This window comes from Martes martes, assembly GCF_963455335.1.
Source record: "Martes martes genome assembly, chromosome: 9".
Classification (NCBI taxonomy): Eukaryota; Metazoa; Chordata; class Mammalia; order Carnivora; family Mustelidae; genus Martes; species Martes martes.
This window is the reverse complement of record NC_137896.1, coordinates 24,738,770-24,855,776: the sequence shown is the minus strand read 5'-3', so window position 1 is coordinate 24,855,776 and position 117,007 is coordinate 24,738,770. Positions and strand designations below refer to the sequence as shown.

General features: G+C 48.1%; 2 protein-coding genes across 6 annotated transcripts; both read left to right on the top strand.

Annotated features, from left to right (window-relative positions):
* Positions 1-4,902: 4,902 nt before the first annotated feature.
* Positions 4,903-36,437, top strand: MAPRE1 (microtubule associated protein RP/EB family member 1). Of its 5 annotated transcripts, none has more exons than XM_080813577.1 (7): positions 4,903-4,982; positions 10,719-10,842; positions 21,459-21,604; positions 24,619-24,826; positions 27,497-27,618; positions 32,906-33,058; positions 34,681-36,425. In XM_080813577.1, exons 2-7 carry the CDS (start codon positions 10,722-10,724, stop codon positions 34,735-34,737), a joined length of 807 nt encoding a protein of 268 aa, XP_080669703.1. In that variant the 5' UTR covers positions 4,903-4,982; positions 10,719-10,721; the 3' UTR covers positions 34,738-36,425. The 5 variants fall into 5 exon arrangements, with proteins under 5 accessions (XP_080669703.1, XP_080669706.1, XP_080669705.1 ...); XM_080813580.1 differs by lacking the exon at positions 4,903-4,982 and adding an exon at positions 5,183-5,283 and having other exon boundaries at positions 34,681-36,437; XM_080813579.1 differs by lacking the exon at positions 4,903-4,982 and adding an exon at positions 5,192-5,319.
* A 14,095-nt stretch (positions 36,438-50,532) lies between these two features.
* EFCAB8 (EF-hand calcium binding domain 8) lies at positions 50,533-100,784 on the top strand (the record flags this gene model as incomplete). The annotated part of the gene is made up of 25 exons (XM_080813597.1): positions 50,533-50,581; positions 58,357-58,475; positions 59,871-59,974; positions 62,322-62,457; positions 65,385-65,490; positions 65,696-65,780; positions 66,305-66,429; positions 68,853-68,926; positions 71,320-71,450; positions 75,260-75,327; positions 75,670-75,821; positions 77,240-77,377; positions 77,837-77,950; positions 78,324-78,551; positions 79,273-79,343; positions 80,090-80,294; positions 81,171-81,383; positions 82,467-82,595; positions 84,296-84,517; positions 85,050-85,187; positions 92,572-92,740; positions 97,812-97,944; positions 99,064-99,268; positions 99,354-99,452; positions 100,368-100,784. 25 exons carry the CDS (start codon positions 50,533-50,535, stop codon positions 100,782-100,784), a joined length of 3,630 nt encoding a protein of 1,209 aa, XP_080669723.1.
* Positions 100,785-117,007: the final 16,223 nt, after the last annotated feature.

Here is a 117,007-nt window from a genome sequence, read left to right as displayed (position 1 = left end):
ACTAGATCTAGCTTTTGGTTAGGGATCAGGAGCCAGTGAAGATCCCCATGCCTCTTCACTCATTTTGGTCAGCTGGTGCATGCGGAGGGAAAATTGTGGGGGAAAGAATGCCCATGCAATGCATCAATTGGATGTGGGCAACTGTGTGAGCCTCTCAGTCCCTTCAAATGGAAGAAAGGCTCTCGTTCTGGCCACTGCCATGGCTCTAGTTGTGTGGCTTACTAAGGTAAATGTTGGAGAGGTGAATGAAAAGTGTTGTCGCCATGGTGAGAGCTTCGGCAATTAGCAGGTGGCCTGGCACTTCTCTGAGGTGTTGGGGTCCCTGGGGCCTCTGCTGCCCTATTAAGCCATCTTGTATACAGTGCTGCACAGAATACCAGCACAGGATGAGACAAAATAAACAGCCCCGGCCTCGAAACCCCAAGGGCACGGGTGGACTGCCCCTGCAGGTAAGGGGCTCTTGGGTTGGCCCAGTCTGTCTAGACAGACTGCCAGTGGCAGGCTGCGGGTGGGCTTTGGAGGGGCAGCTGTTTGTGCAAGATGGGGGGTTCTGTTTGGATTTGCATGGTCTCAGGCACAGTGGCAAGGGGAGGACATGAAGAACGTTCTGATCTTGGGATTGGAGTTAGACCTTGTGTCAGTCATGTGTAGGCCTTTTCTGAAGCAGTCTTCCAGTTGCCTGGGGCTCTAGCCAGGAAGATTACATCTCTAACAGGTAAGGACTATAAATCTACTTTCTCCCTAGGGCTGCTGTGAAGGTTCAAGGGCATGATGTGCACATGCAGTAAGCCCTTACAGGTCCTGGGTGGTATTGTGATGACAAATCCAGTATTAGTCAATACAGTGTTAATCCCTGGGTGTCGGTAGTGGTGGTGACATCCAATAATTATTTGTCTAATAAAATCTTAAAAAAGAAGGGCAGGGCAGTAACCTCCCAGGTGTTTCCCAGTAGCTGGGCTGATGACACCACCTGTAGTGACAACAGTATTTGGTGTGTTCCTCACTGCCTTGTCCCCAACATCGTGTTGTGGTCCCCTGGTCCTTGTTAGGGAGAGCAGATGGGGGTGGTTTTGGCATCTGCCACCCCAAAGGCCTGCTGAAGGGATCTTGGAGGGACAGGTTCACAGCTGTTTGGTGGTGGGGGAAGTGCCCACTAGAGAGGGTCTCTTACCTGACTTCATTCCCTCAGGTTTTCCAGCCAACTGCTTCCTGAGTGATAACTGTTCAATCCCTGCACCTGGTCCTTGATGACTGCAGTGTGACCAGGTGTCTACCCTGTCTTCACGCACTCCTGACTTGTGACCTTGGTGTTGCTCCGTGTACTCTGGGTGCCTCAGTTTGACAAAGTGTGAAAAAGGTGATGATAACCTTGCAGGGCTGATTTTGGATCGAATGATCAAGGCATGTGAGACATGTGGCAGAGTACTTGTGGGTAGCAAGCATTGGGTAAAGGGCAGCTGCTTTGTTACTGTTGGAGAAGCTTCCTAGCAACCCCGAAGTGAGGCCCTGATTGCTCTGATTACCCGGAAGGGAACTAAGACTAAGAGGTCCCATAACTGACCCAAGGCCACACAACCAGAGGCGAAGGAGTTGGAGTCTGTTCTGTGAAGCCACAGTAGCCTGCTATTTCTTCTTGGTCCCACCGGCACCTGTTTACTTTTGGTGCGTGTGTTTGTGTTTTGTTTGTTGTTTTGCTGGAGCTTGAAATTATCTGCTGCACTTGGCAGCCCAGAGTACAATTTGCCTACCTTCCTTGCTTCTTTCCCTAATTACCTTCTTCCAGCCTACTTCCTCTAACCCTTTCTTCCCTCCTTTCTGCTTTTGCTCCTTTCTTCCTTCTTTCTGTTTAACTGTACTGATTCCTTAAATTTTTTTTTAAAAGATTTTATTTATTTATTTGACAGACAGATCACAAGTAGGCAGAGAGGCAGGCAGAGAGAAGGGAGGAAGCGGGCTCCCTGCGGAGCAGAGAGCCGGATGCGGGGCTTGATCCCAGGACTCTGGGAATCATGACCTGAGCCGAAGGCAGAGGCTTTAACCCACTGAGCCACCCAGGCGCCCCGAGATGATGTCTCTTTACCCTTAAATCCTTCAGTGTGTATTTCCTAAAAAAACAACATTTTCTTACATAATCACAGTACATTTTTCAGTATCCGGAAATGAACAGTCACTTCCTTCCTTACCTAATCTATAGACCTTATTTAGGTTTTGCCAGTTGCTGCAAAACTCTGGTCTGGTATCCATTCCAGAACCACACACTGCACTTGTTACTTTTTATTTTTAAAACTTAGTTGTGAAACATACAGAGCTGTGCAAAGATCTTGGTATTTCAGACCTTATAACCACCTGTGCACTGTGAGCTTGGGTTCATCCTGCGGTCTCAGCATTGCAGAAAGGAAACAGAGGCTGGCGTTACTGGAGCTGGGGATTGCTTACTCTGAGTCTTTGCCCATACTATTCTCTGCCTGGAACAGCCTCCTCCTCGCTAGACTAGTCCTCCAATTATCGCCTCTTCCAGGAAGCCTTCTTTGCCTCTAGGCAGGATTAGGAACATTCCCTAATCTGAGTCCTCCTTCGCTGTGCATATATAGAGAATCTATTTAAGTACAAAACACTCTGTATTAGAATTTATTTTTGTAGTTCTCTTCCCCTTGAGCTTGTGAGGTCCCTAAGGCACCTGAGACCTCCCAATACCATTTTTTCATTCAATAAACTTGTCATGCATTTGGAAAACCTAGGCCTGGAAGTCCTAGTTTTTGTTTTGTTTTTGGAGAGGGGATTCACAATTTCTACCTGTGTTAATGATAATCACATCCATGTTAACACAGTTGGTTAAAAGACACTATTGAAGTCCCCATAGCTCTTTGTCTTTCTGGGTAGAAATTTTTTTTCTTTTCTTATCACTCTCTGGCCTTTTGCAGTCAAGGCTGAATCTGACCCAGATAATCTTGACTACCCTTCCTCGTGAGGGAGGAAAGTAGACTCTAAGCAGGTCACATGCCCCTTTCCCATCTCTTTGGGAGCAGATCCTGGGCGGGAAATGAGTTTTATTTTGGAGGTGGTTGCTCAGAATACTTTGGTAATGCCCTGTGTTCCCAGAATCGGGTCCAAACTCTAGCCTGCCACTTGAGGCCCTTCTTGACTTGTCTCATCCTGCATATTAATGCCCTCTGCCAACCAGAGTCGCCTTTAGGTAATGCTGAGAACTAATTGAAGTTAATGAAATACTAACATTAATCAGAAGAGACTCAGGAACCGCTGACATTTACTGAGCATCTACAGTGTGCTGGAAGTCATCGAAGACCATTACACACATCTCATGTGATTCTCTTAGCAGGGTCAGGATTTGAACCCAGACCTACTGGCTTTGTTACTTATGAAATTAACTTAGCCTGCTGGAAACTTCATGTCCTTGTGTATAAAATGGAGGTAATTAACGTTGCTCCACAGCACTTGTGAATGTTTTTACTCAATTACCCATGCTTTCTGTCAGTACCCTATGGTGCCAACATTACCATTATTGCTGTAATCATTAGGCTACTGGGCTCTTTGCTGTATCCTCTGGTTTGCTCTTTCCTACTCCAAATTTTTTTTTTTTAAAGATTTTATTTATTTGTCAGAGAGCACAACTGCGGGGGAGTGGCAGGCAGAGGGAGAAGCATGCTCCCCGCTGAGCAATTAGTCCCATGCAAACTGTATCCTAGTACCCTAGGAGCATGACCTGAGCCAAAGGCAGACGGTTAACTGAGTCACCCAGGCGTCCCTCCTACTTCAAATCTTTTGCTAGGCTAACATTTCATCTTTTAGAGCAAGTGTCACCTCTGGGAGCCTTCCCACACTGCTTGGGTAAGGTCAGGGTCCTTGTGATGTACTCTTGGAGTGCTGCATTTGGGGGAGACAACTGGTAGTTCTGGTGGTTAAAAAATTGAAATGCCTCCAGACCAGTTGATAAACAGTTCCTGCCGCAGCTCCCTGCAGACTTTGGCGACTAATTGGTAAGACGACCCAGAAGGAGGCTTCCAGGACCCTACTGCATTCAGTGTAGGTGCTGTCACCTTTGCCACACATAGCTCCTGACTAACACCAAGTCTGGTTTGTGATTAAACAGTGATTTGAGCCATTGGTCTTGTCCTCTGCCTCCCTGCCAGATAGGAAACTTATTTATTTTTAACTATTATTATTATTATTATCTTAAAGAATTTTTTCTTTATTTATTTACTTTTCATGAATAAATGATATAGACAAAAACCCAGCTCAAAACAATCGGTCATCTTCTGTGATGCTGGGCAAGTCAATTGACCTCTCTGAACCTCACCTTCCTTTTCTGTAAAGTAGGTTTAATTCATTCTTTCAGCAAGTCAGGCACTGGGACACTGGACTTAGAAGATCCTCGCTTCTGTGGAACTTAAGGAAAGGCAGACAGTAAAGGCATAAATGAACAAACAAGATTTTACAAGTACTAAGAGGAAAATAAACGGAAGACGAGATTACAGGGTCAGTACAGAGCGGTCACAGAATGTATCTCTGAGGTGACTTTTAAGCCGCTCCTCAGAGTGCCTATCAATTATCTTCATTATCAGATAGCCCACTTTTGTAGAAATTAATTGAAAACCAATTTTTTCAGCTCCTGAGGTGGAGGATCCAAACTAGATCCCGCCATCTAGGCGGAGTCACACCCGGCCTGGGGCGGGATCTCATTGGCTTTGTCAGACCACGTGGTTGGGCGCTTCGGCAGCCGGCGCCCCGCCCCTTGGGCTCCTCAGCCGTCGATCACTGACCGGGCCCCGCCCCCGGCGCGCGCCAGAGTCCCTCTCTATAAAAGGAGCCGGCGCGCAATGACGAGCCTGTACGTCGGCGCGTAACGGGGGGGGGTGCGTGTGAGGTCATCGCGCGGGCGGGCGGGCGGGGTCGGGCGGTTTGAACGAGACGAAGACGGAACCGAAGCCGGGCACAGGCAGTGGACGCGGTCCTGCCGAGAGCCGGTAAGCCAGCTAGCGGGCACGGGGCGGCGGCCGGGGGACGACCGGGTGGGCCTCGGGCCCGGCAGGCGGCGGCGGGCCCTGCGGGCGGTGCCTGGGCCGCTCTCCACGGCAGTGCATATCGGGCCGGGTGGGGGGAAGGGCGGGGCCGTGACCCGACGCGCGGGCTAGGCTGGGGGCGCGCGCTCAGCTCTGCCAGGGGCGGGGCCTCGGGCCGGAAGTGGGGGCTGCCCCTCGGCGGCGTGGGGGCTTCTGGGCCGCGGCCTAGGTGTGGGACTCGGACAGCGGTGGCGAGAGGTTCCGGGTTAGTTGGGCCGGGGTAGGGGTGTGTGTGGTTCAGGTGAGTCTTGCTGGGAGCTCTGGTGCCCCCCACTGTAGGGGGGCGGTGTCGCCTGATGGTCAAGAGTTCGGTTTTGAATTCAGACCGTGGTTCCATTCCGTGCTGTGCGACCTTGGGCAGGTGCCTGAACCTCTCGGCCTCAGTTTCCTCATCTGTAAGACGGGGACAACGGTAAGACTGTCTGCGGAAAGCTCTTGTCACCGCACGTGGCAAAGAGTAAGAGCTCAATGGTCTCCTTCCTTTCTTCACTGGGGCATCTGTTGGGCGCTGTGCTGAGCAAAGGCCTGCTCTCCAGGCGTCTGCATTGTGGTGGGGAGACAGATAGGAACTAAGGAAATGAATACATGAACAAGATAATTTCATATAATTACTATGAAGACAATGTAACAGCGTGATACGAACAGTGCTTTTCCAGTCCCTGCTTCACAGCTGCCCTGAGGTGCTTAAACACAGTTTGGCCTCTCCCCCATTTTGAGGATGAGCATCCTGAGGCCTGTTGAAGGGAAGGTACACCAGGCCTAGCATTCACTTACCTGTTGAGGTGTTGTAAATAATAATAGCAGCTCTTGGCTAATTGGGCATTGTGTTAAGTGCTTGATGTGGCATTGTATCATTTAATACCACACTATCTCTGAGATTCTATCTTCATTTTACAATTGAGGGATTGAGACTCCGAAAAGTCAAGCGATTTACTTTATGCTGTCCAGCAGTTGGCTGAAGCCACATCTGTGATCATGAGTCCAGGCTTTCATCCTCTATATTATGCTGTCTCCCTGAGAGCTAGTGTGTTTCCTACCAGTGTGCCCTTGGTGGTGCTGTGTCAGAGTGCCTAGCATGGTTTCTGGCACAAAGAGAAGCTTAAGACACGATGTGCTTTTCACTGAAGGGTTTTCGCTTAAATTCTCATTTAATCCTCACCACCCCTTTGTGCAGAATATGTTGTTCATCTTTTACAGGTGAGTCATTTGTGATCCAGAAAGGTGAGGCGTTTACTCAGGGTCACATGGCTGTACCTACCTCCTTCCCTCCCTCCCTCTCTTTCCATAGGGCTCAGTATGATGCCTTGAAAGTAATAGGGTGCCCCTCAGCCAGCATCCAGTCAGAATGGGTTTGAGAACATGCTAGGAGAACTGCCGAAGGAGGAGAAATACCTGGGGAGGTAAGAGAGCTTTTTCAAGGCAGTTGAACCCTGGATCATGGAGCCTTTTAAAGGTGAGGCTTGAATAGTGGTTGTGGGGTTTCCATTGAGGCCAAGCAATGAAATCCTTAAGGAGGAAGAGTAAGCTGTAGCTAGCTGTAGCTGTAGCTCTGAGGACTAGACTGTTTTGACTGCCTGGAAGAGCCAATTAATTGGTTGAGTCAGTAGATGTTTATTGCATATCCACAGGGTGCCTAACTCCATGTATTTAGTGGCTGCAGAGTTTGTGGAGCACATGGGACCAGGTATTAAGGTACTGCTAATGAAAGAGTTTTAAATTATATGATGATGAAAGGCCATTAACATTTTCTGAGCTGGGGTGTGGTCTGGGGAACACGTGGCTGAACCAGCTGCTTAATTTTATGGTAGCATGACCTATACAATAGCCAGTGTATGTATGAATGTCACCAAAATAGTTTACAAGTACTTAGCCTGGGACTATTTTTTGTTTGGATGTGTCTCTCCTTGGTACCTGATAATAGTATTTTGCACACAGTATGCATTTCATTTATTCATTCATTTTGGATTTTCAATAGGGGAGACACTTGATCTGATTTGTGATTCAGGAAATTTGCTGTGGTTGCTGTGTAGGGGCAGATTAAAGTGGTGAGACTAACATGAAGGCTGCTGCAGTGGATCTGGATGAGAGATGGTGGCAGGTCTTGGGCACTGTTTTTGGCACTGGAGGCAGGAGGATGAGTGGGACTAGGTCCCTTCCTACCCTGGATCTTGTTTGTTTCATACCTGTTGTGTGTCAGACACCATGCCAAGTATTTTATGTACCTTATCTAATTTAAACCTCACCTCATAGTTTTTAGATAGGTTGCATTAACTCATAAGATAACTAAGGTGTACCGAAGTTGAGTAACTTGCCCAGAGTCATACAGCAAAAGAGTGACAGCTTCACACTCAAACCGAGGTCTTCTTGGCTTGAAATCCTCAGGTCTTTCCATAGAGCAGATTGCCTCCTGGCTCAAATCTAGTCTGGGAATGATTCAGAAATGAGAGATAATGACAATCCAGTGTGATAATGCCTATTGTAGAGGTTTGAATGAAGTGCTGTGGGAACTGGAATTAATTTCCCAGTGGAGTCAGAAACTAAATTGTGTTGGGTTTCTTGTATAAAATGGTTTTATCGGGGCACCTGGGTGGCTCAGTGGGTTAAGCCTCTGCCTTCGGCTCAGGTCATGATCTCAGGGTCCTGGGATCCAGCTCCATAGTGGGCTCTCTGCTCAGCGGGGAGCCTGCTTCCCCCTCCCCCTCTGTCTGCCTCTCTGCCTACTTGTGACTTTTCTGTCAAATAAATAAATAAAATCTTAAAAAAAAATGGTTTTAACATCGGAGTTTAAAAATGTAAGAGTGTTGATGGCTTACTTTCTGAAAAAAGCTTATATAGATACAGTTTTCTGTCTTTAGTAGTGTCCTCCCAACCTGAAAACAATAGCATTTACTGAGTGCTCACTGTGCGAGGAACTGTGCCAAGTGATGGGCAAATGTGGGATGTGAGGGCACAGACCTGATAAATTATCTTGCCAGCTCTCAGTCACCCTGCTTATAAGAAGGGGATTGGTTGGGTAGATCTCTGTCTCTTCCAGCCCTCACATTTTTTAACTGTATGACTCAATGAGACATGCAGGAGACTGGTGTGGGAAGATCATTTCATACACTGGGCACTAGGTGGATGGAAAGAAGTGCCACAGGAGAACATGGGCTCTCATGATGGCTCCAAGTTTGCTCTTGAGTTTTTACCTCCCGCCTCCACTGGTAATATTGGTGTCTCAGGAAAGGAGGGAAATTGTTAAGTGTCAAGGTCACTATGAAATCTGGTGCTTTTATAGTCAGTTGTGTGTCCTCATGGTAACTGACCAGGGGTTTCATTAGGTCTGAATCAACCTGCCCTTCCGTCATTGCTTGAGTTTTCCTTTCCCACTGTCCTCTACCAGCAGTTGGGGTGCTTTTTCAAATATGTTGGAGAGCAAGAATTCCCATCTGTTCCAAGGTTCTTCTAGCTGCACTGAGAATCAAATTGACATGAGACACATTAACAGAAGAAAATAAAACTTAATAGGTATATGTACAGGGAATGCCAAAAACAGGCAAAATGAGGTCTGTATGTTACTCTCAGAGGAAGCAGGTAGGGGTCTGGGATTTCAGAGGAAAGGAATGCATTTCACAACGATAAGAGTAGGTGTTTGGCAGTTAGATGTTTGCCCTCCCATACAGATGGATCACTTAGATAAAATTTATCTCTGCTAATTCCCCTTATTCTGGGAAAGACCGCCAGTTGATTCTTCTATGTGCTTACCAGAGGGACAAAAGTTTTTTGGCTCAACAGGGTCTCCAGTGCCTTCAGCACAAAATAATCCACTTGCCAAAGTGGCACGTTCGGGTCTGGGAGGGTGGGTGTCCTGAACTCCTTCACAGACTTAAAGGAGAGTGTGAATTCTACCCTGTTTAAATCCCCACAGTGGGTTTCTTAACAATTACAGAATAAAATTGAAACTCCTTAAAATGGCTGGCTAAGTCCTAACATGATCTGGCTTCTTCTTTTCCCACTCCTGTTCCTCCTTCTGTGCCTCCCTCTTGCTTATTGGGTTACAACCACCTTTCACATCTCCATGTGGCTGGTTCCTTCTTCTTCTTCTTCTTCTTCTTTTTTTTTTTTTTTTTTTTTGTGAATGGTTCCTTCTGATTGTTAAGCTCAAACGTCAACTCAGAGAGACTTTTCCCTGACCACATTACCCACCACCCCCATTTTCTAAATGGTCAATACGAAATGACATTTGTTGCTGTATTTGGTCCGTGTCAGACTTCACTATGAGAACATGAACTACCTGTGGACAGGCAACTTGTCCCTCTTGCTTATGCGTTTCCTTGGCTCTAGAACAGTGCTTTGTAAACATTTGTTGACTGAATGAGGATGATGGTGGCATAAACATTTAGTAGCATTTTAAGTTATTATGTTTCTGTGTGTTTGTTGTTTTGAATTTGAAAGCCTGTGGGGCGCCTGGGTGGCTCAGTGTTAGGTGTCTGCTTTCAGCTCAGGTCACTGATCCCAGGACCCTAGGATCGAGCCCTGCATTGTGCTCCCTGGTGGGAGGCCTGTTGTTCTCCCTCTTCCACTCCCCCGCTTGTGTTCCCTCTCTAGCTGTTGTCTCTCTCTGTCAAATAAATAAATAAAATCTTAAAAAAAAAAAGCCTAGCAGGACAGTGAGGGGCAGCATTTGCTAGTGGCAGGGAAAGAATGTGTCTTGCAGGGCTGGGCAGGTTTGGCTGCCAGTTCCCAGGGCTTCTAGGTTGAGCTTCTCTTTCCTCATATGTAAAGTGAGGAGAACGAGGTGAGCCTTGTGGGGAGTTGGCAGAGTGAATGACAAGTATCTGTGAAGCTCCTCAGGCTTTTTCCTGTCCCCAGGTGGTTCAGGAGAGTATTGGGACCAAGGAGCCTTCACTGTAAGGACATTTCCTACCACGTTTGTAGTACACAGGTTTTTGAAAAGTTTATTTACTATTTTGCTTATGAAAAGTGGGTATTTAAAGTTTTTAAAGAAAAGTTGGAAAATAACGAAAAGTATGAAGAGGAATTAATAAAGGCCCACCATCTGAAGGAAACTGCTGTGAATATTTTGATATTAATGGATAAGTTTTCTGAACAGAGAATGTTGTTTGTGCATCAGCTTCCTTCATAGAGCATTTTTTTTTTTTAAGGTTTTATTTATGAGTGCAAGAGAGAGTGCATGAGAGAGTGAGAGAGAGCATGAGCAGAGGGGAGGGTCAGAGGGAGAAGCAGGATCTCTGCTAAACAAGGAGCCCTATATGGGGCTCCATCCATCCCAGGATGACCTGAGCCGAAGACAGGTGCCTAACCAACTGAGCCACCCAGCACCCCCTTCATTGAGCATTCAGTCATCTCTTTACTTAGTGTTTCTGGTTCCTTAAAATTTAATACTAATGACATTAGAATGGGTCCTAACTTTTAGGCTGGTAGGGGTTGGGCAGTTCATTTAGAGTTATGCCTATGTGTGGCAGTCCAAGTTCATGGCTGGAATCCTAGTGTCTGATTTGGCCTCTTGGGGAAGAATGTGAGGCTTAAAAATTTGAGTCTGCTACAGATCTGCTGTGGGTGACTGACTCTTCAGGAAATGCTTGCTCTCCCTTGCGCACCTAATAACATAAGCCCTCCTCTTTTCCTCCCGTGCTGTAGAAGATGGCAGTGAACGTATATTCAACATCAGTCACCAGTGATAACCTAAGTCGACATGACATGCTGGCCTGGATCAATGAATCTCTGCAGCTGAATCTGACGAAGATCGAACAGTTGTGCTCAGGTAAGAGAAATCCACTAGATTATTTCTCCAGGAAACCCTGCAGGTCCTTCAGGAATGTACAGGCTTGTATCTGACCTCAGAGGCCACAGGTTCAGGTTCTGTGTCTGGGCTGCCCTGTTTCTTCCTTTCAGCCCTGCCCCAGTTCCACTTCTAGAAGGAACTGTGCTGAGGGAGAGTGTGCTTCTTTGCCACCATCTTGACATTTCGAGGCCTGCCGCTTAGTCCAGCTTCTCCATCTGCACTCTTGGGCATCCAGATTTGAAATGTTTCCTTCAAAGATGACATTTGTAACTGTTCTAGTTTATATTAGTTTTATCAGTAGCATGTCTTATTCCCAAGTAGTATAACACCAAAGTCAGGCAAATGCCATTTCAGCCACAATTTTATTGAACTGTTGCTTAACAAGGATGTTACAGAGAGGTAATGATTTAAGACGAGAATAGAAACTTTTTTCCTCCCCCGTGTATACTTTTTTTTAAAAGAATTTATTTATTTATTTGACAGAGACACAGCGAGAAAGGGAACACAAGCAGGGGGAGTGGGAGAGGGAGAAGCAAGCTTCCCGCTGAGCAGGGAGCCCTACATGAGCCTTACCCCAGGACCTTGGGATCATGATCTGAGCCGAAGGTAGAGGCTTAACGACTGAGCCACCCAGGCACCCCTCCTGTGTATGCTAATTGACATTTGAAAAACTAGAAAGAAGAAAATAAAAAATGCCGTTAGTTCCATTATTCAGAGAAAACTGCTGTTGGGCTGTTTTCTTTCACTTTTCTATGCACGTATATATATTTGTGTATGTTCAGGTTTTTTCACTTGACTATATTGTGGATATTCTCTAGTGTTATTCACTATCATAAAAATAACTTGTTTTTAATGGCCTTGTGCTATTTCTATGGTATTCTGGAGTTAATATGTTTCTGATTTGGGAACATTTAGGTGGCTTCTAATTTTACCATAGTGATTTCTAGAAATAAAATTACTAGATCAGAGGGTATGAACTCTAGGCTCTTGGTAATTATTTTTTGTGAAGATGTTATTGGCTTCTACTTCCTCTGAAGACTTCCTGTCTCATCTTTGGGGGTTTTGCTGACTGCCCTTGACTGTCCTCACATGATAAGGATTGTGTTGGGATTACCAAAACTGGGTCTAGCAGATAGAGGTGGGGTTAAGAATATGCCAGAAGGATGAGATGTATATGTTGCCACTACTTCAATTCTTACCGTATTTGTGGGAGAGAATTAGAATTATTACTGGGTGTAACAATAGTAGTCATTTGATTGAACACTTATGTGCCAGGGTCATGTAAGTGCTTTCCCAATATCTCTTCATGCAGTTCTCACTATATCTCCCATGAGGTAGAGATGTTTATTAACCCCAGTTTACAGATGAGGCACTGGGCTTAGAAAAACTGAGTAAAAAGTCCTGGGTTATAGAACCAAGAACAGAATTGAGACTTGAACCTTTGTTCAAATCAGGAGCCGAGGTTCTTCAATCCCTATGCCCTGCTTGGCAGGGGCTCAGACTTTTCCTTTACTGGTGCCATTTGGATTTATGTATGTATTTATGAATGATTTTATTTATGATTTTGTTTTTAATTAATCTCTGTATCCATCGTGGGGCTTGAACTTTTAACCCCATGATCAAGAGTGCATGTCCACCAACTGAGCCAGCCAGGTGCCCCCATTGCTTTTGGGGTGTCCGGGTGGCTCAGTTGTTGCGTGTCTGACTCATAATTTCGTCTCAGGTCATGATCTCAGGGTCATGGGAGGTGCTGAGGGGGGAGTCTGCTTGAGAGTGTCTCTCTCTCTCTCTCCTTCTGCCCTTCCCCTGCTCGTGTGTGCTTGCTTGCTCTCAAATTAATACAGTTAACTGCTTTCATTTATATTAAATAAAATGAATTCAGTTCTGTTCTTCCTTATTTTATAGCTGGATCCTAGTCTTGCTCTTAGTTTCATTTGCTCGTCTTATTCCATCCTCTGTGAAGATTAATCTCCATTTTGCAGATGGTCGGGGGAGGCTCTTTAGGAAGTTGTGTAGTGAAAAGATGGTGTGCATGAGTCATGCTAGTCTCTCACTCGTTACTTTAGTCGTGGCAGGCACAGGTTAGCGTAGGCCCAGGTTGTTAGCCTTAGACCTGTGCTGTCTTCCCCCCCAGTTTCTGTTTGTTTCCTCAGTCTCATCACCACATCCCCATTTGTTTGAGGCTCTTAAAGCACTTGCTTGTCCCGTGTTTTCTGACTAATGTGGGGATAAGGTCATCCCAGTTTTCATCAGGGCCAGCCTTTTCACCAGGAATTTCTCCCTAAAATTTACCTGTTTCCTTAAATATACTCAGAAATTTATTTTCCTTAATTTAGATTTCTTCTTATAAAGATTTATTAATTTTTAGAGAAAGGGAGAGAGCATGCAGACGTGGGTGGGGGAGGGGCAGAAGGGGAGAGAATCAATCTTGAGCAGATTCCTTGTGGGGCTCGATCTCATAATACTGAGATCATGACCTAAGTGGAAATCAGGAGTTGAATGCTAACTGACTGAGCCACCTGGGTGCCGCTAGATGTCTTTTCATGTGTAGATAAGTGGTACACGTATGATCTGGCTCCAGATTTACCTCATTCAGAGAGGGAGCTGTTGTGGGTAGTCAGAAGTGGGTGTGAAGAGGCTTCAGTGTGCTCTGAGCTGTGTGATTTTGGACAACTCCTTTAATGTTCTAGTTCCTCATTTGTAAACTGGGGTAGTTGAACCAGGCCCACCTGTAAAAATAGCTCTCAGATACGGAGTCTGTGCCAGACCCTGGATGTGAGTGTAGATCTCTCAAGGGAGTGTGCATATGTTCATCTTACAAATGAGGAGACTGCCTGTGGGGCACACCTTATGCATTGCAGAGCCTGGTTTTGAACCCAGATCTTTCTGACCACAGAATATACACTCTTTCTGCTACATACATGTTACATATTTTTTTCATGTTGTATCTTTTTAAAAGAAGCATGTGGAAGAGAGTTAAACAAATGGCAATTACATGTAATTAATTGCAATGATATTGTCTCACTGAAAATCCCTGTGAAGAATTTCAACTTTGCAACCTACCTGCCATTTTTCTTACCCTGGATAAAGTGCTTTTCCATAGCAGAGAGTGCTAAGTGCAGGACACTTAACTGTGATTTGTAAGCAAACTTTATTCATTCATAGCTAGTTTTCCTCTGAGAGCTATATACAACTTCTCTCCAAGTATGTAGATGGTTGCATGGTGTTTCACTTTGATATTTAGAAAACTAGGTCTCAGTTTTCAGTGTGAGGCCAAACAGGATGAGCTGCAGACACGATGTCCCCGTGGAAGGCCTGCTGCTAGGGCATCGGAGTCCTAGAGTAAGTGAGGTTCCTGAGAATCTCGCGTTTTCTGAGGCCTAAGCAGAATCCCAGTAGCCTTTAACGCTGCTGGTCCCTCCCAGTCTTACCTCTGATGAGCAGAGGATCGAGCTGACTAGAATTTTCTACGAAACCCAAGCCTTGAAGGGTAGGAATAGGTTTTTCTCTTTGGAGCGTGAGGCTCTGAAGTCCTACACGCTTAATGTGCTGGTTGCCTATGAAATGGCTGAGGTTTGTCAGCATTGTGACCCCACCCTGCCCCGCCCCACCTGCCCCAACAGTGAAACAAGTCTTTGCTTGGCTCTTATTAGGTAAGGTGAGGATAACTTTCTGTCATAGTTGGTAGGTTGTTTCGAGATTCATTTCCATTCCATAGTCTCCTTGTGTTTGCGAGCTAGTCATCAAGTATTTTGGAAAGATAGTCATCAAGGAAAAAGCTCTGATCACTGAGCATGATTTGGATGAGGGATTACTTGTGTCAGAAAGGGGATGCTGGTTGTTTTTTGTCAACCAGTCCTCTGTTCCCTCACTTCCATTCCATGTTCAGGACCTTTGCATGTTTCCAAGGGCCCAGCATAGTTCTTTGAACCTGTAGAGTGGCCCTCACTGAGTGTTTTTGGCTCCCCCTTCTCTTCTTGTCTTCTCCGCTCTAGTCTGGCCTCCATAGTTCCTATGCTGCACGAATTAGGAGACGTGCATGGTGTGTAGACACTCCGTGGCAAATGCTAGATTTCCTTATTTCTCAGCTTGTTGTAGGAGCTCTTGAGTTTCTCTAAAATGGCCTGTCAATCTTACTTATGCTGCTTTTAGCGTCACCATGTCCCTCATCAGGCTTCCCCTACTTCGTTTTCTCCTTGAGTTAGCTCTCTTTTCCAGACAACCAATTTGGGCCATGATGCCACCATTTTTCCAGTGTTGCAGGTCTCGAAAGAGACTTAATTACCAAGTTCCATATGGTCTTCTAATGGGGGTTGTGGATCTAGCCCTTTCCCCATTTGCTCACTGCTGCTGTAGTGGGCTCCACACCAGGCACGGATTCCCTCTGGGTTACCCCAGCCGGTTCCCCTGCTCCCACTCTTTAGCACCACAGTGGTCTGCAGCCTTTCTTAGAGAACATTTTTATTGGGTCACTCCTCTGCTCAAAGAAGGATTTCTTCCAGCTTTTTTGCCTGACTCTTCAAGTACCTCCTTGGTTTTTCTTTGCCTTAATTAAAACAAAACAAAAGACAAGAAACTTCTAATTATAAGCTGTTAGGTCTTATGAAACATGTTAAGAAGAAACCGTAATCTGCTGTAATATTACAAGTTTGTGGTAGTTGTAATCTTTTAGATATGTTTTTCCCTCTAGTTTGGCTTTATTTATTCGGCACTTATCATAGACCAGGCGCTTTCCAACGTGCTCTACGTATATAACCTGGAAGGTAAGGACTGTCATCCCTATTTTATACATGGAGAAACTGAGGCATAGTGAGGTTAAACAACTTGCCCAAGGTCATTTATTGTAGCTGTACTTTCAGTATTTAGTTATAGTTATTAAACAATTGACACACACTTTATACAGTTCTTCTTTTTTGAATATTTTGAACTAACTGAAGGTCCCAAAGTGGTTTAAAATTCAAAATGAACAAAAAGATAAACAGAGAGAAGTGTCTTCCTTAACCCTGTCAACTAGCCACCCAGTTTCCTGCTCCAGAGAGAGCGTATAGGTACAAGCAAAAACATCTGTCCATATTTTGTGCTCTCTTCCCCCCTTTTCTACACTGATGGTAGCATGTTTAATCACACTATATATTCCAGAGGGTGTTTCATGTTGGCAGTTTATTAGATGCCACTTTCCTTTCTTTTTTGGCTGTGTAGATTCTAATTTTCTTGAAGCAGTCCCCTATCAGTGGACATTTGGTTTCTTTCTGGTCTGTTGTTCTTACAAACTCTTACACTAAGTAACAAGCACATATGTGCTGGACAGTTTTGTTTCCTGCTTTGTTTTTATTTATTTATTTAAAAAGATTTTTATTTATTTGTTCACAGAGTGAGAGAACACAGCAGGAGGAGTGGCAGGCAGAGGGAAGAGGCTCCCTGCTGACCAAGGAGCTGGATGTGGGACTCTATCCCAGGATTCTGGGATCATGGCCTGAGTTGAAGGCAGACGCTTAACCACCTGAGCCACCCAGGCGTTCCCGTTTCCTCCTTTTAAAATTAAAATGGTATTGGGGTGCCTGGGTGGCTCAGTCAGTTAAGTGGCCGCCTTTGGCTCGGGTCATGATCTTAGGGTCCTGGGATTGAGCCCTGCATTGGGCTCCCCGCTCAGCGGAGAGCCTGCTTCTCTCTCTCCCTCTGCCTGCCACTCTGCCTACTTGAGCTCTCTCTCTCTATCTCTTGTCAAATAAGTAAATAAAATCTTTAAAAATAAATAGGTGAATAAAATTAAAATAGTATTATTTTTCCCATGTTGAAATATCTTGAGGCTGATTTTTTTTTTTTTTAAGGATTTTATTTCTTTATTTGACAGAGATCACAAGTAGGTAGAGAGGCAGGCAGAGAGAGGGGAAGCAGGCTCCCTGCTGAGCAGAGAGCCCGATGCGGTGCTCTCTCCCAGGACCCTGAGATCATGACCTGAGCCGAAGACAGACACTTAACCCACTGAGCCACCCAGGCACCCTTTGAGGCTGATTTTTAATGTCTGCATTAATGACTCCTCATAGCCCTCTGTTTCCAGTTTTATTCATCCTTTAAGATGACTCCAGCCATGGGGCACTCCCTGCTCGGCAGGGAGCCTGCTTCGCTTCCTCTCTCTCTGCCTGCCTCTCTGCCTACTTGTGATCTCTGTCTGTCAAATAAATAAAAAATCTTAAAAAAAAAAAAAAAGATGATTCCAGCCTCACCTATTCCCTAAAGTCTGAACATTATGTTTAGTAGTCCGTGTGTTTCCCGTGTGTTGTGTTAGGACTTTGGTAGGTTTTCACGTGGAGTCTTTTTTTTTTTAATAGACTTTTTAAAAAAATTTATTATTTATTTATTTGACAACAGAGATCACAAGTAGGCAGAGAGAGAGAGAGAGAGAGAGGAGAAGCAGGCTCCCTGCTGAGCAGAGAGCCCGATGCGGGGCTCTATCCCAGGACCCTGCGGTCATGACCTGAGCTGAAGGCAGAGGCTTTAACCCACTGAGCCACCTAGGCACCCCCACGTGGAGTCTTCTTACAGGGAAGCATCTCTTCTGCAGAATGTTGGCTACAGTTTTCATCTAATTCTCCAGGGGTCTCTGGACCTGAAAGGGTTGAGAGCCTGTGCACTTGAGATAGTGCAAGCTTTCGGAGCAGGTGTCGCCGTGTTTTGTGTTCTCTGCTTGGAGCACAGACCTTGCTAGGGTGAGGCCACAGCAGCTGGTGAGATTTGGTAGTTGACACAGTGACATATAGCTAGTCCTGCCCTAAGTCTGTCTGTATCCTCAGGCCACAGATTATGTGGGCCTGTTCTCCTGCCACAGGTCATTGGGTCAGCAGCTATCTGAGAGGGACCCCACTTGTGTTGCAACCTTTGTTAAGGCAGACTGGAAGGCAAGCCTCTTTTTAACCTGTTCTGTATCCAGCTGGGACATTTGTAGGCTAGGAGTTTTTAGCCCTTTTGTGAAAAGGAGAGGCTAGATTTTTTTCTTTCAAACATTTACCTTCTTTTTTTGTGTTCTGACTAGAAAAGTAGTATTTACTGGGGCACCTGGCTGGCTCAGTCAGTGGAGCGTGACTCTTAATCTTGGGGTGGTAAGTTCAAGTCCCATGTTAGGTGTAGAGTTTACTTAAAAAGTTAAAAAAAAATAATAGTAATATTTCCTGTAGTACATAATTGAAAATTTAAAAACACAATGCATTCAGTACTACCTCCCAGAGATGGCCACTGTTTGGTCATTTTTGACCTATAAAACAGTAATTTCATACGGTTTAACCTGATACCATTGTTTTCTTCATGCATACATACATATTAGAATGGTTACTGTTATATAACAGTAGATATTTTATAGGTATGTTTTATATCTTTTTCTTTTAATATTAAATCTTGACTTTCCGCCCAAATTAAGAAAATGTATTTTGAGTGCTTGCAATAATATTCTCTCAGGCAGCTGGTGTGCTGGTTGATCGCTTCTACTATTGGATGTAAAGGTTGTTTCTGTTTCTTTCTCCTGTGAATAAAGTTAGCATAGCCAATTTCATAAGTGAATCCTTGCCCTATTCTTTTTTAATTACTTTCTTAGGCTGAATCCCCATGCCCATGTGTTTATTGGCCATTTATATTTCTTTTGTGAATTGTCCCACTTGCTTTGTCCATTTTTAATGAGGTCTTAGTTTTTCTTTATGTATCATCTGTTTCAGCAAGTTGCAGCGTGGAATTTATTTTCCCCCATCCAGGAGATGCTTCTTTATTCAACTGGAGGGTATTGAAAGAGGATGCCGTGACACTGTGGAAAAGAGCAGTGGACAGGGAGGGCAGGATACCTGGCATCTGGTCGTAAGCTTTAGTCTCTGGCCCCTGTGGTCTTGGGCCACAGTTTTTTGTCCTCCATTTTTAAATTTATAATGGCTCTAAGGATTCTTCTAGCTCTAAAATAAAGAATTATGATAGTTCTTCAAGCAAATTTTTCTTTTTAAAAGATTTTATTTATTTGATAGAGAGGGAGGAAGAGCAGGAGGAAGAGGGAGAAGCAGACTCCCGACTGAGCAGGGAGCCCATCAAGGGACTTGATCCCAGGACTACAGGATCGTGACCCGAGCCAAAGGCAGACATCCAACCAGCTGAGCCACCCAGGTGCCCCAGGGAAGTTTTTTGTGAGAAGCAGATGACCGTTGTTTTCAAGTGGTTTGGTTGACTTTAGTGGGAAGTCAGTGGCTGGCCTGAAAATAGTCTGTATTTAGTAAATGCACATTATTTTGCTGTTTCAGAAAAATACCTTTCACGTATAACACGGTGCTGTGGATATAAATGCCTAGTAGATTATTGTGTGTGCATGCGTGCGTGTGTTTTGAGTTGATTTGTATGCATCAGGATCCAAACAAGATCTATATATTGCAGGGACACCTGGGTGGCTCAGTTGGTTAAGCAGCTGCCTTCGGCTCAGGTCATGATCCCAGCGTCCTGGGATCGAGTCCCACATCAGGCTCCTTGCTCCGCGGGGAGCCTGCTTCTCCCTCTGCCTCTGCCTACCACTCTGTCTGCCTGTGCTCGCTCGCTCTCTCTCTAACAAATAAATAAATTAAAAAAAAAAAAAAGATCTATATATTGCAGTTGGTAAATTATGACTTTAAAATCTCTTTTAAAATATAACAGGGGCATCTGTGTGGTTCACGTGGTTAAGTGGCCAACTCTTGATCTCAGCTCAAGTTTTTGATCTCAGGGTCGTGAGTTCAAGCCCTGTGTTGGGCCCTATGCCAGGTGTGGGGCCTACTTAAAAAAAATTAAAAATAAAAATAAAATGTAACGTATTACCCTTCTTTATGCTATTAGTTTGTTAAACTGGGTCATTGTCCTCTAGCATTTAGGAAGCTATTTGTGTCCCTATTTTAAAAATATAAATATTGCTAATTCAGTGCCTGGTATATAGAATTCCTTCAGTATATTTTTGTTAGATCCGGAAGTAAATTGGGCACCTCGAAAACCAGGCTTTCACTTTTTGATGCTTTTTTCCTACTCAGAATGTCACTTTGGTCACGGAGGTGCTTCTGCTTTTTGCATCTTCTTTTCAAAAATAATGATGGTGGCACTGTTTATGCTAGAACTGGCAGGGAGCCAGACTGATCTGATTTAAAGTAAGTTGAATATGCATATGATGGTAGTCTCATTCTGCAGAACACGTTTTGCTTAGTCACCGGATTTCTTTCCTCCTTCCCTGGCTGTTTCCTTTGGCACATCAGCCCTGCAAGGGCACTAAGTGCATAGTGAAGCCTGCCCTATCTTAGGAGAGTGCAGTTTGGTAGGCATTAGAGAAATTACATTCATGGGAATTCTAAGCCCCAAGAAAATACTTTTGGGGAGGCTGATGGGAAAAAATGAGCAAGTGGGGGAAGGAATGGAATTGGAAAGAAATGGAATGAAATATATGTAATCGTTTTCTATAGTTGCTTTTAAAATAAAAAAAAATTAACTTTGTTTATAAACTGATAGGTTAAGTTTATTTAGAGATGTAAAACCTCAGGGAGACAGACATCTTAGAAAAACATTTATTTAACCTAGGTCGGGGGATGACTCTTTGAAATACTTGGGAAATCCCTCCTCCTGCTGGTGGGGAGGAGGGTGTATCCTTGCAAAACATCAGACAGAATCACCTCTGTTACCCTTCGTTCTCTTCTAGGGTTTCATTTTTCCTTATAGTGGTCATTTTATTGTCATATTTGTTTCTTACAAAGTTTTAACATTTCACAGGAACATTTCTTCTCTCCTTATCACAGGCTTCCAGATTGCAAGTATGTTAGAACTTAGGTGAAACCAGTCTTGTTATAGATTTCGAGAAATTGACTCTGACGTCAAGTGGTATTGAAGTTTTTGGGTTTTGTGGTTCACTTTTTTTTTTTAAGTTGCTGTAAGTAAACTGCCCACAACATGGCTTGAACTCTCAACACCAAGATCAGGAGTCACATGCTCTACCGATTGAGCCAGCCAGGCACCCTATTATAGGTCTACTTTACAACTTTTTAAATTGTATGTGGGTTAAGTAGGTTTGGGTAAAAGTTCATCCTGCTTCTTTCTTTATTTATTTTAAATATTTATTTATTTATTCTAGGGAGCACATGGGGTGGGATTGGGGGAAGCGGAGAGAGAGTGGAGAGAGAGGAGTTTCAGTGGAGAGAGAGAATTTCAAGCCAACTCCCCCACTGAGTAGAGCCCAACCCAGGGTTGGGAGGGGGGTGCTCAATCTCACGACCCTGAGATCCTGACCTGAGCTGAAATCAAGAGTCAGATGCTCAACCGACTGAGCCACCCAGGCACCCCAGTTCATCCTGCTGCTGGTTTTTTTTTTTTTTTTTTTTTAAGATTTTATTTGTTAGAGAGTGAGAAGGCACAAGCAGGGGGACGGACAGAGGGAGAGGGAGAAGCAGGCTCCCCACTGAGCAGGGAGCCTGATGTGGGGCTCAATCCCAGGACCTTGGGATCATGACCCCAGCCAAAGGCAGACTCTTAACCGACTGAGCCCCCAGGCACCCGATCCTGCTTCTTTAGTAGCAGTATTTAATGACCTAGGTGTGTATATTAATCTTCTGTTGTTCATTCAGGTGCTGCCTATTGTCAGTTTATGGACATGCTGTTCCCTGGCTCGATTGCCTTGAAGAAAGTGAAATTCCAGGCTAAGTTAGAACATGAATACATCCAAAACTTCAAAATACTACAAGCAGGTTTTAAGAGAATGGGTGTTGACAAAGTAAGTAAATTTTACTTTCATTTGGTTGTTTCTTAACTAGAAACTGTTACTAAGGATGTAGATGTTGGCCTGTAACTTTGGATGTTTTCTACGTGCCCCCCTCAGTTTATATAATTATCTTTACTCCAGCTAAAATAGGATTTATTGGGAGCAGCATTTCTTTGTACCCTTCTTCCCCTGGTTCCCTTGTTGTCCTCTTCCTTTATTTTGAAGTTACTGGTGCCTGGAGGAATCCTCCTATAAATCTGTATTCATGATTTTTTTTAAAGATAATACTGTTTAATTTTTATTAGTCTGAGATTTAATCCTTCTTATCTCTGGATTTACTTCTGTAAAGCATACCATATGATAGAATAAGTAGTTCTAAGAGAAGAATCTAGAATTATTGCTTTTTATAGTAGGGTACAAGGACGATCCTTTGTGTGTGCTGACAACTTCCCTTTTGCCCCTAAGGATATTTGAAAATATCAGAAACATAGTCCACCAGGCTTCATTAGGACAAATATTATCTCTGTTTTAGTGGATAATGTATTACGCGAAATTAAGCAGCCCCCCCCCCATTTTTCTTTTAAGATTTTATTTATTAGAGTGTGAAAGGGGGGAGGAGCAGAGGGGGAGAGACAGAATCTCAGACTCCATACCAACCATAGAGCCTGATGGGACTCAGTCTCATGATCCCGAGATCATGGCCTGAGCTGAAATCAAGAGTTTGATACTTAACTGACTGAGCCACCCAGGTGCCCCAGAATGGTTTATTCTTTTAAGCCATTTTTTGAGGAAATGTTTTTTAATAAAGCTTGTAGTCACACCTTAATTATCTTGCTGGTGTATCTGGTCTGTATTTACTTCAAGATCAGTCTTTCTATAATATATGAAATATGCATTTGTATTGAATGAATATCATTTAGGTACCAGGCATAGTTTGGTGTAGCTTATGTGCAGTAATTTTTCTTTTTATAGAATTGCTACTTTATTTTTTTGAACAAGGAAAAATTTTTTTTTTCTCTCAAGGATTTTATGTATTTATTTGACAGAGAGAGTGAGAGAGACAACAAGAGAGGGAACACAAGCAGAGGGAGTGGGAGAGGGAGAAGCAGGTTTCCTGCTATGCAGGGAGCCCAGTGTGGGGCTCGATCCCGGGACCCTGGGATCATGATCTGAGTGAAGGCAATCGCTTAACGACTGAGCCATCCAGGCACCCCATGAACAAGGAAAATTTCTAAAGCATACAAAAGTAGAGTGAATAGTGTGATGATCTCTCATGTGTGTCAGCATTTATCAAGTGATGGCCAGTTTGTTTCAGATATCCCTTTACCCCACCTGCTGTACTCACAGATTATTGAGAATGAGTTCCAGATAACATTTCATTTATAAATGTTTCAGTATCATACAGAGTAATTTCTTAAAATTCTATTTATTTGCTCAGAGAGGTGGATATAGTTCAAAATATTACGTACATTCTTTTTTTTTTTTTAAGATTTTATTTATTTATTTGACAGAGAGAGAGGGAACACAAGCAGGGGGAGTGGGAGAGGGAGAAGCAAGCTTACCGCTGAGCAGGGAGCCCGATGTGGGCCTTGATCCCAGGACCCTGGAATCATGACCTGAGTGGAAGGCAGCCGCTTGATTGAACCACCCAGGCGCCCACATACATTCATTTTTTTTTTTTTAAAGATTTTATTTATTTATTTGACACAGAGAGAGAGATCACAAGCAGGCAGAGATAGAGGGGGAAGCAGGCTCTCTGCTGAGCAGAGAGCCCAATGTGGGGCTTGATCCCAGGACCCTGGGATCATGACCTGAGCTGAAGGCAGAGGCTTTAATCCACTGAGCCACCCAGGTGCCCCCACATACATTCATTTTTATAAAAATACCAATGCAACTGGAATCCAACTATCTTTTAACTAAAAGATAGTTAAACTCTGGCAGACAGTCCAATAATTTGAAGTAATACCTGATAACAGGTATCCTTGTACAATAAAAAAGTTTACAGGATTATATTTTAATAGGTTTGGAATTACTTGAAAAACATACCAGGACACCTCGGTGGCTCAGTCAGTTAAGCGTCTGCCTTTGGCTCAGGTCATGATTCCAAGGTCCTGGGGTCAAGCCCCCATATTGGACTTCCTGCTCAGCGGGGAGCCTGCCCCTCTCTCCCTCTGCTGCTCCCACTGCTTGTGCTTATGTGCACTGGCTGTCTTTCTCTCTGTCAAACAAATAAAAACTTAAAAAAATAAAAAGAAAAAAACATACTATTTTGTAGAAATCTAATCTGGGACAGATTATTACCTTCACCTGTTTTTTTTTTTTTTTAAGATTTTATTTATTTATTTGACAGAGACAGTGAGAGAGGGAATACAAGCAGGGGGAGTGGGAGAGGGAGAAGCAGGCATCCTGTGGAGCACGGAACCTGATGCGGGACTCGATCCCAGGACCCTGGGAACATGACCCAAGCCAAAGGCAAACCCTTAACGACTAAGCCACTCTGGCACCCCACCTTCACCTGTTTTTAAGACAGAAGTTTCTTTCCTTCCCTTTTTTTTTTTTCTGGATGAAATTTTTTTCCAGCTTTTTTGAGATATGATTGACAAGACAGAATTTTCTTTAACACAGTTCACTGTAGGTACCTGTGGTTGGTTTGTGCTCTGGGTTTCCTACGTGGTGATGGGCACTGTGGCCATGCAAGTTGCCTGGGAGATTTACTCTTCAATGGAATGAATGTCTTATGATGTGCTTGGGATGTGTGTATGTGACTAATGTATAATATGTGTTCTTTTGCATTTCTGATTTCTTTTGATGGGGGGGGTTGGCAGGTCTAAGTACTTTGTGGAAGGCATACTGCTTGAAACTTGCTCTGTAAACTTTCAGGGGCTTACTTAGCACCAAGTTCTTGCCTCTAAACATTTTTTTTTCTCCTTTTGGTAGAGCTTTGTACTGATTTGATGCATGGACACATTTGATGCTTGCCAAAAACCTCTTGCTTTGGGCTAAATAGTCTTGGTATTTTTCTGCAGATAATTCCTGTGGACAAATTAGTAAAAGGAAAGTTTCAGGACAATTTTGAATTTGTTCAGTGGTTCAAGAAGTTTTTTGATGCTAACTATGATGGAAAAGACTATGACCCTGTAGCTGCCAGACAAGGTCAAGAAACTGCAGTGGCTCCCTCCCTTGTTGCTCCAGCTCTGAACAAACCGAAGAAACCTCTCAGCTCTAGCAGTGCAGGTAAAACTACAGAAACACCATTTCCGTACAAGAGTATTCCAGTATTCGTTAGTCATCTGTTCATTCAGCCTTTAGCCAGAGGGTTTTGAGCCCCTTAAACTTAGGGAGTTTAAGGAGCATAATCCCAGCCGTGTGGCAGGATTATGATTGTGGCATCAGGCAGACCTCTGTTTGTTCCTAGGTCTCTCTAGCCCTGTTTAAGCCACTTTATCTCTTCCCCACAGTTTCTTCCTCTGTAAAATGGGAATTTTGGTATTTGCCCCAGAGGGTCATTCTTGAGGTTTGAATGAATTACTTTATGTAATGTTGCCAGTACTCTTTAGTTGTATGGGCTAGAAATTCCTCAGGTTAGCTCACAAAAGGGAGCTTTAGTTTGAACACAAGGCCTTTTCACAGGGCCCTGGGATGGGACTTTACAACCAGACCACAACGCCCAGGAACTGAAGGAGATTTCTAGGTCTCTTAGGAACTGTGCTTGGCTCTCTGCATCATCATTCTGTCTGCAGACCAGCTTCCTATGCTTATTGTGGCTTCCCTGCCCTCTCTAGAATTTGAGCTGCTAAGTGGCTTTGGCTTGCTATGATGCCAGCAGAATCTGGGAGGCAGTTTTTAGAGACCTTCTCTAAAAGGTTTTGGCTTGGTAGGTTTCCCAAAACCTCTTTGCAGTCGTGTATTCGTGGAACATTTGTATACCTAGGAACAGGGCAGATGTTCTTCAGATGCTAACTTCTCCTTTTCCAGAAGAGGAAAGAATATTAGTTAATGAGAGAGAGGCTGAACCGTCTGCTAGGTAGAGAGGGGCATTGTGTACTTTCTAATTTTCATAGCTTTATTGAGATATGGCTTTGTTGAGATATAATTCACTTGCCATACAGTTCACTCATTTAAAATATACAGTTGAATTCTTTTTAGTGTATTCGCAGATATGTTCAACTATCGCCACAACCAATTTTAGTACGTTTTTGTTACTCCCTAAAAGAAACCCTATTTGTGTCCCATAGCAGTCACTTCCCATTTTCCCCTAGCTCTTCCCCCTCCCCCTCAACCCAGGCAACCACTAATCCACTTTGTGGATTTACCTGTTCTGAATGTTTCACACAAATGGGGTCATAGAATATTGGTCTTTGTGTCTGGCTTCTTTAGTTTAGCATTATGTTTTCAAGGTTCATCCATGTCACAGCACTTGTCAGTACTTCGTTATTTTTAGTGGCTAAATGATACTGCATTGTATGACTATACCACATTTTACTTTTTATTTTAATTTTTTTTTGGGAAGCAGAGGGAGAGAGAAAGAATCTTCAGCAGACCCCATGCCCAGTGCGGAGCCTGATCTGCGGCTTGTTCTCACAAGAGAACAAGAGAACACTGAGATCATGACCTGAGCTGAAATCAAGAGTCAGACGCTTAACTGGCTGAGCTGCCCAGGGGCCCCCACATTTTACTTATTCATTAGCTGATGATCATTTGGGTTGTTTCCCCCCTTGAATTGTTAGGAATAGTGCTGCTTTGAACATTCCTATACAAGTTTCTGTGTGGGCCTATGTTTTCATTTCTCTCGGGTATAAATCCGAAGATATCTACTTGTGGAGCACAGTTCTTGGGTCATATGGTTCCTTTGTTTAACCTTTTACAGAACTACCTGATTCTTTTCCACAGTGGCTGCACTGTTTTATATTCCCATCAGTAGAGTGTGAGGGTTCTGATTTCTCCAAATACTTAGTGCTTAGCTTGCTAGAATGGGGATCTGCATAGATGCTGGGAACAGGCAAGTGGAGATTTGCAGTAAGCATTTAATCTTGGGGATAAAGATATACTAGAGATCACCCAGAGGAAGTGCCTGTATCTGCGGGTGAAAGCCTTACAGTTACTGAACATTTTGGGTGTCAGGAAGATCAGATATTTCTAAGCCTGGCATTATGTACAGCTTTACAGAATAATTGCTAAAGAAATGATTAAAATCATGAACCATAAATTTACCTCAAGATAGCCTGTTCTTGATTATTCTCGATTGTTTTAACCACACTACTCTTTCCTTACTTTGTCAGCTTTTGGCTCTATTCACAGAGAAGTCTATAAGTCCTAGTCAGGGCGCTGCTTTCCTCTCCTAACCCTCCTAACCTCCTTTTACAAGGTGAGCAAGATGCGGGTTTTGAGGTAACAAGTGGTAAGAGCAGTCTGCCACCCTTCTCTTCCCAAGCCAAGGAGTTTGAGGTTCTAAGATGGGGGGCATCTTACTTTCCAGATGGGAGACGTTGGGCACCCAGGAGCAGCTGGGACTGTGAGCCCACTCCTGGCATGAAGTTTGTCTTTGCTCCACGAAGTTACCCTCTGTGTGGATTTGGTTGGAGCTAGGTTAAGGTAGATTGTTGGTGTGCGCCAGAAGGCCTGTGTTGCTTTCAGATGATAGTGCTCTTTACCCCAGCAGAAAAAAGACCTCACAGAGGGACTCCTTCCCAGCACAAAAGATGGTGGCTAAAATTGGTACTTAACTCTGCTGCCATAGAAACCGCTCTGGGCAAACACAGGAGTGCGGTCTTGCATGCTGGGCTCTCTACAGTGGGTCCCTGCACTGCACAGCTGTGGAGGGCCGTTGGTCACAGCCTCCTCTTGTCTGGTGGGTTTTTTACCTTGAAGTTTCTCCTCTTAAAAAAAGCTCTGCTGCTCTCTCAGCTCCACAGAGGCCCATTGCAACACACAGAACTACTGCAACCCCTAAGGCTGGCCCGGGTGTGGTGCGAAAGAACCCTGGTGTGGGCAACGGGGATGACGAAGCAGCCGAATTGATGCAACAGGTAGGCACTGCCTCTGTCCTAGACGGGAGTCGCTTCAGGAGAAAGGGTGCTGGGCAGCCCTGACCAGGGGAGGCATGTCTGTGTTCTTGGAGGAAGGCCTGCTTTGTCTGCCTGCTGAAGCAGTCCTTGGCGTGAGTTGTGAGCACTTTGGGTGCTGTGTGGGGATTGGGAGTGTGGGGGTATGGGTGGAAGAGTGGGATCGGGCGTGTCTAAGACGTGTTAGTGTGACAGAAGCCGGTGTCTTTGGAAACCCGCCTGTACAGTAGAACCGTGTTGAAGATCTCTGGAACACTGCTCAGGGTTCTGTGGGATTCACAGAGTGTCTCTTGAATTTTGGCTCCGACAGAAGATGAAGGAGAGTTTCTTTCTAAATAGTAAATAAAAAAGATTCTGTGGTGTCTGTGCTGAAATCCTGGGTCACTAGAGATCTAAGTTAGAGTGGAACTGGTGTGGAAAGCTCTTCTGTTCTTATTTGTTCTGTGATTTGAAATGTATGCTTCAGGATTAGTTAAATATCCTGAGGGTACTTAGCAGAGGTCTCTGGATCTGAACAAAATTTAGACTTAGACATTTTTTCACCAACCCTTATTTTGTTTGTTTGCTTTTGGATGATTTTCTTCATTAATTCCAGTTTTAAAATCAAGGATGCTCTATGATTCCTGTGTGTTTGGAATTGAATCCTTTCAGTTTCCTGAAAGCCAAGTCCTAAAACCTGGGGGCAGCGGCCTCACTTGAACCTGGAACCTCTTGTGACCCTAGCCCTGCTCCTAGGAGATCAGGACATAAGAGCCTGCCCAGAGATGATATTTGTTTGTTTCTTTGTTTGTTTTAAAGATTTCTTTATTTCTTTATTTGACAGAGACCACAAGCGGGGGGGAGGAGGGGGAAGCTGGCTCCCTGCTGAGCAGAGAGCCCGATGCGGGGTTCCATCCCAGGACCCTGAGACCACAACCTGAGCTGAAGGCAGATGCTTAACCCACTGAGCCACCCAGGCGCCCCTGGGTTTTTTTTTGCTTTTTGTTTTTTTTCAGTCTTTTGATTTGTGTGTGCCCTGTGCTTCTAGGTGCCGATGTCAGGGTACCTTATCTGGGCCACCATCCCCATTAGTGTGGCTGCCTTGAGTACTCTCTGGGAACTGTCACTGTGTCACAGAAATCCTGAAGAGTAAGGAGGCTGCCCTGTAACTGTCGTTTTCTAGGCAAGGATGTGCACAGGAAGCAGTCTCAGGGAAGAATAGTGTTGCTAATGCCAAGGCTGGGTGGCCAGCTCGGGCTTCTTGTACTTTCTAGGAGAAGATGCAGCGGATTCTGTGAGACTGCTGCTCTTGGCACAGCTAATATCCTGTGTGATGGGGCACAGGTTTTGGGTTGTATAGATTTGGGGATTTCTCTGGCTCTGTTGTTTCTACTTGGGGCAAGTCAGTTAACCTCTCTGAACTTACTGTGTTGTGTGAAGTGGGGCTAATACTTTGCTCATAGTAGTTGAGCTGATGTTACGTCAGGTCCCTGGAATGGTGTCTGGGATAAAAGAGGAAAATGGCTGTGGATAAAAAACAGTTGTGATTATTATGGTTCTTGTCCATGGTCTTGATAGAGCAAAATAGATTTTGGAGTGTCTTTTTAAAAAAGTTCACAGGAGTCAGATTGTCTTCACAAATGTTAATAGTAAAAACAAAAATAACGGACATTTTTAGAGTGGTTTGCCCTTGCTCTAGTGAGTACTTCACTTCTGCATTAGCCCTGTGAGGTCTCACAGATAGGGACAGTGTGCCTGGGGAGGTTGAATGACCTACCAGGAGGGTGGAGTCAGCTGCCCAAGCCCTGTCTCCGGAGTACTGAGGCTAGCGCAGGCTTTCCTTTTTTGCTTTTTTGTTTTTTGTTTTTTGTTAATATGAAGGACTTTTTTTGTTTTTTTTTTTTTAGGTTTTCTCCAGGTTGCCAGAGTCCTTACCTGTAACACCCTGTTACTGACTCCCTTGGCTCTTTTACCTGTTCTGTCTGGCTTCTTGGAAGTATTTGAATTTGTGGCCTTTGACAAAGGTGTGGAGGTCTGGGAGACGTAAATGATGTGGGAAATAGAGCCAGACCAGCTTCTTAGGGCAAGAGGACAGTGGTGTATTTTACACGGATTACCTCATGCAGCAATTCTGCATTTTTAAGGCATCCTGGAGAAGTTTACTTTGAGTTGATTTGAGTCCAGAGCAGTACCATTCAAGAGAAATAGAATGCAAACCAGAAATGTGAGGCACATACATAATTTAAAATTTTCTAGTAGCCACGTTAAAAAAAGGGAAAAGAAAAACATGACATTTCTTCTAATAACCCATTACCCAATGTATCCGAAGTATTACCATTTTAACGTGTTAACCAATACAAATAATCTTCAGTGAGATACTTTATGCTTGAAGACCGTACTAGGTTTTTGAAATCCAGTGTGTATTTAATATTTGCCGCCTGTCTCAATTGCATTGGCCACATTTCAAGTACCCAGATAGCCACTTGAGGCTCCTAGCTACTCTGCTAGCCAGTGCAGGTCCAAGGCATTCTCCTTAGGTTTCCTGGGTTATAGCTATTACTTTACTACAAGAGAAGGTTTAAGAGTGGCATTGATTACTAGCCACAGAGTTTTAACGATCTCCTAGGTAAGCATTTAGAGGAATGGGGAGCGAAAGCCAGTGACTTTCACTGTATACTCCCTTTCTTGTGGATGTATCTTATTGAATGATATCATGGAGGAAGCCTGCTTTGGCCCCTCGGTGGGGCCCAGAAGGCTGAGTTCTGGTGCCCTTGATGATGTATAGGCCAAGGAAGTTGGAGTGGGTTTGTGAGGGAGGCACTAGTGAACCATGAGTGATGGACTCCAAAGTGTAGCATACCTTTTGACTTCCCTTTACTTCTAAGTCACTAATGTGATTAGTAGGCCTCTTCCCTGGCTCTTGGTTCTTAGAACTCAAGATTTAAGGCAGCTCCCTATTGCTGGGGTTGGTCAGCTCTCCTCCTCTCCCCCTTTTTAAAAGATTTATTTATTTTAGGGTGAGCTGGGGAAGGGGCAGAGGGAGAAAGAGGATCTGAAGCAGTTTCCACGCAGAGCCTGATGCAGGGCTTGATCTCACTACCCTGAGACCATGACCTAAGCTGAAATCAAGAGTCTGACTCTTTTTTTTTTTTTTTAAATATTTTATTTATTTATTTGAGAGACAGAGATTACAAGTAGGCAGAGAAGCAGGCAGAGAGAGAGGAGGAAGCAGGCTCTCCACTGAGCAGAGAGCCCGATGCGGGGCTCGATCCCAGGACCCTGGAATCACGACCTGAGCCGAAGGCAGAGGCTTTAACCCACTGAGCCACCCAGGCACCCCAAGAGTCTGACTCTTAAACTGACTGAGCCACCGAGGTGCTCCAGTCTTGCCCTTCTATCTTCTATCCCGTCTCATACTTCACTTTGTGGCTGATAGTTTATTTTTATACATGGTTGTTTATTTATTTATATTATATTTGTTTCATTGAAATTCTCAGTAATTTTTTTGTTTTTTAAAGATTTTATCCATTCATTTGACAGAGAGAGCAAGAGAGGGAACACAAGCAGGGGGAGTGAGAGAGGGAGAAGCAGACTTCCCGCCGAGCAGGGAGCCCGATGGAGGGCTTGATCCCGGGACCCCCAGGATCATGACCCGAGCTGAAGGCAGATGCTTAATGACTGAGCCACCCAGGCGCCCCTGAAAGTCTGTTTAGAACCTTGATTCTGGTTTGGTCTGTTCAGGCCTTTGATGATGAACATTGAAATTAAGTAATTGACAGAATGGTCCTGGTGGTTCTGGACACCTGTTCTCATCTCTGGATGCTTCTCAACTGCAGCTTATGAAGAGGAGTTTTCTTCCACCCTCGGACAGGACTTGATCCCTTTGGCTATCTCTGGCTTCATTGTGAGGCCATGGAGGAGCTAAAGCAGCTGTTTGCTTCAGTTTTTGCAGCTGGTTCAGAAAGTTGGACTAGATGATGATGTCTGTGGTGCCCTTCCTGCCCTCAAAATTCCCTGCTGCCTGAATTGCACTCGGTATCTGCACCTTTGATTTCCTGGCGCGGCCTTCCCTGTGGCCCCAACCTGTACTTGAGCAGTACTGTTCAAGAGAAATAGAATGCAAACCAGAAATGTGAGGCACATACATAATTTAAAATTTTCTAGTAGCCACGTTTAAAAAAAGGGAAAAGAAAACCATGAAATTTCTTCTAATAACCCATTACCCAATGTATCCAAAGTATTACCATTTTAACATATAACTAGTACAGATAATTGTCAGTGAGATACTTTATGCTTGAAGACAGTACATAAAACCCCAGGATTTTATGCTGCGTGGTATGCCGTGTAATTTGTATTTCAGTGAGAGTTAAATCGAATTCACATGTCATAGAGTTGAATATACTATAATGAAGATGTGCGCTGTGCTTAAAATATAAAGGGCCATGAGAGTTCTTATGACATTTGTCACTATTGGCTAAATATAGAGTCCTGGCCTAGGCACCGAGATTTAATTGTTCACTGGCCTTTTGTGGGCATTAAACCCCTCAACAGGAGAATCCTTTAGCACGTGTGGTGAGCTGGTGAGTTGCTTGGTGGAATATGCTGGGTCTGCTTCCTGCCTCTGTGTCTTCTCTCCCTTTTGAAATTCTCTTGGGGGAGAGGGCCAGGACCTTCTCCTCTTCTTTTGAGTCATGGAGTGCTCCCCCCATCCCCAACCTAAGGCGGCCCCGTGAGAACCACTGAGTTCTCCATGCCCAGGTCGCTCTCACTTCTAGCTGTCTTTGGCTAACAGTAGTCATCTGTAGTCAGTCTTCCTCTCCTGCCTTGCCATTTCTATCCTGCTTCTCTGGACCAGACCCTCTCTTTCCATTGACCTCCACATGCAGAAAGACCTCGATTTTACTGACCAGTGCCTTGATAAGGACTCAGTTTATGCTTGTCAGCTACTTTGCTGGGCTGGGTTGTGGGTTCTGCCTCTGTATTTGTCTCAGAAATCCAGAGTTTTTCCCCTTGAACTTTTCTCAATCCCTGAGAAGTTCCTCATGATTCCTGGTGTAGCCTGCCTCTTCCTGGGAGGCGTTATAGTCAGGGTGGCCATGAACAAGCCTACGTTATTTATCTGGAGCTGAAGAAAATTGATACTAAAAAGAAGTGGGTTTTGATCCATGTTAGGGTGATGGAAGACCATGTATTCATTTGGCTTACCGGTTTGTCTCATATGTTATTGGTATGTAAATGCTGAGTATCTCACCCTTTCCAATGTCTTATGCAGGTCAACGTATTGAAACTTACCGTCGAAGACTTGGAGAAAGAAAGAGATTTCTACTTTGGAAAGCTAAGGAACATTGAGTTGATTTGCCAGGAGAACGAGGGGGAGAACAACCCTGTATTGCAGAGGATCGTGGACATTCTCTATGCCACAGATGTATGTGTTGACACCAGGATATTTTCTTGCCATTTTTCCATCTGAAACAAAGTTAATTTTATCTGGTTGTTTTCAGCAAACTCAGTGCTGGTGCTTGTCCTGTTCCAGGATAGCATTCATCAAAAGACTTTGATCTCTCAGAGTCATTCAGAGGTCATCTCTGCTCAGCCTCAGCCTCTGCCTTGAGGTCTGTGAGCCTTTGAGGCAGGAATGGGACAAGGGGATGGCTGGCTTGCCCAGATTCTGTGGTTTATGGCTGCTGATAGGTGATGAGTGCCACAGAATGCTCTTAACCCCACCATCCCCACTCTACCCCCTGCAACTTAGACCTCTCAGCTCCATTTTATCAGGCCCCCTGGCATGACCTGGGAACCACGCTCACGGCCCCTTTTTGATGTCCCTTGCCTGTAGTTGTCGGATTGTATCTTTGTTCCTCCTGCCCTGGAGTGTGCCTGGTTCCCATTTTCTCTCAGTACTTTATGGTCTTGGGATCCATGTGTATTATTACCCAGCTGAATCTGCTGATATTAATCATGACATGCTAGCTGATCAGGGAAGACTGATTTTTCCCTGCATTTAGGATTTGGTATCTTGCTATGCCCATTGTTTAATGGCTTTGCTTATTTATAAATCTGCCCACCTAGTAAGGTCTATAGGATCAAGCTACAGTGTATAAGTGTTTTTTAGTACGCATGACACTATACAAATATAAGGAAATATTGATATTGTCGTTAACACTGTTCTCTAAATATGCCAAGTGAATTTTGGGGGATGAAGACAGATGACTGAAAAGATGATAGTTTGTTCAGTAAATCCTTATTCTGGGCTTGCTCTTTGCCAGCTTCAGTGAAACAAAGATGATGAAGATATAGGGGTCCTTGGTCTAGTCTGAGTATTATTTTAGTGGCTTTCTATCTTAAGTAAATTCAGCTGTAGAGATTTAGTTGGAAAAAAAAAAAAAGATGGTGGTCAAAGGGGAAGTCTGATTTTTATGGTGCTGTAGCCGTTAATCACGTGCCAGAATGCCCTAGAGTGAGTGTGAGGTGGAAGCCGCAAATCGGCTGTATCCTGTGCCATTAATGTTGGATCAGTCTTGGCAGCCACTGTGGGATTATTAGTGTTTTGGGTAAACCCACAATACCCACAGTGGCATGCATGGTCCTTAAGTGCCATCAGAGGAAGGTGTAAAAAAAAGCTGGCTCTGTAGACAGCTTATTGCAAGGAGATTGCGTGGTACTGAACTTTCGTGATGACTTCAGGGGTTTTTGAGGGTATATTTTTTTTTTTAAAACAACCTTATTGAGGTAGGATTGACGTAATGAACTGTACCCATTTAAGTACAACTTGGTGTGTGAAATCATCACCATAATCGACATAATTAAGAAATCCACTTTTGAGGATAAGTTTATGCTTAGTTTTTGCCTTTTGTGAGATGTGTTTCCACTGTCTAATAAAGTGATGGTCACGTGGCCTTGTGCTAGTAAATGTCAAATGTGCGGTAGAGATAGGAAGAACCGTTGACTTTGAGAGGCTGTAAATACGAGGAAAGTGGCCCTATGGTAGAAACTGATCCTTCATTTGGTGCTGAGTAATGTCTTTTCTCTCTCATTTTCCCATTTTAGGAAGGCTTTGTGATACCTGATGAAGGGGGCCCACAGGAGGAACAAGAAGAGTACTAACAGCCTGGACCAGCAGAGCAACATCCGAATTCTTCACTCCAAATCATGTGCTTAACTGTAAAATACCCCCTTTTATTATTCTTAGAGGACTCACTGGTTTCTTTTCATGAGCAAACAGTACCTCTTCTTAAAGTGCACTTTGCAGAAGTTTCACCCCTTTTCCAATGAGTTTGAGTTAGGAGCTTTTACCCTGTAGCAGAGCAGTATTAACATCTAGTTGGGTCACCTGGGGAACAAAGAGGCTGACCATGGGGCTCACCGAGTGGACGCTGGTAACACTGATTGCTGGAGAAGGTGTTTTTATGTGATACACTGAGGTGGAGACCTCAGAGAAATGTAAAGACTGATTTGAATTTTAAGCTAATGTGAAATCTTGGCAGAGAACGTTTTAATAAATAAATGCCTTAAGAGTATTTAAAATATGCTTCCATATTTCAACATAGAAAATGTAACATGACAGGAGATTTTCGTGTTTGACATTGTGTCTGGGAAGGAAGGGCCAGACCTCTGGACCTTTGGAATCTGCTGTTCATAGGCCTTGCAGGGTTGCTTGAATCCTCGAAGGCCTAGACCTTGGCCCAAAAGGAGAGTTTAAAAAGTTGCTCTGTAAAGCCATTTGGTGTCCTTGACCAATAGTATCCCTGCTCTAAGAAGCAAGAGGCATTGTTGCCTGGATGAATAGAGGGTGTGTTTCAGCCCTGAGATGTTTGAGTTGAAGAGCTTGAATTTCATTGAACATTTCTCTGACGATTTTTCCAGTTATCCCTGAAATTTCTATGTATTATGTTTTTTGGGAAATGAGGTGTGTCCAGTTTTTAAATCTAACAACTACTTTTGGGGACTTGCCCACATCTCTGGGATTTGAATGGGGGTCGTGTCCCATTTTACTGTCTTTTAAGTTTACATTGAACATGTTTCTCTTCTCTGCTCCCCTCGCCCACTGGGGACTCCTCTTTGGCTCCTTAAAGTTTGCTGCTTAGAGTGTAAGTTCAGCAGGCAGGTGGTCACGCTGCAAGTTCTTTCTGGACCTCTGGCAAAGGGAGTGACCAGTGAAGGCCATCGCTACCTTGGGATCTGCAAGGCTGGGTGTTCTCGGTACCTGCTGTCCACCGCCCTCCACTGTTATCGGAATACTTTGCCAGTGCACTAATCTCTTTGGAGATAAAATTCGTTAGTGTGTTACTAAATGTTAATTTTCTTTTGCAGAAGATACAGTACCGTGTTTGAATTAATTATTAATATTTAAAATATTTCATTCCTTAACTCTTCCTCATTTGCTTTGCCCCTGGCCTATTCAGTTCCTTTGTTTGGCAGAATTCTGCAAAATGTGTGTCACCCACTACTGAGATTGTTCAGCCCCTGATGTATTTGTATTGATTTGTTCCTGGTGGTAGCTTGTCCTAAAATGTGTGTAGAAAGCAGATATTTTATGATAAAATTGTTGTGTAGTGCATGCTCTGTGTGGAATTCAGAGGAAAACCCAGATTCAGTGATTAACAATGCCAAAAAAATGCAAGTAACTAGCCATTGTTCAAATAACAGTGGTGCTATTTCTCTTTTGTGGCCTTTTAGACTTTTGTTGCCCTAAAATTCCATTTTATTGGGAACCCATTTTCCACCTGGTCTTTCTTGACAGGGTTTTTTTCTACTTTAAACAGTTTCTAAATAAAATTCTGTATTTCAAGAGTGTCATGTCTTCTGAAATTTGTCTTGCCCTGAGTATATTCTTTTAGGTTCAAATGGTAAGATACCGATTCTTCTTTCTTAAATTCAGAGTGATCTTTTCAATCTTTCACTGTTTTTTCAAACGTACTTATTTCTAAGCCTGTTCCTTTTTTCTCCATTCTTCACATTACATTTCTCAGCCTCCTGCAGTTAGACATTTTCATGCTACTGTGAGAGGTCTTTGAGAAGTCCAAGGCTTGGCCCCGCAGCCTTGAAGCCTTTTCAGGTGGATTCCTCCTGAGAACTACAGCAGGACAGTGCTTGCTGGATGCCATGGGGAGATACTTTCTTCCCCCCAGAAAATATGTTTCAAAGGCAGTGAACACAGTCTGAATCTATGAAATAACCTGAAATTGTCATTTTCCCCTCCCTTTTAAAATTCTATGCCATAAGAAATGAGTTCAAAAGGAGACTTGCTGCCATTTTCAGTATGAAATAAAGATAATGGGTAGGAGGTAGTTTCTCTATGATTTTTAGGGTTCTTGCCACAATTATGGATGCTCTGTAAACCCAACTTGATGATTTTGCCTAGGGTTAAATCCATATTACTTCCTCTAGAAATTAATGGCACGATACCTTCCTTGGAATGTTGTGTACTTTCTTTTTTTTTTTTTTTTTTTTTTTTAAGATTTTATTTATTCACTTGACACAGAGAGAGAGATCACAAGTAGGCAGAGAGGCAGGCAGAGAAAGAGGGGGAAGCAGGCTCCCTGCTGAGCAGAGAGCCCGATGTGGGGCTCGATCCCAGGACCCCGGGATCATGACCCGAGCCGAAGGCAGAGGCCCAACCCACTGAGCCACCCAGGCGCCCCTGTTGTGTACTTTCAAAAGGAATTTGACACCCCATGTGTTGGTAATCTACAAGAAGATGCCTCCAGGTGTGCGTGAAGTTGGTGAAGATACTATGGGGTGATGCCAACTGAGAAGTTACTTTGGAAGGAGTGAAGCTGATCTGTGTGTACCTCTGACCTAAGTCTGACGACCTTGTTCTTTAGGCTGATACCTATAAAGTCTTGGTAGGAATAGTTCAGGTTAGGTCATTGGTGCAGTTAACTTGAATAAGCTGTTTGGTTTGCTTGGTGAGTTCTGTGTTGCTTGAGGAGAGGTAAACACATGGGTCCTCTGGCTGGATTGGGATTTAAGATTCACTCAGGCTGATAGTCCTCAAACTAACGGGCTTCAGAATCACTTGGGGAACTTGACTGACAAATTTCTAAAGTCCATCTCCAGAAATTCTGAGTCAGAAGATTAAAAATCTGCCTTTTACTGTGTACGTCAGGCAACCTGGGCTTGATGTAGCCCTCACATTTGTACTTTGGCCTGCAAATTCAAGTGTGAATCTGACAGGGGAACATCAGATTTGAGTCCTTGTAGGTCTCTCCTAACTTTGTGATTTCTGAGCTAATTGATCTCTCTCATCTGACCGTAAAATGGGCATGATGATGTTGGCTGAAGTGCCTTGCTCACTGGGTGCTAGTTGGGATCAGAATGAGCTGCTAGAAAAAGCAGCCACAACATTAGATGGCCCCGTATGGGTGCTTCAGATCAGCTGACGTTCTTGAGAAGTTCTAGATCTTTGAAAAGTTCAGGACAAGGTTTTTGTATCCCGAAAATTCAGGAGGGCACTGCTTAGGTATTTTGTGAAATAAGTAACACGTTCCTTTATTGTTTCCTTTTCAGCTAGGTGGTGGTATTGAGGAGTCCAGCTCCTTTAGGCTTTCAGACGATGATTTTCATCCTGTTTTCCCTGAGGGAAATTGAAGTCTAACCACACATTTCACCAGTTTCCTTGAAATGAAGGTTCAGTGTGATTCAGTAATTCAGATTCATTGATTTGAAAACTTGTATTTATTTCAAGGTGTACTCTGTAGAATGTAATGTGGTGTTAGACAGGAAGCAGTTTTGCTAAAACCAAAGTGACTCCAGAGAAGTTTTTCTTTAAGGAATATTTTACAAGGTTTGGCATAAGGAACTCCTTTTGTGATGTTTACCACAGTTCATCACAGTCCACAGACACAAGCTAGGCTTTAAGTCTGATGAACGTAATGAGGTTAGTGTGGGTGACTCACATCTGGCTGGTGTCAACAGAGAGTGTGGCAGTAGAAATAATCGTCCTGAACCACATGGAACCCAAGCCTGTGGTCAGTACTGATGTAAAATTTAGGACGATGTCCTACTTTTGAGTTCACACAGTGCAGGTCAGCCACCAAAGCCTAGAACTTTGTAGATGGTATCGAGAGAGAGATTTAGAGTTGCAGAGTGATCTGTCAGCAGTTGGCAGTTCCATCACATCTTACCTTAAAAATTAAAAAAAAAAAAAGAAAAAGTCACCCTTTTCCTGGTTTATTTGGAGTGTTTTCCCCAGTCTGCAGGCATTGTTGGTGGGGAGATGCTGGGTGCAGGCATGAGGAAGAGGAGGAAGAGGAATTCATTCTTTTTACTGAGGTCTTCAACTTTCAGTTCTGGTTGTAGAATGAGATTTGGGAAGTTGGTAGGTGTGATTCAGCCCATCTGGGTAAGTCTTAACAGCTGGCTTTATGGTTCTTCCTAGTTTTCCAGTGGGAGCAGAGATGAGTTTCTAAGATTCAGCCTTAATGTGTGACTCAAAAAATTGCAGTGTAGACTATTAAATAAGTCCAGGGTTAAACTATACAAGTGGGCAGACTGAATGTATAAAAGGAGTGTGTGGCTAGAGTCCTCTGACATTTACCAAAATGAATGAGGGAGTCAGTGCTGTGGTTGGGAGGCCGGGAACCAGCGATTGAGACCGTGGTCCTCCTCCAGGCCTGTATCCCAGGTCTCCAGAGCACAGCTTTTCATTGGCTCAGTGGGGCTCAGTGGCTCATGGGTGGTTTCCCCCAAGATCTTTTCTGGACCAGAGAGAATTACTTAGGTTTGTGAAAAGCTTATAGGATACTGGAGCAGAAAAGAATGGAGGAGTGCCTAGTTCTGGCAAGTGATGCCCCAGGGCCCAGTTTTCATCAGGAGAGGGACAGCTTTGGTTCAGAGAAAAGCACAATGTTATTGTTGTTGCACAATGTTTCTCAGCATCAGCTACATACACTTTGAAAGTTTGAGAAAATTCTCACAATGAAATTGTAAAGTACAACTTCTGTGTGTGTGTGTGTTTTTTAAGATTTTATTTATTTATTTGACAGAGAGGGAACACAAGCAGGGGGCATTGGAGAGGGAGAAGCAGGCTCCCTGAGGAGCAGGGAGCCCCAATGTGGGGCTTAATCCCAGGACCCTGAGATCATGACCTGAGAGGAAGGGAGACACTTAATGACTGAGCCACCCAGGCGCCCAACTTCTGTGTTTTAATTAATGTTTTGACTCTAGGGTTGCCTGGGTAGTTCAGTTGGTTAAGCATCTGACTCCTGATTTCAGCTCAGGTCTTTTTTTTTTTTTTTTAAAGAGAGGGAGAGAAGGGTAGGAAGGGGCGGAGGGAGAGGGAGAGAAAGAATCCCAAGCAGGCTCCATGCCCAGTGTAGAGCCTGATATGGAGCCCAACGTGGAGGCTCCATCTCCTATCCCTGAGATCATGACCTGAACCGAGACCAAGAATTGGTCACCTAACTGACTGGACCACCCAGGTGCCCCTCAGTTCAGGTCTTAATCTCAAGAGTTCTGAGTTCAAACTCTGCATCGAGCTCCATTAAAAAACAAAATAGAAAAAGGTTTGACTCTAAAAGAAGCAACTTTGACAGAAGTCACAAATGGTTCAGCATGTGTTTGGCTGCAGGCTGCAGGGAGAGCTTTGCTAATACAGCGGTCCCACCTTATCTGCAGGAGACACATTTCCAAGATGCCTGCAACTGCAGCTAGTACTGATCCCTTCATACACTATGTTTTTATCCTATACAGACATTTATGATAAAATAACTTATAAATTAGGCACAGTAAGAGATTAGCAACAATAGAGCAAGTGGAACAGTGTACTGTTCAGTGAATGTGGTCTCAGAGGATGTCAGCATCCCATCCTCCCCCCTTGTGATGATTTGAGATGATGCAACCCCTGCATGTAGATGTGAAGTCAGATGAATGACACAGGCACTCTGACGTAGTTAGGCTACTGTTGATCTTGTACGCTTAGGTCAGGAGGAGGAGCATCTGCTTCCTGCTCAGTGGGCTACGGGTGTCAGAGACTGCAGAGAGTGAATCCATGGGGAAAGGGGCCTGCCCTATGCCCATCCCCGAATCGCTGTGCAGTACAAGACTCTACACGAGCTGCGCTGGGATCTGTCGTAGGTTATCCTAGTCAGGCTTGAGTGCCCTGCAGGTTCCTTTCCTCCCTTGCTTGCTCACCAGTAGTTTTATTATGTTTGTATTAATAGTTCTCATAATGGGGCCCTGTTGATATATTTTGAAGTAGTTCCAGGGATTTTAAGGTCTGTCATACCTCATGGTCATCTGGATTTTAGCATTCTAGAGATTTCTAACCCAGTACCACCTTTTTTTTTCTCTTGGTATATGTTTTTCTATAAAATGATGCGAGAGTTAAACGTATAATTACATACGATTGCTGTTTTTAGTTTAAAATTTAAATCCTGCATGATTGAATGGAATAAATTATTTGTGTTTTTTACAGGTAGCTGTAGGCTATCCCAGCTTGCCTCTGTGTGCACCACCCTCCCTATTAATTATTTAAAGGCTGAGAGAAGAAATAATTCAATGTTGAATGAAATAAAAATAATTAAAAACATTTCCTAAGAATTTCTAATTCTGTGATTTAATATTTTCCCCCTAGTCTTTAAGAAGAGTTTTTCTTTTGTGGGGAGGAGGTGGCTAAGTAGTTACTGAACCACACTGAGAATCTCTTTTTTCTTAAATCATGGTGTTTTGAAATCTTTGGCATTTGAACCTGCGTTAAGGGTTTATTTTAGAGAGAGTGGGGTGGGGGGAGCAGAGGGAAAGAATCCCGAGCAGACTCCCTACTGAGCATGGGGCTCAACGTGGGGCCTCCATCCCACGACCCATGAGATCATGACCTGAGCTGAAACCAACAGTCGGATGCTTAACTGATTGAGCGACCCATGTGCTCAGGAAGAACATTGTTTTAAGCGTCATGTGGGTGGGTGGAGTAGTTGACCTCAACTAAAGGTGTGATCTTGATCTTGATATTAATCTTCAGGGTCCTCTCCAGTTCCAGCAGTCACCGACTTACCTCTTCTTTATTCGTTTGAAAAGGAAATGCCTCTTTTCTTGGCAGTCAAGTTGCATCTGAAAATTGTTGACAAATTACATTAAGCTGAGAAGGATACAAGTTTTGGTTTTTCTTAAATTTTATTGAGGAATAATTGACACATATAATTAGGATACAAGTTTTGATGTTTTAAAACCCACAGTGGTAGAGCTGGAGAGGACACTGTTGACCTTGCTGCTGAGCGGAATGGAGATGCCATCCTGGAGCGGTTTCTTGATCTGCAGCCCTGGCTTCTGGCAGCAGCCCTGTCATCTCTGCTGTTAGGGACCAGAATCTCCTTGGGCTTGGCAGGGGATGCCTGAACTAGTTTCAGGTAGGACTTTGAGCTTTTTTCCAGAATTACTTTTGTGCAGAGGTGCAGAGGTTGATCTAGGAGATTTTACTACTTAATTTTTTCTTTTTTGAGATTTTATTTATTTGAGAGAGAGAAAGAGGGAGAGAGCATGAGTGGAGGGGGAGGGGCAGAGGGAGAGGGAAAAGCAGGCTCAGCAGGGAGCCTGACTCGGGGCTGGATCCCAGGACCCAGAGATCATGACCTGAGACCAAGGCGGATGCTTAACTGACTGAGCCACCCAGGCGCCCTTAGGAGATTTTACTTCTGAACATCTTCCTTCCCACTTCTATTTTTAGTTTTTTGGGTTTTGTTTTGTTTTGCTTTGTGTTTTGTTTTTTTAACCTGAGTTATTGAGGGTCATATTTTCATTCTTTTTAGGTGGGAGTTTTCTGAACTTTCTTTACCTAAAGAGTGGAATGCATCTTAATGTTTCCCCTTTTTTCTCATGTTTCTTCTCAGGGAAGGATAAATATATTTATTATGACAATTTAGCATATTTTAGGCTCATGTTGAAAAATTGACAAGCGCAGAAACTATTGTATGTAGAAATAGTAACATTGGCCTGGAAAATGAAAGAGTGGGAAACAGTCAAATGTGGAGCCATTAGCCTTTTCTTTTTTCAGCATATCCTTCTAGTGTTAATACCTAATTTAATAAAACTAATTTAAGTACTTGTACCTTTTATGACATTTCATTGAACTACTCCACTTTTAATCTACAGTGTGACAAAATTGTGTCTCCATGATTGATGAAATGGGAGCAGACTTTTTTTTTTGTATGTTGTTTTTATGGTATAGATCTGGGGAGAATATCTTGTTCGGTGGTAAATTAACATTTTGGTTAACAGCTAGGTCACAAAATATGATTTAACTTGGGTATCTTTAAACCTGGAATCCACATCCCTGGTTGAAATCCTCCCAACAGATTTACCTTTGACCAAGTCACCCTCTTGTGTTGTGCCATGGGCCAAGGTTGAACAATGCTGCATCTGGTCCAGGCCTCTCTGAGATTAGATTGAAGGACTCCCGTCCACTATGCTCTTGTAGCCTTCCTCTTTTCAAAGAATTGGAGCTCACGCAGAGGACAGTGTAGAGAGCTGCTGTGCCTTCCATGTCGCAACTGTGGGGGTCAATTGGCCTTCTGATTTTGGCGAATCCTGCTTTATCATAAGGCCCCCTGGCCTTTTCCACAGTTTCCATGAGAGGTGGGCACTGTGCTGTATACCTGCCATGGGCCGTGTTGTACTCCTGCTGTCCTGTCTAAGCGTGCTGTAGCTCCTGTCGTTGCTGTAAGTTCAACTTTATCAATAAAGAGAATGTCTCACAACGGATGAAAGATGGCTGTGTGGTACAGTTTGTGGGATGGGTTCTGATATTCCATTTTGTGTTCTGCATGTGGAAATGTCTCATTTTCCCGGTTCTAAACATGGCCAGCTGACTCTCTGGTCTGGCGGAAGCCCTCGGAGTTCCGCAGTGACTTCATAGAGGAGCTCCTTGGGACCCAGGGACAGCGCCAAGATGTCTCAGTTGAGATGGAAGTCAAAAACCGATTTACCTCTGTCAAACAAAGCCAGCAAGGTTACCTGGGAAGAACACATTGGTTCAGGGTGAGTGATGGTTTGGGGTTAAAGTTGTCTCCCAAAGACTGGACACGCGGGCCCTAAGATGCATTTGCCCGCAGCCAGAGGCTGAATAGGAGGGCATCTCGTAGCTGTTTCCAGGACAGCCATAACTACCTTTGGCTTTAAGTCATCTGCTGCTATGAATTCTTACACACTAATTCCACAAACCAATGATTCTCTTCCCATCCTAGCATGCTCCCCTACTGGCCGTTTCTAGGTTTGTGGTGTGCCCCACTCCGCTGCGCCCCCAGAGCCGGGAAATGTGAGGGAGTAGATGGAGGCCAGTGGGGATGGTTTCTCCTGATTTTAAAGTGTTCTCTAATTCTAGATAGACATTTAATTTTTTTTCTAAGATTTTATTTATTCATGAGAGAGCACAAGCAGGGGGAGTGGGAGAGGGAGAAGCAGGCTCCCCACTGAGCAGGGAGCCCAAAGCAGGGCTTGATCCCAGGATTGGGATCATGACCTGAGCTAAAGGCAGATGCTTAACCATCTGCACTGCCCAGGCGCCCCTAGACTTCTCAGTTTTTTTTCCTTCACTAGTAGAGGACTGGTTCTTCTCTCCGCTGCTTATTCTTAGTCTTAACTTTTCTCTTGGGTGTCTCTTGCCCTCAACCAATACTTTTCCACTTGTTTTGGTCCATGAACAAACACAAGTGTGTTTTGGTGAGACACATCACTCATGAAAATTCTAGTAATTTGAAACAAAAATATTCAAATAGTTTTAAGAGTGGTATAAAGAACTCCCATTTGTCCAGGTTGACTAATTGTGAAAATTTTGCTTTATCATTATATTTGTTTGTTGGATATTTGAGAATAAGTTACATTGTACCCTTTTGTCCTTAAATACTTGTGTGTATTTCCTAAGGACAAAGAATTTTTTAAAAAAGATTCTATTTATTTGAGAGAGAGCACAAGAGGAGTGGAGGGGCAGAGGGAGAGGGAGAAGCAGCCTCCCCACGGAGCAGGGAGCCTAGTACGGGCCCTGATCCCAGGACCCTGGGCTGTAATCTGAGCCAAAGGCAGACATTTAATGGACTGAGTGGACTGAGCCACCCAGGCACCCCAAGGACATTCTCTTTCATAACCACAGGAAACAACATTAATTTGATTGTTATGTAAGTGTCCATGTTCAAATTTCACCAGTGGTCCTACTAATGCCCCTTAGGCCCCCTCCCCCAACCCCCACAACTCTAAATACTGGAGTCCCTGCCCAAAGTGCTTTGAATCTGATTGTGGGCCTGTTGCCCAGTGCATCGTTTTTGAGGGCAGCTCCCTAGGTGTGAGGTGGCCGGGGAGCAGTGAAGGTGAGGTGTGGCCTGCATGTGGGCTGAGGGGTCTGTTGACCTGCCCCCATCCACAAGCTCCTTAACCAGGATGGGTGAGGTGTGGTGGGTGGGCAGAGGACTTGGAGGCTGGTTCTGTCCACACTGCCAAATTCTGGTACTTAGCTGAGGAGCTCTAGAATTGTAAATTTGAACCTGGTTTTCCAGGTTGTTAGTGGAAAGTATTTGTCAAGGTAGGAGAATAGAATGTTTTATTTCATAGTATCTTTTTTTTTTTTTTTTTTGACAGACAGATCACAAGTAGTCAGAGAGGCAGGCAGAGAGAGAGAGGAAGAAGCAGGCTCCTTGCCGAGCAGAGAGCCCGATGTGGGGCTCGATCCCAGGACCCTGAGACCACGACCTGAGCTGAAGGCAGAGGTTTTAACCCACTGAGCCACCCAGGCGCCCCTATTTCATAGTATCTTAACTTGATTTCTAAGTACTTAAAACGACTCACTCTGTGGACCTATAATTGTTAAGGCGCCATAATTGTTAAGGGTAGTCCTGTTTATAAATGTGTGTAATTATGTGTGTATGTACACTCATGTTCTTATATGTATAAATCATACCTGTTTGTCATTCTCGTATAAAAATTGGCATCATCTGTGCATTCTTTTTTTTTTTTTTGGTGCATTCTTTTTGGATCTCTTCTTACTTATTAGGACCTCATGGAAATCCCTGCTAATCACCTGCTTTAGGCCACATTCATCCTTTTGCGGGCTGGGGGCATGTTCTGAGTGCAGGTGCATTGATTCACCCCGCCGTTCCTCTTCTACAGCCACTTGCCTTAGTTGTTACCTCTGTGAACCATGCTGTAGCGACCACTCCAAGCCAGTGGTCCTTCATAGAAGAGTGATGTAGATCGCTACCCACCACCGAACCTGTGGCACTGGAAGTCCTAAAGATGGGGCACCTGGGTGGCTCAGTGGGTTAAGCATCTGCCTTCGGCTCAGGTCATGATCCTGGGGTCCTGGGATCGAGCCCCATGTCGGGCTCTTTGCTCTTCTGGGACCCTGCTTCTCCCTCTCCCCTCTGCAAATAAATAAAATATTTAAAAAGAAAAAAAATCCTAAAGATTGCCATGAATGTTATTTATTTATTTATTTATTTATTTGACAGAGAGAGATCACAGTAGACAGAGAGGCAGGCAGAGAGAGAGGGAGAGAGGGAAGCAGGCTCCCCGCTGAGCAGAGAGCCCGATGCGGGACTCGATCCCAGGACCCTGAGATCATGACCTGAGCCGAAGGCAGCGGCTTAACCCACTGAGCCACCCAGGCGCCCCTGCCATGAATGTTTTTTGAACATGGGATGCCTGGGTGGCTCGGTTGAGCGTCTACCTTTGGCTCAGGTCATGATCCCAGTATCCTGGGATCAAGTCCCACATCGGGCTCCTTGCTCCACGGGGAGCCTGCTTCTCCCTCTGTCTCTGCCTGCGACTCTGCCTGACTGTGCTCTCTCTCTCTCTCTCTCTCACTCTAACAAGTAAACAAATAAATTTGAAAAAAAAAATGAACAGCATGATTTAGGCTATAGACATCCTCCATAATATCACCTGGCAGAGATAACCACCATTAAATTTGGAGTGTACTTTTCCTGGCTCTTTCTGTGCTTATGCCAACATATCCATACATAATATTCTTTCTTTTTTTCTTTAACGATTTCATCTATTCACCTGACAGCACAAGCAGGGGGAGTGGCAGGCAGAGAAGCAGGCTCCCTGCTGAACAGAGAGCCCAACACGGGGCTCGACCCCAGATCTGGGGATCATGACCTGAGCCAAAGGCAGACGCTCAACCAACTGAGCCATCCAGGCGCCCCCATACATGATACTCTTAACAGAAGTGAACCTATTAATCCAGTCCCGTAGCTTTTTTCCTCAGTGACCTTTAATGGCTGTGTTCAGTGGTTGTGTCTTTTTTCTTCTCTCTTGGTCCACTCTGAGGCTCCCTTCCTCCTGTCTTTTATGTGTCTCCCTTCCTCTTTCTTTCCCTGAAAGGTACCCAGTCATCAGTTTCAGGCCCATATTTCCAGGTATTTGTTTTGCATTTCTAATTGGACAGCCCAGCATCACAGGCATGAAGCTACTTTCCTTCCTTACTGCCTTTTCCTGGAAACTTTCCTGGCATTTCCCTCAGTTACCCTGGTTCTTGGCTTCCAAATCTCCTTTCCTTTGGCTCTTTTCTCTCCTTTCGTTTTTACATCTGAGCTGCTGCCAAGACAGTTTGGGTTGGGACACTGTTGGCCAGTCTTCAATCTCTCCACTTATGCTGATGAGTTTCCATAATTGCCCTTCATCCTGCTCAGACTTCCTGGCAAAATACTGGAGCTTCTACATTCTGCTTCTGTTTCTTTCTCCTCTCTTCTCTCCTATGATTCCTCCCCTCCCCACACCCGCAGGAGCACTTTGTCAAGCCAGGCTGGCTCATTAGCTCTGTCCCCTGAGCCTATCTGGGGCTTGACTCCTGGCCATTCCCCTGCCCTCCTAAAAAGCTCTTTGGATTCTTTCTGGTGAGAGAGACTGACACTCCCAATAATCCTAATAAAGTGCGGTCTTCCATCTTAATGGAGAAGCCACTGACCTGGTAGAAACACGGCCTTTCTATTCTCAGAGTAGAACTCTGTGGACCGGGCCTCTCCCACACTCACATGATCCCATGTTGCAGTGAGGAGGATTCTATCCTCCTCCCAAAGAAGTCCTGCCTCTAGGCACATTGGAGGGCAGGGGCAGGGGGAGGAAGTAGAAAGTAGGGCCATCCTTCCCCATCTCCGGACCATGTGTTTGACCCTTTGGACATGTGCCCGCCACTGGACATTATTTTCCTGGTGTGTGAATTATATAGTTGTTCTCCTAACTGCATGGCCTCCTAAGCCCCTTCTAATTCTATAGAAAGTGTGGCCTGCTTTAGGAAGCCTCTGGCATTCACTTGTGAAGCCCCAGGACTTCAGTAGAACAACTCATTCCCATCGGGGGAAAGAAGGCTCACAGGGATGGGCTTGGGAAAAGCTTCCTGCTGGAGGAGCTCCTAGGGGAAAAGGGATGCTCATTACATGTGTGCTGGGGTTATCTGTGGGTACAGGGCAGCACTCCACCCCCTGCCCTGACTTCTTTTCCAGTTTCTTGTGACCTAGCTAGGTCAACCTCCCACACAGTCTTAGAAAGTTAGAGTAAAGTGACCATGATTCCCTATTCTAGGTCAAGACCAGTGTCTTCCAAGGACTTAAGAGAGAACCCTGAGTCTCAAAAGGTAAGAAAACCATTAGAGGTTGGTACAGGGGAGGGGCGTTCCTGAGCCACCCCGATGTCGCTCATCAGCTCAGAAGTCCGTCCGTTATCCGTCTCTGCGCCAGGGTGGCAAACCCAGATACTCACAAGGCCAGGTAGGTAAGTTACCTGTGCTTGGCAGCAGGCTGGTTTTCCCTTTGAAAGCACGATATTGGCCCAATGCAATGAATCTGAGGCTACCAATTTGCAGTCTGTAAGGGGACCCTCCTTAATTTTGTCCAGCTATGTTGTGGCAGTGGTGGGATAGGCTGTACAAATTACCCTCAAGCCTAAGTATTTTGTGTCTGTTGTATGCTTGGGGCTGGGGACTAGAGAGATCATTAGTATAAGTTAAATGAAGATTAAATTAAGATAAGCTAAATATGCCCTTGCCTTCAGAGAGCTCACTAGGAGACAGGAGCAATGACAGAATCTATCGTTCGTTGTGTAATTAGTCTGCTGAGCCTGCCAGCATGTCCAGGGGCCGTGTAGGTACTACTACAACCCTGCAAGGTGGATAATTAGCTTGGAAGTAAGGAGCCAGGCAGAATTCTAACCCAGAGCTCTGGGACTCCACAGCCGTGTGTTTCCCATCATGCCTTGCTGTCCACACGTATGGACGTGCCAGTATCATGCATGCATGCAGATATGAACAGAGTCTGGGAGCGTGGAGTTGGAGGGGATGACTGTCACCTGAAAGTCATGGAAAAGCTCCTGGGAGGAGGTGTCATTTGAGCCAGGCTTTGAAGAGTGGGTAGGAGTTCACATCCAGGGGAGATGGTCTACACTGCATAGAGGGAACATGTGGTGAAAGTGGAATGCTTGCTGTGTTTGGAGATGGTGGAGAGCCATTGGTGTGCCCAGGCCATGGTGTGTGCATTGAAACTAGAAAGACAGGTCTGGGCTACAGTGCCATGGGCTTTGAATGCCACCCTTAGGAGTGGGGCGGCGGGGAGTGGTAGTAGTGGTAAGTAGCCTGGAAAATGTCTGAGTTGGGGTAAAGTTATCATTAGATTTGTCTTCCAGAAAGCTGATTGATCCCAATGTGGGGAGGTGGAGGGGAAAGGAAGGCCAAACTCTGGTCCCAGTGTGGGGACATCCTTGTACAAGGCCAGCGTTTAGGGTGGGCCAGGGATGCAGGGGAGCAGGGGTTAGGTGTAAGAGAAGGATCACAGGAAGAATGAGCAGGAGGGATGGTAAGAATACATAGGAGGAAAAGGGAAGAGCCAAAGATTGTGCTGAGATGTCTGATCCAGGGCCCGCATGGCTGTGGGAGTATTAACTAGCTCATCTGTTGGGCTCCAGGAAGGCAGGACTTCACTGTGCTCACTCGTGTGCCCACAGTGCCTGGTGCTCAACAGATATATATAGATCATGAGGGAATGAACAAAAGTTCACAGGAGGATGAACACGTCTGCTCGTTTGGTGGGGTTGGGGTGGGGAGAGTGAGCCATCCAACTTCCACCTTGTCTTCTGGCTTTTTGAACCAAAATCTTGAATGCCCAAGACCCAAGGCAGTGCATTTCAGTTAGCAACGAGCACTTGGTAGTTATCTCATGGTTCATTCCCGGCATCCTTTGCAGGAGGCAGCCTTTGATGACCTGAGCCTTTTGTAACCCGAAGCGTTGTGCTAAGTGTGTGTAGGGGCTACAGAGAGGAGGTGTTCATTGTTGAGGGCCAGATAGGCAGGATAGGCTGTGTGAGGGCGTGGGGAGACAATGGGAGGAGGAAGAGGAAAGCCCCGTGAGGGGTGCGGGAGCTTTGATGTGTGTGACGATCTGATCTGACCCTGACCTAGGTGGGGGTCTGGGAGGTTCAGGACCAAATCAAACTGGCTGGGGAAGATGGAGCTGGATTCCTTGGGGTCTTGAATTCTGAGCACTGAAGATTGAAACTGAACGGAAGCTCCTCATAAACTGGGGTCCAGATCTGTGGGAGGTGAGACCTTGGCTGTGTCCGCCAACCTCGCTGAGCCTCAGTCATGGCATCTGCAAAACAGGAACAGTTGTGAACTCCCCAAAGTCAGGAGAGACAGTCTAGATCTTTCTTGGTCTCTCTAAGTCCAAAAGTGGTTAAGATTTATTCATTTGCCTCGTTGTAACCCTACATACCCTGTCCTCCCCCCAAAGAGTCTTTATTTCAGTAAGATGTGCTTAGAAATGTTGAGCTCAGGAAATCGACCCTCTCACTGCCCGGTTCTTACAGTCTTCTTCATTTTAGATCACCATCCCAGGTGGATTCCACAAGAACGAGGAGCTTCTTAGCTCCCCAGCATCATCCATCACCCTCAGCCAACATGAGTCTCAACTGTTTACCCCGCTACACATGGCCAAGGTGAAGAAGATGTTTGAGGATGACGTTGACTCGGCGGGAGGTAAAGCCTCCTTGCGGCTGCGTTTCCGGTTTCTGCACAGGGTGGGAGCCATCCCTGTGCGTGTGCAGGGTTTAAGATTGGACAAGCAGTTTTTCATCTTTAAACTTTCAAATCTTGTAAGCCTATCGGAGGCTATTTCATATCCAGAAAAACAATACTAATCCTAATCCAAGCCCCCAGATGTAACCTCTGTCAGCATTTCGGTATATCTTCTCCCAAACAATGTCCTGCGTGTGGTGTGACAATATTCTCGTACACTAAGTGGCTTAAACCACACCTTCATTGTCTCACGGTTTCCGTGGGCCTGGCGTTGGGCATGGCTTAGCTGGCTTCTCTGCTCAGGGTCTCGCTAGGCCGGGGCCGAGGTATCTCCTGGGGCTTGCCAGGGAAAGGGTCTACTTCTGAGTCCACTCAAGGTTGTTGGCAGGACTCAGTTCCTTGCCCCTGCAGGACTGAAGGCTTCCGTTTCCTCCTGGCTGTTGGCAGGTGACTGCTTTCAGCTCCTACAGCTGCCCACGGTTCCTGGCCATGTGGGACTCCCCAACACGGTGGATTTCAAGGCTCAGGGTAGCTGGGGAGATCGCCACTCCAGCACGATGTGTGCTACAATCTTGTCAGCATGCAGTCATGTCCACATGACTCCATATTCCTGTCTCCTCTGCCATATTCTCTCGGTTAGAAGCAAGTCATGGGTTCTGCTCCACTCATGAGGAGGGATGGTGGGAGGGCATGCACACGGGAGGTGGGCGTCCTGGGGCCACAGTCAGCTATGTGTGTTTTCGTGAGTCTGTAATTGTACTACATATGTGATTTCAGATCCTCCTTTTCCTCTTGATGTATAACACCTTAAGGACTTTTACATATCGTGTGTAGTCTTCCAAACCATCATTACTCACGAATGCAAGTGTTCTACTGGTGGACTATGCCATTCCCCCATAGCTGGATATTTCGTTGTTTTTTTTTTTTTTTTTAAGATTTTATTTACTTATTTGACAGACAGAGATCACAAGTAGGCAGAGAGGCAGGCAGAGAGAGCAGGAAGCAGGCTCCCTGCTGAGCAGAGAGCCTGATGTGGGGCTTGATCCCGGGACCCTGGGATTATGATCTGAGCCGAAAGCAGAGGCTTTAACCCACTAAGCCACCCAGGTGCCCCTGGATATTTAGGTTTTATTGAGTTTAAAGAACATTGTGAAGGACAGCCTTTCTACATAAAACTTTTTCTTTTTTTTTAAAAAAAGATTTTATTTATTTGACAGAGATCACAAGTAGGCAGAGAGGCAAGCAGAGAGAGGGGGAAGCAGGATCCCTGCTGAGCAGAGAGCCTGATGCGGGGCTCGATCCTAGGACCCTGAGATCATGACCTGAGCCGAAGGCAGAGGCTTAACCCACTGAGCCACCCAGGTGCCCCTTTTTCTGTCTTTAGAGCTTAATTTTTCTCCTGGGGTGGGTGATACACATAAAGGCAAGTAATAGGAATACTTAAAGACCTCTTTGTTTATGTTCCCTAAACTCTGAATACCAGCTCTGGGGGCATAGCTCCTGGCCCCATTAATATGAGTTTTACAGCCATGCTGTGATGTGGGCAGGAAAGGATACAAAATCCCCAGCTCACAGATGGACGAAGTGAGGGCAGGGATGATTGGTGTGTGTCTGACCCAGAGACGAGATGGCTCCTAACTGGAGTGATTTGGTGCCGGTGTTTGGCAGCTGGGAGTCGCCACCATTGTGTCTTGGAGGCTAACCTTGACCAAGGTTTTTATCGTGTTTGTGTTTGTTTTGAGTAAGCAGTGTATTCAGGCAGTTCAAAAGTCAAAAGGTACTTTTTCCATGATAACCTTTTTGGAATACAGAGAAAACGTCTCCTTCGGCCCAGACTGGAGCTGCCCAGTTCCGCTCCTTCAGGCCATGACTGCTTTCAGTCTCCTGTGACCTGAAGCAGCTCAGGAGTGTTATGGTCACATCTGCCTTTTGTATTCGGTGGCAGCCTGTCATCCATGCTGTTTTATGCCTTGCTTTCTTTCCTTCAGCTTTACTGAGCTATAACTGACAAACTCGTAGCGTATTTGAAGTGTACACCATGCTGATTTCATATCCATAGACATCGAGAAAGGATCCCCACAATCGTCTACTCCTGCTTTTATTTTTAATAAAGATTTTATTTATTTATTTGACAGTCAGAGATCACAACTAGGCAGAGAGGCAGGCAGAGAGAGAGGAGGAAGCAGGCTCCCCGCTGAGCAGAGAGCCCGATGCGGGGCTCGATCCCAGGACCTGGGATGGTGACCTGAGCTGAAGGCAGAGGCTTTAACCCACTGAGCCACCCAGGTGCCCCTCAGAAGGTCTTTTAAAGAGGTGGACCATGGGGGCACCTGGGTGGTGGAGTTGGGTAAATGTGCAGCTCCTGATTTTGGCTCAGGTTGTGATCTCAGGGTCATGGAATTGAGCCCTGTGTCAGGCTCCGCGCTCAGCCTGACATCCACTTGAGATTCTCCCTCTTTGTCTGAGTCCCCTGCTTGTGCTCTTTCTTGTTCTCTCTGTCCAAAATCAATCAATCAATCATGAATCTGGTCTCCACAGCATTTCTTGAAAACCCTGACCTGACCATCACTGCCTGTCTCAGAGGGAGAAGGGGAGATGCCAGGGTTCTCCTATCTATTCTGCAAGTTCCCTTTCAGGGCCTTAGTGTTTTTATTTGTTGATTGGAGGTCTGTAAGGAGGGTCCATGGTTCTTCTTTTTTTTTTTTTTAAGATTTAATTTTTAAGTGATCTCCACACCCACCGTGGGGCTCCTACAACCCTGAAATCAAGCATGCTCCATCAGCTGAGCCAGCCAGGGGCCCCAGGGTCTCTCTCTCTCTCTTTTCAAAGAGTTATTTATTTATTTATTTTTGTGAGAGTAAGAGAGTGCAGGGGGCAGGGGCAGATGGAGAGGGAGATTGAGTCCTAAGCAGACTCTGTGCCAAGTGTGGAGTTGGACATGGGGCTTGATCTCCCGACACTGAGATCACTACCTGAGTTGAAACCAAGAATTGGAAGCTCAACCAGCTATGCCATCCAGGTGCCCCCAGTTTGTGGTTCTTTTTGTTGTTGTTATTATTATTTTTTTTAAAAGATTGGTTGATTTATCAGAGAGAGAGAGAGAGCACTGTCAGGGGGAGCAGCAGGCGGAGGGAGAAGTGGGCTCCCCACCAAGCAAGGAGCTTGATATGGGACTCAATCCTAGGATGCTGGGATCATGACCTGAGCCAAAGGCAGACGCTTAACTGACTGAGCCACCAAGGCGCCTGGGTCTGTGGTTCTTAGTGGGGAGTGCCCATGTATCTCCTAGGAGGTCTTAAAAGTATCCACGTGCCCTTGGCCCCTGCCTCCGGGGCCTGCCTGGGAGCACTTGGCAGGCTGCTGGGGTGATCAACGGAGAAGCAATGATCTGGGGGCCCTGCAGCCCCAAGCCTGCAAGCCAGTGTAGCACTGACCTTCTGCACAGGAGCTCCCGAGGGGACATGGGGGCACACACGCCGAGTGTGCCCCAGTTTCGCCAGCTGATATTTCATCAAGCACTGCCGGGCAGGATAAGAATCAGTGTAGGTATGGAGTTCCTGGGTTACCAAGCCCTCTTTCAGATTTGATTCAGCTGTCACGGAGCCCTGTGGCTTTGTCACCTTACATAGGAGGGGCCAGGCACTAACTAACAATAGGCCCAAATGTAGTGGCCCGAGTGCCCTGACATGGACAACTGTGGGCACTCCACACTGAGTGTAGCACTTCCGATCCAAAGTAAATGAAAAGAAGGCCCCTTCTGGGAGAGCCAAGGGCATAACCATGCAGTGCTCATGCTTGGTGACTGTGCCCTAGGAAGGCAAGCACTGTGGGGCACACATATACCCCTCCACACCCTCTCCCCACCAATGGCAGAGGGAAGGCTAGGAAACATTTTCTTCTTCTTCTTCTTCCTTTTTTTTTTTTTTTTAAGATTTTATTTATTTATTTGAGAGAGACTGAGAATAAGAGAGATCAAAGAGAGAGAGGAGTAGAGGGAGAAGCAGACTCCCCACTGACCAGGGAGCCCGATGCAGGGCTCAATCCCAGGACCCTGGGATCATGACCTGAGCCAAAGATAGACACATAGCCGACTGAGCCACCCCGGCGTCCTGGAAAACATTTTCTTCTTATATATTTTAAATATTGCGTTAATTTAAAAAATGTTTGTAAGTATCTAAAAAAAATAGAGGTAAGTACTCCATAATCCTACATCTTAGCTTTACAAAGAAAGGGAAAGGTGAAGTGGGAGTTTCCCAGGAGAAGGTGGGGAGGGCAGAGAATGGCAGAGGAGAGGTGCAGAGGTGTTGCTGTGTGGCAGGACTGTGAGGGAGGCAACCACAGAGGATGTGGGTGCACCTGAGCCCCAGCAGCAAGTCTGACAGAGAGGTGACTATCTAGAGCTGCTGGAGAAAGTGTCTTGGCCAGAAGGGGATTGGCTTCTCACGTGACCACTACACCAAGTGTAGTAGACATTATAATGGAGACAAGGGAAAGCTTCTGGTTTCAAATCCTCCTGGTGCCATTGTGTGCTCTTGGGCAAACTCTGAACCTCCCTGTGCCTCTGTGTCTTCATCTGTAGAATGGAGAGAATGACAGTACCTATCTTCTAGGACCAAAGTGGTTTTTTTTTTTAAAAGATTTTATTTATTTATTTATTTGATACAGAGAGAGCATGCACAAGCAGGGGGAGTGTCAGGCAGAGGCAGAGGGAGAAGCAGGCTCCCCGCTGAGCAGGGAGCTGGACATGGGGCTCAATCCCAGGACCCTGGTATGACTGAGCTGAAGGCAGATGCTTAACTGCTTAACTGAATGAGCCACCCAGGTGCCCTGAACCACAGGATTCTTGTGAGGCTTCAGGAGGGAGGGCACTGGAAAGCCCCCTCAGGTCTTCAGCCTGGTGGAGGTGACACCATTAGGAGAGATGCTGGACACAGGAAAGGCCAGCGTCTAGTGGAATAAAGATAATAAACCAGATTTTAAGGATGCTGAGTTGAAGGGGCAAGGGGAACACTTGGGAACAGTCAGAGATATGGGAGACACATTCTCTCCTGAGATGCAGAGATGGGTGAATAGGTGAGGCCACTAAGGAGAGTGTCAGAAAAGCAAGGGACAGTGATGAGAAGAGCTGAGGCACATGCCTGCCGAATGACAGGGCAGGGCAGGCAGCAGAATCTGGAGGAGACCAGGGGGACAAGTGGGGTCGCTGCTTGAAGGCAGGAGACCCCGAAGGTAAGGAAGGGCACCATTGGGTGTGGTCCGAGGTCTCTGGTGGCTGAGGAGAGCAGTGTCAGGGAGTGGTGGGCAGAGGGCTGTCCAGTGCTGGGGGCCAGAGGGAACGTGCCAGCAGGGTGCAGGCAGAAGAGAGGAGGGCGGCCGTTAGGGCGGACCTTTGTCCGCTGAGGAAAGGGCCCAGGACCGCCCAGGCTGGGGAGGAGACGGCTGTCAGAACACCCCTCTAGTCTTCTGAGCTGGAGGGCGCTACAGTCAAGGTTCATGAGATCGGGCCCCACATTGGGCTCTGCGCTGGGTGTGGAGCCTGCTTAAGAACCTCTCTGCACACGGCCCTCTCCCGCTCCTGTTTGCTCTCTCTTAAAAAAAAAAAAAAAAAAAGAGGTAGAACAGCTGGCTGAGCTCAGAGGCGCAGGGAAAGACGGTTAGAGAGTTCATCCTGAGAGCAATTCAGTAGCAAAATAATATGCATCTTTACACTGAGACATCATTTACCTCCCACAAAATGCATGGGTTTTGGGGTCCCACTCAAGGAATCTATCACATACATGCATTCATGTAACTGCCCCACAGATCAAGTTATAGAACCCTTCTTGCTCCCCAGAAGGTGTCCCCCTGCCTGATCCTGGTGGTGACCTCCTCCCTAAGGAAGTGATATTTCCACATGCAAGTTTTTTTTTAAAGATTTTATTTTTTTGACAGACAGAGATCTCAAGTAGGCAGAGAGGCAGGCAGAGAGAGAGGACGAAGCAGGCTCCCTGCTGAGCAGAGAGCCCGATGCGGGGCTCAATCCCAGGACCTGGGGATCATGACCTGAGCCGAAGGCAGAGGCTTTAACCCACTGAGCCACCCAGGTGCCCCACGTGCAAGTTTTTGAGTGATCAATTAACCATTTGGCTTGAGGCGGGTGAGAGCTGCTTTTTCGAGGGGCAAGGGGCCCTGCCTGGACGCCACAGTGTATGTTTCCTTTCCCAAATACCTTTGTGTCTTTTCTCCTGTTATTTCCAGAGAAGTGTTTGGCAAACTGTTGGTAAGAAGTGTATTGACACAACATGCTGGTGAACAGTCTCTACAGCTTCTTAGACACCTGTGCAAAGAGCCGGGTGTTCCCCATAGTGCTCTAGAGAGGGATTTGTTCACTCCTCTCATACATGGGAGGGCCAGTTGCCGGGGTCAGCCTCGGGTGCCACCCTGTGACCTTGGGTGCATGACCTCACCTCTGTGCCCTGCAGTTTCCTCATGAGTCTCTCTCATTAAATGGCCAGTGTGAATAAACACAGAGAAGCACCCGATATCATCACGCCCACATCCTAGTGCCAACAGCAGCACTTGGGGAACAAGCATGTGCCATGTGCCAAGGACCCAGTCATGGAGGGCACGGGCTCACCCTGCACTCGCAGAGCTCACTGGCTAGAGCGGTGACGAGGAAGGTCAGGGGCGACAGTGGAGCTGGCTGGTGGGGGTAGGGGGCCTCCCTAGATAGTCCTCGGGAAGGCTTCCCTGCGGAAGGGACCAGATGGTGCAAAGGTCTTGAGGAGGGAGTGTGCTTGGTGGTGTGAGAAACAGCGTGGGGACATTATGGCTGGAGCTGGGAATGAGGGGGATGGCGGTGGGAGGTGAGGTCTGAGCAGAGCCAGAAAACACACAGCCTTTAGACTGTGGCAACGATTCCAGATATGTGGAGGGGACTTTAGAAGCACTTTTTATAGACTGGGTTTATAAAAAAAAAGAAAAAGTCTAGGTGGGGATATTGGCCCATTGGCAGACAGATTCCCTCGTAGTCACGAACCCAGCTTGGGGAGAGTATTTTATCCCAACCTCTGCTCTTCTCCCCTCCCAACATTCTCTCCAGCCAACGTTGGCATTTTAATTGCCTTTATTTTTTAATTTTTAGAAAGATTTTATTTATTTATTTGAGAGAGAGAGTGAGAGCAAGTGAGCCAGCTCAAATGGACAGAGGGAAAGGGAGAAGCAGACTCCCCCTGAACAGGGAACCCAATGTGAGGCTTGATCCCAGGACTCCAGGATTGTGACCCGACTGAAGGCAGATGCTTAACTGACTGAGCCACCGAAATCCTTAGCTGCCTTTTAAAGACACAAGTCACCTCTCTCTGTGTGTATTTGAATTAATCTCTGTCTCTCTGTTAAAATTTTTAGCCCTCCCTTCCTTCTTCCCTTTCCCTCCCTCCCTGCCTTCCTTTTTTTTTTTTTTTTTGAGTTTTCATTAGTTTTGTTTGTCTCAGTGCCTATTTTATTTGTTCAGAAATGGGCTCTGATCTTCCTCAGTATCCTCTGACCGAGCAGTACTCTGGGCGTGGAGGGCGTGAGGCAAGTGCCTGTGGGCTGACATAACGCCACACAGAGAGAGGAGATTCAAGGGACAACCCAGCCAACACGGTTCTCTGGGTGCCCTCCCTCAGCACTGAGACACCCAAGAACACCGTGGCTGCTGACAGGGCCCAGTGACTTCCCATGATGTGGATGATGTTCTTTCTTCTCTTTTGAAGCCCTGGACATGAAGGCTTTTGTGAAGGCCATGAAGAAGATTCTGAGCAATATGTCAGATGAGATCCTAGAGGTGCTGTTTCTGAAGGTGGACACAGACTGTAATGGCTCCATCACCTGGGTGAGGAGGGTGTCCTGCTGCCTTGGGAAGCTGGAGGGAGGCTGAGGGGTCCGGGTGTGGCTGATCCATAGAGTGTGGAAGGTTGGGGAGGTGGTCAAGGCATCAGACAGCTTCTTGTGGATTCTGGGGTGCTTGCTGGGTAGAGGAACCCTCCTGAGACTTCAGTAAGCAAGCTCATTGGAGCTCATTCTTCTCCTGGGGGATAGGAGAGTATATGACAAATGTCATATACCAGACCTCCCAGGGCGCAGCCGTGAGCCATTAGGACACCGCCCACCTGCCAGCTGACTCTCCTGCACACCAGGCCTCCCATTCAGTCCCAACAGATGCCACGACTATCTCATGGCCCTTTCTGGTCGCTCAGCCAACAGACAGACCAGTGGCTATTCAAATCCAAAATCCATAATCCAAAAATGTCGGGGTTTTAGGGTAGATTATTTTTCCTGATTCTGTATGTTTTATGATGAGCAGACATACCATTTAAGAATATAGAATACAGAAGGATACAGAAAAGTACAAAAAAATAGTCTGATGTGTTGATGTAGCAATGCCAACAATGATAATAACTAGCTTTTAACCAGGCATTGTGTTCTAAGAACTTTATGTACCATTTTACTTAAACTTCACAGGAATCCTACAGAGTACGTGTTCTTATTTACTTTCATTTTATGGATTGGGAAACTGAGGCATGGAGAAGTTAAGAAACTTGCCCAGACTTACAGAGCTAGTTAGCAGCTGAGTTAGTCTTCAGACCTGGGGAGTTTGCCCCAGGAGCCTGTGTGTTAAAAGTGCTCTGTCATTCCTCCCCTTGGCTTAGGCATATATTCTGTTTTGTTTTTTTCTTTCACTTCTCCTAATATTCTACAATAAACATGTTTCCAGAATGTTCTGCTCTCTACACAGTGATCTTAATAACTCCCTCTATCTTTATAGGTTCATAGGGTGGCCTGTTTTGGCCTTCATGAGGCGTCAGTAGACTCTAGAGTTGCCCTCTGGCCTGGCTTCTGGGTCTTCCCCTGCTGTTAACTTGTTAGATGAGCTGGAACAACTCATCTTTACTTTTATGGGCCTCAGTCTTATTATCCATAAAGTGGGGGTGGATAAAGAGATTCAAACAAGATGCGGCAATGATTTGGAGATGTACTTAGCATTACAGAAAGGCATGAAGGAGGGGGGTGCTGCTATCTACTTGCTGGTAGGCCCTTTACACATCCCAGATGTGTAAAGGGATTTGGCTGCTCCCCTGGGCTGGCCTCAGGACACAGCTTCCAGAGAGCCCCTTGGAAGGGGCTGGGAAAGATGGGGAGGACCTGGAAGCCAGGCGTGGGTTCCCCAAGCCCAGGGCTCTGACAGCTTGGCCAATGCTGTCCTGCCTGGCGTTTCTTCCCGAGGCAGCCGAAGTATGTGGATTACATGATGCGGGAGTTTCAGAGAAAGGAGAGGATGCAAACAAGCCAGTACCGCCTGCGCTTCCACCTTCCTATGAGGATCATCCCCCTGTAAGGAGCCTCACCCCGGCGGGAAGGGGGAGGTGTGTGAGCAAGGTGGGGCTGACCCTGGAGCGAGCGCCCCTCCTTAAGTCACTCCTTGTGGGGCCGCCAGGACTGTAGGCAAGCCTGAGCATTAAGGGGGGGCGACGTGTCTCCACTCTATAGACAAGGAAACAGAGGTTCAGAGAGGTCAAATGAGAGCGGTGGGGTTGCCCTGTTGTGACCCTCCCTGCCGCATGTGCTGCTCCTCCTGCTTCTTCCCACTGTGGGTGCTGAGTGGGCCTGGGGCACAGATGGCTCACGTGGTGGGGAGTAACAGCCATTATGGGGAGCTGCTCCTGGAGGCCCCACCAGGCCTCAGTCGCACATGGCTGCTGGTCACTCCTGGAGCATGTGGCTCTGTCCCTGCCTTGACTCCCTCCCGACTCTGCCTGTTTGCTCCTCCTCATGGCTCCTCCCCACCGTGCCCTCTGGACCTTTACCTCATCTTTCTGTGCCATGCTCTGTGTGCTCCCGCCCCTCTGAACTCCCTAAAAACCAGAAGCCCTCCAGTGGGTCTAGCCAATGGCCCAGGCCTTTTCCTGGAGTCCCTTTCCCGGAGGCCATGTGGGGATTTGTGCACCTCCTGTCCAGAGCAGAGAGCTCATCCTGCCGTCCAGCGCTTGGTGGCTGGCATTTGTGGCGTGGTTAGGAGCGACTGTGGCTGGGTCTGTCCTTGGGACCACCCCCAGAGCAGGCTATGGGGAAGACCGTGAACCAGAAGTGGTCTCTGCCTTGGAGCACCTGGAGATTCAGAGATTGTGTAATGAAAACCAGAAAAGGGCTGGTCTAAAAGAATTTTGGTCAAGATTCAATTGAGGGATAGCCAGTAAATATGAACGATGAAGGATTTTATAACCATACATTAATTATGACCTGAAAATTTTGCTTGATGCGGCCAAGCCTTCACCGGTCTTTATTTTCTTGGGACATTTAGATTTCCAAGGGTGTTTCAAGGACCAGAACCAAAAATGTCAAGAAGCCTGTCCCTATTTCCCCCTATTTGTTTGCTCAACCTTCAAGTCCAGAGAGCATTTCCAGCTTGGCAGAGAAAGTAGCCACATACTATTTAATTACCTTCATGAAAGGGTCATCTTATAAGTTGGCCCCCCTTTCCTGAACCTGGGCCAAGATCACTGAACTCCCCTTCCGGGGTGCCGCTGTGGTCTGGCAGGTGGAGGTGCTGTCCCTGTGGGGTAGCCCCTCCAGAGGGCTCCTCTCACTTCCCCTGGCTCTCACCTGTCATGTCGACCCCTCAGGGTCACATGGCCCTGATGTGACAGGTGGCGCTGGGAGTGATGCTTGAGGGCAGACCAGGCAGTACAGCAGGCCGCAGGGGTGAGGGGCAGGGGTGGTAGTGGTGGTGGGTGGGAGAGGAGCTGTGTCCAGACACACCTTCCCTCTCTCTTCTGCTTGGGACTGTTTTGGTGGTGGAATTTCACAGCAGTGTGGGTTAGCCTTCAGCCACAGGTCACATGGCGTCCACAGGGACATTTGGAAAGGGCTCTGGCCAGAGTAGGGATCGAGGTGCCTAGGTTCTAGTTTGAGCTCTGCACAGAGTCAGGACAAAACTCCAGGCAAAATCTTACTCCCTGGGTCCCTATGAGGTGAGGTAACATTATCTGCCTGCTTGGGCCTGGAGGTGTGGGAACACCAGGTGGGTGAGCGCATGCTGTGCTGTGTCCAGGGGTCAAAATGATGCTCCTGTCAGTAGCCATCCCACCAGCTTAGCCAGTCTGGGGCAGGAAAGATGGTATCCCTGTAGCCTGCTGGAGGGCTGCGTGGTGGCATCCTGGGAGGCCAGACCTGCCATGGGAGCCCTTTGCTGGGCTCAGGGCCTGGCCTTGGAGAGGAGGGGTCAGGTACACGGGGTTCTGTGGGATACATTGTCCTTGTCCACTTTTATCTCATGCTTGGGCTATACTCCCTTCTCTATCCCGAGTTGCCAGAACCTGTTATGATGAAAGTTTCAGTGGCAAGCTCCCCTCCACTTGCCTCCTGTAGACCATTTTTCTCACAAAAGAAGGTTTGCAGAAGACCCCCATTCTTTGCCTCCCCTGATCCTGTCACATCACGAGGAAGCTGACTGGCTGTGTGATAGGAGAAGCCCGCCGCTGGTGCAACCCTATCTCATAGCAGGAGACTCCTCGGGTCTCTTTGCCTTCCGGCCACCACTGATAATGGCAAACGCCCGCCTGGCAGAGTCACGGGGTGGGTGTGCGCGCCCGTGAGGGAAGCTCCCCTTGTTTGCTTTCTCCTTCCTCCTCTTCATTCTGTTTTTGTTTGAGTCCTTCTCTCTCCCTCTCACCTTCCACAGGAACCATGGGTGTGAGATTGTGAAGGTGCGGTTTTTAACGCAGCGGTTCAAGAAGACGGGGCATCTTCTGACTGTCACCAAGGACGGGATCTTGCAGATCTGGTCTGAGGGCTTCTCGCTGCTTAACTCCTTTAGGGTGAGGAGGGCCCACCCATGGAGCACACAGGAGGTGGTCGGAAAGCCTTTGCCTTTGTTCCCTGATAGGGAAGGTGACCCGGACTCAGAGTGTGCTCAGCCGTGGGGTTCATGGTATAAGTGACTGCAGTCACTGCTCCGGGGGCCAGGTTCTGGCTTCACTGTGGGACTGGGACCCTCACATTTGTCTTCTGTAAGCAGGATGACATCTGGGTGTCCATTCTACTTGGATATCCAAGACAACTTACACCCAATTTGTCCAAACAGAATGTCGCTCTAGCCCTCCCTGGTCACCAGGCTTACTTCTCCTGGGCCCCACCTCGGGGAGTGGTGTCATCACCCACTAAGGTTCCTGTGTTAGAGCTCAACCCCCTCTCCTTTCCCTGTCACAGCCACTCCATCACCAGGTGCTGCTGATTCGAATCCTTCACCTGGACCAGGCAGGAAATCACAGTGGTTGGGAGTCTGGGCTCTGGAGCCCTCCTTAGAACCTGACACTGCCACCTTCTAGCTCTGTGACCTTGGACAGTTAGTATACAGCTCTCTGTGCCTCAGTTTCCTCGTCTGTCAAATGGGGTCATCATAACGCCCTCAGGCTGCTGGGAGGATTTAATGACATGATACCTGGATGGTACTCAGAGTAGGGCAAGGCTCACAGTGAGTGTCGGAAAAATATAAGCTGACATCATCGTTGTCTGTGCTGTCAGCTCCTGGCCAAGTGCAGTAAGTGAGACAACACTCAGGGAAACGGGCTGTGCACTTTGTGTTACCAGGTCAGGCCAGAATCGTCCAGCAAATGAGGAAGGTGCAGCTCCCCAGGGAAGGAAGGCTTACCGAGAAGGCTGTCAGCAGCAGGAAGGCTTTCATAAGCCTGTGAAATAGCAGTGTTTCACAGATGCATCAGGGGGTGTCCTGTGGGGCTGGAGGGTTCTGTCTGGTCCCTTCTCAGTTGCCTAGGGAGACAGCTCAGGTCTGTGGAGGTCCGGTGACTGACTCAGATGTATTTGGTAGCCCAAAACCAAGGTTTGGACTAGCACCCGAGTTCCCGAGGCTAGGGTTTCTGGCACCCTCTGCTCTCTTTTTCTCATTGTGTTTGTTTTAGTGCGTGTGTGGGGCACATTATAGCCTGAGCTACATACTGTTGGTTATGGCTGCTACTTCGTCACCACAGCACCCCTCAGAGACCATGTCTGGAAGGGTTGAGAGGGGCAGAGGGAGGCTCCCCAAAAGGCCCAGCATTCCTCCTTGAGGGGCTGCTTGGGCAAGAAGATGTTGGCACGGGTGATCCAGCATGCGCCTTCCATAAACACCCACTGCATGCCACGGTCATGTGGATGGAAAACCCTGCAGTTTGCAAGGAGGGGAGCTGGGCTTCACTTCCCAGCTGTGCAGCCTTGGACACGTCACCAAAGCTCCCTAGGACCCGGGGCTTCAGGGAAGAACATGGAGGTGATGGGCATTCCCATCCCCTCTGCTGTGTGTGGGTGTTCGGGGGTCCTGGCCCATTGTCCTCACTGCCCAGCCACCAGCACCAGCCTCTGTGTTCTCAGTATGTCTGAGTTCTGATGCAACAGTCCCCTCCCTGCCCCTGCCTTTGCTGGCCCTTCAGCATACTCACCCAGAGAAGTGGCCTGTAGGCCCCCCTCCCTTCCGTTTCACATGGCACTCTCCCTGCTTTCTTCAGTTCCCAGTCTATGGCCTCATCCAGGGAGTAAAATACAAACTCCTTTGCTGGTCACCCCAAACTCCTCTCCCATCCTCTTTGCCCCTGGGCCCATCGGGCTGGCTACCTCTTTTCCCTGCTGACATGCCTTTGTGTGTAGTGTCCCCCACCTGGGATGCCCACTCAGATTCCATCTGCAGGGCTGTCACGCAATGCTGGCAGTGGAGCGCGGAAAGGCACCTCACGACCTGGCAAGACAATTTCTTGTTCATAAACCCCTTGAACCAGGTGACATCCTCAGATGGCAAACAAGATTCAGACAAAACAAGCAAAAACTAATATAATGTTCTATGTCCATTATATCTCAGTAAAACTGGCGTGAGGGAAAGAGTCAGAGAGGCAGAGGGACAGTCCATGCAAAGTCAGTATCCCTCTCCCAGACCCGGATTCTCTCACGGGAGGCAACTGCTATGACCAGTTTTGGGGTGGTGGTCTATGGTTAGACCATATGCACGTCCCCCACCCTTTTCTTTTTAAATATACACATGGTTGCACATGATGGTGCTGCTTTCCTCCTTGCTTTTCCATTTCATAATCGATCCCAGGTGCAACTTCCCTCGTTTGTAGTTTTGGGGGGGTGCCCTGTGCTGTGGATTTGTATCCGCTGTCCTTTGCAAGCAGTCATGGCCTGTTGCTGTCACGGGGCCTGCCCTCGTACACACTTCTCCATGAGCATGTGGGAACACATCCACGGCTGTGGCTTGGAAACAGATCCCGGGATTACAAACTATGCACATTTAAAACTTTGACCCATGGGACACCTGGGTGGCTCAGTCAGTTCAGTGTCTGACTTTAGCTCAAGTCATGATCTCAGGGCCCCCATGTCAGACAGGCCCCACACCCAGTGGGGAGTCTGCTTCTCCCTCTGCAACCCCTCTCCTGCTAGTGCTCTCTCAAATAAATAAATAAAATCTTAAAAAAAATACTTAAAACTTTGATGAGTGTATCAAATGGCTCTAAAAAGGGGTGGTGAGGATGGGTGTTCTTTAAGCCCATTTTATAGATGTGGAAACTGAGACTCAAAATCAGGAAATTTCTTCAAGTTCCCATCAGTAGTTGGTGGGAGCACTGGGCTCCATACCAGGTTTATGGCTGGCTCTGGGGCCTGGGGTGGCAGGAGAGGGTTCATGGGATCCTGTGTTTCTAGTGTGCCCTGCTGGGCAAGCCTCCCCAGCTCGGATCTCCTCTGCTCTTCCTCTGGCCAGCTTAACCAGATCCAGCAGCTCTATAACCTGGAGATGTGGGTCATCGACATGGTGTGTCTCTACAACTTGAACCTGATCGCGGTTGCATCTACTGATCAGAAGATAGGTGAGTCCCTGATGGCTCCCCAGGCCTGCTCTCGGCCATTGGAGGGGGCATGTATTTGCACTTGGAGAGGCCTGTCACCGAGCTGACTGTGGGTATGGGGTGCTGCAGCTGGTAAGTCGATGCTGCATGTTGTCACTAGAGACCCCTAAGGCTGGGGACTGGGGCTTGGGTTCTGCGCATGCCTCCCCTTCTGTCTCTTCCCCAGAGTTCTTTGATATTAGCAACCATAGCTGTGCCCGGGCCTTCACCTTTGTTGATCTGGACAGCTGTGTCCTGGCCATGGACTACTGGTGAGTCTCAGGGGAGGCTGGTGCACTGTCTTGGTGGCCGCATCACTCAGGAGGATTGGGACTCCCAGAAAACCTCTCTCAAAGCAGGCCTGGAAGGATTCCCACTCTGTGTGCTTGTGTCCTTTTCACCAAGCTGCCCCTCCTGAGGGCCACTCAGTCATCAGCCCTCTTCCTCCCATTCCCTGCACAAGTCAGCCATCGAATCCTAGCAGAGGTGTGTCCTGCCAAGGCTGAGGACTCTGGGAATGTCACGGTCCGTTGGTAGGGTGGGTTGATGATGAGCATCTGGAGGACCAGGGACTCATTCATTTGGGTTTTAAAAGAAAATAATGACTCCTTTTGGACCTGGTTCACTGATGATCTGGGTCTGGGCTGCTGGGCCCATGCATGTCAGCTGTTGAGGGCAAGGCTAGAAAGTTGTGTGGGAACTGCTTTTGCTCCCAAGTGGAGGAAGGTCACTGGGAGGGTGGAGGGCTGCAGCTGGTGGGCCCAACCCAACCTCTTCTGTCTCCACCTCCCCTCAGGTCTGACTATCACAGAGGTGTGTTCTGCTATGGGGACACCAAAGGCAACATCATCGTCTTCACCTCTGGCAATGTGACCCACGGGTTGTTCAACCCCCGAATCCTCCCCAGGACCTCCAAATGGGGTAGCTAAGACACTGGGGAATCGGACGGTGGGAGGTTGAGGGGGAGATGGCCTGGCCCTGCCCTGAGGAGCTCTTTTCTCTCCTGCCTCCCAGCTCAGGAGCCCCTGGCTTCTCTGAAGCTCAGACAGCAGTGTGGCCATGTGCTCAGCTCAAGGTGGCCTGTGGGACAGGGCTGATGAAGGGACAGCAGGAGCTAGAGGGGGCTGAGGGGAGGAGATGGGCAATCTCTGAGAAGGCAGGAGGTTGCACAGGGGAGGGTAAGGGGAGTGGCTGCAGGACCCTGCTCATCCCAGAGAGACTGAGCCTGTGCCAATGGCGCGACGCTGGGGAGGCCGCTCACCCCCTCTGGGTCTTGGGGTGACAGCGCGACCTTTCTCTGTGGTGGGGAGGAGGGTTCTGCTCTCCTTGGCTGGGAGCAGACTTTGTTTGGGGGGGTGGGGAGGCCAGAAAGGCCTGTGGGTTCCGTGTGGCTGTGAGCTGTCTGCTCTGGGTGTGTGGCCGCCTATGATCCCCCTGCCCACTGCCAGCAGGGAGCCGCTGCTGTTAGTCTGTTACGGGAGGAGGAGGGGTGTTTTCGGGGTGAAGCACTTGCACAGGCCCACAGGGTAAGTGGCCTGAAGCAGGCAATCTGCCCCAGCGTCTGAACCTTAACCTCTGGCTGGGCTGTACCCCAAAATGACCATTGCAGGGTGCTGTTTGGGGCTGCTCTGCCAAGGGCACTAGATCCCCGCTCTGGGCCTGGGGCCGTCAGGGACTCGGCTGAGCAGGACTCTGTCCAGGTTAGAGCATTTGGTACACAGTGTCAGGCCTCCAGCTTGCTTCACATCCATCTAGAGGAGGCCCTGGGCCATTGAGGGCCCCAGCCCACGGGGACACCTACTCCCCTTCCATCTAGGACACCAGAGCAGCCCCTTGGGCTTCCAGGCAGAGTTTCAGAGCAGGATGCTCTCCAAGGGCTCCCAGGCCCTGGTGACACCTCCTGCCCAGCTCCACAGAGCAACACACCCGCCACTGGCCAGATGGGAAATGGACCCTGCCTGGGATACAGCAGGAGGCTGAGTCAGCCCCACTCCTACCTCATTGGCAGCCGTCCCCCCCGCCCCCCACCCTCCTCCGTGCCCGCCCTGCCCTGCCCCAGCCAAGTTGGGGCAGGCTGTGCCGCCCTAGGGACTGGCGTGGCAGGTTGTGGTGGTCTTTGAGCTGCGTGTTGGGAGATCAGAGCAGGTACAGATGAAGCTGGAGTGTGGGAAGAAGTCCCTCCACACCCCGTGCTGCCTAAAGGCTCGTCACACATGAAGGTAGGCCCCCCGGTGTGTTGACTTGGGAGGAGTTGGACAGCCCAGCTCTGTGTGACCTGGAGCCAGTTTCTTAAGCCCTCTGTTATTAAACAGGATGAGCAGACTCAGTTCATGGCTTTTCTGTAAGGTGGAAGGAGAGCAGGCAGTGTGAGGCCACAGTAAGGGCCCGGTAACTTCCTCCCCTGACCTCAAAGGGCCCTCCCAGCCTCACCGGCAAGGCAGACAGGCAGACATGCTTGCAGTGCAGCCGTGGCTAAGCTTCCTCCCTCCCGCACTCTCGCAGGGGCCCCCCACCTTCAGCATCACTCCACCCCTGGGGACTCCCTTGCCAGAGGGGGCTGGAGACTTTGCAGGAGTAAAATCCATGGCATAGGTCCCTAGGTCCCCCTCCCTTTTCTCCATTTTACCTGGGAGTTTCTCTCAGACTTGAGCCCAGATTGTCCCAGTCCTTCTGACCCACATCCTTAAACCCTGCTCTGCAGGTAGACCCAGGCTTGCCCTTGTCACCGCCGGCTCCATCTCTGTGTCAGACCTTCCTGCTTGTGCCAGGGGCCTTTCGCTGGAGGCTCCTGGCCTGGCCGTTGGCCATGGGAGGTTTCAGAGGCTGGGAGACTTTTAACGCCTCAAGGGCCAGTCTGTGCTTAGGGCAGTCGCTCTGGCACACTTGCTGGATGCTTCTCCTTGGAACTTGTGTTTGCTGGACAAGATGGAGCATGTCGTTTGAAGCATGATGGTAAACTTCCAAATGATCCTTTCCAGAAAGAGTAGAGCCTGTGGTCCCAAATGGTTCTCCAGTCCAGCAAAGCTGGAGCTCCCTGAATGAGAATCACCTTGTGTAGATAGCAGTGTGGAGAGGGAAGAGCCCGAGATGTGGGGCTGGCTCCACGTGCACGGGCACAGGGGCTCTGGGCAGCCGTGTTTATCTGCCTGGGTCTGTGTTCTGGGTGCTGACCTCACCCCACCGAACCCACCAGAACACAGGAAAGCTTGAACGAGCATTTGGATGGAAAAGCCTTTGGAGACATACAGGAATTGCAAAACAACTCAAGGTGTCCTCTGGGGTTTGGCTGGTCTTGTGGAGGCAGGAGGCTGGTGACGTGGATCTCGGTTTTTCTCTCCTATCAGATCAATGGACCAAAGTTTCTGCACGGAAGCTCCTAAATGAAAAGTCCCCCTTGTACAGGAATTACCAGCTGAAGGTATGTTGTATCTTTCCTTGGCCCATTACCATGGTAATTATTTGTACACACGCACCACTCAAAAATCAATACAGAAAGTACATTTTCCGCCTGGGTTCAGTCTTAGGCCTTGGGGCTTGGTCACTGGGAGCAGGTGGAGACAGCTATTGGATCCTGTGGCTTGTCGGTGGGACTTGTCCCTCTCATCACCTCTGTTGCTCAAGCCTGGCCCTGGCAGGCAACATCTCTCTGTCTCCTGGGTGGCTGCAGTGGCTTCTAGATTTTCTGCACTTCCTTACTCCATGCACTGCTTTATGCCATTCAGCAGCCAGAGGAATTCGGAGCTAAAACAGCCATGTCATTCCTTTGTTCAAAATCCCTCCATAGTTTCTCATCATGTTTGGACGAAATCTCAAGGGCTTACCGTGCCCATCAGGACAAGAGGTGACCTGGCCCCTGGCCTGTTCCCCATCTTGCCTGTCCCATCTCTTATTCTCATTTACTCTGTCACAGAAACACAGGCAACCTTGCTGTTCTCTGAGCACCCCAAGCCTTTTCCCACTTCAGGGTCTTGTCACACTCTGTCCTCTTCCCTAGGTTCCTATATACCCCCTCCTCTGCTTCCTTCAGGGCCCTCACCAGCCAACCTGGACCAGCCCCATGCCTGCCCCTGCCTGTATCCTTTCACACCGCAACACTTACAGGATTCTGACACCAGTGACAATGTGTTTTTCCTACACTGCCATGCAATTCTTGGACCTCAGCTGGGTGACCTACTGTTCAACTCAGTTCTGACACTATCTATCCGGAGATAGCATCAGATCCTAGGCTAAAATCCACTCTGGGCTAGTGGAACCTGGAATAAAGGAAAGAGATTTAGGACCATCTCCAAAGACTAAGTGCTGCCAGTTATCGACCACAGAGGTTCAGTCCCACAAGACTGCCCCCCAACCCTCAGAGGCCAGTCACAAGTGCAGGTTGTCCCCTGTTCTTCTGACCCATCAGTTATAAATCTGAGCTTCCCATGACCCTGTCTTTGGGTTCAATTTATTTGCTAGAGTGGCTCGCAGAACTCAGAGAAACATTTTACTTACTAGATCACTGGTTTATTATAAAAGGATACAACTCAGGAACAGCCAGAGGGAAAAGATGTGTAGGGAAAGGTATGGGGAAGGGGGAACAGAGCTTCCCTGCCCTCTCTGGGCAAGGCTCACCCCCCACCTTCACATGCTCACCAGCCCAGAGGCTCTCTGAACCCTGTCCTTTTGGGTTTTTATGGGGTTTCCTTACATAGGTATGATTGATTACATTGTTGGCCATTGGCAGTCAATTCAACCTGTACTCCTGTCCTTTCCCCAGGGATCCGGGGTGGGGGAGGGGGTGGTGGGACTGAAAGTTCCAGTCCTCCAGTCTCACGGTTGGTTCCCTTGGCCACGAGTCCCCATCCTTAGGGGCTTTCCAAAGTCACCCCATTAATGTAAACTCAGGTGTGGTTGAAAGAGGTTTGTTACAAATATTAAGACACCTTAGTCTCATCACTTAGGAAATTCCAGGGGTTTTAGGAGCTTTGTGCCAGAAATAGGCAGGAAGACCAAATATACATTTCTTACTTCCAATCACACTGTCACAGCATACCACCTCCCAACTTTGTGTTGTCCCTTCATTGCTTTCTGGTCCTATCACTCTCATGGGATTGGCAGCTCCTAAGGACAGGCACTTAGGGTCTTCCTGGGATCCTCTCGGGGAGAGTCACTCACAAATACCTTCTTCTCCATCTTCTGTGGGATCTCATCTTGGGCTTGGTTTTCACCCCAGTTGCTGAGTGTCCCGTGTTCCATCCTGTGCCTTCACTGTGAGACACACTCGGTGAGGCAGTGCCTGCAGAACCTCGCACAGGGCCCGACAACCCTCTCCTCCTTGTCCTGAAGAGGAGAATCCCTGGATTGGGAGGCCAAGCTCGAAAATTCAGGGCCTGTGCAATCAGGTCACCCCCGGAACTCCTGGGTCTCAGCTTCTTGTTGCTCAGATAACATTTTCACACACACCTAGTCGTGTCCTGAAACACGGAGGGCTGTGGTGGGGCAGGGCTCCCTGTGGAGAAGAGGGATTGCGGGGCGGGCCACCTCCAATTCATGCTTTCTTCTGTGTGGGATGGAGTGACAGACTGTGCTGTCACATGGACCTGACCTCACCTGTCCTCTAGCTTATAATCAAGAGGTCCCATGGTAGCAGATGTGGGAGTTTTTCACCTGTTTCACTGACCGGGGATGGCCCAGGACTGGGCTAGGACGGGGAGGATGGGGTGGGGGACGGGGGAAGCCCTGTCGCCATGTCAGAGCTGCCATCATTAGAGAGCATTAGAGGTGCTGATCTCCTGGCCCTGCCAGCCCCTCCTGCTGTCATTCTCTTCCCAGGCTCTCCATCCCAACTGGTGCCAACAGGTCAAGTTCATCCCCCAGCTAAACATGGTGGCCTCCTGCTCGGCCATTGAGAAGTCCTCTCTGGTGCTGACTGTGTTGCCATCCAAAGCCCAAGAGAACCCCAAGTAAGGAGCACCTCTCCCCAGGCTGGAGTGGGGGTGGCCAGATGGGGGAGGATGTGACAGTGTGTGGGAAGGTCTGGCTTCACCTCAGCTGCCCGTGGCCCTCCCTCCTAAGAGTGGGCCCGTCCCCAGGACAGGGGCATCCGGTGGATCTCACTGGGTTATAAGAACTTTTATGGAGTGTGGGTTTAATCATACAACAAGCTTCTTTTATCCATCAATTTATATGTAAAACTCGGCACAGAAGCTGGCACATAGTGTGAGCAGTCAGAAATGTTTTTACTGAATGGAGGAATGAATGTGAGCTGCTTTACCTCTGTGCCTCTCACTCAGGGTCCTTGTCTGTAGAAGGCGGTGGCCGTGGGGCTTCTCTCCTTCATCCCAGGGCTGACTGCTCTTCGTGCTGTGTGGTCGTTAATTGGCAGCACTTAGTCTTTGGAGATGGTTCTAATCTCTCTCCTTTATTCCAGGTTCCACTAGCTCAGAGTGGATTTTAGATTTCTTGCTTCCCCTCTCCCTTCCTTCCTGATCAGTGATTACTCACACTAGTAAGTCTACATACATAGGTTGACCCTGTAAAAAAGTAAAACATTATAAATAAAGCCTCAATCCTTCCCTCGCCCAATCCCCACTGTCTCACTCTGTTCTCAAATGTCTTACTTCTATTGCTTTTTCTGTACCTTTTTAAAAATTATTTTTTAATTTTTACTTATTTAATTTTTTCAGAGAGAGAGGGTGGGGAGGAGCAGAGGAGTGGGAGACTCTTAAGCAGCCTCCACGCCAGACGCGGGGCTTGATCTCAAGACCCCGAGATCATGACCTGAGCCGAAATCGAGTCTTGACGCTCAACAAGCTGAGCCCCCCAGGCGCCCCTCATGTGTATCTTTCACTGTGCATTTCACAGTAGGTATTTGCTCCTGAGGGACTTTTTTCCCTCTTGCCTCTGCTGTTTTCCTCCTGCCGCAGGTCTTTATCCCGCAGACCCTTCAGGTCTGTGACATTTTGTTCCTGGGCAGGTTGAACCATGAGCTGCACCGCCCTCACATCTTCTTGGGGGAGCAGCAGGAGACTGGAGGCCTGCGTTGGGGGAGCAGCTGCGTGAAGCACAGCGGGAAGGCTGAGGGTCCCTTAGGCCCCATCTCTGCCTGTCCCTTCCTGTCCTGCTTGTTTTCCAGAGGGAAATTTGATCCCAGGATGGTAGGGCTAATTTGGTCCAGCTCCTCATTTTACAGATTGGAAACCTGAGACGTTTGAGCAGGGGACATGCCTCAGGCCTCACTGTACCTCCAGTGTCTTCTCAGCCAGAGCCCCCTGTGCACATCCCCACCCCAGCCCTGGAACCAGCTGCTGGGTGGAGGAGGGGCCCCGGAGAAGGCCGGATGCTGTGGGGAAGCTTCAGTTGTGACTTCTGGGCCTTGAGTGAGGTGCTATGGTGGGATTTTGCTTGGAGCCAATTTGTAACAGAGGCTCATCTCTCTGCTTTGGTGGTAGTATTACCTCGTGTCTGTGATACGTGTTTTATTCAGCTTCTTTTATTTGCTTATTGGGTCTCAGTGGCAGGTGGACATCACAGGGTCACCTCATCCTGGCCATGAGCGTTTCCGTGGTCTGTCCCTGCTGCCTTCCTACTCCAGCCCCCTTGTGGCCCCCTTGTGGTTCAGGCATGTTTCTGCCCCAGGGCCTTTGAATCACTCCTTTCTGCCTGGTATGCCCTTGTTTCTTCTTTGTTTTTATTTTTTAAAACATTTTTGTCACCGAAAATTTTAAACACACAGAAGATACTATAACACTTTAATATCACTAGTACCTAGTCCGAGTTAATCTCCCTCCGATCGTCTCTAACATATCTTTTTACAGTTATCTGGTAAGAGATATAAACAAAGTGTTCAGGTTTTGAGCACAGGAACGGTGTGGTCTGATGTGTGGGAGCATTCTTCTGGCTGCTCTGTGGCAAGCGGTATGGGCAGCTGTGGAGATGGGGCCTCCAGAGATGACACCATTGTAATAATTCAGGCCCGAAATCGGCCAGTGGAGATGAGGTGGAGGGATTTGAGATGGACTTTGGGGGCAGGTTGGAGACTGTATTTACACACATGAGAGCGCCCAGACCCTTCGGGCTGTCTTCATGCAGTCTACCGGCTCGCTAGCAGGTGGCACCATTGCCTGCTTGGTCTTCAGTTCCCTGCAAAGACCTCTTAGGGCATGGCCTCCACAGGTGGGGTCTGGCGTTGTCACCCCCAAACTCTGCCTCCAGAGTCAGCCTCAGCCTTCGAGGCACTGTGGGCCTGAGAGCTTGGCTCCCTGGCAGCCAGCCTGAGCAGGATTCTTCAGGGCCTTGCCGCCAGCAGTGCATCTGGGCGGAGGACCCTGGGTGGAGCTGGAAGGAGCCTGTGCTGGGTGTGTGGACTGACCCACAGTGTTTCCCCTGCCTTCCCCTCTTCTCTCACTTCTGCTCCCACCGCTGAGTCGAAGCCATCTGAACTGCTGCCATGGCCTTCTTCCCTGTGTCCCCTCTGAACTTCTGGTCCCTTCTCTGCACAGCAGCCTTCTGCAGACGGGTCTCCTTCAGCTACCCTGTCAAAGCCACCTGTGTATTTCCCTGCGGGACCTGTCACAGTGTGCAAATGTCCCTCTCCTTTGTCCCTCTGTTCATTTACTTGCTCCTGCTGTTTCCCTCTGGAAGGAAAACTCCATGAAGGCGGGGGAGGGGGGTGGTGCGTCTTAGATATGCCCCTGCTAATCCCGGAAGGTATAGATGCCAGTAAATCTTTGTTGCATGAGTGAATCAGCCTGAAATAATTTCTAGTGACATTTTGGTGACTATCCTTCCAGAAGATTTCTCTGTGCATATATGCACGGAGGGAGATATATCTGGTTTGACAATAAATGAAATACACGTGTTCGATATGCTCTTCTTGAAGTTTCAGTTTTTTGAGGAATCCTTCTGGCAGTGGAAGGGAGAATATAGATTCGGTGGAGGACATGCTGCATTAGAGGGCTGGGGTACTTGGCAATGGGGGCCTCTGAGTAGAGTTGGGAAGGGGGAGTTTGAGTAGAAGGAGCTGGCAAGGCAGGATGTATGGATAAAGAGAGAACAGCACAGGCCAAGGCACGGAGGTTCCGGTACTCTCGGGCCTGACCTTCCTGAGACCCCTGCCTGGGTCACCCTGGCCGACCTGGGCCCCATCCACCCGGCTGCGTCTGTTCCTTTCCTGGAGCACTAGTCACTGAGCCTCCTGCCTCTTCTTGCCACGCCCACCCTGGGTCTGAATCCTGACGCCCCCACCCTGCCAGCCTTGTGGCCTTGGGCCAACTCCTTAGTTTCTGCTTTCTACGTCCTCCCTGTGGCACTGGGCTGATGATACTCTCTAGGGTTATGTGGGGCGTCTCGGTGATGCACAGGAGAGTCCCCAGCCCAGGCAGCAGCACAGAGCAGGCAGGGCACAGCACCTGGGAGCTCCCCTTCCCCTGGCCCTTGGAATCCCCTTCTTTTTAAATATCTGTGTCACGAGTCGGGGGACGCCTGTCTCAGTATGGTTGAAGCGAGGGTCAGGTTAAGTTAACTGGATCCAGGCTGTAAGGAATTGTTCCTGCTTTGGTGGATGGGGTGCCTCCTCCATGAGCTGCTGGTTTGGGGCTGAGACCTATGGCAGCTGCCCTGCCTGTGGGGCTTGGCCCCGACTTGGCTGCAGGGTGAGCCCCAGACAGGTTTGCTGGGGCTGCCCCTCTCCTTGGGTGGAGAGTGATGGCTTCTCCCTGGCCGCCTGTGGCGGTCGCTCCCACCCTGCCACCTTCCCCCTTTGCTGTTGTAGGTTTTCGGTGCTGAGCTTGAGAAAAGGGATTCTTTGCTTTGATTACTGCCCAGAGAAGAACTTAATGGGTAAGTCATCTTCATGTCCCCCCAGAAGTCCCAGGCCTGGTGGAACTGGGGTGAAGGCCGCTGGGGACATGGAGATTATCAAAGCTGAGGGGGAGGACTGCAGGGTCTGGCCTCCATCCGGGCTCCTCTCCTGGCACTCTGGTCCCTGCCCGTGGGCACCTGGGTGGTGACACGCTCTGCTTGGCATGATGGAGTGGGGCGGGGGAAGGGGTGGCAAAGGGGCAGATGAGAACCGCAGCCCCCCCATCTGCTGTGCCTGCTGGGGGGGGTGTCAAGGCCTGGTCTCAGGAGATGGTCCCCTTGTAGGCCCCCCGTGGCTGACACCCATTCTTCCGACCCCAGTGACTGGTGGCTATGACCCCCTCATCCGCCTGTGGAACCCCTTCTTCTTAAAAAAGCCTGTGTGGATGATGAGGGGACATCAGACTTCCGTGACGCACATCCTCGTGAACAGCAAAAACAGCAACATCCTCCTCAGCGTCTCCAAGGACAAGGTGCTGGCCTCGGGGAGCACAGCTCTTCAGCTCACACCAGTGCCTTTCCCCCCGCAGACACACTGGCCCTGAGAAAACCATCTAGCTTGGCCAAGCAGGGCACCAGCAGTTGGCGGCAGCCTGAGGCCGAGGGAGACAGTGTGGCCTCCCTGCCTGTGGTTCCACACTTGGCCTAGGGCACAGACAGGGCTGTCCCAGGTGGAGTCACCATGAGGGGGCAAGGGGTAGAGGCCCGCACCCCACTCTGAGCCGTCCATCAGATCTGGGTTCCCATGCAGTCCAGCCTGGCTTCTTACTCTGCGGTCCTGGGCAAGGCCCTTCCCTTTTCTGAGCCTCAGTCCCCTCATCCACAGGATGGGTTGTTGAGAGGGTTAGAAGAGGGGGGCGGTAAAGCGGCCATGGGGCGGCTGGCATGTAGTGGGCGTACAACACTTGTGAGCCACTCCCTTGCCCTCCCCTTTCCCCCAGGATCCAAACTTGCTCCTCAGCTCTCCTAGGGACCTCTTCTCAGCTGCCCTGGCTCTCAGGGCCTGACTGGAGCTTCTCCAGCACCTGGGACTCCCTGGTTCCAGGCCTGTCACTTTGCATCTCTGCGTGGATCGCATTCAGGGCCCCACCCCACCTGTGGGGCTGCTTGGCGGTGGCGGTTTGGCTGATGTGGGGAAGCAGCCAATGGCTCCAGGTGTCCTTCAGGGCACACGTTTGTGTCTTCTGGGAATCAGTAGATTGAGAGTTGGCAGGACCCTTGGGTCACCCAGACCAATCTCCCTAACGCAGCCCACACTGGCTATTATCTGGAATTCTCCCAGTGGCCCTGACACTTGGGTGTCACGGCCTCTGCTAAAGGATCTGAGGCTGGAGGGTCGGGGGACCGGGACAGGCTGGCACAAATCCTCACGGTGGTGACGGGCAGAGGCAAGGTATGGATTGGAGTCATGCTCTTTCCTGCTTACTGCTGGTGGCTACAAGCAGTGGGCATCCAGAGGGACTTCTGGGGGGCCTCACCTTGGGATGAACTTGAGGAGGCTGCTGTAGGGACAGGTGGGCTTTTTTGGTGACCGTGTGGGTCGCCACTGTGTGTGGTGCCTGGGCTTTAGCCGAGGGAGGCTGGTGGGGGAGTTTCTGGGAGTCTGCAGGGGCTCGTGCTGTCTTGCTCAGTCCTCATCCTCACCACTGAGGGGCAGCCGCTCCAGCAAGGTGGAGGCCCTGGGGGAAGGCTCTGGGTTATGGGGGGCGGGGTGAGCCTCAGTTTCCTCGTCTGAGCATAAGATGGCATCTCGGTGGTACCGTTGGCGTCTGTGCAGTAGGTGGTGTGGGAAGTGCTTGCGCCGTGCGCTGTGGGCCCTCCTCATGCCCCAAGGCCTCAGGTACCCACTGCCTCCCCAACGGCCCCCTGCAGCATCTCTCTCCCCCTCCAGAACATCCGCGTGTGGGACATGCTGGAATACATATGCCTCCAGTCCTTCTGCGGGAAGCTTTTTGCCCTGGGGAACTGTCCCATCACCAGCATCTACTTCCACAAGAATGAAGACAGTCTCATCTGTAGCACCTATTCGGTGAGTGCAGGAGGGAGTGAGCCCCCGCTGCTGGGCAGGTGCCGGGAATGCACTCCTTAGACCAGCCCCATCCCTCAGCGAACTGAGGAGGTAGAAGGAGAACAGAGAATGTCAATAGAAAATGCTCAGTGTTGGCATGGAGATGCATGCCAGGAGCTCCTTGGAGCACAGAGAAAGGATCCTTAGCCTGGGGTGGTCAGGGAAGGCTCCTTGGAGGAGGGGACAGCCGATGGAGGCTTTAAGCTTCCCAGGAGTTATGAAGGACATTGGACTCCCAAGGAGAAGATGTGAGAGAGATATCAGCCAGCGGGCTGAGGAGCCAAGGGACCTCGCTGTGCTCAGGTCTGTGTGCAGTCAGGACGTTTGGTGCTGCGATTTATTGGAAGGTTCTCGCTGGGGCCAGTCACTGAGGCAGAGCCCTTATGACAGCCCAGCTGCCTGCCCCCTCCTCACCTACAGATTGGGATCCTCAAAGGGTACTTGGAGACCGAGAGGCCTGGGAAAGCAGGGGAGAAGAGCACGACCTACAGCTCACCCCTGTGTGCCGTCCTCTACAGCAAGATTTTTAAGCAGGTGAGTGGGCTGGAGCCAGGCATTGCTTGGGCTGGCAGGAGTGCCAGGGGCCCTCAGGCAGGACCCAGACCCCCCTGATGTGTCCAAGGCTGTATCCAAGGAGCAGTCAGCACAGCGGCTGGTGGCATGTGGCCCATGGATGGGAAGCAGCCTTGCGGGGGGGCCGGCAGCCTGAGGTGGGGATGGGAGGCCCACCGCTTGGTGGGAGGATCGCCTCACTCCTCTGAGCAGAGGAAGGCCCTGGATACCCATCTTTGCCAGGCCTCTTGGGGAGCTGCGGGGCTGCGCCAGCCCCAGCCATGACAGGCGGGGCCACCCCCAGGAGAGGGGGCGCTGTCCTATCCAGGAGCCCCAGCTCTGTGCTCACCCGCAGGTGGTGAGCGGCTGCCTGAGCAGCCTGGTGAGTGTGTGGGAGGTGGCGACAGGCCGGCGGACCATGCAGTTCTCCGTGACGGGCGACGAGCAGATGGAGATGACCACCATGTGCCTGGACGAGTCCGAGCGCTGCCTGCTCACAGGTTTGCGTGACGGAACCATAAAGATGTGGAACTACACCACTGGTGAATGCCTGCTGGTCTTCCCCAACCCGGACCATCTGGAGGTCAGTCCACTCTGTCAATCAGGGCCAGGGGTGCTACGGGAGCCACGAAGCACAGTGCTCCTGACCCTGGGGTGCCCTGGGTTTAAGCCCCCCTTTAAGGCTATGCCCATCGATGGTCCACCTTCATGCCTCCCTGAGCCTGTGGGTCCTGGCCTGCCAAGTGAAGCTGGGTAAGACTGCCTGTCCTTAATGAACACTCTGCAAGTGCCAGCTACTCTCGTTGGGTTTGTGAGCACGCCTTACCCGAGTCTGGGTCCGAGAGCTCCGCACGGCACTTCTAGCAAGAGGGCTGGTGAGCCCCAGGCTCACTCCGGCTCCGGAAATATCTGCCGGCATTCTAGAGACAGTGTGTGGGTGTGGCACAGAGCAAAGCCGGCAGTCCCATTTGGGGACCTGAGCCCATGACTCACTCTTAGGAAAGTCCTAGAACCAGCTCAGCGGGAGCCCTTGGCTGAGTAGCCAGGGGTCTGGTCCAGAGCCTATCACTCCGTTATGTGACCCTCCCAAGTATCCCTCTGTTGAGTGGACGTGGATCCCTACCCCCTCTACCTGCTCCAAGTCTATCAAATGGGCTAATGTGATGTAAGAGCATTCTGAAAAATATACGGTCATACTGCCTCTAGGGGATGCTTATTGTCATGGAGAGCTTTGTCTCCTTGCTTGGCCCAGGGCCACTCTCTCCGAGGCGCCTTAGAGCTCTGTTTACTTTCCTCTTCCACAGATTAGTGGGATTGTCCACATGAACAGAGCGTTCTACGTGACCGGGTGGAGTAAGAGAATCACTTGTTTCATGTGAGTAGCAAGGGTGTGTGTGAGCAGCCAAGGGCCGCTGACTGTTCTCTCTACTTCGGCTGGGTTCCCCCATTCCTAGCTCCACTAGTGGTTGGAAGACCAGCCAGAAATTCGTGGTGGGTAATGTCCAGTGCTTCCTCTGCTTATCTACCCATTTGTGCTACGAGCTTGCGATGGGTATAACCAAGAATGATGGTGTCTCCGCCCTCCTAGCGGGATGCAGATGCTAATCAAAGAACTTCATGTATAATGATAAAGTCTGTTGAGTGCCGTGAGGAAAAAAAGTAGAGGTTTCTGTGGGGAGGGGATGGAACTCTGATTTAGTCTCGGGGCGGTCAGGAAAGGCTCACGTGAGGTTGTTGTGGATGGAGTGGGATCTACTCAGTGAAGACGCAAAGGGCTTGGGGTGGGAGGAACATTCCAGACAGAGGGAACAGAATGTGCAAGGCCTCTTCCTTTCCAGAGGGCCTTTCCAGGGCCATGGCTCCCTTCTTTAATCCTCACTCAGATGTCCGAAGGGAGTAGTTTGTCAGCTGCATTTCTGTAAAGCCCTGAGGACAGGGCGTTGGTAGTAGGTACGTAGTAGGTGCTTGGTAAATGAGGTGGGCGGGGCAGAGCTTCAACCTGAGGGCCCTCTTCCGAGTTGCCTCCCGGACTCTCAAGGCCCCGGTGTTTCCCACCCACGTAAGTAAGTAAGCGCAGTAAGACCGAGCTGTCCGCCCTCCCGCCTCTGGCCCTGTGCGCAGGCCCCACAAGACCAAGCCGGTGCTCACGTGCTACCGCTGGCAGAACTTCCACAAGGAGGACGTTCTGAGCATGGCCAAGTACCAGAACCAGTTCCTGGGGACCTCTTCCTACAACGGGGACATCCTCTTCTGGAACGTCAACCTGTTCAAGCCCATCCTCAATTTCAACGCCTCTCTGAGCCCCTTGCCTCTGCTGCCCAGGAAGGTATTGTTGACAGGAGCACCCCCCATCCCCCTGCCTCTCTCTTGGCAGTGGGTTAGAATCAGCTGGAGGGCCGGGGCTGGGGGTGGGGTAGGAAGCACCCCTGGAAAGGACAGGGGACGTGACGACTTCTTTTGGAGGAGGTTGGGAGCTAGGTAGGTGGGTGCTAGTTTCTAGAATTTTTCTCATTTGACAGACAAGGAAACTGAGGCACAGAGAGGTTAAGCATCTTGCCTGAGGTTGCACAGCCCAGAAGTGATCGGTCCAGACCCAGGTGGTCTGACTGCAGAGCCTGTGGCTCTGGTCCTGTTCTATCTAGTGGATGACTCCCCCCTGGAAGGCATTTCCCATCTCATTCCTCACCGTTATGTGTTCCCAGTCCAGGCTCACCGGGCTCGTGGGATGGACTGTGGAGACCCATCCCGTCTCTGAATTAACACTATTTTTGCAGATGGAAGCTGAAAGGGGCCTTCGGGATCACCTCACCCAGTCATTTCCCACACATGTTGGGGAGAGACTCTCAGAGGCTATTGCAGTGGCTTCTCCTAGAGCAGTTTTTATCTGTTTTATACTCTGGAACTTCCCTTAAGATTAAAACCAACCTCACAAATATTTGGAAAACACTGTCCATTTCACTGATAGGGAGACTGAGTCCCTCACAGGAGCAGCGCCGCGCCTGCAGGAACTCAGGGCATTCCTGGTTGGCTCCGGGACAGGGTTATGAACTCTGGTTTGATGTTTCTAAGGGTACTCAGTTTCTATGGAGTAAGGCCTGGGGCACCTGGAGGGCCCTTGGGTATTGGCCTCGGGCCAAGGAGGCCCTACATGTCCCTCTGGGGGCACTGCAGTGTCAGCGGGGTGGGTGTCTCCCCGGCACAGGTGCAAGAGGTGGACAATTTCCTGGCCGAGGGCCTCCGGTCCAGCAAGTCCTGCATGGAGCACCAGCAGTGGGCATACAAGCCGCCAGCATGGCCCCCAGGCCCCAGAGCCAGGGCCACAACCAGTACCAACCTTCAGCGGAACCTCATGTCGGCCCCCCCAGTGATGAAGCGCCCCAGAGACAAGCAGCCAGAGAGGCCCTTGCCCCCGCAGGTGGGAGCGGGAGCTGAGCCCTGGTGGCTGCCCTTACTCCCTGGCCCCCAAGGGGCCTGTCATGTGTTCGTGTTCTCATATGAGCCCCTTTTTCCAGAGTACCTTTACGTCCATCAGCTCCCCTCCCTGGTTAGATTCACCTGATTCCACCCCCCGCCCCCACCACTCTGCTTCCTCCAGTCTGGGCAGGCTCCCTTCCTACAGTCTACAAACTTGGGGAGGGGGGTGGACCCAGAGGGAAAACAACCCAGAGAACCTAGACGCCCAGGCTAGTTCCCCGGGTTACTTTCTCAGTCTTCCAGTGAGTTTAACCTGGCAGAGATGAGCCACTGGGGCTCATCTCCTCACCTCCCTGGAGATCAGGCTGGTTCCCTGCTCCCCTGAGCCCTCATCTCTGCCCCAGGATTAACCCTTCCAGCCTTGACTGATGGTCTCATGTTGAGGGGAGGAGGGAGCTGGAGTGGGGGGTTTGGCCTCCTACTTCCCGCAGTGAAGACAATATCTTGTGTGGGGCTTGGGGAGCCCAGCAGATGGCTTCAGCAATTGAAGCCTGATTCCTGTTCCTGGGAATTGAGGCTTGAAAGAGAAACCCCACCTTGTGCAAACACATGACACTTGTTGGGCACAGGCAATGCAGACTGGGTCCCCCATGGCTGCTCAGACGGGTTCAGGTGTAAGATGTGCACACTGCGCATTATTATAGGATGTTCAGACCACCTCTGGGGTAGCCGGCGGCATCACTGTGTTCTCATCTTCTGGAGCAATGGCCGTACATGCCCTAGTCCTCACCTTTGGCCCGGGGTCTCTTCCAGGACAAAGTGGGGGGGGGGTGGTTTCCCCAAAGGCAAACTCAAGTCTCTGTCCTGAGAGCAGAAGCTGCTGGTTTAAAATAGAGACTCCCCAGCGCTGGAATGCCTTTACTGCAGGATCCCTCCGACACCCAGCTGTTCCTTTCACAGGACTGTGGATTGACAGAGGGGGGCTGGGCAGGTCATACTTTTGGCATCTGCCTCTGGTCTCTGTCTCCCCACTGGGTAGGGTGACCCTCCCATGATGAGCTGGCGGGCCCATTGTTCTTTCCAGAAACCTGTCCACTCTGGAAGCCCCAAGATGTTAAGAATACCCCACGGCAAACAGTCAATCTTCAGAGATGCTCAAAGAGGGGAATTCCAGAAGAAGATACTGCTGCAATCCAGTGCATCGGTGGAGAAGGTGGGCCACACTCGGGCAGGGTCTGGGCTGTGAGCTGGTGTGAACAGTAGGGATGGGCTGGAAAAGGCACGGCCCACAAGCCTAGGGGGCCAGCCTGGCTCTCCCCAGGACCTGGAGAGGCGTCATGCAGGTGAAGTTACCACTCAGGATTCTGGCTTCAGGGCTACTCTGAGGGGGGAAGCTCCTTGGGTGTGCATGGGGCATTGTCGGAGGGCCCCTTCTGGTTGATGGGCTGGACTGGGAGGTAGGAGAAGCAGCATTGCCAGAACCTACTGTTAAAATGCTCTTCTGTGCTCTGGTAGGGTATTTTGTACAACAGGGGAGTAGGGATTGGGTCATCTCTGTTACTCTCCCTTCCTCTTGCACCTCTCTCCTTTCTGACCCTGGATGCCCTTCACTGTATTGTCACCACTAGATGAAGTGGCTCTCAGGCCCCTTGTAGCTTCAATCTGCAAAGATACAATAATTCAGAGACGGTGTTCCCTAAGTCCCTACCAGGGGCCCAGTGAAAATCCACATCGCAGTTGTGTGAGGGTGTGGTGGGACTGGCCCCTTCCCCAGCTCCAGGGCACCAAGGATTTAGGAATCGGGGAGCAGCACCCTGCAGAGCTGGGTCCTGCCTGGGGATGGGGGAGTTGTGGAGAGGTGAGAGCGGCTGGACAGTCTCTCCTCCAGGTTCTGAATGTGCTTTCTTCTCTTTTAAAAAAATGACTTAGGGGCTCCTGTCTGGATCAGTAGGTAGAGCATGTAACTCTTGATCTTGGGTTGTTAGTTAGAGTCCCATGTTGGGTGTAGAGATTACTTTAAAGAAAAAAGCCTTTAAAAAACTTTTAAAAGTCGTCATGCTAGCTGGTTAAAAAAAGGAAAAAGAGAAGTGTGTGTAAAGCAAAATATAAAGGCCCCTTGTGTCTTACTCCCTCCACCCCACCCAGTAGTAGAAGCCACAGGCACTGCTAGTGAATTGGCAGACTGGGTTAGCCTTTATCTTTCTTATTTTTAGACCAGTGGTGTCAAATCATAGCTATGTCCTACCATTTACTTTTTAAAAATTTAACTATATGGCATGGGTATATTTTCATATCAGTAATTTAGAGAAATCTTATTCTTTTGTTAACTCATCTGATTCTTTGGAATAATTGCATAGCGCCCCATAGTTTGGAGGGATCACAAACAATTAAGCCAGTCTTCTCTTAATAGACATGCGTTGAACGTCCCTGTACCTGTGCTTCTGGGTGCCTGTGTAAGTTCACTGAAAGGATGGGTTCCTGGAAGCAGTTGCCCCGGAGAGCCCATCCCTTTCAGCCTCTGAGTCTGACCCAAGTAGATGACTCAAAGCCTGACCTTTGACTGTGACCGATATCATGAGAGGCTGCTTGACCAACTGAGCCTTGAATGTCTTCTTCAATACACATTCACTGATCATGTACCATGTGTCAGGCACCATTGTAGTTGCCGAGGATAAAAGAGCAGAAAAAAAAAAAAAGACCCAAATGCCCGGTGCACACGGAGCTCACAGGGCACCGAAGTGTTCCTCGTTACCAGCTAGGCAGCAGGGGTAGACAGTCACCATTCTGGCTGGGCATCTGGGAAACGGGGTGAGGCAGAGTGGGGGCGGAGACTTGCCCAGGCCCCTCAGCACCTCATGACTGTGGCCGGGGTGAGTCCCAGCATCTCTGAGCGGGCCCGCCTGTCTCGCACAGATTATCTTCCTGCAGACCAGGCCTCGGCAGCCCCACATAGCCGCCCTGCTGAGCAGCTGCATCGATGGCCTCATCTATGCCTGGTCCACGCATGGGGCTGGTGGCCTGCTGGGGAAGTTCCCTGTGGACTGCCTGAGCCAGGAGGATGTGGTTGTGGGTGCCATGGCCACGGACGAGAAGGACTGGATCCTTGTCACAGGGGACTGCACAGGATACATCAAGGTGAGGAAGGACTGGCTGGGCAAACTCCAGCCACCTCTTTGCCATGTGTGGCACTCGCCTAGTCTCTCCTCCCTCTGGGTACTGGTTTCGTTTGTAAAACAGTGGGCAGGAGAAGTCCTCTTCTGCTCTGGTGCACCCAGGAAGTGAGTGAGGACGTGGCTCCAGTGGGCCTTCCATTGAAGCCTCCCCCAGTGGGTCCCTTCTGTCCCCCCATTGGTCCTTCCTGCCACTCCCTCACCCCCAGCTGTGCAGCTGTCTGATCCCCTGTCTCAGGAGCTGATTTCATGCTTTGTGGTGAGATGTGAGGCCAGAGTGGCTTGTCCTGGAGCCTGTCATACCCTCTCTGCATGCCAGCTAAGGGGTCTGGCCTAGAAGATCCCTAGAGCCCCTTCTGACCCTGAGGGTCTGGGTATCTCAGAGGGGTGAGTGCTCACACCTCAGAGTGAAGAGAAGAAGTCTGGGAGGGCTTCACAGGGTAAGTTGGTGTTGGTGTCAAGTGGTGCTGGGCCGCTAACCCACATTTTGTGCCTAGATCTGGGACATCAAGGATTACTGCATGTTCACTGATAAGTGGTCACCTCAACCCAGCGGAACAAACAAGTTCCAGTTCTTAATTCCTGAACAGGTCCAGGTCAACCTCCCACACCACATCCTCTTGGAGGAGAAGGAGGTAGGAAGATTACTGGGAGAATTTGAACCACACTAATGAGCTGGTGCCACGGTTCTCTTACTGAGATTCTGAGTCTTTCATGTTTCTTGTTCAAGGTAGTCTGGTTGATGTAGAAAACATTTGTTAGCTAGAAATCACCATTACCCAGAAAAACCCAAGTCTACACACACCAAATATACCCACAGGCATACACAGGCACATGAGCACACATGCTCACACACACACACACACACACACACACACACACACACACACCACTTCCATGGGCTTTAATCTTTGCAATGAGGTCCCTGGGGTCATGAATTCTTTTTAAAATAATGAAAATACTTGGGGGCAGCTGGCTGGCTCAGTCAGGAGAGCATGTACCTCTTGATCTCAGGGTTGTAAGTTTGAGTCCAATGTTAGGCATAGAGATTACTTAAAAATAAAATCTTTAAAAAAATAATGAAAATATCTATGTATTTTCTTGAGTAGGTAATATATTTACATAGTTCAAAAATCACTTGATATTAGCCTAATGATTAATGAAGTTGAGCACCTTTTCCTTAGTTATCGGGAAAATGCAAATTAAAATCACAATGGGATCCCACTACACATCCACCAGAATGACTAAAATGAAATGTTTAGCAATACCAAATGTTGGCAAGGATGTAGGTCAACTAAAATCTCTATTGCTCGCAGGAATGTAGATTGGTATAATCACTTTGGGGAACCATTTGGCAGTAATTACTAGAACGGGATATATGTCTACACTATGATCCAGCGGTTCCACTCCTAGGTTTATACCCAAGAGAAGCCTATGCTCTAAAAGATAATGAATAAAAACATGGATAGAATTACCATTTGTATTAACTCTACATATGAAACAAACCAAATGTCAATCAACCTAGACCGGAAAAATAAATTGCACTCTACACACCGTACAGAATAATATCGGGCATCAGAAATGAATGGTTTTCAACTATTTATGACAAAGTGGGTAATTATTTGAACAATGTAAGTGAAAGAAGTTAGACACTAAGAGAGTATATATATTATAAGTATTATAGTTCCATCTATAAAAGTATAAAAACAGACAAAGCAAAGGTATCCTTTTATAAGTGATTATCTTTATGAGGGGCATGGAGTGGTTGGAAGGAGTCATGAGGGGGCTTTGGAGGCTGCTCTGTTTCATGATTTGGGTCTGGCCATGCATTTGTGGTCAGCTTGTAAAAATGGATACAGTGGCACATTTATGACATGTACACTTTTCTATATGTACGTTATACACCAACGAGGATTTAAAAACTCACGGAGTGGTAAAGGCTTATAGTGAGGATTCTTAGTCCTACTCCTGTTCTCCCCCTGCCAAAACCAGTTCTTCTTGTTTCACTTTTATTGATTTTTGGTGATTCTTCCAGGATTTATTTATTCAAACACAAAAGTGTAAAGTTCTTTCCTCATTATTTTTACATGAAGGTAGCATGCCATACACACTGGTGTTGACCTTGCTTTTTCTTTTTCTTTTTAAGAGATTTTATTTATTTATTTGGCAGAGAGAGAGACAGTGAGAGAGGGAACACAAGCAGGGGGAGTGGGAGAGGGAGAAGCAGGCTTCCTGCTAAGCAGGAAGCCCGATGAGGGGCTCAATCCCAGGATCCCGGGATCCTGACTTGAGCTGAAGGCAGATGCTAATGACTGAGCCACCCAGGCACCCCTCACCTTGCTTTTCTTATTCCATTATATATCTTGGAGATCTTGTATATGAATACATTATTCTTTATAGCTGAGCAGTAAGCTATAGGTTATATTAATGACATAATTCCCTTTGAAAGGAAATTGAGGTTGTTTTCAGTCTTTTGTTCTTAAGCACAAGTGATTAGTGAATGTTGTTTCATATTTATGAAAAATGTGTCTGAAGGATAAATTCCTGGAAGTGGGATTTCTAGGTCAAGGGGTTGTATGCATTTGCGGTTCTGATAGCCATCTTGCAGTCATTGGTACCTTTTGCATCTCTGCACAAAAATATTAGGTCTAGTCTAGTTTTAGTAAGAAGACAATTTCACTGCATTCAGATTTGTTGGGAATCAGCCACCCATGGGTTCAACAGATGAGGAATCTGTAATGTTAATGCAATCATTATAATAACAACAATAAATGCCATTTTTAAAAAAGATTTTATTTTATTTTTTTTGACAGAGAGAACACAAGAAGGGGGAGTGGCAGGCAGAGGGAGAGGGAGAAAATTGCTCCCCATGGAGCAAGGACCCCGATATGAGGCTCAGTTCCAGGACCCTGGGATCATAACCTGAGCTGAAGGCAGATGCTTAACCGACTGAGCCACCCAGATGCCCCAAGTCTCATTAATTTTTTAGAAAGGATTTTATTTATTTTAGAGAGAAAGAGGATGAGCAGAGGGGAAGGAAAGGGCAGAGGGATAAGGAGAAACAAACTCGCTACTAAGCAAGGAGGCCAACACGGGTCTCGATCCCAGGACCCTGAGATCATGACCTGAGCCGAAGGCAGCCACTTAACTGACTGAGCCACCCAGGTGCCCCAATAAGTGTCATTTATTTACTGCTTACCGTGTTTCAAGAATTGTGATAAGTGCTTTTATGCATTCTCTCGTTGACTCTCTATGATAGCTCTGTGAGGGAGATGTTATTTTTAGATGAGGAAGGTAAAACTGAAGAACTGGAGGGACGTGTCTTAAGTTCACACAACTGCCAATGTTGGATCTGGCAGTAAACCCAAGTCTGTCTAACTCCAGAACCTGTGTTCCTGACCATGTTATAATCATATATTTTAAACAAATTGGGATTATATTGCATGTAACTAGAATTTCCAATATTATCAAACATTCTTAAAGATCAGACTTTCTAATGATTAAGTCATATTTGCTTTATAGAGGTACAATCATTTATTTAACTTATTATCAGACAGTAGATAGGTTTTTAATTTTTCAGTATCAAAAAAGTGAAAGAAAATGGATAAATTCTTAGATATGAGCTACCAGAGTGGGTTCAAAAAGAAATAAGAAATCTAAAGAAATAGAAAATTTGAATATTGCAAGTAAGGAGATTGAATTAGCAGTAAAACTTCCCACAAAGAAAATCCCAGGTACAGATGACTTTACTGGTGAATTCTACTAAATAATTAAGGAGGAATTAATGTCAGTTCTTCAAGAATTCTTGCCAGTTTTCTATGTGGCCAATATTATCTTGATACTATAAGGACATCCTAAGAAAATACAAGTACATCTCTTGTGAATATAGATGCAAATATCATCAATAAAACAAAATATTAAATCCAGAAACTTATGAAAAGCATTATATATCATGACCAAGTGAGACTTCCCAAGAATTCAAGGTTGGTTTAATATCCAAAATCAGTTAATGTAATATACCATATTACATGAATAAGAACAAAAGACACATAATCATCTCAATAGATGCAGAAACAGCATTTGAGAAAATCCAACACCCTTTCCTGATAAATATGCCAATCAACAAGGAGTAGAAGGGAACTTCCTCAGCCTGATAAAGTCCATCTGCAAAAAGCAGGTACTATCATATTTAATGGTGAAAGATTAAACGTTTTCCTCCTAAGATCAGGAAGAAGATGAGGATGTCTGCTCTTGCCACTTTTACTAATGTTGTACCAGAAGGGCAAGTAGGCAAGAAAATGAAATAAAAGGCATCCAGCTTATAATAGCATCAAAAAGAATAAAGTATTAAAGAATGAATTTAGTAGTGTAAAACTTGTATTATGAAAACCTCAAAACACTGTTGAAAAAAATTGAAGACAACCTAAATAAATGGAAAAATCTCCCATGTTCATGGATTGGAAGATTTAATCTTATTAATATAACAGTATTTGCCAAATTAATTCAATGTAATCTATCAAAATCCAAGCTTTTTATTTTACAGAAATTGACAAACTGACTCTAAGATGGAGGGCTCCTGGGTGGCTCAGTGGGTTAAGCCTCTGCCTTCAGCTCAGGTCATGATCTCAGGGTCCTGGGATCAAGCCCCGCACTGGGCTCTCTGCTCAACAGGGAGCCTCCTTCCCCCTCTCTCTCTGCTTGCCTCTCTGCCTACTTGTGATTTCTCTTTCTGTCAAATAAATAAATAAAATCTTTAAAAATGAATGAATGAATGAATGAATGAATAAATAAGTAAAATTCAGATGGAAATACAAGTGACCTAGAATAGTTCAAAAATCTTGAGAATGAACAGAGTTGGAAAAGTCACACTTCACAACTTCAAAACTTACTCTGAAGCTGCGGTTAAAATAGTGTGGTACTAGCATTAGGGTAGACATATATGCCAATGAAATAGAATTAAAAGGGAAAAATAAACTCATAGTCAATTGATTTTTGGCAGAGGTGCCAAAACGATCAAATGGAGGAAAGGATAGTCTTTTTAAACAAATGGTGCTGGGAAGACTGGATATCCACATCAGAAGAATGAACATCTAACAGAGAAGAACATACTTCACAACATACGGAAAAATTAACTTCAGTGGTTATGGACCTAAATGGAAGTTAAAATTATAAGACTCTTAGAAGAAAGCATAGAGAGAAATCTGCATGACTCTGGGTTAGACAATATTTCTTAAATATGATACAAAATCACAAACAACAAAAGGAACAAAGAAAGTGAATATTGTCAAATTTAAGAACTTTCAGCCTGCAAAAGACACCATTAAGAAAGGGGAAAGGTGACATATAGAATAGAAGAAAAATATTTGCAAATCATCTATATGATAAGAAACTAGTATCCAGACTATTCAAAGAATTCCTTCACATTGACAATAAAAAGACAATTAACCCAATTAAAAATGGGCAAAGGATCTACATAGACATTTCTTCAAGGAGATACAAATCACCAATAAGTATATGAAATGATGCTAAGCATCATTAGGAAGTAGGGAAATTCCTATCAAAACAATAACGCAATCCCACTTCCCACTCATTAGGATGGCTGTGGATAAGAAGAGTTGGGTGTAGATAATAATATAGATAATAAAAGGTAAATTGGAACTCCCAAACATTGCTGGTAAGAACATAAGGCGGTACAGCCACTTTGGAAAACAGTTTAACAGTTTCTCAGAAAGTTAAACGTGGAGTTACCATAGGACCCAACAATACACCCAAGAGAAATGAAGTCATTTCTGCACAAAATCTTATATATGGGTGTTTATAGCAGCATTTGTTATAATAGCCAAGAAGTGAAAACAGCCCCCATGTCCACAATGGATGAATGCATAAGTAATGAAGTACTGATACACACTATAATACCACGTGACTTGAAAACATGCTAAGTGAAAGAAGCCAGTCACAAAAGACCACATACTGTCTGATTCCACTTACATCAAGTGTGGGACGATGAAATGACCTAAAATTGATCATAATGGTGGTTGCAAACTCTGTGAATATACTAAAAACCACCAAAGCAAACCCTTTAAATGGGTAAATTGTATGTGAGTTATATTTCAATAAGGTTTTATTTAAAAGCTATAAAAATGATAGAGCAATTTTTCTTTTTCACAAATCTTTTTGTTGTTTGTAGTTGTTTACCTGTACATCTGGTAGTTTATCTCATGGAAATAGTATCTAAAACAACATAAATCTTTCCAAAGCCTTTACTATGTACTGCAAACTGCACTCTGGAAAGTTTATAGAGTTTTGTACTTCTAATATTTTGCTTTATCCTTGCCAGCATGAAGTATTTATTATTAGCGGTATTCATCTGAGTGAGGGTTCCTTGGGTTGATAGAGTGCCTTGCTTATAGAAGGCATTAAATAAGTAAATGTTTGAAGTGAAAAAAAAAAACTTTTGGCTGATTTTTAGATGTACATGGTTTCCTTTGATTTTATTTATTTATTTTTATTTTTATTTATTTTTTTAAAAGATTTTGTTTATTTATTTGACACAGAGAGAGAGAGAGAGAGAACGCACAAGTAGGCAGAGCAGCAGGCAGAGGAAAAGGGAGAAGCAGGCTCTCCACTGAGCAGGGAGCCGGATGTGGGACTTGATCCCAGGACCATGGGATCATGACCTGAGCCAAAGGCAGCCACTTAACTGACTGAGCCACCCAGGCACCCATTTCCTTTGATTTTAATGAAGATATCTTTGCTTATTAGTGATGTTGACATCTTATTTTATTGACCATGTATAGTTTTGTGAATTGTCTCTTCATGCCCTCTCTCCATTCTTCTATTGTGGTAACCATCTTTTGTAAATGATCTATAATCATTTTTTTTCTATAATCATTTTTAAACTTACTAAAATATTAACTTATTATCTGTCATACGTATTGCCAGTATTTCCCCCTGATTGGTCATTTGCCTTTTAATTTTATTTATGACGATTTTAAAATGACAATTTATGGAGGCTCAAGTCAGTTTTTCTTCCCATTGTGGTATTTCCCATTGTCAATCACTTTCTTAATCAGAGATAAGCTAAATACTCACTCATATTTTCTTTTAGATATTTTACAGTTTCATTAAAAATAATTCTTTGACCCTTTTAGTGTTTCTTTAGTTGTTTTTTTAAATTTCAAAAAAAATTTTGTAGGCTCCAGGCCCAACATGGGGCTCAAACTCCCAACCCTGAGATCAAGAGTTGCAAGGTCTGCCAGCTGAACCAGCCAGGTGCTCAGGGGTTTCTTTAGTCATAAGAAACACAACGATTGAAATTTCCCTTGATAGTTTACCAGGTATTCCATCACTGCTTATGGGTCTTGCTCTCTATTACCACAAATTTTCCTGGCACTCTTACACATAGATATTTTATATAAATGTATGTTTGTTTCTGAGCTTTCTATCATCTCCCATTGTTCTGTTTCAAGTTTTTATGTTGTGACTTAACATATTCAAATATGGTAACAATATATCCCCCTTCAATATTGTTTTATTTAGGACAGCCGTGGTTATTTTTGCTCATTTTCCAGTTAAGTAGAGTTCATCCTTTCATAGTGTAATGTGATCCAACACTCCCTTGCTCACCCTGTTCTATTCCCAGTGCCCCACTGAATAATTTTAGAAGAAGACCGGGTTCTTGTCCGAGCCTCACCACTTTCTAGCTATGTGGCTGTGGGCTCACTTCTCTCCTCTGTGAAATGGTGAGACTCACACATCCTGTAAGGTTGTTATAATGTTCAAATGGAATGATCTGTAGATGCAGCTGGTAAGCAACATAGCAATAGGCAAATGCTTTTTTATGATATTTACCAAAGGGACCAGTGGGCCCAGAGAAGTGCCAGGACTTACCTAAGTTAATGTGGGAACATGTCTAGAACTAGAACCTTGGGACATGGGCCAGGGGACTGTGTCCTAGGATCCTTCCAGAGTGCTCTACTGCCTCCAGTATAAGTAGTTCTCCTGTACTGTCCCCTGTAGGTTGTGGCTGGCCAGACCATTTCCCTGGTTCCCCCCAAGCTTCTGAATGCCTGGAAGGGCCATTTGGATAGTGTGGCCGACATCCTGTATGTGGATAGCTTCCAGCTGGTTGTCAGTGGTGGCCAGGACGGTGACGTCAAGGCTTGGAAACTCTCCGGTGACACCATTGGTATGGGTCCTACTGAAGCTCAGCCATGCCACATGGCCCATCATGGCCCTGTCCCTGTTAGAACCTGAGCTGGCATAAACCTTATATCCTGTGGGGTGGGGTTTCAGGCTACAGCAGCTGGCTCTGCCCAGACAGTATCACAGGATGTGAGACTTTCCAATTGTCCATTCAGCAGTCTGCCCATTTATCCATCAACTGTCCATCCCCCACTCTCCTACCCACCCACCCCAAATTATTTGCCCGTGTATATTTTTGCAAAGCATATATCTGAGAAGGCACATTCCTTTCTCTTTTTAAAAATAAACTTACTTGTTAAGATATAACATACATAAAGAAAAGCACACAAACCAAAAGGGTTCAGCTTGTGAATTTTCAGAAAGTAAATATATACCCATATAGCTATCACATAAAGAGCATCTTATGCTTTCTTTTTTAAAAAAATTATTTATTTGACAGACAGAGATCACAAGTAGGCAGAGAGAGAGAGAGGTAAGCAGGCTCCCTGCTGATCAGAAAGCCCGATGCAGGACCTGATCACAGGACCCTAAGATCATGAACCGAACCAAAGGCAGAGGCCCAACCCACTGAGCCACCCAAGTGCCCCGCATCTTATGCTTCTTAAGCTTTCTACTTGCATGGTCTATCTCTCAGCTCTTCTGCCCAGCCCCCAGTCTTCATTGTATGGCCACCATATACCCTGCAAAGGCCTGAGGGAAAGAGTTGGTGGGTAGCTGCATACGCGCCCTGTGGCCGGAACATCCTGGGTTATAATCTGTCATGTCGTGCGAGGCTTGGTAAAATTTCACAAAGGACTCATCTGGATTCTCCTCCTCCACGGAGGGCTCATCTTCCTCTCATTACTCTGCCAGGATTGGAAGCAGCCTTGGTCTCTTATCTCTTACCAAAGGTTTATTCCTTTTAGAATTAGTTTCCTTCAGTTTCCTTGCATTTTCAGCTCTTACATGTGTAAAAACTTTTTGACTATTTTAAATTTATTGCTGCTCTATGATGAAATTCCTCATCTTCTACTTTATATTCTTGAACATTTTGATTGAAGTTATTTTAAAGTCTGATTAATTCCAGTATCTGTTTCACTTCTGGGTCTGTTTCTATTGCCTATCATTGCTGTTGGTTCCAAACATGACAGAGTAACAAGGACTGGATTTACATTCCCACTTTAAATGACTAAAAGCATGAACAAAATATATATATAACAGTTTCCAGGCATTAGACAGCAGGCATCAAAGAATAATAATTCCTGAGGTATAATTTATAATAAATAAATATACATATATAATAAATATTATACTAACATAATACAAAAGTAGTATTAATTATATATAACATTATATTATATTATATTATACATTTGTAATATAAGTTATATATAATATAGTATAAATAGACGTAACAATATATAATGTACATAAATATTATGAATATATTTCATGTGTTACAAAAGATAGAAGAAAACAGCATATTAAAGAGAGAACTGGAATATGTAAAAAGACCCAAGTTGAAATTAAAAATTAAAAATGACAATGTCTGAGATAAAAATACACTGGATAGGATTAAGAGCAGATTAGATACTACAAAAGAAAAGATTAGTGACTATGAAGACATAGTAATAGAAACCAAAAAAAAGATTGAGTAAGCTGACATTTTAAGTGTACGACAAGATGATTTGTTATATGGGAACATTATGAAATGATTACCACAATCAAGATAATTAATACATCTACACCTCACATAGTTACTATTTTTTTTTTTTTTTTTTTGGTGGTGAGAACACTTAATATCTACTCTCTTAGCAAATTTCAAGTATGCAATATAGTGTTGTTAACTGTAGTTACCATGGGGTTAACCTCATCTTATAATTGGAAGTTTGTATCCCTTGTCTACATGACTTTTCAAGCTATCTCTGTCCTTATACTTAAATACGCCTCTTTTGGGGCACCTGGGTGGCTCAATTGGTTAAGCAACTGCCTCTGGCTCAGGTCATGATCCTGGAGTCCTGGGATCGAGTCCCACATCAGGCTCCCTGCTCAGCATGGAGTCTGCTTCTCCTGCTGACCTCTCTCTTTCCATGCTCTCTCTCTCTCATTCTCTCTCTCTCTCTCAATAAATAAATAAAATCTTTAAAAAAGTACCTCTTTTGAAGAGCATTATATTAAGTCCTATTTTTTCATTCTGACAATCTTTGCCTTTTAATTGGATATTTAGTCCATTCAAATATTAAAGAAATTAGTTATATGGTTTAAGTCTATCATCTTGGTATTTGTTTTCTGTTCTTCGTTCCTTTTTTATTTCTTTTCTGCCTTCTCTTGGATTAATCAAGTATTTAAAACAATTACCTTGTTTTATTCCTTTATTAGCTTTTTAATTGTATATTTTTATAATATTCTTTAGCAGTTACTCTAGAGATTATAATATGCACTCTTGACCTTATACCACTTCTTTTTTTTTTTTTTTTCCCAAGACTTATTTATTTGATAGAGAGAGACAAAAGAGAAAGTACAAGCAGGGAGAGCAGCAGGCAGATGGAGAGGCAGAGCAGGGAACCCTATGTGGTGCTTGATCCCAGGACCCTGGGATCATGACTTGAGCTGAAGTAGACACTTAACCGACTGAGCCACTCAGGCGCCCCAAACTGATACCACTTCTTGTGCAAGAATCTTACTTTCTTCCTCCCACTGCTCCTTCCCTCACTCATGCGCACTCTCTCTCTCTCCCTCTCTCTCTCAAATAAATAAATAAAATCTTAAAAAAAAAGAAAAAAAAGTTGGTTCCTTAACCAGCTACCCAGGCATCCCTGCTAGTGATTAGTTCTTTAAGATTTTTCTTATCTGAAAACATCTTTATTTTGCCTTAAAATGTTAAGACTATTTTACTGGGCATAGAATTATCAGTAGAATTTTATTTTCTTCAGTACTTTAAAAGTACTGAAATACTTTAAAAGTTTTTTTCTATCATCTGTGGTTTCTATATTTTCTTTTGAAAAGTCAGTTGTAAGTTGATACTTTATTTATTTATTAATTTTTTGAGAGAGAGAATATGTGAGTGGGGTTGGGTGGAGAGGGGCAGAGGGAGAGGGAGAGAATCTTAAGCAGAATCCATTTAGGCAGACTCCAACATGGGGCTTGATCTCTTGACCTTGAGATCATGACCTGAGCAGAAATCAAGAATCTGTTGTTTAACCAAATGAGCCACCCAGATGCCCCATAAGTTGATACTTTGAAGGTAATTTTTCTTTTTTCTCTGATTGCTTTTGGCTTTCAGCAGTTTGACTATAATGTGCCTAAGTGTGGCTTCATTTGTGTTCATCCTGCTCGGAGTTCACGGATCTTTTTCAATCTGTAGGTTGCTATTTTTAATCAGTTTTTAAAAATTGTTAAATATTATCTTTTCAGTACTTCTTTGCCCATCCTGTCTCTTCTCCTATTGTGGGGTTCCAGTTACATGTATGTTAGAACATTTGACTGTGCCCCATTTATCTCTCATACTCTGTTCTGTTCTCTCTTTCTTTTTTTGTTTGTTTTATTTTTTTTTTCAATCTCTGCATTCCAGTTATTTTTTGTATATTTTCTGCTGACCTGCCTTCCAATTCATTAATTCTGTCTTCTGTATGCAGCCTGCTATTAAGTCCATTCAGTTATTTCTTCATTTTGTATGTTTTTTAGTTCTCAAATACCCATTTGGTTCTTTCCTATAGTATCCAACTCTTTGTAGAAATTCTCCTTCTTTTCCTTCACTTTGTTCATATTTTCTGTTAATTTATTTAACTATTTACAATAGTTATTTTAAAGTTTTATCTGATAGCTCCAACGTCAGAATTATCTGTGGGTCTGATTCTAATGCCTATTTCTTCCTTTTATTATTGGTTATACTTTTCCCGTCTTTTTACATGTTATATGCATTAAAAAATCCATACCTCCAAAACCCTCCAAATCAAAAACAACACCTCCTACCACCAAAACAAAAACAAAAACTAAAACCAAATCCAAAATGAAACCCAAGACTTTTCTGGACTTTGTATAAAAGCACTACAGAGACTGAAATTGGTATGCTTTTCCTCCTGTGCAATCAGGCACTGAGCTGGATTGAGTCTGGACTGCAGCTTTTGGTAGATTGTTTGCTTCTGTCTTCTGTTGTGAAGTCTGTCTCAAGAGTGAAGTCTGTTTGTGTTGGTTAAAGGGTTCTTCCTCTAGTGAGACTTTGTCTCCCAACAACCTCATTCTGTCTAGCCCAACTTCCAGGCCCTCAGCTTCCCCAGGGCTCAGCAAATGTCCTGTGGAAGACGCAACAACGCATGTGGAACTCCACTAGACTTGATCCATCCTGCTCAGAATCTCAAATGGTTTCTTTTCCTTCCAGAAACTTCCTTTGTTGAAGCAGACCCTGATTCTCCCTCAGCCTATGCCCAGACTCAGAAAATACTCCCAGGGAAGGAAGCAGCCCTCAATTTCAGTTCTTCTTGGAAGGACTCTTCCCTTTCTGTACTTTTAGTTCATCTACTCTTTTTCACTTCTACTGATCTGTGATGACTTCTTAAAATAGGATTTCTTACTATATATTTTTTTAATTTTTTAAAAAAAGTCTGCAGCAGGAGAATGGCCTACCACTAGCTATGCCCTGCCCCAAAGTGGGACTGATGTTTTTCTGTTCTCACTACCTTCTTTCTCCTCCAGCCCTGTTCTTCCCCAGTGCCACCCCCACCTCACATCTGATGGATGCCTGATCATTCTGTGCCATTGCTACTTGATACATGAACCACATAAGCCCAACTGAGGGTCACGGTCATTGCCATAGTGCTCTTTCCATCTCAGCCTACATGTGGGGCAGGATGTTTTGGCCTATGCTCCAAGTATATTCTAGGGCTAGTGTCTGGTTCCTTCAGGTATTTGTTGAGTAGCCAGCATAATGCCTGGCTTGTGGTAAGCACGATGAAGTGCAGGCCAAGGGTAAGGGTTTGCTAGATGACTCTTGAAGGTGGAGGGTAAAGGGCAGAAGGATCAGACGAGGGGGAGGTAGACCAGTTCTTGTTACTGAGACGCGTCTGGTTAAATCACAGGGACGTTTGGCCTGAGTGTTTGGAAAAGGCTGCGGGATATTCAGATGGTTGGTGATCTTGAAGTGAGAAAAAGCTCAGAGGAGGAGGCTGGCTCTGAAGATGCTGCCCAGAAGGCCTTCCGTCCAGAGCTGGAGTGAGTTATCACAGCCCATCTGGTTCTGCTGGCCCAACAAGGAGGATGCTGGGAGCCTTCCCAGGTCCTGGGCAGCCTTGTCTGGGTTGGGTAGTGCGGGCACCTTTGGGGAGGGCCACAGGCTTGGGACCCACAGGCAATTTGGCTGTACAGGTGGCAGCTGTGACCTAGGAGCCCAGCTCAACTGAAAGTTTAGTACAAACCAGCAGAAAATATAAAAAGGCAAGCCCTTCGATGGGCCCCAGCCCTAGAGCCAGGTCCCGATTAGCTGGGGCTGGCTTCCCTGCTGAGGCCATTTCTATGTGGCTAGAGGCCCTGATTCACGGGGCGGGAGTGGGGGGGGGGGTTGTGCTACTTTCCTCTCCAGGTTCCTCCTGCACCCATGTTCCACTCTTAATCCTGACCAAGTCTTAGATAATTTGGGGTCATTCAAAAAAATATTTATTGCAATCCTGCTGAGTGCCAGACTCTGTGCTAGGCTCTAGAAATCCAAAGCAATCCAGACGCAGGTTCTGCCTCAGAGAACTCACAGTCCCCTTGGGGAGATGGACATGCAAATTCATGGCTGCTATTTTATGTGATAAATGAGGTGACTGTTAAGAACAGGAATGGCTCAGAGGACAGTCACCTCATGGGGTGGATCAAGCAAAAAAGCTTCATAGGAGAAGAGATTCTTGGAGTTGGGTTTTGTTATGTAAGTAGTTTTCCAGGCACCCATATGTCCTTGTCGCAACTCTCCTCTTGTCAAGGCATACATCTCTACCGTCCCATGTGGGGTTAGCAAACAAGGCAGAGGCAGGGTTTCCCTGGGAGGGAGAGGGTGTTTAACTATTTCACAAGGGGAGGTCCAGGTAAGGTCAAGATGGGGTATCAGGCCTCCGTGGGGGACAGCACAGGGTGGTAGGAAAGGTCGCAGGACTGTTGGGGGTTAATCTGGGCTTTGCTAACGTTGCCTGGACACTGTTTAATGATGGGCCTGGGCAGTATGGACTCGGGAGAGGGATGAGAAGGTTGGGAGAGGATCGGGCCCAGGAGGGAGAAATTCTCTTGGGGTCCGGGGGAATACTGCCCCACCTTGCGGCATGAGGGCGTCTTATGAAGGAAAGCCCCTTCCATTAGGGAGGAGCGGGCTCTGGCCGAGGCCCTGGTGTACCAGCGGCGGGAACAGGTGGCTCTCATGGCTCTCCTGAATGGGAAAGCCACCAGAGAGGCCGAGGCGTGGGCTAAGTTGCAGAAGATCACCCAGACATCCCCATGGGCCGGAGAGCGCTCCCTGGAAGACATTGAGCGCAGCTGGCTCAAGTGGGAGTCCAAGGGCAAGCAGGTGAGGCTGCGTGGGGGACCCAGGGGCACAGAGGGGCCCGCCATGGCCAGCCCCGAGGCTTCACTCTTGTCCGTGGCTCCCGCAGATGAGCAAAGTTGTGGGAGCAGCGTACAAGCCCAAGGCCCGGTCCCGGAGTCCCCGACTCCTGTCCACCGAAGTGCAGTACGGCTGGATGAAGCACCAGGTGACACAGGGCGGGGCTCGCCCCCTGAGATGCTGGTGCTGGCGGCCTCTGCCAGCAGCAGCAGCCACCTTCCACCCTCCTGTCCACCGGGCCCTCCAGGCCAGGGCAGGGCCACAGGCAGCTCTGGGGTGAGGCTGGTCTGGCTGCGGAGGCCCTGGGTGAGGCCACGGACACGGCTTTAGTCTCTGAGGACACAGCTCATCAGGCCTACGGGAGGAGGTTCTCCTTGGGCCTGGTACTTTTGCTAGACTTCCAAGAATTTCCCAGAGTCTGGCTGTTCCTTTGGTTACTTGTCCACCCCCACACCATGGGCCACTCTAGAGCAGACACGGGAAGGGTCTCCTGGTGCTGGGTAAGGGATGGAGGGAATGGCAGGGTGCTCTGCTTGGGGAAGGGAAAAGGGGGCCGGGGTTTTGCAGGACAGCTTTGAGCCCCATCCTCCCTCTCTCTCAGGCAGACTGCAGCCTCTCCCCGAGGCATCTGCCATACAGCTTCCCCCCTTTGTGGTGGGCACTTGAAGGGAGAGAACCCCTCTGGCCTGGGCAGGGAGAGGGCAGTGCGGAGGGGGGCTGCTCAGCATTCCTGCCTTCTAGAGATGGGCCTCCAAGCGCAGCGTGGGGCGTGCTGACGGGAGAGGTGAGGGCCCCACTCAGGCCCAGCTTGAGGTCTCATTCCGAGATGAGGATAGTCCTGAGCTGAGCACAAAGTGTGGTTGCCAGCCCCAGGACAAGGGCCAGGTGCCAGGCCAGGCCCATGGTGGGCTTGCAGTGCCAGCAGGGTGCGGTTCTCCATGAAAACCACAGTACTCTGGAAACTTCTTTTGTCCAGGAAGACCCCAGGGCCCATCCTTCCTGGGAGCCTGTTCTTGGTCCTGGGTGAACTCCCCAAACTCCCCTGCTCTCTTCACCCCCCCAGATTTCACCTCAGATCTACCAAAGCCTGCACTTCAACAACCTGTCACCCACCCACACACCTGACCTCGGGCTGCACAACATTCTAGAGCACCAGGGCCCGCACATGCACCTGGCGGCCCACTGCAGCCACAAGGACCCGGATCCTGATAGGAACACCAGCTCTTCTGCCACCTCCCTCTCCCCCAGCGACACCCTCCCCGTGACAGCCTCAGGCTCTGGCTTCCTCGAGTTGGCCTTGTCCAGCTCCCCCTACCTCCTGTCCTCTCCCTCAGTCCCAGGCCTGTCCCAGGCATCCAGGTATGTCATGCAGAGGTCGGCGACTCCCATGCCTGTTGCCTCAACCGTCGAACTGCTCTCAAGACCTCTGAAGGTCACCCTTTGTTCCTCCATGAAGAAGAGGTACCACATCCGGTTCTAAGGTGGTCCACCCTTTCTCCAGCCCTCCAGCACAAGGCCCAGGCCCATGGGTGTCCTGTCTGTCCCTGGCTTATTAGCTGCCAGACCCAGAGGATAGAGACCTTTTCCTATTGACTTCCTTCTTCACCAGAGTCCTGGAGAAGAAAATAAATATTTGCAGATATTGGAGTCCCATAGGCCAGGAGGCTGGGCTGGAGTCCCTTGCCCCCTTAAGCCCCAGACTGTGTCTGTGTTCCGCCTGACGAGGCCCTGGATGGATGCAGGGGAGAGTCCCCTCCCCCAGGACACCTGGCGCAGCCTTCTGGATGGCGAAGCATAAGGCTGGGGCCTCAGAGGCTCCCTGGTGATGCTGCGGGTAGGTCACGCTGCTGGGGTAAGCTGTCTGCTTCTGAAACTTAGTTCGGCCTCATGGCTAGAGTGAGGCCCAGCAGCCCGTGGGAGGCCGTGGCAGCTGTGTGTCTGTCTTCCTCAGCCATTAGGCACTCGCCATAGGGAACTCCACATTTACAAATGGTTCTGCCTCTCCTGCAAGGGGGTCCCCAAAGCATGGTGGAGCGCACCTTGGCCTGGCTCTCACTGCTGCTTTGGATCCAGGTTTTTCTGAGCCAAAAGCCCCTTGATCCTTCCCTTGTGTGCTGCTCTGGGCTGTGTCTGGGGTGGAGAACTCAGCGTGGATTGTGCGGTGGTCAAAGCAGTGGCAGGGCCAAGGCCTCTGCCCGGGGGTCAGGGGAAGGCCTGTGGGGAGGTGTGGGTAGCAGGGGGAAGGGATGTAGTGATTACCAGGCCTCAGGGGATTTTCTTTGTCTTGTCTTTTCTTTTCTTTCTTTCTTTCTTTTTTTTTTTTTTTTAAAGATTTTATTTATTTATTTGACAGAGAGCACACAAGTAGGGGGAGCAGCAGGCAGAGGGAGAAGCAGGCTCCCCACTGTGTGGGCCTCGATCCCAGGACCTTGGGATCATGACCTTAGCCAAAGGCAGCTGCTTAACCGACTAAGCCACCCAGGCGCCCCTTCAAGGGATTTTCTTAAAGGCCTCTGTAGAGCCCTTACCTGGAGGGAGAGTCAGGGTCCTTTAGGAGCCGAGAACCTGACTTAGGGGCTGTCTGGCTGGACGCTAGGGCTCAGGACAGGTCAACCTCAGGGGAATCTTCCATCTGACTCTGCCTTTCGGCGAACCCTCCCCTCAGTAGGCCCCAGCCCTGTCACAGCAGCATTTTACTGCCTCTGCCCACGTGTTTTGGTGCAGGCACACTACAGGAAGTGAAGAAAACTGCTATCGGAGTCTCACCTCCTCCTCGGGCAGCAGCTAACTGTGGACATTTGTCCCCGGCCGTGGGAGCTCCCTGGCAGCCCCTCCAGCGGGCAGGCTCCCCTGATACAGAGTCCCAGGCCCAGAGTCACCACCTTCAGGGATAGGTCTCTCCTGCTGCTCACAACCAGCCCCTCCTGGCCTGGGCCCTAGATGGGATAGGGGACAGATCATTCTGGAGCATCGGGGTCAGAAGCAGCTTAGAACCCAGATGGGGGACTGGAGGTCAGTATTCCAGTTGGTGAGTGAGGAAGCTGGGCTGGTGGCCCAGTCTCCTGGTCACCTGTGCTCCCTGAGCCCCAGAGCACCCCTCCTCACCTCCCCAAGCCCAGGTGTCTGCCCAGCCGCACCAGCCTCTTCTCTGTCTGCTCTCTGCCTCTACATCAATGGCCTTAAAAAAAAAAAAAAAAAAAAAAAAACCACCACTTATATTTAGCTCTCTTCTGATTCTAAAAGTAGCACAGGCTGAGTGTAGAAAAATCAAGAAAATACTGAAAAGCATAAAAGCCAACAAAAACCATCTGGATCCCATCTCCCAGAGATCAGCCTGGGGCATTTCCCTCTACATGTTTTCCTGTCCTTGCACACACGCGTGCAGACCTCACACACACACACGCATTTACACCCTCAGCTCCCACACACTCATTTGCTCCTTGTACTTCACACAGCCCATGACCTTGGCATCCAAGCTTTGAATGCAGCCTTCCTCATGTGATGAGCAAGTGACCGTTGCTGCTTTTCCCCGTACCCCTCGCCAGTGACGACTGCATTCAGGCCCTCCCTGGGTTGCCATCTTCAGGACCAAGGGCTGCTGCCAAGCCGCCCTTGTAAGGAGCAGGAGTGCACATGCTTCCCGTTTGCCCCTAATGATGTACGGCCAACAATCTGACATAGGAACAGACATGTATATCCAGGGGAACAGAAATGTTTTCCTGGTCCTGGCGGGGCTGAGGAGTCATGACCCCATTGGCTGACTGACGGAGAGAGAGGCAGGCCTGGAAAAAGGCAGGCGGAGCTCCTGCGGCAGTGCGCATATATAGTGAGCATCAGGGAGCCGTCTGAGGTTTCTTCCTGGAGGAGGGGGCCTTTAGCCCAGAGCCAGCCAGGACCTTTGTGTTTGCTGTCTGCTCCCCCGAGAAGAGCCTCTATTGGATCAAATGGCCTCGCCTTCATGCGCTCCTCAAATATCCCTGCCGTGCCTGATATCCCTGCACACTCTACCCCCGCCTGCTTTATTCTCACGGCAGTATTTCCCTGTGTGTCTGTTTACCACCGTGCCTCCTCCCTCCACCCCCAGAGCAGAACCGTGTCCACCTTGTTCACAGTTCCCATGCCTGGTGTAGTACTTGGCATATAGCAGGTGCTGGATAACTATTTGTCCAGTAAATACCCAAGACCATCAGGTCAAAGTCTCCCTCCCCCAGGAGGTCCTCTGAGATTGATCTCACCCTGGTTTTCCCTCTGTGCCTCTGTGTTCTCTATTTGCCAGCCCTGGATGGACTGTGGAGTGTCCCTCCCCAGTGGGAGACTGCAGATCCTGTCTGTGAGCCCCAAGGGGCTTCTGGGAAGGGGCAGAGGGCCGGCAGCCTTGAGGCTCCAGCAGGTTCTGGTATCGGGGCTTCTTTCAGGACTCTGTGCTGAGTGGATCCTCACAGGCATCAGGAAGGGTAGGCAGGTCTTGGATTGGCTGATGGTGGTGTCAGTCAAGGGCAACTGCCCAGACTAGGAGTCTCATTGTTCTGGAGCCTGACCAGGGCTGGGTCTTCTGGAGGCTGAGCTCACTGTGGGCTCACTGTGTCCTGCGCTTGGGGAACGGGGTGCAGATCCAGAATGAGGTGTTGGCCTCTCCCCGGACATATCCCACACCCCCCACGAGTCTGGCACTGTGGCGGGGCCCAGGGAGGGTAGCTGACTGGATCAGGGTCACCGGGGGCTTTCGGACTGAACAGTGGTGTCTGGCTTTTGTGACCTGTTTCCAGACTAGTGCCAGTGGGGACGGTCGGGAGGGGGGGTCTTCCAGCAGAGAGAACAGCCAGGGAAGAAGGCCCCAGGTGGGAATGAATCTGCATTTTTGTAAGCCAGTGTGGCTTAGGAGAGTGAAGAGAGGAGGGAGGAGCTATGGGGAGAGAGACTGAGGCGCTGGTCACATAGGGGTTTTACTCTTGGGAATCCTGAGGGCATTTCAGTGAAAGGTGCAATCCAGTCTCACCAGTGTCTTGAAAAGCTCCCGCTGGTTGCCACGTGGGGATGGACTGAAGGGGCGGGAGTGGTTCGGGAGATCAGGACGGCGGGGAGGGGGGCAGGCACCATGAGTGGACTGGACCAGAGGCCAGCAGACCCCGATGGCCAGGAGCTGGCTGGGGGAGCCTCTGAGGTGGGCAGGAGTGGAGCTCTGGGCAGCTCGTGGCTGCTTTTCCTTCAAAACTTTTTTTCCCCTTTTTACTTCAAGAGCTTTTAAAAACCATCAGATTTCCTCAATTCGCAGACATAATTTTTAAATTCTATTAAACAATTTTAAAAAGGTTTCAGCGATTGGGATGTGTCTCATAATGCCATGGTTTTTCTCCCCTTGGCAAGCTGGTGTTCCCTTGATGGGCACAAGGCGCTGAGAGCGCGCCTGCTGGGGAGGGAGCGCCCCCTGGTGGAGCAAGACCTGGTCACAGCCCCCGCCGCGTTCTGGAGTTGCGGGGGAGGGGATGCCTTCCTCTGGAGAGGAGATGGGCTTGTGGGGGGGGCGGGGTGAGCGAGGGTGGGTGGGGAACCTCTAGTTCTTCTTGGAGCCCGTTGAGGGGATGTGACAAAGGGGCGAGAAACTTACCAATTGACCAGATGTTTTACGCACATTTTCTTACAAAGTTCCAAGGCAGTAGGTCATCTATCCCCACCTTACAGACAAGAAAACAGAGACTCCTACAGGATGATGAGTTACCCAGGGTCACCCAGCCAGGAAATGTCAGCTAGGCTTCCAACCAGGAATTTCAGGGGTTCCTGCCCCTTCTGGGCCAAGACGCTCAGGATCTGGGGGTGCTGCATTTGGGTGGGCATCCCTTGAATCCCGGAGACAGAAAAGATTCCTTGCGGCAGGCGAGGTCAAAAGTCGGGAAAGGGAGTCTCCCATTGAGCCTCGCCAGCCATGCTGTTCAAATTTCCAGCTCACTGGGTGAGCAAGTCGCTCACTTTCTCAGAGAGAAAGCGTTTTTTTGTCCTCCTGACCTCTAGGCTGGGGCACATACCTTGGAGTGGTGGGGCTTGTGGGGAGCTGGCTGAGGGGAAGTCTTGGTAGATGGAGACACAATCCCATGAGTCATTTCCCTTTGCGAAAGGGGCAGCAGGGTTCTGAGTCCCAGCGCCTGGCTTCTGATTTGAGGAGTTGAGGAAGGAACCCCCCCCCCCCCTCCCGCTGCTTCTGTCCTCCGTGTTCTCCTTGCGCACTCAGTTACAGGAGCTTGTGGAACTGGACAGAAATGCCTTCTTCTCCAAACTTCTCTCAGTTGTGACTACCTTTTTTTTTTTTTTTTTAAAGATTTTATTTATTCGACAAAGCACAAGCAGGGGGAGTGGCTGGCGGAGGGAGAGGGAGAAGCAGGCTCCTCGCTAGACAGGTCTGGATCCCAGGACCCTGGGATCAGGACCTGAACCAAAGGCAGGCACTTAACCCACTGAGCTACCCAGGCACCCTCAGCTGCTGCTACTTGACATGCAGAATTATTTAAGTCCACTGGGCCCTTTAAATTTTATTTGTTCCTTGCGGGGGGAAGGGTGGGCAAGCAGGTGGCACATGTGGAACCCCCTTCCTCCTGCCTCTTGCTCTTGGAGGAGGACAGTACTGGGTCAGGCACCTGGTTGCTGAGCCTGCATGAGTCCAAAGTCCTTTCCCACGTAGCACCCCCCCATCCATCCCAGTTGGCACTTGAGGTTCAACTCTGTTATCCTGACTGCCCCCCCATTCCAAGGCTAACTGTAGTCTGAAGTCAGTTCGTGGGGCCACTGTTTAGAGAGACAGGGAGCCAGAAAATAGAGGTTCAGCACTACGGCACTGGAATGCAGTTCCCGCGGGTGCAGGATACAACGTGCCTCTATTGTGGGAATTCAGTGACATTATCACAGGCCTGGCATGGCCACTTTTTACTGAGTAGTTGTTTTGCCCCAGGCACGACCATATTTAACCTTTACAACGATGGGACTCGGAGAGGTTGGGTAACTGGCTAAGGTCACATAGCCAGGACATCGCCATACTCCTAAGCAGCCCCCCAGCCCACGTCTGCAGTAGTAACAATGCCTGACATTTATTGAGCACTTACTGTGTGCCAGGCATTGTTCAAAGGCTTTGCGTTCTGAAGTCTTTGCTTTTCATCCTCACAATGATTCACACGACTGGCTACTGACATTATCCCAATCCGCTAGATGAGGAATCTGAGGCACAGAGAAGTGTCTTGCTGGTTAGTGGTGGGGTTGGGACTTGATCTTGAGAAGAAGCCTGGCTGCAGAGCCTGTTGGTTTTTTTGGTTTTTGGTGTTTTTCTTTTCTCTTCTTTTTAAGTAGCCTCTGTTTTTCATCAGCACATCATCTCAGGTGTTTCTGAAGGAGCTCGATGCCCAAGCATTGTGAGCTCTAGTGACCATTACTGTCACAGCAGGCACAAGCGGGAGGCTGGGGAGAGGGGCGCACACTGGAAGCAGAATCCGGTCCGTAGGCGGAGGTTGGTCCCACAGCTCAGGGTGGAAGGGCTTAACCGCTCCTCCACATGCCCCAGGAGCCACATCCTTTTTGGAAAGAATTCCATCAAGATAGGGAGAATAAACAGGGACGTGGCGCTGGACCCACGCCAGAGCTGGACCCACGAGGGCGGGAAATTGACGTGGGGGACGCCACCATGACACGGTGTCTGCCAACGTCCCTCTGCTGTTTGTTGAGAACACTGTACCTCTTCACACAGCCCCATGGATGCAGTCACCTCTGAGCCTCCAAATAGCGCTTGCCAGGCAAAATGACGGCTCCATTTTATGGATTAGGAAACTGAGGCTCAGAGAGGAGTTTGACTTGTCCAACGCCCCTCTGGCCCTCTGCACTGATCTCCAGCCCCAGGCTGAAATGCTTGCACATCCACTGTGGGGCATAGCTACTCTGGTTCATAGGCCTGGGCCGCTGGCTCTGGTGATCCCTGTTAGTACTGAGGCCCAGACAGGCTTTGACTATCAGGGCCCGGCATGTTCAGTTTCCAGACTTCTTGAATCTTTAACCCAGTGGGAGAATCACAGGAGGAAAGGGCCCAAGGAGGTCTGGCTTCATGTCCATTTCCACCAGACGTGCTGGGTGTCCTTGGACAAGCTCTGTGCCTCTCCTAGCTTCAGTTTACCACGTGGGGCTTGAATTGGATTCTTGTTTCTCAAACGGAGGACCTTGAACCATCTATGGTATGTAAGATGATTTTAGGTGGAGGTGGGGCTAAATTCCAGTGGATGTACACTTAGAACAAATATTTTGTTTCTTGTGTTCTCATTTAAAAGACTTGCATAGAATTGGTTTTTCCTTTTTTTTTAATTAAGTTTAAAATTTTAATTCCACTACAGTTAACACATAGTGTTCTGTTTCTGGTGTACAATATAGTGATTCTACACTTGCATGCATTTCTCAGGGCTCATCATCATAAGTGTGCTCTTAATCCCCTTCACCTGGTTCACCCATCCCCCCACCCACCTCCGCTCTGGTGACCATCAGTCTGTTCTCCATAGTTAAGAGTCTGTTTCTTGGTTTGTCTCTCTGCTTCCCCCCATTCCCTTTGCCCACATTTGTTTTCTCTCTTAAACTTCACATAGGAGTGAAATAAAACAGTATTTGTCTTTCTCTGACTGACTCATTACACACTCTATTTCCATCTATGTTGTTGCAAATGGAAGGATTTCCTTCTTACTATGGCTGAATGATATTTCATTTATACAGATACCACATCTTTTTAAAAATTCATCTTTTTTTGAAGTTTACTTATTTATTTTTAGTAATCTCTATACCCAAGATAGGGCTTGGACTCACGACCCCAAGATCAAGAGTCACATGCTTTTCCAAATGAGCCATCCAGGAGCCCCAAGATCACATCTTCTTTATTCATTCATCTATCGATGGACACTTGGGCTGCTTCCGTGATCTGGCTATTGTAAATGATGCTGCAACAAATATAGGGGTGCATGTATCCCTTTGAATTAGTGCAGTTTCTTTTTTGGGAGGAGTAAATACCTAGTAGTGCAATTACTGGATGGTTCTACTTTTAACTTTTTAACCCTCCATACCGTCCTACACAGTGGCTGCGTCCGTTTGTCTTCCCACGAACAGCACCCGAGGGTCCCCTTTCTCTACATCCTCACCAGCACTTGCCATTTCTTATGTTTTCGATTTTAGCCACTATGACACGTGTGAAGTAATATCGTTGTAGTTCTGATTTTCATTTCCCTGATAATGATGTTGAGCATTTTTTTTTAATGTGTCTGTTGGCCATCTTCTTCTTTGGAGAAATGTCTGTTCATGTCTCCTGCCCATTTTTTCATTGGATTATTTGTTTTGGGGGGTGTTGCGTTGTATAAATTCTTTATATCTCTCGAATACGAACCCTTTATCGGATATGTTGTTTGCAAACATCTTCTCCCATTTATCTTTTTAGTTTTGTTGATTGTTTCCTTTGCTCTACAGAAGCTTTTATTCTGATGTAGTCCCCACAGTTTAGTTTTGCTTCTGTTTCCCTGGCCTCAGGAGACGTATCTAGAAAGATGCTGCAACGGCCAGTGTCAGAGAAGGTACTGCCTGTGCTCTCTTCCAGGATTTTTATGGTTTCAGATCTCACAGTTAGGTTTTTTAATCTATTTTGAGTTTATCTTTGTGCCTGGCGTAAGAAAGTGGTCCAGTTTCATTCTTTTGCATGTCTGCTGCCCAGTTTTCCCAACATCATTTGCTGAAGAGACTTTTTCTCATTGCATAGTCTTGCCTCCTTTGTCAAAGAGTAATTAACCATGTAAGTGTGACTTTATTTCTAAGCTTTCTATTCTGTTCCATTGATCTATGTGTCTATTTTTAGGCCAGCACTGTACTGATTTTATGCCAGTACCGTTTTGATGATTATAGCTTTATAGTATAACTGACAGTTCCAGAAGTCTGGAATTCCGATACCTCTAATATCCGATGCCTCCCTGGCAGTGGGTAGGGCACCTGGCTGCACTGACTACTGGCCCTGGCTAGTGAAAGGGCAAGATGTGGATTTGAACCAGGAGATCGTGGGCCCTGAAGACAGTGACATTGGCTTGTCCCCAACAGCACCCTGACAGTGACTCACTTAAATTTATCTTCAGGATGTCCCCTGCTTTGGTAAGTGGGTCCTGGGGCTCTGCCTGGGGGTTTGGGAAGAGGTAAAAGGTTTGTGGGAGTCTAGAGGGTGAGCCAATGGTGGGAGAGGTCGTCCCAAGTGTGGGGGAGTCCCAGGGAGGGACATCATTAGGGAAGAGAAAACCACCGGTTTTTCTTGACTGAGCATATTACTTGGACTCTGTCTTCATGGGTATTTTTATGCTCCCTATTTTTCAGATGAGGAAACTGAGGCTCTGAGGAGTTATATAGGTTTCATCTGGCTCTCTAGGGCAGTAGAGGTGCTGGGGGCGATGGGGAGGAAGGCAGTGTCTCGGGATTGAGTTGGCGTTCCGCAGAATGTGGGCTACAGAGCGGGACCAACCAGGGTTCAGAGCTTAGCTTCTCTGCTCATTCCTGGTGTGACTCTGGGCAAGTGTCTAAACCTCTCAGAGCCTCAGTTTCCATCTTTATAAAATGGGGATAAATGATGGGTGGTTGAATTCCCTGGAGGGAAGGGGACATGGCCTGGCAACAGAAGCTCTGGATCCTCGTAGAACTTGAAGTTGGCAGTGAATGGCCCTCAGCGCCCTCTGTGCCCATGGTTGGGGACCTTGGTGCTAAAGCAGGGACTCTAGGAGGAGAGCTGGTCGAAGATGAAGATATGCGTCGTCAGAAGCCATTGCTGAATGGCCAGTGGCTCACCATTCCTGCTCCTCGGACTCCTGGTGGTGGTGAGGGTGGTCAAAGGTGCCCTGTCTTCCCGCTCCTTCCCTCCTCATCCTTGCCTCAGTGGCCCTTAGGAAAGGCGCTGCTGGGCTCTTCTCCACTGCGGTGTGAGGGATGGAGAGCAGCACAGAGCAGGCACAGGGAGCTGCTTATCGATTGCAGGAAATCCCACAGAAAGCTGGGGCTAGGGGGTGGGTCCTGGGAGGGTGCATTGCCTCAGAGCCTCTCTTTGCCTTGCCCCACCCTCTCTTGCGGGACCTGGTCCTCCAAGTCATGTTTATGGTTTATGGGTGCAAACTCACGGTCAGCAGGGACACACCAGTTTCCAGACCTAACTCCTGCCTGCCCTTTCCTTTCCCGAGTCCCAGGAAGCTGGGGCCACGTGTCCTTCCAAACCTGCTGAGAAGGGGATCCCACTGCAGGGTATCGACAGCTTGGGAATGCAGGGGACATCCTGATGCCATGCACAGGGTTTTGTATGGTGTGTGTGTTGGGGGGTGGGCTCTGTGTCCTTCTGTGGCTTAAGAACACAGGCTTTGGTGCCTCACGGCTCTGGATCCAGATCCCGAGTTGCTGTGTGACGTAGACAGGGTACTACCTTCTGTGGGGCTCAGTGACCCCATCTGTCAAGGTGGGTTGGAGGGGAGCAGAAGCACCTACCTCCTGGAGCGGGAGCTAAGGGGGGTGACAGGCTTGGCATGTCACACTGACAGCATCTCATCATTGCCGAGAGCTGGGCAGAGTAGTGGGGTCCCGCCAGCACCAACACTCCACCTCTGCAGGCTGCCTGGTGCTGGGGCTCCTTCTGGGTATGGAGCTGGTGATGTCACCATGATGATTATCCAAGTGAGTCCAGGCACGGGCGCCTGACTCCCGGCGTGCTTGCGTGCAGGAGCTTGGGGCTGACCTAGGACCCCCGCCTGCGGCACCTCAGTCCTCCTGGGTGAGAAGTGGCAGCACTCTGCATCTCCAAAGGCCCTTCCTACCTCTCATCAGAGGAGGCCAGACGGCAAGAAGCGGCATGCCCATCCGCAGGTATGGTGACTGAGGCTCAGAGGTACGTGGCTGGACCCCAGGCTTCCCACTCTCCAGACCGTGTCTCCCCCTTGTCCGTTCGCAGTGAGTGCTCCTGTTCTCCAGACTCTGACCCTAGACTTGATGATGACCCTCAAGGGAGTCCCCTTGAGACTTGGGGGAGGCAAGGCTGCGCCAACCCTGCCCATCCTTCATGGGCCTCATGCGAGACCAGTGCCCCTGTTACAGGAAATGCCGCAGTTTGTTCCCTGAGTCCCAGAATCAGAGGCTGGGCTGTCCCCAGTTCAGAGTGTCAGCACCCCTCCCACAGGAGGCTCACTCCTCCCACTCGGGTTCCGGAGCGCCTACTGAGTAAAGGCTGGGTGCTAGGATCCTGGGCATGGCAGGGAGAAGCCAACAGGGACCCCCCAGGCAGCAAACAAGGGAGAAGAGTAAAAATAATCAAATAATATGGAAGCCAATAATGCAGGGGCTGGGTGAGACATGTAGTGGGAGGGGACGGAGAGTTCCTCTGGCCCGTGATGGAGCAGGCCTCTTGGAGCAGCCCAGGAGAAGCTGCTGGAGTCCTGAGGAAGAGCCCTCCAGGCCGGGCACAGTGGAGACATTGCTGCGCAGTGGGTGTGAGGCCAGTGTCTGCCAGCCCCGGCCTGCAGTGGGGCCGTGCAGTGAGCATGTGCAGGGAGAGGGGTGGGTGGGGAGAGGGGGGCAGCCCGGATCAGGAAAAGGAGATTACTCCAAGTCAGAGGGGTTTGGTTAGATTGGAGCAGAGCCAGGGAGGAGGCTGCCAGAAGCAGCAAGGTTGGAGCCACTATGCGGAGGGGTGGGGAGTGGGGGTACTCATAGGCTGGAGGCCAGCAGTACCCATGCGGGAGCGAAGGATGGGGAAGGGCGGCATCTCACTCACATCTTGCTGTTTGTCCTGAGACCCTGTGCACTGCCAGCCCCCACTGAACTCTCAGATAGGTAGGCAGGCTCTCTCCCATTTTAGAGAAGAGAGTAGAGGCTCAGAGAGGTAAAGTGTCTTGCTGAGGACACCCAGCACAGAAGCCAGACTGGGATTTGCACCCAGGCCCGGCCGACCCATACTCCCAGGGCACTCCTGGGTGCCTTCCTGGTTCTGCTGACCAGGTGACCAGGGGCCAGCGGTCAAATCTCTTTGAACCTCAACTGGAAAGTGAGGCAGCCCTTCTGGTGATTCAAATAAGAAATGTCAACATCCCAATGGGTAGCCCTTAACAGACAGTCCAGGGCTGAGGACCCTCAGGGAAGAGGAGCAAGGAGCCCCCTCTGAAACCGGGTGTGAGAATCTGCAGAGTTCTGGGCTCCCGAGTAAACTCACCTCGCCTGGGCTCGTACACCTCCTGGGACAAGGGGCTCAGTCCCTCAGAGTTGGACTGTTAGAAAGTCCTTCCTTGGGGCATCCACTTCTACCTCCTGCTGTGGCCCAGCTCTGCCCAGGAGGACGATACGGGGTGGGGGTACTCCCCTAGTTTCACACAGAGGTGACAGGAGAGGCCTCGCCATGCTTTTGGGGGCCCCAGCACTGCCTGTCTCACCCTCCCTGTGGACCCACAGCCATGGACCCCCCTACCCCTACCAGCCCTCCTTTCCCAGACACACCACCAGCAGGGACTCCAGAGCCAGACAGCCAGCCTTGAACTTGAACTCCAGCTCTGCAGCTCGCAACTGACCACATGACGGCCACTTCCCCCTCAATTCCTTCCATTGTACCTCCCTCATGTGGCTGGTGAGAGAAGTAGGTGTGGGTGTATACAGCAAGCGCTCAGCTCCAGGCCCCGCAGGGCCAGCCCTCCATGAAGGGGGCTTGTTACTTGTCATCTGTATTTCTCACCCACCCTTGCAAAGGGCAGGGTCTCAGAGCCTCCTGGGATGACAGCAGGCTTATCAGTGCAAATTGGAAAGGGCCATCTGGAAACTTCTGTCCCAGGAGGCCTTCTGGAGGTCAGGCCATCACTTGGGCTAATGTCTGGCTGATGACATCGATGGTGGATAAGCTGGCAAGGAAAGAAAGGAGAGGTCACTGGGGAGCTTTGCTGTTCTGAGCCCTCGGGATGGACCAGGCCTCCCCCTCTTCCCCCTTCCCACTTCAGACCCCCTGTAAGAGCTGAAGGTTCAGCAGACTCAGGGCTGTGTGTTGTGGGGCTGAAGCTCCCTGGCTCTGGGGCAAGAGGCTGGCCTAGCCCCTCCTTCCTCTGACCAGACCCCTCCTGGAAACCAGCCCCAGGGAACTGCCACCATCGAGGAACAAGCAGCTTCTGTGTGTCCAAAGACCAGAAAGGTGAAAGGATTCTGGGGACCCCAGAGTCTAGGCGAGCCTTCCAGGCCACCCAGAGCTTCCCATAAGCCCTTGGTCCCCTGTTGGGGGAAGAAGGGGGATAGATGGGGGCGCTTCCTCCGGGCTCCTCGCCCGTGACCATGATGCATGGTGACCAGCAACATCAGCTCCTCCCTTCTCGGGCTAAGTCACACCCCCCACCCCGAGCCCTGGGTGGGTGACCATGACCTGAGAAGTGACCATTGTGGGATTCCCCCGACCCACCCCGCCTGTCTGCGTCAGGGCTGGGAGCTAGATTTGACTAGAGGAAAGAATGTGGTGCTTCCTTCCCTCTGTCGGTGAGGGGCTCACACCCATCACCACAGTCAACAAGGACCTTTCACGCCAGCAGTTTGGGGGCCTTGGTCCACCACTGGCCGGGAGGAGGTGAGGACTAGCATATCGTAGCATATGGGGACATGGAGGTGACTTCCTCTAGGTCACACACTGAAGGAACAGCAGGCAGGGGTGGGGTCCAGGGTCCAGGGGTCTCTGAGGCTCAGGGAAGCTGAGGCCCTCCCATCTGCCCTACCTAGCCTGGGTTCCAGGAATTAGTGGGATTAGCTCAAATCCTGGAGCTTGAGCTAGGTTTATCGGAGGCGCCGCGCCGGGGGCCTTAAGGGGTGGTTTGGCACTCACTACCTCCGGTCTGCCTTGGTCGCCGCCTAGAGCTAACTCCCGCCTTGGCCGACCGCCCACTCCTCTGCTCCAGTCCCGTGGGTGGGCCGAGGGACAGGCAGGCAGCCAGCCTTGTTCATTGTGCACTGGGAGGGTGGGGGGACTGAGGCCTAGAGGTGGCCCTTGTTCCCCTGCAAGATGTTGCCACAGCAGGGAGCCCTCCCAGGGGTGGAACAACCCCTTGCCCCCTGCTGGGTTGAATAGGTTTCCGTGGTGGGTCTGGGACGAGACTGGGTCCCTCTTGGGCGGGGCCTGTCTCCTTATCTGTAGAGGACCTTCAAGATCGCTTTGGGCCTCTACCACCCAACCCAGGGCTTACTGACCTTGGAGGAGAGACTATGTGGGCACGTGAAGGGGAGACCCACGGCAAAGGAAGGGGAGCCTGGTCATCCAGGCTGGGGCTGAGCTGAAGCAGCGGGTGCCCCTTATGAGGAACAAGACGCCCCAGGGATTGAACGCTCTATCTGTGCCGTCTGCGTGATTGTCCCCAGGGTTCTGGGCGAGATGAGGGGGTCGGCTGCTCGCAGGGCCCAGCTGGGACAAAACCCAGGATTCCTGCCCTCTACTCATGGGTCTGCAGTCAGTCCACCCAAACCTTCCGAAATTTGAAATGACTGTGGGAAGGGTTGACGGGAGAGCAAACCCAGGGGCCTGCGGGTTGGGCTGACGTTACTGTTCCACCATAACTCGCTGTGTGAGCTCAGGAAGTCTCTTTGCCACTCCCATGCCCGTCTCCTCATTTGTGGCAATGCCGCGGGGATGAGATGAGGTGGTGCGGGTGAACACACTTGGGCATTAGGGAATGCTTGTGGGTGACAGGCGTGCCTCTAGAGCACTGGGGAGAATTTGAGTCCTCCAGAGGGTGGGAACCATGGAGTGCCACATGAGTGTCACACAGCAGGAGTTTCCTCCCCAGCTGCTCTAACCACAGAAAACGTCACTGAGGGTGAAGATCCCATTTACAATTGTCCTACCACTGATAAAAGATCTAAGATTAAATCTGACCCCAAAATGCAGAATTCATTTGAGGAAACCAATGACACTTTACTAAAGCTATTGAAGGAGAACTTGAAGACGCAGAGAGAAGACTCCACGTTCCCGGAAGAGAAGAACCGACATGGCCAAGAGATTTATTCTTCATACGTGAATCTGTAAAGCCACTGCAAGGCCAGCTGTTAAAAAATGCAGCTTTGTTGACACAAGAGGATGGGCAAGCTTGCCTGGCAGAGAACGTGTATGAGAAGCAGAAATAGAGAACAGGGTGCTCACCATGGCACACACCAACACATTTTCCAAAGCTAACTCGAAGGGTCTGGTGCTGGTGCAGGACGAGGACGAGGGCTGGATGAAGTGAGAAAGAGACCAGAAGCCGTGCGTTGACTCTGTTTCCAAGCTGCAGAGGAAAGATGGTCTATTCGATAATGGATTCAATAATGGTACCGCACTGTGGCCTTGGGTAGTCACTTAACAAAAATTAAACCAGATCCCTACCTCACACCACGCACAAAAATAAATTCCAGTTGCACTAAAGGGCTTTTATAATTCTGAATCTTGTGTGTGTGCACTAAGGAGAATATCCATCACCTATCACATATCTATTCTATATGTCATATATAGAGAGAGACATAGACATAATAAAGTCCGTAGAAATGTAGGAGCATATTGCTATCATCTTGGAACTGGACAGGTTCTTCCTGAAATGCATACAACTTAGAATCTATAAAGGAAAAGACTGAACTACATAAAGTTTTCAAAAATAACTGCTGAACAAAATACACATTCAACAAAGAAGACAAATGACTGGAAGAAAACATGTAGAACGCCTGAGTGAGGCTGGGAAGAGCATTTGGGGGAGGAAGTGGGGTGTCTATGGCTCTGCTTTTCATCAAATCTCAGTATGGTGTGGCTTTTAAATCCCAAGAATGGGTCTAAACAAAATCTATGGAAATAATGCCAGGTTGTCTACCTGGTCCATAAATTGCTGATAACGGCCAAGGGGTGGCAGGAGTAAGAGGGGACCCCTTGAAGCCTATCCCACTGTGGAGACCATGGGAGGCCAGGTCCTGGGGCCAGGTGCTGGTGAGGAGCCTGGCGGATGGCCAGAGGGACGGATTCTCCACCAAGACAGGTGCCAGTCCAGGGTGCCCTCCCAGGAGACTAACATATTTCTGATTTATCCATCCTTCTAATGCCCAGCTGGACACTTGCCAGCATCTGTACTTGCCTGCCCCTTCCTGGATGAATTCCCTCCCTTGTAGGCTCCATTCCCTGGGCCCTTTCCAGCTTCGTCAGCCTGTCTGCCACTCTGGGGCCCTGCTTAGGGGCACTGTCACCACACCCTTCCCCAGAGGACTGGGCCTTCTCTCACCCGCCTGGGGATGGAGGTTGACAATCACCTTGGTGATCATTTACCCAGAGCCCACTGTGGGCCATGCTCTGTGCTTAGAGCTCTGTTGTTGGAGTCACAGTAGGTAATGACCCTAGATACTGTTTTCAGCACTTCCAGAAGCTCTTGAGTAAATAGTAAACAGGTGGGACTCAGCTAAGGCAAAGATTATGCATGCAGAATGAGTGACTGCTTTAGGGAAGAGAAACTTCAAAAAATTTACATCTGCACTTCTAACAGAATACAGTGATGATAGAATGTGCTATCTGAATTTATAGGATTTTCTTAAGTTTCTAAAGTATCCCAAATTTTCTCCATTAAAGGATTTAAGGTATTTTATAGCTCTATGTGTGTGTGTGCGTGTGTGTGTGTGTGTGTGTGTGTGTGTGTGTGTGTGTGTGAATTTTTATCGTGGTAAAATACATAT

Coding starts and splice junctions, on each gene's coding strand:
- MAPRE1 (XM_080813580.1), top strand. CDS start 10,722: ATGGCAGTGAACGTATATTCAACATCAGTCACCAGTGATAACCTAAGT. Junction 21,605..24,618: donor AGAGAATGGGTGTTGACAAA/GTAAGTAAATTT, acceptor ATTTTTCTGCAG/ATAATTCCTGTGGACAAATT. Junction 27,619..32,905: donor CAGCCGAATTGATGCAACAG/GTAGGCACTGCC, acceptor TGTCTTATGCAG/GTCAACGTATTGAAACTTAC.